Below are 140864 nucleotides of genomic sequence, written 5' to 3' on the forward strand. Positions count from 1 at the left end.
CAATTCTTTTTGAGAAAGCATGAAACTCATTATATTTGTATTCACTAATCTTGAAATGCAGTAAGTGAACAGTCTAGCTCTAATTTTAAACCTCGCACTGCAACAACAGAAAAATCAAGAGCAAGTGAAAGTTTACTTGGATCTGTTCCTTGTTTTTTTTTTTTTTTTTTTTTTTTTTTTTTTTTTTTGCGAAGCAGGATTCGAAGAGCGTGAACTACAGCTGGACAATATTATAATAAGACCCAGTTAAATTAGTCGTTTCAATTCCTTTTGCAAAAAGTAGTAGAACATAGAAATTGCGTGGTCTCCTGCAAAATAAATGATTTGTGAACTTAGCCACAAGTACTTTCTACAGTAAGTCATTACAGAAGAAATAAAATGCTACGGTATTTCAATTAGTAAAAGAGGCATTTTTTGTCTTTTATAACATTTAATGGAGATTTGTGTGTTTTTCCCCCAACCCTATAATATTGCTAAATAAAATCTGTAACATCTTTTCAATTATAAACTAACAAAATAATCACATTATAAAAAACCCAAAACAAGGTAATACAGGCGACACAAAAAGAGGACAAGAAAATACTATTTTTGTTTTCTCTTTCTCTTTTTATCCTTCTTAAATAGGAAAATCATCACCCCCAGTAAACTTGATAATTCTGTAAAAGTTTCTGGGCCTTTGGCTATCTTAGTATCACAGCTCCATATCCGAAATGGTTTTTTTTTTTTTAAACAATCTTTGCTTGCTTTAAATCTGTGGTTTGAAAAGAAAGTAAAGCTTTTTTGGCTTATCAACTTTCTTAAATAAATGTTTAAAAGATGTAGCTTGAACTATACTCTTAAAATTATACATTTCCAACATGAACTTTCATCTCCTCCAAGAACGGGATTCATCTTCATCTTCGTCGTCATCATCATCATCTTCGTGCAAAAATAAATCTGAGGTTTCAGTTTCCTAGATGAAGGAGAAACATGGTTTTATTCCTCTCTGTATGCCAGGAAACCTGTCATGCAACAGAGCCCCAGTTGTGCTTCACACCAAGTTATTGTTTTCAGTAAGTCCCACTGAAAGGCACAAAATTACATTCTGCAAGTTTTTAAGTAATGAATAGTACTCTCATGCATCAAGAGTGGGAATGAAAGTCAAACTTCAAAGGAAGCAAAAAATGAAGAACCACTAAACTTCTCTGAAACAGCTTTCCATTAGAAAGTACTTCTCTTGGTCTTAAATCATTCTCATAGTAAAGAGAATACTTATCTTACATCACAGCATCAATATTGAGCAGCAAAATAAAAAGCTTAGTAGCCTGCACATAGGGATTGTGAAGTTTATTTTCTAACAGTTTACCAAACTAAGTTTTTAGGAGTGGGACATTTTTCCTCTGTGTGTTTTTTTTTTTAATATGAAAAATACACCTGTCCATTCAAAAAGTTTCTAGTTTGTAGAAAAATATTTGTCCAAAACTTATTCAATAAACAGAAAAAAATGTATCTCCCCAAAAGCTCTTAGCTACTGTATGTTTTCATACCTCTTCTTTAGACTCCTCTTCCTCAATTTCTGTGGACACAGAGGGTACCTTAGGTTTGTACCATGATATCTGCAGCCTTCGGTCTTTGAAGCGGGATCCTTGGTTAGCAGCCTAGATTGTATTTTAAATGAACATATTTTCAAAAGAGTACCAAGTATCTTTAAGACCACAAAAAAATGATCTAGACTCAGTGAATATCACTCATTGCAGTTATGCATATTTGCTTATCTCAAACATGTATCAGGACCATCCAACTTCAATCATCACAAGAGCAATTTCACACAAACCTGAATCTACTATATAGCTCTTAACCAGCATTATGAAAAAAAAAAAAAAAAAAAGGCAGATCATTAATTGATCATCATATAGATCACTAGTCAAACAGGAAATATTTTCTTTCTTTAGTTATACATAATAACAACAAATACCCATATTATCTAGTTCAAACTGTTAAGCTCAAAGTCTGCTAAATTTGAAAAGATAGCCAGTCACAAACAACTACAGTATTCCTATTTTAGGACAAAGTCATTATTCTACTTACATTCTCAGCTTCTGAGCGGGATTTAAAAGTTAGAACAACGCTTAGAGGGGAATCTTCTTCTTGAAGGTCTTCAATATCTCCAAATTTCTGAAGAAAGAAAAAAATCATTAGGACTAGCTATAAAATGCTCCTCTGGAAACATGCCTATCATGTTCTACAATGGCAGCATAGTGTATCACGGCCCCATTGATTTTTTTTTTTTCCATATAGAGAAGAGAATCAAAGTTGTCTCAGCAGCACCATCTAGCAATACTGCAATATTTGCCCCTGCTTATTTGGATTAAAAAAAAGAAAAAAGAAAAAAGTAAACTTTGCCCTAATTGTGTGAAGAACTGGGAAGTTCTGTTTTTCCACTTAAAATGAAACTAAGCAAGTTTTCAAATTCCTTAAACAGCCTTTTTGTAACCAGATTTAACCCAAAATATTCTACAAAACTAGCTTTGTCAACTCAGTCACTTGCTTTGCAAAGATCATCCAGAAACACCACAAATTAATTTGATCAGGGTTAGATTTCATGCTGTATTTATTTACAAGGAATTTTATAATCTCCTTGAAAAGCTAACTAGCTTTGCAAATGAAAATACTTCATCAGAAAGGGTAACTGAGGGAAATCTAAAATCATGTTTTGCTTTATTAACTCAGTTATGATGCTAATACATCTATTAACACAGCCTGCACACTAGCAAGCTATTGGAATGCTGTAACATCAGTTTATAAACAAATGTAACATCTTTGAAAGCAGCTGTGCTGTTTTTCAAAGCTGTGCTTCGCCTCTTGACCTCAAGAGAAATCAAATAAATAGCTATGAAATCCTACTAGGAATAATAATTTGTAAACAGAGAAAGGCTGATAGGTTTTAATGCGTGCTATGTATTTTAAAAAAGCATTGGGCAGCTACTGCAAAACAGCTATAAAATACATATGTTGACAACTTTGATAGCTCTTAAAGCTGTCTGCTTATCCATAGCTTGTTTCATGAATGCAGGGTAAGATCACCAGACTGTTTAGCACTAACATATAAAGACTTGTAACCTCAATATTTTAGAAAGGAAAAAATTTATTTATGAAGTTATTATTACGTCTCTCTGCAAGAAAGTGCACACATTCACAATATCAGATACTTAATCGGTAACACAGCTGAAATTTTCTTTTTAATAAGATCTCAAACTTACAGAGAAGTGCTGTAACAATTCATCTTTCTCCTCTTCAACAAAGCCTCCAACTGTTAGTGCTTTGGGACGATGATCGACCACCATGTGATTCAACATCCCTCTTCCCCTCCCACCACGACCCCATCCTCGTCCTCTTCCTTGAACAGGCGTTGCCTTTCCTCGACCAACAGGCAAGATGCCTAAACGTGCAGCCTGTTTAAAAGAAGTCAAATTACTTATCAATTGTCTCAGCAAAAACATAGCATAAATATAAAAACATCGATCCAAACAAATTCACCTCTACTTGTAACTGGTTTAGTTTTTTTCGCAATTCAGTTGTGTCTTCTCCAGAAGAGAGTCTCTTATGAAAGTCCAGTTCTGCATCTAAAAGTTCCTTTTGTGCCTTGAAGAAAAAGATGTACAAATAGAAAACACAGGGGGAAAAGCAGAACATTAATGTATGCTTTTAACATATTCCAATTCTTCAGCAGTAAACTTGTGCAAATTACATAGTTAGATCACAATAACATACTCATACTTTTCTCTAAATTCAATTGATCATGTTTCTATGTATTTAATTAAAAATCCTTCCCTGCCAAAAACCAAAATACAGTTCTAATTTGAAGCACCCAGATTTCCCTGTTTTAGAATCGGGACACGAACTTGAACGACCTATATGAAAAGTTACATCACTTGAGTTGCTTAAATTTTTGGTTGCTTATCCATAGTTATCACACTGGATCACATTACTAGGATGTAACATTAGAAATAGGCATAACCAGATAGGTTAGTATCTTGCACAATAAATACCTCTGTCTTGGACTTTAATTTTGATGGGGTAGAGGATGTAGATGAAGTTTTTAATTCATCCTTTAATTGAGATATTTTTCCTGCTAGTTCTTTTAAGGTCTTCATTATTTCTGCTCTCTCTTCTGGTTTCATGGCCTTATTCTTCTCCAGCTTGGATATCAACATCTGGGTATTAGAAAAAGAGCAGGAACATAAAATTATAGCAAAAACATCACTGAACCAACAGATACCTATGAAAAAATAGGATGTACATACTAGAACATATTCTAGGCCTACCTTCTGGCATTCTATTTGTTTTTCTAACATCTCCTGCTTCTTTTTCCTCATGTCCTGTTGGAGTTTCATTGCCTCCTATATGAGAAGGAAATTAATTCAAGCACAAAACAATTTCATAATTAAAAACTACACTTTTGAATATATTATACTCCACTAAGATTTAAAACAACATCAGTTTTCATCATGCAGAAGTTGCATAGAGAAGCAGTACCACAGTAGACAGGCAGACTACTTTTTTGCCACTATTTAAAATACACACAAGACAGGTCAGTAAAAAGCAGAATAGCATTTTATATGTGCATATATGTCATATTCTCTTCTTCAAACTATACAAATGAAGTCCATAACAGCAGTAACTAGACTGCAAACTGCGTAAGTTAGGTCTGATATGGAAAACAAAAAAAGCTGTCAAATTCTAGCTGCGATATACTTCACTGAATTTTTGAAGAAACATATCCTACATTATCACTACATTGTCCTACATCATAGGCATCTCATACCTACAGAGATTCATATCAAAAAAAATGTCCAAATGCTATCTTTGCAAGACAGGTTTTAGGATAGTTACAGGGCTCTGCAGACCCAGGGGAGAGAGCTACCCAGGAACACCTGAGTTTGCTTAATCAATCCTTTCTTTATAAAGTAATTAGACTGTTACCCTGTTGCTCAAACAGAATATATAGTGAAGTACCTGTTTTTTTTTAAGAGCTTCTTGCACATCATGAGGTTTAGACCCTGCACCAGGCTTCATAGATGTTTTTAAGTTTGAAGAACTGTAAACCATTTTTGAGTGGCTTGTAGAAGTAGGAAATGACTGAAATGGAACAAACAAAATGTAATAGCTTAACATGAATGTAATATACCACCAACAACTGTTAGAGTAACATGTTTAGTTAAACATGAGCACATACTTCCAAATTTGTTTGATGAAGAAAAAAAACCCGATGAAGTAGAACACATACAAAGCATTAGTCTGGCAGTCAAATGGGATCCTGAATCCTGATACCCACTAATAGTACTGCTGAAGCTGGTATTTGCATCTGGATTTTATTCAGCTTGATAGTAACAGTCTGATATCATACTGCCCGATCAAACATTTTGAAAAGAAACAAGGTGGTAACAGTTACAGTTCTTACACCTACATGCTTACTTTCTCATGAAGGAATACTTTTCATTGTTAGAATGCATGCTGCACCATGCTATCAGCACAAATCAAACTACAGCAGTTTGAACTCTATGCAGAAGTATTTCATAAGCTGCCAGTACTATTTTTAAAGCACTGAATAAAGTTCCAAAAATCACTACTGGGTGAAACAAAAGGATTCAGAGAGCTGGCATCACATGTAAACTATCAAATTTGTTAAAAATGGAGGACTGCCCCCTCTTCAAGTCATGCTGCTTAAAACGGTAATAATTTGTTTCTGAAGCAGTCATCGCTATTTTGTTTTAGTAGCTGATGAGATAAGGTAGTGACCAACCACAGTCACACAACACTAATGAAAATAACAAAACCAACCTGAGAAAGAATTTGCAAGTGCTATTGACTAGTTTCCTCCTTTAGCAAACAGGTCAAAGCTTTAAGCAAATATATGAAGATGGTTGTTTTTTACATACATACCTGGGTATCCTCTACTACAGCCCCAGCCTGGCTTAAGTCAGGCTGATTTCCACCTGTTGCTCCAAGGCGGCGTTTCACTGGGACTTTATTAAGGACATAGGCACCTGATGCCATCGGTTTATTCATGACCTAGTTATCAATTGATATTAAAAGGAAAAGATTGTATACACTGCATTTTAAAAAGAGCAGTCACTCAAATACTGATAATGTTCCAGGTGCTATCACTAATTTAAAGAATAAAGCCATCCCATTGGGAATGAGTGCACGATACCTTGGACATGTTGCTATGTACTGTTACAGGTGGAGCTGGGGTCAGGGCTTGCTGCTGAAGGTGGAGCTGGTGATGAAGAGACTGTGAGGGTGACGGCTGCTGCTGCTGCTGCAAGGGGGGCTGCTGTTCGCTTTCTCTGTGCCACAGCACCCTTATAAACCGATTATTCAAAACTGCCTTTGTGCTGGAAATGGCCTTCCTAGCCTCATCGTTAGTTAAGTACTGAATTAAAGCAGCTTCTGGATCATTCTGGAAAGCAACCTAGAACACAAGTTTATTGAAATACATTATTTCAAGAAAGACCTGTAGCAAACCAACCTACAAATAATCTGCCATGAGAAGGAATTAGATATTCAATGCTATTAACAGCTTAACAAAAGGTGACACATTCTATGTTACCAAAGTCAAATACATTTGGCAAGTGTTACATTAATTTCAGCAAAGTCTATATGCAGTAAGAGGCTAAGGATGTTCCATGCAAAGAAGCATTGTCTAATTATCGTGACTACTTTTCTCTAAAATTAATGACCAGAGAAATAAAAACATATGTTGGACTTGAAAACAGCACAATTTGTGCTAAGACATAAAGTTGCCAGCTCAGAGAAAAGGGAGGTTTCACAGATGCCCACCATATTCAGACCCTCACCAATAGGTCACTAACTCCTCTAACAAATAAAGGGAAATCAAATACTACTTCAACTATGTAACTATTCATGCTCTGCTTGCATAGTGCTTTTCTACTTTCTATAACACAAGGTGTATCACCAGACTCAAACCACTTTATGATGCAAAATGGTAGTAAACAAGGATGATCAGGGGCCTGGAACATCTGCCCTACGAGGAGAGGCTGAGCGAGCTGGGTCTGTTCATCCTGGAGAAGAGAAGGCTGAGAGGGGATCTAATCAGTGTCTATAAGTACCTCAAGGGAGGGAGTGCAGAGGATGTTGCTGGTCTCTTTTCAGTGGTGGCCACTGACAGAATTAGAGGAAATGGCCACAAACTGAAGCACCAAAAGTTCCACAGGAACTTAAGGAAAAATTTCTTAACAGCGAGGGCGACAGAGCACTGGAACAGGCTGCCCAGAGAGGTTGTGGAGTCTCCTTGTCTGGAGATCTTCAAGACCCGCTTGGATGCAGTCCTGTGCCACGTGCTCTAGGTGACCCTGCGTGTGCAGGGGGGTTGGACTAGATGATCTCTAGAGGTCCCTTCCAAGCCTAAGCATTCTATGATTCTATGATTCTTTTTACCTGAATGTTGACGATAGTTCCAAATTTACTGAAATGTTCATTGAGCTGTGTAATGTTGTTCAATTCTGGTGGAATTTTTCGAACTTCTAACTTTGTGTTAGTATATTGATTCTTCTTCAAAAATCCTGGCTTATTCTGGCTGTTATTGGCTTGCCTAGAAAAAAAATGACAGCAAGATAATTCAGAGAGACTTATGTACATCCAAGTCAGCAGTTATCACACACACTTATTTTCTTGTAAAAAGAATAAACTCTAGAGAGTAACACGAAAAGAGATTTCACCCACCAGTTTATGCTCCAATTTTTTGGACGGAGAGATCAGCTGACACATTCAGGTCAGACAACATGGATTAGTGACTAGTTATATTCACAAAATAAACGACAATAAAATACATACATTCCTATTAGTCAAATGCAGTTTTTAATTCTTACTTTCCCATCCATGGCTTCTTTAATGATGGACATTCCATACTACTTGGAGATCTTTTCCTGCTGTCTGGTTCAAGCACGACTCTAGTTACATTGCTGCTATTATTTGTAATGGGAATGGGAGGTTCAGTCTGGATGATAATATTGGCAGCTACAGAAAAGAAGAGAGGTCCACATTATTTACCACACCTCATTGGAGAGGACCAAAAATCTTCCATTTAAACAGCAAAACAGAATCAAGTTAAAAACAGTAAAATAGGAAGGTATTATGAAGTTGGTCAGCTTTGTTTATGAAATTGCTTTAGAGATCAAGAGATCACCTGCAATCTAACCAAGCCATTTGCGGACAACAAACATGAGTCCACTCATTAGGGAACAGATTTTGACCTTTAACATTAATATCAGCTTAAAAGAACTAAGCTAAAACTCCATCTTTCAGGTATAGAAAGTTCAGATTTTGCAGACAAAAAAAGCACCATGAACAACCCACATCCATGAGAGTAGGACCCCAGACTTCAGGTTAGAGTTCTACAATATGGCATGAGCTGAATAAACAACTCTGTGTATTACCCTTTGTATTTGAAAAACAACTAATGAAAACCAGAGAGTGCAAGACTCTCTTCCTCCCACTATCCCCTTTCCATTCCTCCATCCAGTTTTCAACAACTGCAAGCTGTTAATTAAGCACAGCTATGGCATGACATTATATTCTCAGAAATATTAGTTTTATCACTTAAAGCTTGAATGATCTTCTACAGTTATAAAGCTGAAGCACCAAATAACAAAGTTCCAAGTATTTACTACAACCTCCTTAAAATGACACTATTGCTATTAGTCTCCTGTATTCACTAAATATCCAACTCTTAAAAAGAAGTCTGAGTTGTAAATCAATTTTTGTGGCTTTTATATATGCCAGAGCTCTGCTGATTACACAATGAGGACAAAGACTATGTATTAACAGGGAAATAGCTTCAGTTTTATTTGGCTGGATGAATTTAGAACAATCCTTTCACACCAAGACGAAGACAACAAAACAAGTTGTCTAAAGTGCCTTCACCACTCAGTCTTTTATACTTGGAATGGATTCTCAGAGAGAATCTGAGGGCCAGTGATAAAGCCCCAATCCTGCCTTTACGATGTCACAACTCGTCAAGATGAAAACAGCAATACTTTTCTGCAATAATAGGTAACTGTTCTGTATAGGATGAGCCACTGGAAGAAAACACTGGGAAAAAAAATCTTATCTGCTAAGTAAGAAATACTGGAGTGTAACAGAAAACACTGAATTTTAATAATTTTTCCTTTAAGGATAGTGGGGGAAGGCAGGAGGGAGAAAGAAAGCTATGCTAACAGAATGAAAAAAAAAAAGTAAAAAGCTTAAACTTGTTCTGACTCCCTAAAGACATCTTATACATGTAACCATTAAGAGTGAGAGTGTACACACACTCCCATCCAGTCAACGATCCAGAATTACTTAGAGTTAAGATTTCCACTGAGTAGGAAAATTAGAATTCTATCTGCAAAAGTCATTTTAAGATAACAAAAGGCCGACAAAGTCAGACCATCAGGTACAAACACCTGCCATGACAGCGTCCCTCATCACTGCCATCACAACAGCTGAGGCAAGTGCTGTGGATAACGACCTCTACGCGCCAACTCCTAAATGTATCTGCAGCAAAATAAAGCTGTCTTCGGACCATACTGTTTAAGGCCCTCTTTTTGCACCACTTTGCTTTCCTGAAGTACCCAGCACCCAGAAAGTGCCTTGGTAGGTTAAAGAGAAAAAGACAAATCAAAACAAAAAACAAAATCAACCACCCCCTGTAGTATTGATTAAAAACAACCGCTTGCCTGAGAATAAGGCTGCTTTGAGCTTAATATAGTCATATTACCCTTTTTTTTTTTCTCCCATGTAGAGATGTCTGAAAATTGCTTTGAAATATTAGATCAATGAGCAAAATTTGCTTTCAGCCTGAAAAAGGGAAAAATAAGTGTTGACGGTCTTGGACAAAAATAGTAACAGCAGTGACTAGAAACCCTTCCTACCTCTTGGATTTGTATCCATCTCCCCAGATGTTAGGCCAATTAGATTTGGACGCTGCGTTTGTGCTCTTGTAAAGAACTGTCGATACTGAGATCTACCAGCACTGGTAATACTAGGAGCTTCAGGGTTATAGCCATCTGGCTCATATGTATCTATAAAAAAAGGAGAGAAATGAAAGGATTTTTTCAAATGATTTTAAGACTCTAGATTAATTTTCCTTTAAGGAAATACATGGATGTCCAAGAACCAGAAGTTGTTCTGGATGAAGGGAAGAGAAAAGAGGTGGTACATGTGATGTCTGCGGCCATGTAAATTCCTCAACTAAACTTCATGCCCAAGTCCATTTGGACATAATGTCTTTTAAACTACTTTTGCCAAAAAGAAAAAGTGCACAGGTTACAAAAATGGAGTGTTGCTGACGAACCACTGGAAAAATGAATGAGGTTTCTGTATGACAACACTACTGGTAACAGTGTTTCATGGGGTGCAACCAAAAAAAAAATAGAACATCTATTCTTTAGAGGCTAAGGTGCAAATAAATCTTTATTCTTTGTTGCCCAACAGTCTGGAGTCTTTCAGAAAATGACTTTTTGGGAAGCAAGTGCTTAAATAATTCCAAAAGAAACTGAGAAATCAGAAAATTTGACCAATACTTACCTATTAAATTCTCTCAATTCATCTGTTAAGAGGGACTACCTGCCTAAATCTAATAAGGTTCTAATGATTATTTTAATCAAAAGAGGTAATGATGTGAAAACACAAGGTGACAGAATTGACTCATATTGTTCCTCCAGCCTAAGGGCCAAATCAAGGATGACTCCTTTTTCCAAGCATAAGAAGGAAAAGCGATACAAGAAGGAAAATGAATAAAACCTATGATGAGCCTTCACAGAAGCACAATACATACATCCTGAACATCAGTGGACATCGGTACAGGGCGACTGCAGACTTGAAGCATTCTAAATGTCAGCTTTGTTATTCCAAAGCAGCAAAGTCAACTCTCTATAATTAAAAATAGATCCCTCAGAACTGCTATACCTGTGTTTTCCCTTGGAGTTCAGTTTCCGCCAAGAATTTCTACTACCCACGCATGAGGTTCCTCCTCCAAGATTTTGTGTATGATTGCAAGAGGACAATCAGCAATTGTTACTGAAACTATGTAAGAATGACACGAAAACTCCATAGTGGTTTTGGAGAACAGAATTACGTAGTGTCACTGAGACCAAAGACGTGCTATGATTTGAGGCACACGGAATTGCCGTTAAAAGAAGCCCTGAAGCTGAAAGACTCAGATGGCAAGGCCTGATAGCGTTTGGTAACAAGCAAACCACACTTCTAACAAGGCTTTGAGCAATGGAAGTTCTGAAAAGCATGCAAGTCACAAAGAAAGTGACGTGCATTGTAAGCTAAAGACTGCCTTTCAATAAAATCTGAAGTGCTTATGTAAAACCAAACAAAAAAGACACACATCAAAATACCAGACAGGAGTAATAAAACAAACAAAAAAACCCTTAAGATTAATTCACCTTATTCTGTTTAGGTAAAACACGGAAATGCCATTACTACTTTCATTATCAAAATATAAAATTTTGTTGAATTTAAATTGTTCAATTTAGAGTTCCCCAGGTACTTTGTTACTCTTTTAATGAAATGTTACTTGTACGATATTTTAGCTGTGTAAGGAAGATGGACGTGCCTATTGAAATACATTCATATTAATTTAGCTAGAAAGCTAGAATAAGTCAATTCTGGGGCGGGGGCAGGGGAGAGAAAGAAAATAGAAAGCACATTAGTATATGAAGAATGTAAAGACTATTTTGACATAAAGCTAAACAGAAATTTCCCCCTTGCCCTCATTGGAAGCAGTAGCAGAGGAGTAAAGAGAATAAAGTAATAGATTTGCAGATACATCACTTGCCTACTGGTGCTCTCCTAAATGACTTCAAGATGAAGGGATCCCTTCCTAACGTACAGCCATATTACTTTGAGCATATTGTTTTAAGTATATAAAAATTAAAATGAATCCCTCCATAAATGATGTTTCCTCAGACAGTGACAGAATGCCACTACGTTTTACACAGCAACAGCAGATGACGCACTGACTATGAGAAAAGCCATCAGACTTCTTTTTAGATTTTTATGTAGTGGAGGAAGATAAAGGAAACAATTTTTAATCATACATCAACAGAAACATTTTTAACTTCAAAATCTCAAGAAGATTTTTTTTAAAAAGATATTTGCTTACGTTCTGATACTGTATACAGTAGGTTCTGGGGTAAAGGAGGAGGTAGCCTTGCTCCTACGGGTGCAAGACTGGGCACTGCACTTGTCCCAGGCTGGTCACGATTACTTATCAAACTTGACTGTGTTAGAGGTGGTCCTACAATGACACCACAGAATAGATCACCAAAACTTACAACTCCACAGATAAACATACAAATAATTCCGTGCAATTTCTAAGACTGGAAGTTTTTATTGTCCCATTAAGATCAAAATAAGTTTCCCCTAGATAAGAATATCTACTCAGGTAAGCTACTTTTTGTATTAAATAAAAGGACAAAGCTTTAAGCTATACAAATATATTTTCTTCCCTAGAGGTTTGTTATTGCTGAAGTAGCAAATCCCTCAGCTCTGCCAAAGGGGCGGAGAGGCTAGTAGGAAATCAAGGCTTGCTCAGAGCAAGAGCTCATATTGGTAACATTTGGATTCTAGTTCTAAAACAAGAGTTACAGGGTAAAAGTCCTTCACAAGGTTGCCCATCTGTTTTTGCTTTGTTTGCAACACATATGATAAATACACTCCTAGTTACTATATGGTCAAAACTGTACAACGACTTACATGACACAACCTAATAAAACATAACTACAACTGCAGTGCACTACTGGTTTGCGTAATAGCAAGGCAACTCACTACCACAAAAATGCTCATGCAAAGTTTCAAGGAAGTTTTTCTGTTAATTAGAAAAGCTTATTTTACCTACAGCAAGAATTATTTACCACCGTAGTCATTTTAAGCTTTTGCTACTAGAATTTGTAGTAAAAATAATTCAAGGTAAGAATGCAGGTACAAAATTAATCGTGTGAGGGCAGATGTATAAACTGGTGACCTTCACAGAATTGATTACAGTCAGTGTAGTTTCACCAGAAATACCTTTGTTTTTGACAGGGAGAAAAAAAAAATCAAATAATCTCCCTACGCTCTTTGGGGAGCTACTCTCCTCAAAATTTAAAATTTGCAAGTAAGAACATCCACTACTTTCTAAAAATATTTGTTAGACGCTTATATAGAAAATATTCTTTAGTCCATAGCAGGCGCTATTTCATTTAAGTTATAGCATACATGTTACTGGAATACAGAGTACTGAAATAGTGCAACCACATATCCAGTATTCTAAGATTTTTTTTTCCCCTTTCACAACCACTCTCTTTTAAGTTGCAGTGAGATAACAAAATGGCTACAGTTTCAGAGATCACTGCCAAGCTAAAAGAGCTCTTAGATATATGAAGTATTGGCTATGGAAAAGCCACACATAATTACCATGAACAGGGAAGTTTATTATTGCTTTCAGGAGATTATATCTCAATATTCTTACACTAGCAAAAAAAGACTAACAAGCCAATTGATAGGGATCAAGCCAAGTAACAAGACCGTCAGATTATCTGACAGATCTTCCCCATCATTTAACCCCTGTGTTTGCCTAATTTAATTTGGAGCACAGTGAATTTTAAAAGCTGATTTTTCAGAACTATTCGGTAATATGGCAAGTAGCACAGCACTAGCAAAGCAGCTTGAGAAACTCATTACTTTGAATACAGATAGAACTCTTCCAGAAATATCTGTCTCAGATTGGATCATTTGTGACATAAAATAATGCAGAACAGTATTTTAGCTTACTTGGTACAGGAAGCACAACAGGAGGTGGTGCCTGTGGATGAGCCTGGGGAACCGGCATCCTCATATTGCGGGCTGGAGCTGGCATGGGGGGCAGAAGCATGCCAGGAGGTGGTGGAAGGCCGAGAGGTGGTGGAGGAAATGGAATCATGCTTGGCAAGGACACTTCGTCCACTACTAGCGGGTCATTTCCATGATCAAACTGGCAGAGATCACCAAGCACACAAAACCCTCGCTCTGCAAAACAAAACATAACCGTTAATTATGTTTTTATACTAAAAACAAAACAAAACCAACATTACATTATCAGGCAGGGTTTCAAAGCAAAATTCAAATTGGAACAACCTTCCATAACAGCATACAAACATACATACATTATAAAAGATGGCGGGTAATGGGGAGAAGAGGAAGGGAAGAAAAACATGCGGAAGGACCACAGGTTTAACATTAAATACATGAACTATAGTTTTTTTCAGATATGCCATTGTTGAAATTTGCCAAGGCATATATAGAATTGTAACCAATTCTTACCCAGCAATAGTCAGATTACAAGTAAACTGCTTCCAGCAAGATTATTTCTTTCCCAAGAAAGATGTAGGTCATACATGCACTTTTACACATGAGATACTTATATGCTACTGCATTTTGTCTGCCTGCCTATATTTTGTGAATAAAGATAAATAAGTAGATACAACATAACTGAAATCACATGTGCAATTGAAGACTAGAAAAAGATTACCATCATAATCTCGACATCTTCTTTTAGGTGGAGGATTTCTGCCAAACGAGGCAGGAGTGCTGTGATTGTTATAAAAATTTGACCAGCTCTCTGTTGTGTTTTCAAGATGATGAGCAGGTGCAATTACAGTAACAGCACTGGGAATAGACTGTGCAGAGGAATACTGTTCAGTAGAGTTACTGGGAGATATGGAAACCGGATTATAGGAGCCTTCATCATTTCTCTCACTCTTGAATTTTGATCTCTCCCTATGCTCTGTTGAAAGAGAAAAAAAAAAAAAAAAAAAAAAAAAAAGAGAGAAGGGGGTGTTGTGAGTGTAAAACTTCATGGTTTGTTCCACATGTCAGAGCCCTAAAATACTAGAGAACAACACAAACATTAGCTTAAATTCTCTGTTTAGTAAACTGTTCTTGAAAGTTAATCTTAAAAACGGAATGAGAACTAAACCCAAACAAAACAGTGTTTTTACTTCAGAAATTAAAATATTTTCTTTGTAAAATGCTGATAATCCCTCTGATACTTATCCCTTCCTACATTTACAATTTTATTTTCCAAATAAGAAAGAGGAAGGTAAAAATCACACAATTAAAAACCCCAAATTTTCCACCAGTGCTTTTGGAATTAGCCCTAGAAGAAAAGGGCATCACATGGTAACAGCCTTCAATTGCGAAGAAACTTTCTCTAAAAATATAATAGGAAAAAAAAAAGTAGAAAGCAGAAAAAGAGGTGTAACACTATTCCTCAAAAAATTAGGACATCATTGAAAAAAAGAAATAAATCAACAGCTTTGTCAACACAGAGCAAAAGTGTATCAGCTACACACACTCACTGGTATACACCTGTGGCTAAATTAAGACATTAGAAAAGAACACAATCTGCTTAATTATTCTACTCTGAAGAATAGTACCTTAATTAACTATTTCAGCAACATCAAGTTTCCAAAATTTGCTCAAATGACACCAGGACATCTACAGACTGCCCACCTATGCCACTTGCACAAGTCATCACACATCACGGACACCCGGCGTTCGCCCACGGGAGCCTGGCACTCACCAGCACTTCTGCTTGCTTCGTGGTCTTTGCTTCTGCCCCTGCTGCGGCTACGACTTCGACTTAGCCCTCTGCTTTTACTACGACTTTTACTCCTGCCTCGTCGCCATCCAGACTTGTCTCTGTACAAGTCACTCCTGTCATAGTATCTGTCATAGTCCCTCCATTTTCCATCATCTCTCTTTTTTTCTCTGGTTCTAGAAAATATACATATAAACAGTGTTTATAAAAGAGAAACCAAATTCTAAAATAAGTCTGTAGTACGTCAACATACGGCTCATCCTCCACATCCAACTTAGGTAATGATATCACATTTGAGAAGGACTTTCCCAAGTTATGTAGAAAAATACAGAATCTCAAAGTTGAATTGCTCATTCACAAAAAGCAGAGAGGGGAGGACAAAGAAGAAAGGAAAGATGAGAAAGAGTTACAGGAATTCAGAACAGAACAAACTTTGAAAACACATGTTATCAGTGTAATCCTCTTCCTCTTGCTCCCCTCAAACACTTTACTACACAAAACACAAAGAAAGAAAAACAATCGAGGCTTCTAATATACGTGATAAACACAGAAATATACAGCAGATAAAGAATGGGAAAGATAGCACATTTTTAATGAAACCACTGCCTAGGAGGTAAGAATACAAAGTCAAGCACTGCCAACAAATAGCAAAGTAGATCCCAATACCTTGATTCAAGAGTACTACTAACCTCTGTTCACTGGAATCTGTACGGCTTCTCTGTGGGCTAGAATACTTCTTTTTCCTGCTTTCTCGCTCTTCCTCAAGTGATTCTTGAAAGTTCTGTTTAAGACACAGCTACCTGTTAAGCACGTCCTGTGTGCTTTCCGCAATACAGCCCAGTACAGTGTTGTTTTTGTTGACTGACAGATTTTGACCTGTGATTATTTATCACCTTAATGACCTTCTGCCAATCTTAAAACTGGAGACAGAACAACCAACTCCAGCTTCATCTTTCTTTCAATTTATTTCTTACTCACAGACAAAACCCACAAATCTGAATACCCAGAGCATTTTTGCTTCTTCCCCATCATTTAAACCCTTCCAAATCACAACCAGCTGCACAGAAAACAATAAAGATAACTGCTCACAATGAAGTGAATTTTGCTCTTACATCTCTCCTCACATTCAATTTGAGAATTGGGAGCAGATAAACAGACAAATGGATGTTACCTCCTCCTTGACTTCTTCTTTCTCCTGAGTTGCAGGCTTCACTTCTGCTTTTGCTGGTTCAAGAGAAGGGAGGTAACTCTTGGTGTACAGACTTTCAAAGAGTTTATCTACAAAACCTGAAGTTTCTGGGGATGCAGAACATAAGAGACCATCACTACATTTTGATTTAAGACCATCACTAGGAATGGATTGACCAGAGAAGCCCCTGAAGAAAGCCACCTGGAAGGACTGGTTACAGCAGCAGCATTTTAAATAATGAGCATTAGTTCTATATAAGGAACTGGAATTATATTTGCGGAATTTGAAGATGTTTGTATAAATAAAAAATAATTGGGAGTATCAGAGACAGAAACAGAAGCTTTTACTTCAATTGCACTTACAACCTGGAACTTTTCTAAGAGGCAAGTGTGAACTTAAGGTCACTGAACAACTTTAGATTTACTCCAATTGCTAAAACTAGCAATTGCAACAAGGCAGTACATCATTCATATAATACTATTCATCAATTTCAAAGTAGATCCCAAATGAATACACAATAATTTGCCAACTCAGAGTCAGAATTTCAAGAGCTTGAAATACAATTTGACCCGAATTGCAATGAGAAGCTCACCAGATGCCTAGAAGGCCAACTCAGGTCAGGTTTTCAAAAGTTATCAAGCTCATGTCAGAGACATTTCTGGCAGCATGACCAACATTTAAAAATGAAGTGTTGTGTTAGGACTTTTATGAAAAGGCTTATCTATAACTGGAGATGGGGGGAGAAGGAAAGAAATAAAGAAAAAGCTATACAACTTCATCAGTTCATTTTGCGATTAAAAAGGTCTTAAAGATCCTTATTTCTTTATGCTTTGTAAGAAAAACTAAGTTTAAGAAAAAAGGACGTATCCCAAAGGAAACGGTAGAGTATCACCCTTCCCTCCATCCTACGAAATATGCTGCAAGGATAAAGTCATTAAGAGCACGGTACCTTTTTGCAGAAAGACGTCCAGCTGATCCGCACAGAAGGCTTTGAGCTCTTTCTCTGGTTTGTCTTTCTTGACTAGTGCCACAACATAGTTGGCTAAGGCTGAGGGGTCTGCATCACATCTGGTGAGAGAAAGAATTCTTCGTCACGATCACATAGTCCGGCTTTGCTGAAGAAGGCCGAAAATCCTGGTCTGTTGAAGCACCACTGTTACAGGAAAGTCGCTAAGGAAAACCTGGCAATCCACGTTTGATGCTTTTCCGACATCCAGGACTATACACAGCTGCACTAGGGGGTTGGAGGGACAGAGCCAGGAACTGCCCCCAAAATTACAGCAAGACATTCTAACTGCCATGGGACAATCGCTCTCCTCTGCATAAACACACACACCTATCCCACCATGTTCTCATTCTTTTGCTCCTTCCTAAGGCTTATTTATAAAGAAGTACCTTTCTTTAAATAAAGATCCTATTCTGGGGCACTCGAACAAGCATCGCTGCCCTTTCACCTCTTCTTAGCACAGCAACCACGACGCTATACGGGTACTACCAAAAATTCACTACATAATTACTCGAAAGCAAAAACATCACTACATATGCTCATTAAAACAGCAATACCATAAAAAGCAGTTGAGGAAGATGTATCTCAAAACCATATTTTAAATATGCACAGAGATATGTTCTGTACAGCTTAACTTACTATGCATTACTGATACTATGCATTAGTAAGCATTAGATTTTTTTTCCCCTCAGAATTTCCTAGCCCAGAGATCACACAATAATCCCTTAATTCTGCTAAAATGCCTACAGGGATGCAACTACCAATATAGACTGATTTTACTCACTACCCAAGTCCTTATCTAGCTTCAGGAAGGCCAAAGATAGCCAAGTCAGTTCAAACAGTTCTCCATTAAACTTTAAATTGGATACTGCTTTAGATTCTATTATTCAGTCACTGGAAGAAAAAGAAAGAAAACCCACACAAATTATGAACTAGATTAACAGCATTAAAGCATTATTAAACAACAGCTCTTTGTATTGTTACTCACTGAAAAGATGGAAACATCAGCTATCAGATGGTAGGTATGATCCAAAATGGATCCAATGTATGACCGTAATCAATCTGATTAAAAGAATTGTGAATACTAACATTTAAAGGGGAAATAGTATATTTAAAGAATGTTAGCTATGGAAGTATAAAGAAATAGCATAAAAGTGGATAGACCTCAAAGTAACTTACAGTTAAAAAATGAGACACAACTGGCTAAATAAAATAACCTTCCAATCAAGCAGCAATAAATTATTTTGCTTACTTGTTCCCAATAGCTGATGAAAACCATGTTAAATATAGCAATTAACTACAAAGAAACCACAAATTTACAGATTTTATAGTGCACAGAAAAATGAAATAAACTGTACTTATTACATCCTATGCTAGTAGCCACATGCAACTGAAAACCTCAATTTAAAATAAAGGACATGAACCATAACTTACTAACATACTATTAGTTGAAGCTGTCCCATTCATTCCTGCTCATATTAATTTATTCTGGGCATTTACATCACATTATAGGAACATGCACTTCTCCAAGTTGGCCATTTCCCATTTTCCCTCCTTAATGCCAAGAAATTCTGCGACTCTGATGTGAACCCTTGTCTGCAACTCAACTCTGCCATTCAGCTCAGACACCAAAAAGATGCTAGAGAGCAAGAGAGAAGGCAAAGTGGGAGAAGCAGCGAGAGCGTCAGAGTGAAAGCCACGCTCTTGGCTAGAGGAACCTTCGGAGATTTGACTGAAGATTGGAGAGAACCGTTCTTTCAAAACAAACAAACCAAAACAGCAATGCCATGAAATCTTTGGCTAAAACAAAAATGAAACCACAGCATCCTTCTCCCTTTCTTACCCTAAATTCACCCTCCCAACTCAGGGAGCTTTTTTCTTTCTCTTTTTTGGCTAGCTCAAGACATGGTCTTCGTCTAATTCAGACTTTTGTCTTAGAGATTTCTTGGGGAAAAAAAAAAAAAAAGGCTGTGTGCCTAAAAAAATGCATAAGATACTCAAACACTTCATGTTTCTTACTCCATGCATTGGCAATAAGAAACCAGGCCAAGTTTCATACTATGTTGCTTTGACATATTGTAGCTAGGTGAAAAGAACTATATATTATGTTCGATACGACACCTTTTAAATCCCGAAACACTTTTGGAAAGTCGCAACTTAACGGTCAGTAACTGAGCAGCTCTACTCTAGTGTATTTGAAACACCAGATGAACATTTGCAGAAATATCAACGAACTAAGCACTGCAAATATCTGTCCCACGAGCGCGTGCGTCGCCCTCGCAAACCCGGCTCGTTCCGGGGAGCCCCCATCCTCTGGGAGGCTCCAAGGAGCTCCCTCCTTTGGGAGGCTCTGAGCAGCTCTCTTCTCTAGGAGCCCCATTCCAAGGAGCCCCCTTCCCCTGGGAGGCCCTTGCTCCAGGCGAGGCCCCGGCAGCCGCTCAGAGCCGGCTGCGAGCGCCATGTCAGCGCGCATGGCGGGTCGGGTCGCGCGTGTCTGCGCCCATCGCGAGCGCCCATCGCCAGGAAACGCGTCCCCCGCCCTGCCGAGGGCTCTGCTACACTCCCGCGCGTCCCCAGCAGCCCGTCCCGCTCGGCGCTCCGCTCCCGCTCCTCTTTGCGGAGGCGCTTCCCCGTTTCCTACCTCCCGCAGCCCGGCCCCACGCCGCGCGGCGGGGCCCGCGCCCTGCGGCCCAAGGGCGGGGGGGGGGGGGGGGGAACCTCCTTGCTCCTCGCGTGGGAACCGGGGGCGTCCAAAGACCCCCCAGATGTGCCCGCGCCGCCCCTCCCCCCGCCCCGCTCCCCTCCCCCGGTGTCACCTGCCCTCATGCGGCCCTCCCGCCCCCCCTCCCCGCCCCACGGCGCCCCCGCCTCGCGGCGCCGCCTCCCCCCGCGCGGGCCGGGCCGGCCGGGCCGGGCCGCCGCTCACATGGGCTCTAGCAGCTTGGCGAGCCAGGCCTTGAGCGCGTCCACGTTGTCGATGATCATGGTGCTCCCGCGCCATGCGCGGCCCGCGCCCCGCGGCGGTTACGACCCTGCCTGGCCCCCTCCCCCCGCCGCGGCCTGTGCGCGAACCCGCCGCCGCGCCGCGCAACGCAGCCCGCTGCGCGCCGCCGGGGGCGGGGCGCCGCGCCGCGCTCACCAATGAGGTGGCGGCGCCGCCGTGTCTTGGACCAATGGCAGCCGCGAGGCGCCCATCCCAGCAGTCAGCGAGGCAGCAGCAGGCTCGGTCGCGCGAGCACATGAACCACCCCCTCCCCGCGCCATGTTGGGGGGACTCTTAAAGGGGCAGGCGCCCAGCGGCGCCAACTTCCCGCGCCCTGTCCCGCGTCACGGAGCTCTCCCCCGCCGCTCCTGGCTCTGCGGAGTCGCCAAGAAGGGCGAGCCCGCGCGTCTCCCCTCCCTTGTCCGTGAGACACCGAATATCCCCGGCGCGGCCGCGGGGAACTACCGTTCCCATCGGGCCCCGCGCGGGGTGGCGAGAACCACGACTCCCGCTGGGTGTGGCCGGAAGAACCGTAGCTCTCACGGGGCGAAGCGCGGGGCGTGGTCGGAAGAACTACGTGTCCCGCGAGGCACCGCGCGGGGCAGCATGGCGGTGAGTGCGGCGGGACGGGACGAGACGGGACGGGACGGGACGGGACGGGACGGGACGGGACGGGACGAGACGAGGCGGGCCGGGCCGGGCCGGGCCGGGCCGGACCGGACCGCCGCCCCCCGTCCCCGCGGGAGCCCCCACGTCCGCAGCCGGGCCGGCCCCCGCCCCGTGCCCGCAGCTGGGCCGCTCCCCCCGTGCCCGGCGCCTCCTCGGCCCCCGCTTCGCGGCTGTTCCCCTGCCCGACTCACGGTGCCCGGTCTCCTGGCAGGCCCTGCCTGGCATGGGAGTCGCCTGGGAGCAATGTCTTTGCGATTCCTCCCGTTGCCTGTTGCTCAGCGGTAGTTCTGGTGTCCGGCCTTGCCTCGTGCCCCGCGTGGTGCTGGCGGCTGCCTTCCCTGCTTCGTGGGGACCTTCGCAGTCATCGGAGAGGAGCGGCAATGCCAAGGGCTGCTGCTCCGTAGGGCTTGAGAGACGGTCAAGGACGCTCTTACCCTAATGCGAATTTTTCTATAAGTTACAGCAGTGTCTTTATGGCTTTTATTTTAAAGTCATGTTCTACTTTTCGGTAGTACCAGTCTGTTTTCCTGTTTTCTTTTCATGCTTAACTGTACAAGTAAATTGGGAGCATGCCCTGCCCCAGATATCATAGAGCTTGAATCTTGAAAAAAAAAAAAAAAAAAAAAAAAAAAAAACCTTTGTGTATCCAAATTTATGAATAGAATACCCATAGCATGTATATTTTTTACACTATAAATATGATATGCAATCAAAGACTAGGAAGAAGGGCTATTTAATGTTTAATGATGGTGTTTAAATACTGATAGGTAAAACATTTAAAGAGTTGTAATTTTTAAAGGGCTATCTTCATTTTCTGAGCTCTCATTAAAGAGGAGTTGAGTGCCAGGTGCTTCTGTGGGTCTCTGTTTTCACCTAATGGATAGGAAAAGGCAGGAACTTTGCAACAAGTTGATGCAAGAATCTGTAGTAAAAATCCATACATTTTTTTTTTCCGTGTGTGGTTTAAACACAATCTTATCTGCCCAACTCAAACATCTCTGAGTTTACTAGATATTGGTAAGATAATTGGTATGTTAGTAAGGTGCCTTGCATGTTATGCTGACTAGAATAGTCCTTTGCCTTGGAAAGAGGCTCTTAGTTCTTTCCTTATAGTGTATGTGGTGGTTTTATGTTTTTTTTGTGGCTGAATCTCAAGGATAAAAGCATGCATATCCTGTTAATGATACTGTGCTATGAGACGATGCAATAAGGTCATGCAGCCCAGATAAATGTTTGTAAATGCACTCTGCAGGGCTGGGAGACGGTGCAACATGATCCCAAAAGATGTTTGTCATTTTGAGGCTTTTAATTCTGTTTTCATTGAGTCATTTACTCAGACATTTCTTCTTTGTGTGTTGCACAGGAGCGTAAAGGCACAGCAAAAGTAGATTTCCTGAAGAAAATTGAAAAAGAGATTCAGCAAAAGTGGGATGATGAGCGAGTCTTTGAGGTTAATGCTTCAGATATGCTGAGCCAGAAAAGGTAAAGCTCATTTTTAACAGGTGTTATCTTCAACTATTTGAAGTCTGTTTTGAAGAGATTTTTTTTTCCTCCATCAAAACACAGAAAAAAAACTCTGTCCTTTCTTTTCAAATGAGCAGTGCTCTCAGGTGAAGCTGCTCATATGTGCAGTGTGTTGGCATTTCCGCAGCTTGCAGCATAAAGCCCTGGTGTGCACGAGCTGGCCGAGTTCCAGTCTTCTTGTTCCTTAGCAGCACCAATATCCTCTGAGCGCTTAAAAATAGATTCTCTTTTGTGACTTCAACTTTCTGGCATGAGGAATGTTTCTCAAGGTGAAGCCTGAGCCCTTGCAGCCTAAATTACTACCTCGCAATGAGAAGTTGCTATTGCTTTACATGAGGTGCGGGCAGTAAGTGTGGGTGTGCGCTCACTCTGCCCCTCTGGGGAAGGAAAAGCCTTTAAGTCTCTGAGTCCGTGGAGTCACAGTGTGGACTAACCTGTTCTTCCCCTAGAAATGGGCAGAGTCCAGGCCTATGACACTCGCAGTTGTTCACATGAGGGGCTATAAGGAGATACTGTAAAAGTTTGACTCTCTTGCTACTCAGAGAACTTCAGTGTCAGTTGTAGCTCCAGAGGATTTAGTCCCAGAATTGAGTTAATATATAATGACCAAAAGGGTCTGATGATTTGCATGCTAAATTAGGAAGCATAACAAAAACATTTGTTATGTAGGTTTTGGCTTCACGTTGTAGAAATTTTCTTCCTGGAAAGAACTGCAGTCTGTACTTAGGTATTCGTATGTTACAGGTTGAAATTCAGCACTGTAATTAGTGCTTAATTTCTGACTAAAAGCCATAGTAGTAGATCATTTTTGTTTATATGGGTTTACAATAATAAGCAATTTAACGTGAAATTTCAGTGTTTCGCCACTTTATAGAGGAGAAGCTGCTTTCCTAAACTAATCTTACACTTCTAGCTAAAATACTGTGTATTTACTTTAGTATTTTTCTAGAGCTTCCTTATAGCTGACTCAGTAGAGGCTGCCCTAGAGGGGAGAGGTGTTGCTGCCGTGAGCATTTCTGCAGTCAGTCCTTAATGTTCGTGGTGGGGTTTAAATCCATGTTGGGAAAAGGCTTTACTTAAAGTGCTTTTTGTTGCAGTGGCCTTGGGCTCTGAAAGCTCTGTTGTGTTACAGGCTTTTCCCTACAAGGCTTTCTTTAGGAATTCTTCGTTATAATCCGTGTTTGAGCTAGAGCAGAGTCCGTAAGAAAAATCTAATCCTTATTTAAAGGGAGTAGAATTCCATCAGTTCAGGTGCAAAATTCAGGTCTTTCTTACCTGATCACATATAATTTCAACTTCCAGCCACTGTGTTTTATGGTATTTCTGCTTCCTTGTTTGAAGTTTCTTCTGCAATTGCCATTCCAGCCTGTTTGTAGATATGCTTGTGGTCTCTCTCTCAACCACCTCTTGTTTTCTGCTTTTCTCCATGTTCTATTGCCATCAGTAGCATTCGTTTTGTTAATTTATTTCATTAAATGAAGGTAAAAGAGCTCTTCGACATTTGTTCTGGGAGTGTATCTGTCCTGAGGTTTATCTGTGACTTTTTCCATTCCCTAGTGGTGTTATCTGCTACTTCCAATCCATTTGAACGGCTGTGAATTTTATCTTTTCTTGCCTGTTATGTACTGATTTGTTTTAACTAGATAATTCTACTTTTAATCTGTGCTATTTTTCATCAGCCTAATGTTCTGTTCTGATTACAGCTCTTTGGCCTTCTAAGAAGTTATTCTGCAGCTGCTCTCTTTCTTGCCACAGTGGCTTTTCAGCGTTTGGCTGCTTTGTTTCAGTAGGGCAGGTGGTTGTGCCTCTGTTGTACGTGGCTGGGTGTCGGTGATAGTGTCAGAAGAGCAAAGACAAGGCACAGAACAGAGCTGGAGCGCAAAGGGGGATGCAGAACTGTCGTGTCCTGGAGATTCGGGAAATACCTTGGCTGCACTGGGGGGCCAGCTCACAGCAGTATACGTGCAAACTGCTCTGCCATAGTGTGGGATGAATAATCTCCTCTTGCCCCTAGAACCACTGAATTCAGGCAGTAGGAGATTAAATTAATTCATTAAACCTTTGCAGGAATTAATTTACAGAATCAGGATTACAACTTCTTATCGTTTTGGAAGATGCTGCATATATTTGAAAGTTTCTTTAAGTTTCTTTTGTGATGTTCATTTTTTTTCTTTAACTGCAAATAAACTGTTAGTATGATAGCTGCTTCAAAGAAAAGACCAATGTTATTCATGGGCAAAATATTATTTTATTGTCTCTGAGAGGTGATAATAACTTATCAGTTCATATTAATTAAGCATCTTTTAATTACATTAAATGTTTTAATTCTCTTTTGAATTTCTTCTTAGCAAAGGAAAGTATTTTGTCACTTTTCCATATCCCTACATGAATGGCCGCCTTCACCTGGGACACACATTTTCTTTATCAAAATGTGAGGTAAAAATTTCCCTTTCCTATTATATTTTTAATTGTTATTCTAAATTAAATGCCAGTTTCGTAGTTAAGTTTTGAACTAACAGAATGCTGTATTAATTGCTTTATAGAGTCAATGGCATGTATTCCAGTTTTCTTGTAACTTAATCTGAAAAATGAATTTTACTTTTTGAGAAGATTGAGAACTTGTCCCCTTTCTATTTGTGTTTCATATTTTGCTTTTTTTTCACTTTACATTAGTTTGCAGTTGGGTATCAGAGGCTGAAAGGAAAGACTTGTTTGTTCCCATTTGGTCTGCACTGCACTGGGATGCCTATAAAGGTAAGATGGTTTGAATTACTGAGTTTTTTGGTTTGTTTGTTTTCTATACGTAGGTCTACATAAAGAATAGCTTTCTCTTTATCCAGAATATTGTTTTAATTTATTTGAAAATTCATCAAGTTGGTGTGATTTATAATCTTGACTGTAGTCTTAAAAATGTGAGTTGTAATTGGACTGTACCTTTTAGAAAATAAAAGTTTACGTAGTTTATTCTTTAATTTGCAAGACAATTGTCACTATAAACCTCTTCCTGCTGTGGCAGGCACTGATGATCTAGAGGTTCTCCTAGGCCTTGGTGTAACTTCCAGAAGAAAGTTTAAAATGCTCTAGTGGAATGCAAAGCATTAGCTGCAGCTGCATAATTAAAATAATATTTTGTATTTGATTATTCTGAAGCAAATCAGTCCCTGACAATTACTTCAGTCATAGTTATGGAGAAGTGCTAAGAGACTGTTTATTTAGGCATGTGCGGATAAGCTAAAAAGAGAAATGGAATTGTATGGCTGCCCTCCTGAATTTCCTGATGAGGAAGAGGAGGAGGAGGAGAATTCTGCTAAAAAAGAAGGGGAGATTATCATCAAAGACAAAGCAAAAGGCAAAAAGGTAAACTTATTGAAGTTTTTCTGGATTTGTATCTGTGCTATTGAAGTTTTAAAATATGTGTTATGGGTTTGTTTCCTACCCATGCACTCCTTGGAGAGAAACCAATGATACAAATATTGAAATTGTTTTTCCAGATAGGGCAGATTAAGGAGGGAAAAGGGAGGTACATCAACTACATGGTTCCAAAGATAGTATTCTAGTGCATTGAAACTTCTTAATGGTGAGTTGGTGTACAGAGTCAGATGATGCAGAACTTTACTGTGAGCATTTCCTGCGCAAAGCATTCACAAACTGTAGGAAACCATCCTACTCTTTGAGCAGGAATGATTAGAGAACCTTCTATTCTGCTTATTTTATCTTTGAAATGTGACTAGATATGCTAAGTATAAATGTTAAAGCTCTTTGGGCTTATCAGACTTTTAGATGAGATTTATGATTCTGGGCGTATCACAAGGGAAAGAAAATAAACAAAACTTTAGACATACGTTCTTATCCACACTGTGTATGTGAAAGAAACTGTCGCGTTTATAAGCCTTAATTTTAAGGTTGCTTGCTATTGTGCATCAACGGGAAAGGTGATGGTGACTGCTCCTGCAGGTGTTCAATGACTGGTGGAGATGTACAAAGTATTGGGAAGTTGATAGCTGGAAAAATATGAGCAGAGTGTTACTAGGAAAGAGGATGGATTTATAAGGGTATAACGCAGCACTACTCTTACTTTTCATGGCAAAATACTTATTTATTTGGCTAAGATCTCAGCTTGACAGTTCCTGCTGTGGCACACCTTTTCTGCAGCTGTATTTTGATGGATCTCAGGATGTAGTGGTTGAAAAGCAGATGTTTCAAAGTGTGCACCATTGAATATCAGCTAAGCAAAAGTGTCTGAAACTACCTTCACTGTTCACAATTCACTGGGAATAGACAGTAGAATCTTTTTATCAATTTATGTTCCTGGAAGTAGAAACTATTGTGATAGGGTGGAAATCTCTGGGACATCTGAAGTTATTATGGATACAGGAGAATGCACTTCATTTTCTAATCACGATTATCTTTTTTAGAGTAAAGCTGCTGCCAAGACGGGCTCTTCTAAATATCAGTGGGGGATCATGAAGTCTTTGGGTCTTTGTGATGAAGAAGTAGTCAGTTTTTCTGAAGCTGAGCACTGGTTAGATTATTTCCCTCCCCTTGCTGTACAGGACTTGAAAAGCATGGGATTGAAGGTATCTATAAAATGTAAAATTTTAATATAAAAGTGACTATACTTGCTCCTGTTTCTTAATTTATTTTTGTTCTTTTTTGTTTTTGTTTTTTCTTTCTGAGAGAAGAGATTAGCTGAATAATAATCACATTAGGTTAGAAATCTTTTGTATTTATGGTATTATTTAATCTTTTAATAGTCTTGATCATGAAGTGTTTTCTTTTGTGTAGAGATTATATGCTGTGCAGTAATCACAATTCAAAACAAGAATCAAATCAATGAATTGTGCCTTGTACCTTTTGTTTGCATATCAGGTGTGCCGTTTTGTACTTAATGTTGACAGTAGTTTTGGAAGGAGTAGTGATGCTATATTGATATTGAATTAATATTGAATTAATGTCAAAATGCAATGTATTGTGGAGTAATAATTGTGACATGATTAGAACTACAATGAAATTTCTAATCATATTCAGCAGACAGGCCCTTGAAATTATTAAAATCTCAGCTATGAAGGACCATGCACAGACAGTTTGTATAGACTTTTGTGGACTTCTTTATTTTAAAAGCATGCACCCTTATTTGCATTATGTTTTTGGAGAAAAGCTATTTTATTTCTAAGTTTTAAAATAAATATTTTTGCTGATGTGAGTTTCTTTGAGTCTCTTTATCCCATTTTCTTACTAGTAAATGGGTTTTCTACATGTTTTCAGGTGGATTGGAGGCGTTCTTTCATTACCACAGATGTCAACCCATATTATGACTCCTTTGTCCGATGGCAGTTCCTTACTTTAAGAGAAAGAAATAAGATTAAATTTGGGAAACGGTAAGCTTGCTGCTTGCCTTTCATGAAGAGTCTATCATGGATCTGGATGAGCTCAGCTTTCAGAGAGGAAAGCCTGTTGCATATCTCTAGAGCTGGCTTATAACTAGGATTCTTGCATTCCACGTGCTCTACTAAACATTGTCACGTAGCGGGGTTGTGTTCTTATTTTTTTGAGTTTCACAGTTTGTATAAACTCAAAGCAAAGTTGGGCCAGTACTGAGAGCTTTTGTAAAAACTTACTATGAACATCAATAGAAACCAATGTAGGCACAAATTGAAAATATAATTTGGAGGTCTGCTTTTGATAAGGATCATATTTTTCTCCTTTGGCCTATAGAATACTGCATTTGTTACTAAATGAAAATCTATTTTTTCCTAGATACACAATTTATTCTCCAAAAGATGGACAACCTTGCATGGATCATGACAGGCAGACAGGAGAGGTAATATATTTTTACTAGTGATTTTTGTGCATTTCTTACAAAATGATGAATGAAAAACAAAGTATCCAGGAGCAAATGTATTTTGTACGTACTGATCTATTTGTTCCCAACTGTGAGTAGACAGGTGATTTGAACATCTGTGTTGAGAGTACTTGACCTGAACTATCAATGTTGTAACTGTTTTCTGTAATTACTTCACAGTTTGTGCAATTAACTTCACTGCATCATATGTACATTGTAATACTTCACCTGTTGAAACAGAAGAAATAAGCTCTTACTGGCATCTGTCTTGTTGGGGTAGTGGCTGTTACGGATAAATTTTTGGACAGAGGGATAAAGCAGAATCTGTTTCAAGTTTGAGTTCTACTTAAACAGTTGTTAATATCAATAGAAATATGATATACTTTAAAGAAAGCATCTATACAATAAGTTGCTTTTGGATTTGGTTACTACAGAATAGAATTTTTCTTCTCTGCCTCAAATCAACTTCATGTGTTGATTACTGCCTTGTGTATGTGAATTGTAGGGTGTTGGACCACAAGAATATACTCTAATAAAAATGAAGGTGCTAGAGCCTTATCCTGCAAAATTAAGGTAGGTCTTGATTCCATAATTAATGGCAGATAGACTTTATTAAGGCTAGAAGTGACTATTAAATTAACGGCTTATTTTGTCTGATGCTAAATTTTCATTTTGTTATTTCTGTCACTCCAAACACTTGGTCCCTGTGTGGAACTCTACTTTGGAGTTCCAAAATACAAAAATGGAGAAAGAGTGCAATGATCATTTTTATCCTTAAGCTAATGTAAACCACAAGCAACATTTGCTAAATAAAAATAAAAATAAAATAATAATAATAATAATAATAAAAGTTCAGTGTTGCTCTTAGTGTTTTTATTCTGGTGACTTGTAAAATACTTTTTTTGCTTCCAGTGGTCTAAGAGGAAAAAATATCTTCTTGGTGGCTGCCACGCTCAGACCAGAGACCATGTTTGGACAGACTAACTGCTGGGTTCGACCAGATATGAAGTACATTGGCTTTGAAACTGGCAATGGAGATATTTTTATCTGTACTCAAAGAGCTGCTAGGAACATGTCCTACCAGGGCTTCACAAAAGATAATGGAGTTGTACCTGTTGTCAAGGAGCTGATGGGAGAAGTAAGCACCTGGCAGCTTGCTGGCTGTTTATCTCTTCTTCTAAAGCTAATACGTAAAGGTGATGGTAAAAATCAATTTAAAAGCAAAGAAAAAATAGATACTAGGAAAAATATTTTGGAATGCTAAGTAACCAAATAAACAAGCAAAAAAGAGAATTTCCTCGGCAGCTAAGCTGTGATTACTTCTGGGAGATTAAACAGGTTTAATAACCTGTACACAAGTGCATTCCCATTGCCTTAGCTTTACTTGACGAACGAGTGATTTAAGTAATGTTCTGGGAATAGTGATTTTCTCTACAGAAAATGGAAAGGGGAGAAAAAGTAATAGCCAGGAAGTGTTACATGAAAAAGTGCTATATCCTTATCTCCTTGTGCCTTGAATAACAATGTAGTGTCGTCTGCTTATCCTAATACAGATGCTGTTTACATCATCCAATTTCCATTCACCAAAACTCGTCTGTATTGGTCCTGCTCTGTATAAAGTAGAAAACAGTATACTTTGTTTCTTCAAGCTTACTCAGCTAGGACGAAACCGTGCTGCTTATTCTAATGATAATATTCCTTTGCCTTGCATAGGAGATTCTTGGTGCTGCACTTTCTGCACCTCTGACCCTATACAAGGTTATATATGTTCTTCCCATGCTCACAATTAAGGAAGATAAAGGTAATGGTACAATATCTTGCATTTTGCGTAAGCATGTTTTCACCCAGTGCGTTCAATACACGTTGTATTCAATACATCTGTTGTATTTTCTTTTCTTCGGCAAGGAACTGGAGTGGTAACAAGTGTTCCCTCTGATTCACCTGATGATATCTCAGCCCTGAGAGATTTGAAAAAAAAACAGGTCAGTCTGTTTTCTGAATTATTTCTGTTCCTGTTTTTTCTCCAGAGCATGCAGAGAGAAGAGTGGGATATTCAGTAAGTAAAACAAAACTCTGTGCTTGGAGTTTTATGATATCTAACTTGAAATCAAACTGATTAAAAATAAATGAGTTAAAATCAACAAACCTGTACTTACCTTCCCCCCGCCCCTACCCAGTTAGACTTCAGGATTGATTTTGATTTTCTTCTGCAATTTAGCAGAGGGAATTCTATTAGTGTATTAGAAATGAATGCCTGTTGTGGAAATGACTCCTGTAGATAAGATTAAGACTTCATATTCATTTCAAATGAGACTTGGAGTTGCTGTTGTAGCTTCAAAAGTATGTGTCTAAGTAGCTACAACTGAGTATTGAAATTCTTTGTCATGCTCATTTTTAGGGTAGAAAGATGACATATTTTCTCCTCTTAGAAATGTAGAAATTATGACTAAGAACCACCTGGAAATTATACAGGAACTAAACTCAGATCTGAGGAATGGTCAGCACACAGGGAAGGAGTTGTTTGTCTGATTTATGGTGAAATGCTGTGTACAAGAAAGCCTGAAAACTCTTCCACGTTTAATACTCTGGCATGTTTTTTCTTCCAACTTTCCAAGGCTTTGAGGGCGAAGTATGGCATCAAGGATGAAATGGTCCTGCCGTTTGAGCCGGTAAGTCCACCACAACCTGTGCCCCTTAGTACGCAGGGCTTTGCAGCACCCGTAAATGTACCTGCTGCTTCTAGAATTGTCTTTGCAGTTTTCCCATCTGAAAGAACTGGAATGTTCATAGAGCAATGTCATATTTCATTATAATTGTAAAAGTTGGTCTGCTAGGGGATGCCACGAAAACTTGCTGCTGTATGCCATAGATGTGAGATAGTGTTAAATTTTGTGGAAATTAGTATTTTTTTAAGGATATAGTACACTGTTATACCAATAACCTTTTATTTAGTTAAAACTTCCGGTAATAGTCTGGCCTGAAAGGCTGTGTTAACTACCTCTACAGAGCTAAAGCCTCTTCCTGTTAATGCAGACTCGTATCTGAATCAATTTGGTAGCTAGCAAATATAGGTTACAGGTCACCCCAGTATTCTCTATTGTCCATCCTTTTGCACAGCAGCTTCAGTGTTTGGTGTCTTTTATGTCAGGAAATAAATCTGGGTTGTCACTTATTAGTGCCACATTGGGGGCTATCAGGAACTCTCCATGGGCGGAGTTGCACCGTTTCTCCGTAAAGTCCTGCCTTACTTGGTTAGTAACAGGTAGTGCAGAGCGCACTGCAGGATGGGGGGAGCTCTGCCTTTGCACCAGCACCCGCTGGGGATTCTTTGTTTTAATAGTGTATGCCAAATAGTTTGCCAAACTATTGCACAACAAATATTTTCCAATTATTCCTCATTATTCATCCCCCATTCTTCTCTGGTTTGAGCCTGTATGTCAAACTGCAGATTACAAACCAAGAAAAATATGCCTGGCTCTATTTTGTTCAGTGTGTATTTTTCAGTGACGTTTGTCACATGAAAGGGAAGTCTATGAGAAAATTACTCGCGAACTTTCTACTGCATTCATGTAATTTGAAATGGATATCTGACATGATTTTCTTTATTGTTAGGTGCCCATCATTGAAATGCCAGGCTATGGCAACCTTTGTGCTCCATTTATCTGTGATGAACTCAAAATCCAGAGTCAAAATGACAGAGAGAAACTTGCTGAGGCCAAGGAGAGAGTATATCTGAAAGCATTTTATGAGGGAGTAAGTAGCAAAAGAAATTTTGTTGAGTATGTTTGCTTGCTGAGTTTGATTAGGAAGGCAAAAGGCAGGGGGGAGACAATAAAAACTGACTTTTTATTTATGTTTGTTTTGCTTAGTTTTTTATTTTGTTTATTCTGGTCAATTTATTTGTAGAGAATTCAGCTACAAGTGAAGTTCTGCAGTTGGTGGAGGAGTTATGTGGAATGGTAGTAATAAGATTGTAAAAAGACGTGTTTGATCCAAATTGAAGTTCATAATTTGACTTTCTAGAAAGTTATTGTATTCTGAGAAAATACCATTTTTGTTTCAAGTATTGATTTGGGAATTGATAGGAAATGATAGCAAAATGATGCTTTTATCTGACCTCTGCTTGTGTAATGCTTAGTGTTGCTTACAAGTAAATTTTGTGAGGCATCGTTTTGAATTTCTGACTAGTTATTTGGGATTCTGTACATGTGTGTGCATGATGAAAAGTATACAAAATTACTTTGAGTAAAGAATAAGTAAGCTTCCTTTTTTTTTGCATGTCAGATTGCAATAATGATTAATTCTTTGTTTTTAAAAATAAACTCTCATATAGCCCTTGCTTTACAGGTAATGTTGGTGGATGGATTCAAAGGACAGAAAGTTCAAGATGTCAAGAAACCTATTCAGAAGATGATGGTGGATAATGTATGTGGCTGTACGCGTGCCGCTTCTGAATTATCCATTTTGTCTTTTCACAAGAGCTGAAGAAACCTCATGATTTTTTGTTCTGCAACCCCTTTTATGGCCCTTAGGATAGCTGCAGAGTACAAAATACTGTTAAAATGAGGCCCTGTGTTCTTGAATTAAGTGGAATGAGTGCTCAGAGGGATGTCTTGTTGCCTGCTTCGTACCACTAACTTATCTAGAAAAGAACATTCTGATGCACTGCTTTTTATTCTTGAAATTGTAAAGATGCTGAAAGTGGAAGATGTAAATTGCCAGTCAAGCCTATCACTAAAGAAGGTCTGACATGTAGGCATTCCTGTTCTGGAGCTCTTCATGAAGAGGAGGAGAGGAGTAAATGGACAGTGATTGTGTTATCTCTATATAGTAAGGCTTTCCTGATGAGGCTGAGTAGTGGAAGAGACTTCAATTATTTAGTTGATACTTTCTGGTTATTGCGGCAGCATTGTGTTCAGGGTATTGTACAGCACTTCAGCTTCATCCTGTGTGGAGATGTGATCGGTGGAGGCAGAGATAAAGCTAAACTGTTCTGCTCTTCTTCCCTGTCCCCATCTGCCCCCCTTCAAGCTGCTTGGGCCCCAGCAGTTTTCTGGCAGCTGTGACAGTTGTGTAACATGTCTAGGTTTTATTGTGCATAACCTTTTTCACTTAAGAATGGTTTTATTCTATAGGAGCATAACTAGTATTTGGTGCTTCTTCCCTCCTTTTCTTGAAGAATGTCTCTGTGCTTGATAATTATGTGAATTGATGCCTGTGAGAGATAACATAGTCAAGTACTATAATCAGTTTAGTGAAGCAGATATTCAGGCAGAGAGTCTGTGTGGTAGCAAAGATAGATTAGAAAGAAGGTGATTTTCAGTAGGATGAGAGGATTTTCAGGACTATTTTTAAATACTTATATCTTAGCTTTAGTGTTCTTTCTCAAACTGTCTAACCGTGTCTTAGGATGAAGCCATGATTTACATGGAACCTGAGAAACAAGTTATATCAAGGTCTGCTGATGAATGTGTGGTGGCCCTTTGTGACCAGTGGTGAGTGAAGTGAAGCCAGTTAAAGCTTCTGCAAAGTTGCATCCTACTTGTGGATTTCTGTATTCTCATAAGTTTTCCTGATTATAGGTATTTAGATTACGGCGAAGTGAACTGGAAGAAGCAGGCATCAGAGTGCTTGAAGCATCTAGAGACGTAAGTTAGAGAAAACAGATGTAAAGTGGAGTGATGTTTGCTGATTAGTGTTCCGAGAGGTTTCTTTTTTTTTCCTTTTTCTCTTTTTCTCCTTACAGGTTTTGTGAAGAGACTAGGAGAAATTTTGAAGCTACTTTTGCCTGGCTGCAAGAGCATGCATGCTCTAGGACATATGGCCTAGGTAGACAAAAGGCTTCTTTTCTCACTCAGTGCTTTATGACCTAGAGCTTAATTGCTTCATTTGGAAGGCTCTTTAATGATACACAAATCAGTCTTTTCAAATACATACTTTATCAGGATAACTTGTGTGACCAGGGGCTGCTTTATTTCTGGATTATTGCAGTGGTTTGGTGCAGCATCTCTTTGCCTTGGGTGTTAATCTGGAAGCGCTCAATGTTAGTTAGGATGAACTAATACTACTTCTTGGGTGTTCTCCTTCTTAAATACTGATCAGCCTTTTTTTGTGCAGCTTGTAAGATGCCAAAACAAGGACAGCTCTACATGCATATTATAATTGCATGGTAATTTATAGAAAACGATAACCAGGAGCTGAAATTTGCTGATAGTTTGGTTGAGAAGTGGATTAGAAATAGTGAATATGTTCTCTTGAACACAAGTTCTCTTGACTTCCAAAATGTGTAAGCTCATTCATAAAAAATTAAAGTGTTAAGCATAAGTACTTGGATGTGTATAGGTTCCACTAAAAGTCATAAGCTGCTAACACATGCTCAAATATTATGATTATTGCCCCTGTAAGTAAGGATATTGACTATATCTTATAACTGACTTTTATCTTCTCTAGGTACCCGTTTGCCTTGGGATGAGCAGTGGCTGATAGAATCTCTCTCTGACTCGACTATCTACATGGCTTATTACACCGTTGCTCATCTGTTACAAGGAGGGAACCTTAGGGGCCAAGGAGAATCTCCTGTAGGCATCAGGTAGGCAGAGGGAATCCTTAAGTTTGCTGCTTTAGTTCTGCATGCTCTTGTCATGGGCTTCTCTTGGCCAAGAGAGGTCAAGCAGGCTGATTGTTTTGGCTTTTGTGATTGAAAAGTGTTATTATCAAAACTTAACCCGATGCTGGCTAAGTTATAGCAGTATTGCAGGGGAGAAATTAGGAAGGAGAAAGGAGTATGGTGCGGGGAGCAGAACTGTATGCAAGCAAACTATCTTTTGCTGTACTTGTTTTGTTTATCTTGAGATAGTCCTTGCCAGGAGTTTTTCAGTGACTGATACCAGTGGCTGCTGAAGTGTCTCAATAATGTTTGCTGAGACTGTTTTCTAAATATGAGGAAATGTAGTAAATCTTTCTTGTATGCCCACACACATCAGAGTTCAAAGGGGACAAAATCACCAGTTTCTATCACTGTATTAGAACTTGGTAATTGCCTTAGAAGCTTAGATTTACCTTTTATTCACAACTGGTATGTGGAAACAAGTAGTCTTTTAGGCTGTCTTTTTCAGGATGCCTCCTGAAAGTCCAGAGACTTTTTATAATACTTCGTAAGGCTGCTCTTTGACCTTTTGGTTGGAGTGGCTGTGAATTTTAGGTGATGGACATCCCTCTATCACAATGAGAAGATGTAGTGCAGTTTCTCTAGAATTGAAAAAGCATCTCTGATTATAGACAGGTTGCCTATATTCTAGTCATGTCTGGAAACAGATTTTGAGGTGAGGAGCCTGTGCATTGAGTAATAGATTTGATGTAATTAAATACTTAAATTACAGTGTACTTTTGCCTGAGTAGATAACACTTTTAGTATTAGCAAGCACATTTTACTAACACTTCTTCTCCAGGTAAGGGTTTTATGGTATATCATTTCACTTGCTATTCAGAAAAAATCTTTAGTATCACAATAGCTAAGTCACAGCACCCAGTAATTTATAACATAAGAGCAATAATTACTTGAGCTAAAACATTAAATTAGCGTGTGTAAGACTATATCCTAGACCGATGGTATCATCTTTGTCATTTGAACTAGCTGTTTGATTTGCACTGAGAGCACTTTGGATCCACATTGCTGTTTTCTGTGTTGTGTAAAGCACTTTAATAGACATTTAAAAAACGGTAAGCCTCAATTAGAAATGAATGAATTAGTTTGAATCAGTTTGAGATGTTTCTAGGCAGTATCCTGTAAACTCCAGTGAACATAGCTGTGCGTTCTGTCTTTATGTGTTTTACCTATCAAATGGAGTGTGTTGTAAGAATGTTAAGCCACAGTTTGCTTAAGCTATTGTGTTACTTTTCTGCTGCACAACATTTGAATTAATTTCTTAGTCTCTTTTGCTGAGATGTCAGTAATTCTATGCAGGGCACATCAAATGAGCAAAGAAGTTTGGGATTACATCTTCTTCAAGACAGCTCCATTTCCTAAGACAGATATTTCAAAAGAGAAACTGGACAAGCTAAAAGAAGAGTTTGAATTTTGGTATCCTGTGGATCTCAGAGTTTCTGGCAAAGATCTTGTTCCAAATCACCTCTCATACTACCTCTATAATCATGTGGCTATGTGGTCAGAAAGGTAAGTTGGAAGTAATGCAGAGGTACTTACATACAAGTTCTTATTTGCTTATACATTAAACCTGAAATTTTTCTGTGCCAACCAGATGGTATACTTAGATGTAGTTTCTATATTTGAATCCCCTTGAGCCCTTATTTATGAGAGTTATATAAAACTTTATATAGAAAAATCTGTTTTCTCATGTATAGTAAACATGGTCATGGCAGATTTGATATCTGCTTATACAATGAGACCTAGCTCTATCCAGTGCTGTTTGGCTCTGCTACTTGTGGCTTTTAATTTAAATTACATTAAATGTAGCTGAACAGAGGGAGACAAGGTAAATTAATAAAATAGTAGGCCCAGGGCTCCACACTTTGCATTTCAGCAGTGATTCTTGTAGTTCAGCCCTTATATTGTAGTTCCTCTTCAAAGACAAGTTAAATTTCAAGACATTCTTCTAGATACTTTCTAAAATTTCCTCTTAAAGTATCCATCCCAGATGGCAAAATTAAATGTTTCCTCTTTTAAAAAGAAAAAAAATATATAATTACTTTAGTATCAAATGCTTTATATTTTGTCTTCAAACAGAGAGAAGTGGCCAGTAGCTGTGAGAGCAAATGGACATCTCCTTCTCAATTCTGAAAAGGTACGGTGAGTTTTCACGTATGAGGTGGCTTTTATGGTTGTCACAATAACTGCTTTCCAGACTGATTGGAAATTTATATTAAGAGGAAATTAAGAGGAAATTTCCAGTTTCTTCATCAGTGCCCTCCTTTTTTCCTGTTCACTAGTGCTGAAGATCTGCCTTTTCTCCATTTCTGTCTTAGCATTTTTCTTCTCTTAGCTCTTGCATAACTTCATCTGTTAAGTGAAGATTTTGATGGACTTTTCTTTTAGGGTTATTTATCTTGTGGAATTGTTTGCTTGGACTCATTTTTGGCTTTTAAGTTGTACACTAGAGTAGATATAATGAGAAGCGAAAGCTTATGTGGTTAATATGTTCATGCATATAAGCTGTGAAATTGAATGTAAAAATTCCTGAAGTTAGAAACTGGATCTTGGAAACTGTCTAATGTGGAAACAAAACCAAGCAGAAGCCCTTTTTGAAATCTGTGGGAAGTGCTAAAAATGCTACTTCTGAAACAGTGTTTAGTTTTCAGAAGTTTACTTCAGGTAATTTCTGGAGTGATATTTTGTGTGACAGATTGTGGGACAGTTGTCCTACTTTTCAAAGCCAAATTTGGGGTAAAACCCCAGAAAATAGCTATCGTTTCCTTGCATTTGCAGTGTATGTGGTAACATACGCTCAGTAACAACTTGTCAAAGTTGCAAGACAAGTTCAGGATTCAGGGGTTGGATGAATACTTACAAAATTTAGTGAGTTTCTGCTGTGAGACCTGGTTCAGGTTTTGTCAATTTATTGCTTTTGCTGTGTTTTCTGGGATCGTGCCTTCTCAGTGGTTTGCCCAAATGCTTGCTGCGCCTGTCTTTGCTTATGACTTTGTGTCAGCAAAATGGATGTTTAACAAAACTCTAAGACTCCCATTTCTTTCAGATGTCTAAATCTACAGGCAACTTTCTTACTCTAACTCAAGCTGTTGACAAGTTTTCTGCAGATGGTAAGTGTGTTCTGACCTGCCTCAGCTTTTAATGATGCCCAAGTAACTAAAATTCGTGCTTTGCTCTCAAATGAACGGTGGACTTACTAGGATATCTTACCACAACAAATCTGCCAGTTACCCGCTGTTTCTGTTTAAAGAACCGATGAGCTCTATTTAGAAAACTGGGTTTATATTAACAGAACACTGATTTAAACCATGAACTGTGCCTGATGTTGAGATCTCTAAGTTGTCTGTTTTGCTCTTCAAACATCTACTTTAGAGATCAAAACATTATAAGACAAATAGTGATGTAGAACTTTGCTGCTCCTGATACACACCCTGGGGTGGAAGGAGGCAGGCCTTTTTCAGAAGTTGCCTTTTTCATCCTTCATTTTGGGAGGGATGTGTGTTTATTTTTGGGGAGGAGGCTTGGAGGACTGGAGAGAGGGACAGTGATCATGCTAATCTCTTGGTTTTTGATCTCTCTCTCTCTCTCCCTCTCTCTTTTGTGGGCCAGACAAAGCTTGTAATTTCACTTTGCATTTTAATAACCTGCAATGAAAAGTTCATTATGGAGTTTGAATCCCTTGTTTTCTGATCCGTTATCCACCAGCTGATGGTATGTCAGGCGTATTAACTGATGTAGTTTTTCAGGCATGCGTTTAGCATTGGCTGATGCTGGAGATACTGTTGAAGATGCCAACTTTGTGGAAACCATGGCAGATGCTGGTATTCTGCGGCTCTACACATGGGTGGAGTGGGTAAAGGAGATGATTGCAAATAGAGACAGTTTAAGAAGTGGTCCTGCCAACACCTTCAATGATAGAGTCTTTGCCAGGTACTAGGTCACATATAGCTAATATAGTCTGTTTCATGTGTCATTCTTCCCCTACCACACCCCAGTATTTTATGAATTTCCTAAAACAAAATACTTATAATTTGCTTTTATACTGGCCTGTGGTTATGCTGCATTGGGGACATTGATAATGTTGCTTTACAGAATATTGCAATTCAGTGAGGTGGACTGTGCAATATTGATATTCTTATTTCCCTTCCCTCTGTAGTGAAATGAGCGCAGGTATAATGAAGACAGACCAAAATTATGAGAAGATGATGTTTAAAGAAGCTCTGAAAACCGGCTTTTTTGAATTTCAGGTGGGGGGGGTCTCTTTTCACATAGTAGGAAACTAATACTTGGCATTTGTTACTTTGTGTGGATTTCTTTTGGTCCTAATGTCTCTGATGTTTAATTATAGAGCAGAACTGCAAATCAGAATTGTACCAAGGAACAAAAGTACTTAAGTGAACTAAATGTGGAGTTATAAATGTTTACTTACACCATTTTAAAAGGGTTCATAGAAAAACAACTGTTGCTATAGAGTAGTGATATCTAATACAAGCAAATATCTATTTAAACAGAAGTGCCTTATTTTAATAGGGAACACTATAGGGGACACTGCATAAGAAATTCAGATAATACATCATACGAATGCAGAATGCCTTTTGATATTATCTATAAAGTATGTCTCCAGCATTTCTACAGAACTGTCCCACTTCAATTAATGAATTGCAGTCTCCTTTTATGTGGCTTACTTGATTTCCAGGAATATGATTAGGAATTAGATGTATAATGCCAGATCATATTCGTCATCTTTTTCTTGCTACTTACTGGTACATTTATGCAGGCTATCCAGCATTGCAGTAGCTGAAACACAGTTGCAGTTATCTGTGTTTTTGGTCTGTTCCTGTAAACACCTTTGTGGTTTTTTTTTTTTTTTTTTTTTTTAAAAGTGCTATAATAACTTAAAAATAAAAATGGCCAAGTAACCAGGTTCATTCCTTTAGATGTTTCAGGAAAATATAGATCTCAAATAAGGATTGTTAAAAACTAAGCTGCATAGTAGAGCAAAGAATTTGGCATGTGCCATTTCATTTTTTTTTTTTTTTTTTGCTTCCCCTTAAACATTTCCCCACTGCAGCTGGAGTGTTTTAATAATGGTTATACTGGGTGTGTTTCAGGCAGCGAAAGATAAGTATCGTGAACTGGCTATAGAAGGAATCCACAGGGACTTGGTGTTTCAGTTTATTGAAGTTCAGACCCTGCTGTTGGCTCCTATCTGTCCCCACGTATGTGAGCACATCTGGTCGCTGCTGGGAAAGGTAGTGATACTGTTTCACCTTTGTCATTTGCTTCAGATTCAAGTTTTAGTGATTTTTTTAATTTGAGTTTGATATCACTTAAGAATATTTTTATGTGTAAATAGAAAAAAAGTGTTCATACAGTCACAGGGCATATCTGCTTATTGTTCATTAAACAGTCAGCATATTGAGCTCAACCTGTCTTCAAGGTTACAGTAAGAATGTGTTACTTCAGTACAGATCACTGCTCATTCTTGTACTGAGAGATGACTTAAAACTAATCCAAATAATGCAACATTCATACACTTATGCATGGAAATTCTTTCAACTTGTGTTGGCAGCCTTATTACAGAAATACAAATTTTGTACTGGTAATTGAGGTTATGTAGTTGATCGCAGATGTGTTTTTATGTGTGATCTTTAATGCATGCTCCCAAATGCGTGCTTATTGGCAGTATACTCAGCCCCTTACAACTGGGTTATAGGTGAGTGCTTGTTGAGATTCATGCTGTTTAAACTGCAGTTTCCAATCAAGATATAATTGTTTGAGAAACCCCTAAAAACTAATGTCTCTTAATTTTGCTACATATAATTTTTCCCTTGCTTCAAAGCCCGATTCCATCATGCGAGCCTCATGGCCAAGTGCAGGTCCTGTGGATGAGGTGTTGATTCGTTCTTCTCAGTACCTCATGGAAGTTGCTCATGACCTCAGGCTCCGTCTCAAGAATTACATGGCACCAGTTAAGGGAAAGGTGAAGTGCACTTTTTTTTGTTTGTTTATTTTACTGTGCTTGTTTGATAATTCTCTGCAGCTTCAGGACTCCTTGATGCTAAATGTTTGTGTTTTTTCTCACTTCAGAAAGCTACTAAGGAGCCTTCTCAGAAGCCTTCTCACTGTACCATCTATGTGGCAAAGAACTACCCACCCTGGCAACATGCCACCCTGTCCGTTCTGCGCAAGCACTACCAGGTGCTCACTCTCGCTTTCTCTGGGCTTCTTGCTTGCTTTTCTGTGGGATTTTTTTTTTTATGTTTGGAAGACCTATAAGGTGTAACTTGTTATTGAACTATTTGAATGTAAAGCCAAGGTAGTTTTAATGTGTTTTATTATGCTCTTACAACTGGCCAGTGGATTTTAGTGCTTAACGAAAACATCTTGAGCAATGTCATTGCGTTGACAGTATGACCTTATTGTGTTTTGGTACTTTTTGAGCAAAAAGTGACCCATGTTGTTGTTTTCCTTCTGTACATGGATAGCTCTAAAAATTATATCTCTTTCCAGTATATTTCTGGAGAGATATTGGTACTTGGGAGGGTGTATAAAATGACTTTGAGAGAAGTATGTTGAAATGCAGTATGTCTTTTGTTTTAAGCAGAAGAAATAAGCTTTTCTGAGAGCAGCACAACCTTTACTTCTGACTCAGGGGAAACTGATGTAACAAGTGATCCGTGGCAATTGGGTCTGTCCTTCCTGCCTTGAACTTGATGAGTGTCATAGCTGATAGATTGTAGAGTTGTGACTTTTCTGATTTACAATGTTAAGTTTCACATGAGGAATATTGTTTTATATTTCAAGTGTTAAATTTGGGACATTTTTTCCCCCCAAATCGGTGTCCTGACACATTGTTGCACAAATATCTGAATATTGATTGTAAAACATAAATAATTCAGGAAACTAGTGCTTTCACATCTGCTTGAGAGGAGGCTTAAATGTGAACTTAAAATATGTTCTAGCAGAAAATGTAGATATTAGTTTATGAAGATTGCTGTACTTCTATTGAAGGGAGAAAGGATAAAGTTTCCTATACAGAAAGGTGTTGAGTATGCTCCTTGAAATACCCAAGTCTTTCTAAAGTGGAGATTTATGTTCAGAAGACACCGTCTTGTTCTGGAGATAGCATGTAAATGGGAAGGACCAGAATGCTTAGAGAAGTGGCAGGCAAGAATAGAGAAAATGCAGAAGAATACTATGAGTTGACTGAATGGCAGGAGATGCAATTTTCCTTTTTTGCTCAAGCTTTAAAAAGTTTGCTAGCAATTATTTAAAGGGATGGGAAAATGACCATATGTGAAATGGGTGGTTTGCAATTTTACTAGGTGACTTTTAGAGGTCCCTTTCAGCTCAAATTATTCTGTGATTACCCAGCTCGTTGGTGTTTTGGGAAAGGTGCGTGGTAGCAGGGGCCGAGTCCTGCATGGATGACAGCTATAGTTTTTAATGGAAGTCTGTCGATGTTTTAGGCTGGTGGAGGTCAACTGCCAGATAATAAAGTAATTGCCAGTGAACTGAACGCCTTGCCAGAACTAAAGAAGTACATGAAGAAGGTTATGCCTTTTGTTGCCATGATTAAGGTAGGTGACAGAGGAGCAGTCCTTGCATGGAAAAAGCTTTCATAAATGAATGAAATGTCAGAGCAAGGTAGTGATCCCTGTAACTTGGTGCATGAGTCTTGTTAGTTCCTTTATTTCATCCTAGATCTGCTAGTAACTTCTGACTTCCATCTCTTCTGACTCTCAATCTCTTTTCTCTTTGCCCTTGGTTTGAAACTTCCCTCTGTTCGATACCCTCAGCCTGGCCTCCGTTGCCTTAAGGGAATGGAATTAAGCTTATACAACAGTTGCTCCATTTGTTCCTAGAGGTGAATAGTTAGTTACATGCAGGGACCTAGAAACATCTGAGCTTGGACTCCCTAGACCAGTATGTTGTTGCAGATTATGCAGCAGTTCCAGTGTTCACAAAGTCCTTTTGCTTGCATGTTCTGTTTTTCAAAGAAAGGCTTATGTGATGAAGAAGAGCCTGTGATTTACAAATGAAAGTAATTAATTTGTAATCTAGGGAGTCTTGCAGGTTAAAAACTGACAAGAAATTGAGGAAACCATGAGCATGCTGAGCATAATGAAACAGAGCCTCAGAGGAGACAGCTAGCTCAGCACACGAAGCAAGAAAGGCTCAGGAGTTTGAATTCTGAAGTTCTGTTTCAGTGTTTAAAAAAAATGTGACCTTCTGTATTGCTTTGAGTATTTTGTATTGTGACTGTTGCAGTTGGGCTTCTAGATTAAGTTCCCTTTACTTAGCATACAAAAGAAATATTATTTCCCTGCAGACAGCTTGTTTGCAACTGTTGTGAACATGTCTTGTTCTTGTATGCTTGTCCTTCATTTTAAACTAGATCATAAAACTGAATTTCATGTGGAAAGTAGCATTGAAAAGTTGGTTTATTTTGAGAATTCTTCACTTGCACATTAAGTAAAGATCATAACTGTGAATGTCAGACACTTTTTCAATGCTATATTAAAAATATGTTCTTACATTTAAAAAAGCATTTAGCTGACTGCATATTCTAATTGCTCTTAATCCGCTCATCAGTGTCACTACTTCCCTGTAGAAGAGACCATGTCACACAAAATGACTTCTGTGCTAGTCTGTTGTGCCCACAGAGAGCTCTCATACTTGGAAGCCAGTTCTTTGCATGACTAATGTGAAGAGTTTGTAATTTTCAAATGCTGTTTTACTTGCCTTCAGCCTTCAGAGAGGTTTAATCCAGCTTTTTTTGTCCTCTGACAGGAGAATCTGGAGAAGAATGGTTCACGTGTTCTTGACCTGGAACTGGAATTTGATGAACAGATGGTGCTCATGGAGAATATAGTCTATCTGACAAATACCCTGGAGGTTAGCATATATTTGGTGGATACATTACTTGGTTTTCATTGGGATCAATGAAAGATCACCATTTCTTAAGGATCAAAGTCTGTTTCTGTTAATTTCTGGGCACTGGTTGGAGTGCTCAATTAATATTTTTATCAACCTTTTGAATTTTGAGCTTGTTTAAATTTGTCAAATCTAGGCATTTCTAGGTAAGTCCATTAAATACCGATATGAGATGGGCAGTGAGAGGTGAGTAGGGTATTGACATGGCTCCACAGAATGGAGGTGGCTGTTATTAAAAGACTGGCTGTGCTATGACAGTGAACTCCTGTGGCTTTGCCAGGACAGGGGTGGAACAGGTTATCTGGGGAGGCTGTGGGATCTCTGTCCTCGGAGGTTTTTGGAATTCAACTAGACAAAGCCACAGCTGACTTGATCCGGAGTTGGCAGTAGTCCCACTTCAAGCAGGTAGCAGGTGACCTTCACAGCTCTCTTCCAAATGATATCCTTGTGATTCGGACTTGCTGTTTTTGCCATATGTCAGCTTTACACTTGACAATGAAAACAATTGTTTCAGAGGCCAGATAACTTCTGTTATGATTAAAATTCATTTATTGTTCTTTCCCCTCCTTCTTACAGCTGGATCATATTGAAGTGAAGTTTGCTTCTGAAGCAGAAGATAAAATAAAAGAAGACTGTTGTCCTGGAAAACCATTTTCTGTATTCAGAACTGAGGTAAACACAAAGATTCAGATATTGGAAATATGTGAGAACTTCTTAATAATTAGACATGTCATTTGAAAACTTTGTTCAGCCATGAGCATTATATAGGAGGGATGAATTGCTCAGCATTGGGAACCAACTTAATGAGTCAAGTTAAGCTCAAATTATGAAGGAATAAAGTACCAGTATTTTGCTTTCCATGAAACTGGGCAGAGATTTTTTTTCTTGTTGGCCAAATATCCCTTCAAAACCAGAAATGTCTTCTGAAGTAGTTGTGATTTTTTTTTTCCCTCCCTTTATATAGAGAGATAAATGTGATTTTTATAGTTGTAAAGCTTTTTTTTTAAGCTGAGTCTTTAACTTGTGGTAGCTGGAAGACAACTAGGAAATGAGTGATTTGAATATAAACAGGAAAATGATTTTTTTTTTTAAAAAAAAAAGATGTGAGAGTATGAAATACTACTCTTTAAAAAAGGATAGATTTTCATCTAGTTAAAACATGAGCCAAAGAATGGAAGTCAAGATTGTAGACTCTGCTGCTTTTAAGTAAGTCTGATTAAATCTCACTTCACTGTCATGTTGAAGTTGTGATGTTGCTTACACTGCCTTTTTTAAGGAATTATAAACTTCTGCGTTGATACTTTGCTGAATTCTGAATCAAATTTTAGTTTTATGAATGCTTATCTATTAACTTATACTGGGCAAATAAATTGCATTCAGTTGCATAAAACTCCATCCAGAATACTTGCTGTTAGACAATGTTTATTTGCTTTTTAGTTGCATGTTTTGTGAGATTTGGGACACAGATACAGATTCTTCTTTAATGTTTTTGTTAACTTTCTTACAGCCCAGCGTATCTGTGTTTCTGGTGAACCCTCAGCCATCAAATGGCCACTTCACTACAAAAGTAGAAATCAGACAAGGAGATAGTAGGGACACAGTGATCAGGCGCTTGATGAAGATGGACAGAGGAATCAAAGGTAAAACTCTAGCAGAGAATACAGCCATTACACAGAGATTATTTAACATTTGTAGGAGTGAAGCGGGACGTGGAAAGCTGTTGAAGTTTGTCATGCTGTTACAAACGCTCAGAAAGAAACAAAGATTTTGTATTTGTGTGAAAAAGTAGAGATAACTCTCTACTAAGCAGGCTTTCCAATGGATTTTCCCTCTTTTTAATCTTTTATTCTGTCACTGGTACACTGAAACCTAGCTACAGATTAATACAGGTGGTATTTCCCCTTTTGCTTTTAATTCTTGCTGGTTATATGTAACCTTAGCCTTGGGATGCTTAAAAAAGCAGGGGAGGGGGGCAGAAAGCTGTTACCAATTGTCTCTTCCATTTAGCCTAAAGTGGATTCATTTCTAGAAAATGAATGAAGCTTTAAAAACTTTTTCTAGTTTAAGCTTTCATGTTTTGCCTGTAATATAATCAGCATGTTTTGCCTCTCAATCCACAGATTTACTTTTTGTGGCAGAAATTCTTTCATAGTGTGACTTAGAATCATCTGAGTTTTTTTTAAGAAGTTATTATGACTTTAGCCTCAGCTTCTTCTTTTGCTTTGTTGCAGCCAAAATAAAAGCTGCCTCTTAATGCCTCTATGGTTGACGTAATTGTTTATGGGATATCTTGCCAATCTGAAACTTCTTTGTAAATAAAGTTTCTTTTCCCCCCTCTTCCAATCTGTCCATTGCTAATTTTAGTGTTCTTTTTTTCTCCACCTGCTTGGAAGGTAGTTTACCATGAATGCTGTGGTTTCCTGTAGCTCCATGTCAAACATACATTTGAAATAAACTTTAAGCTTTCAGGGAGTGTATTGAAAGAAAGTAGCCTTCTGAAGGGAAGCGCCGCTAGGCTTTGATTGGAGAATCCAGGAGTTAAAAATCAGTGTGAACTGCTGTAGATTGGCGGCTTGATATGAAAGGAAAACTGGACTTGACCCAAAAGCTCGTGAAATATTTTTTTTTTCTTTTTTCTTTTTAATTGGCTTGTTTTTATTTAAATCTTCACCTCTGGAACAGAGACAAGTGCATATAGATGATGGTGCACACTGAAATAGTATTTCAGAGGAGTATATGATTCTTTATTCCCAGAAGGAGTCTTTATTTCCAGAAGGTGTCACTGCTCTGCTGCTGCATGAGTAATGGAAGGCTGTGCTCAGCGGAAGATTCCCTACTAACTCCCTAGTAACTTTTTTGTCTGTTTAGCAATCTTATGTGTGTGAATTTGAAACAGAAGAGTACTTGAAACAGCTCTCGCCTTCTTCCTTCTCTCAGTTTGATTCAGTTTCTCAGAACATGAGACATAGGCTGCTCAGTTACTCAGAGCTTTCACAAAAATAGATAAGGCAAATTTAGTGCTGGGGATATGGCATTAGGACATGGTATTTGTGCTTGTTTCATTCCAATTTCTGCTAGTAACTCACTGCCTAACTGCTGAATGACATCTTTTTAGTGGGTGTAAATCTTAACATGGATGTTGTTGTTTGGAGAACCTATTTCCTTGGAGGTGTTTCAGCAGTAACAAGTGTTTTTTTTAAGTGTTCTGATAATTTGCGTGATTTTTATACTGTGTATGGAGAACCTGTAATGTAATCAGCAATTTGCTTTTTCTTTTCTTTTTAAAACGGCAGATCTCTCTAAAGTGAAGCTGATGAGGTTTGATGATCCTGTCCTTGGACCCCGTTGTGTTCCAGTCCTTGGTAAAGAAGAAGCTGAGAAAACTCCTATTCTAGAGCAAGCGATTTTCCATATTGACCTGGCTGAGAAGTGTGTTCGTGTCACTGAGAACGGCCTGACAAAGGATATTGGCGACACAATTGTTTATCTAGTTCATTAAGTTGGCTCATACCTGGCTCAATCACTGATCCTGGAAAAGTTTGTAGAGTGACTTTGAGGGCATCTGTAGATGAGTATTTTTTCTTTCTTTCTTTCTTTCTTTTTTTCTTTTTTTTTTAAACCCTCAAACAAGCTAATTTTGCATGTAAGTTCACCAATTTTAGACATGGTCAAAATAAAATTATTTTCCTCCTGCCACTTGGCTCTTCTTGGAAAAGAACAATTTTTCCAACTGCTAACGTGACAGATTCTTCTCCGCAACTGCGGCCTGTGTTTTCAGACACAACCTATCCTACTACCTGCAGAGTTCCTTTCCTCCCCAACATGCTGTGTTCTGTCTATAGAAAATGGTTGTGGATCTCTTGTACTAGATGGAGAGGGAAATATTGCTCAAACATCTCTATATATTTGTCTTTTCAATGACTAAAATGACTTTGAATATAACTAGAGTATCTTATATCAACTTAGCATTTCAGAAATAATTCCATGCTGAAGAACTCTTCAGCAAAGCTTAAATATGAAAGTTTCAGTGCTTTTTCAGCTCCTATAATAGACATAGATATGAAGTGCCTGTAGCAAAATGTTGTTAAAACCAGAATTTTCCCTTTTTATTCATAAAAGTGTTTGCAAATCTGTTTTAAGTGGAAAGTTAAGTGTGTTTCTGATCTCTCACAGGTTGCTTCTCCTTTCCTCTTTGGGGCCTGAGTCAGCACAAACGATTTATGAATTCCCCAGAAAAAATAACGCTAAAAGCTCCTGGTGCGAAGCAGCCGCCCCATTGTGTGCGGCTGCTTCGGGGCTCGGTGTAACCTGCTCTCGAGCGGGTTGTGCTGGGGGGACAGCGAAGCACGGCCCTGCCAGGCACGCCTGTGCGCTCAGTGCCCTCTACTATCCCCGTGAAAAGCAGCTTTTGCTGGGGAAAATGTGCAATACAGGTGTAAGTCTCCCTGCTGATCCTCTGCAGTCCTCGTGCTGCTCTGAGGTTTCCTTGTGAAGAGGAAGAGCAGTCGGTAGTCTGGGGTGGACACACAGCATTAGTGGCAGAGCTCACGGTTGTGCAGCGTTTCTGCAGCAGAGGCTGGGGAGCAGAGCTGCTGGCCCTCGCGCTGCCAGGCCTCTTAAGTGTTGGGAACATCACCAGGTAATACCACGTGTGCAGCTGGCAGAGGTGTCTGCTTGCTGGTCAGCTGGGCTTGTCCCCAGGGCCGTTTCCTCTCTGGCTGTTTCCACCCTGGGCAGCCAGGGTGTTCGTGCTGCAGCCTCGCTGGTTGCATCATGACCTTGTTTCCCTTGAGTGACTGCTACTGGGCGCAGCTGATCCCATTGCACATCCCTTCACCCGCACCAGAAGTCACCCAGCATCACGGGATGGCCCATGCGAAGCTGAAGTGAATGTGCACAGCTCTGCAGAGCTGCAGGTGGGAAAGCAGGCTCAGGCCAGGAAGCATCCGAAGTAGGAATTGTCAGAGCTTGGAAACACATAGGAGCCATCACTCCCTCTTTGCCTTTTACTTGTGTTGCCTTGACTAAACACCTGCTCGTGAGCGCCGTTGAGGCAGGTTGCTGGGCTCCGTGTCTGATGGCTTCTGTGGCACTGCTCAAACTCCCGGAGGAATGCAGGAGCAGAGGGAGCCAAAGCTGCTGTGAGCAAATGGAGATCGTGCACTGCTTGTGAGCTCAGTGGGGTGGGAGAAAGGCGTAAGTGAAGAGCTGCTGGCCTCAGCTGTGAGGAAAGGCTCTGTAAGGGCCTTATAACTTAAGGTTGTATAACCTTACCCCGCTTTATTAATCTGCTGTTTCTGGCAGTGTCCAAAACTGTTACAGGGTGTGTGGGTTTGTTTGTTTGTTTTCTTAAACTAAATTTTGGAGTTCTGGTTGCCTCATTGGTGTCTTTTCAGTGCTCCTGGTGAATCAGGTGAAGTGGTCATGCTGATGGAGAGGAAACAGGGAGCAAAGGCTTCTCACGTAGTCTGGGGTCAGGGGACTGTGAGCTTGGAAGCTTCTGGATGGGCATTTGCCCAGTGCCCATCGGGGAGGCACCTGCACGTCGCAGACGTCCCTGCTGTGCCTCCATGTGCGGCCTGTGCCACTGCGGGAGGCAGCGGGATGATCCCACCACGGGCCCTGCCCTTGGGGACGTCCGGTGTCGCTGCCCTTCCCAGAGGGCCCCGCTCACGGTGTGCAGCCGCCCTCATTCCTGGCAGGGAAGCAGCTCTGTTGGTTCCAACAAGCGGGTCACTGAAAATCTAGTGAGCGAGATGCGGTTACTGCTGAGGTCTTTCCTACAGCTTTTTGTTGGCTGCCAGGAGGTGTCACTGCTATGCTGCTTCATGTGTGTTTGCTGCAGAGGGTTTCTTCTCCCTTTTGCTAACAAAATTCTGGCCTTACTTGCTAATCCTCCTGTTATGTTTTGGTTAGACAAGCCTGGGAAGGAAAGGTGCGTGTGCATGTGGAGTTTGGGTGTGTATGTGGTTTTTTATTATTATTTGTTTTTACTTTTTTCACTCTGTTTTTTGTTTTTTTGTTTGTTTGGTTTTTTTTTCCAATTGAGCAATTTTTTGAAGTACATAATTTTGCAGTTTTAGAGTAAAGAATAGGCCTCTTGCTTTCATTTCCTGGCTCTTCTAGTGTTCTGCTGTAGTGCCACAGGATATTTCCTTTAACTTGTCTGTGGTTCCATTTTCTTCTTTCCAGAAACACACACTTTTATTTTCAGAAATGTTATGAAATATGAATAAAGAACTGTTAAAAGGTTCGGTGGAGCAGCAAGTGACCTCGCCTGCATCACTTTGTGGCAAAACTGCATGAAATCTGAACTTGCACTTCAGTTTATTTTTAGATGGCTGAAAATGGAAAGTAGACGTCCTTCCTTCCTTTGTGGATTTCTCCAAAGTGAAGCGAGTGCATCCCTGACAGTGCTTCTCTGCCTGTCCCTTGACATGCAACAAATCCTGCCGTTCCAGGTCAAGCTGTCTTCTGCAGTATCCTGCTAAAAATGAGTTCACATCATCAAGGACAGTGTGGAGACCTTCACTAACAGATGTGAATTTTGTCTTTGGTGTGAGCCACGTGTCTGTTACACCAGCACTTGACAACGATGCCTTTCACTTGAATCAGAACAAAAAAGCCCCTTCTACTATGTTGGATTTCCCATTCTATTAGCACAGTGCTGAGCTGCCTTATTTGAGTAACTGGTGAGATTTGAACTTGGCATATTTTGCAAGGAAATCTTTAAAAGAAGAGTGTGTTCTTGACCGCCTTATGAAAGTGTTAAAACTGCCATTAATTTCTTGTCTGCTTCATTTATCGTTGTCCCTCAAGGTTGCTTCAGTAGAATAATTTTAGAGCTTTTGCCAGCAGTGGCTATAACTGTTCTCTACTCAAAAGTATTATCATTTTTTTTATGGTTTCTGTTGCTCTGTTGCTGCAAATACCTTTGGGGTTCCTCAGCTGCTGGACGCTACTGTGACATCGGGTTCGGAGTGCTGCGATGTCGGCACTATTCAGGCCACTCAGATGTTTCTGAGCAGAGAGATTTCTCCTGGTTCCGCTCGTGGCTGGACCTCTGCTCTGTTTCTAGGATGAGTGTTTCCTTGTCTGAGATCCAGTCGCCTTTCATTCTTTCCTTGGTAACACCTGAGGATGGGACTTCCTTCCTCTCTGGAGTAAAGTAAGGAGCAAAGTCAGGTGTCTGTTCCTTGACTGACACTATAAACCTGCTATAAGATATATCTAAATAAAAACCACATAGCTGGTACAGCTGGTGTATGTTTTTCTCTGTGTTTTCAAGGATCACTACTAATATTGGTCAGTTTCTGAACTATTTATGGGGGAGTTGTAAAAATTCACCCTGTTGCAGGGCTGTGGGCAGTGATGTGGTTACTGTCAAAGGAGCAGTGAAGGTATCCTCAGCATGAAGGCGTCCAGAAAAATAAATTAACGTTTATTTTTCTTCCCAATGTGCAGGAAGAAGCCTGGAGAGCCTGTGACAACCCAGCCGGGCAGCAGGGCTGGCATGTCTGCTATCACAACAGTGATGTGGACCGGCGGAGCCTGGAGCACCGGCCTTTTCGATGTCTGCAGCGACAAGAAAGTTTGTAAGAGTTTGCGCGACTCTTCTGGTCTTCCTTGAAAGCATCTTTTGTTTCTGAAGCAAAAAAATGCTGAGATGGTAACAAATTCAGACCAAAACAGGATGTAGGTTAGTTAGGACTCTAGGGGCTGAAGATCAGGCGCTCTGTTGTGAGGTGAGCAGTGCGATGGGGGTGCCAGAGATGCACCCTCTCTGTGGGAGAGGCTCCCTTTGTGCTGCTTCCCCTCCTTGGCTGTCCGCAGCGCTGGGCGCGGGAAGCAGCAGCCCCTGCCCTTCCCGCCGGCAGGGCTCGTGGGCAGTTCTTGCCGCCGCGTTGCCCAGCTGTCCCCGTGGTTGCTGGTGGCCCCAGGGACACGGGAGCATTGGGTGGCCCCAGATCTCCCACAGAGCCCTAGGGGTGTTGGCCTCACTCGTGGCCCTTGGCGGGCTTGTCCCTCGGGGGTTCTGCCTTCTCCTTGCACTCTCTGTGCCCAGAGATCTTCCTGCCAGCCCTGGCCCAGGGCAGCGCTCCCTGCTCAGAGCAGCCCGTGGAGCGGCCAGCGGCTGCGCTACCCAGGGACTGAGATCCTGCACTGCGGGATGGAGGGAATTCAATATCCTCCTTCTGATCTCTAATAGGGAACCGTTAGAGTAATTTCTGATCCATTAAATGGGAGATATGTGACTAGCAACAGAATTTTCTTTTGATATTTTATCTCTTAAATAACAAATTGGATTTTTGTGCCCTCTTTCCCCCAGGCTTTATTTTGGGTGGAGGAACTCACATCATGTTCTTCCAGGTTTCTTTTATCTGTCTGTAATCATATGTTAAGAGGAGAAAAACATTGTTCTTAATTTGCATGACAGATATGAGTTGGATTCAAAGGCACAGAGCACTGCAATATTGCTTTCTGCTTTCTGACAGTAATTTTGTCCTTTATTTTGACACCACTTTAAAAGTTGGACTAATTATCTGATATAGAAAGATCTATGATGTTTGGCCAGATATGCGGCAGTAGGTGTTTGTGGCTGTTTACATGGCTCCTAAGTGCCCTCTTGTTTCAGGATTAAACAGTTTGGGTCAGAATAGTGAGCTATTGCCCCCAGTGCTGTTCTATTTTATTGCGTGTAGGGTCTAGCTGAGCACTGGATGCACACAAGAAGCGACACCCTGGGGGGCAGCAGTTTGTTTTACACTTTCAGCAACTGCCAAGGTTCTGTAGGATGGAAGGCAAAGACAGGTTTCTGCCCAATTTTCCAGCTAGTGGATTATTTTAATTCCAGTTTTTCACTGGATCGATTGGACCTAAAAATAATGCACTGCAAATACTTGTTGCTTAAAACTGCAAGCACATCTCTGACCTCCAGCCCTCTGCTCTGTGCAGCACCAGGAGTGTCGTCTCCACTGTGTTTCACTTCTCATCACAAGTTAGGTGGGAGGGTTGAGGCACTCTCATTTTCGAGCCTTTGGCATTTTCAAAATAACAAATCACTGGAATAATGGAGGAATTTCATTAAAAAGGGACTCACAGATGAGGTTAACAGGAAGCATTATTTAAACAGTATCCTGTTTAAAGTACTGTCGGTATTATCATGAAACAGACTTAAACAGTGTGATTTCATAGTGAAGGTCCTGGAGCATCAGCTCTGCTGAGGCTGTTTTCCCAGATGAATTTATTCCTGAACTGCAAACCAAGGTGATTTAAATGAATTGCAACAGACTGATAGCAAAACATTACTGAATGTGCCCTAGGCAGAAACAGTGCAAGATAAAGCCAACATACCCAAACGGGACTCAGCATCACCTTATTAGATGCTGTGAGGATGATGCATTTTACCCTTTGCTCCTCTGTCTTTCCTAGAAAGATGCTTCCTAGATTGTGAAGTCTGTTTGCACTAGCACTGGGGACACAGCTAGAAAAGCTTCATCCAGATAAGAGCACCATTTCCCCAGGTAGTGGAGATGGTCCCCGGAACCTGTTGTGTGAGGGGACTAAACCAGGTGTTGGATATAGAATTGGTCATGAATAAGAGAATTTTTTTAGAATTCAAGCAAGGTTTTGAGGTGAGGAATAATATGAGATGGAGGGAGATATACATGGCTGTCACTATTTAAAACAAAAAAGTTTGGTTTATACCACATATCGTTTGACTACAGTAAATTCAGGATTGAAGGTCCTATTCTCAGGTAGACGACTGTTACCGAGAACTGTTTATTCGTTTATTTGAAGGCAGCAGAGTTCAAAAACCTTGTTAGTTAGAACTGACTTACAGTGCCAGTTGTCAGGGGCACCCTCCAAATGTTCCAGATCTTCCTATCTGAAGAGCAAGGGAGAGGGAAGAGGAAACAGAGCCCAGGGTACTGGTAGGATGAATAAAGCTGGTGAAAAACAACCCTACTCCCTGCTGTAAACGTGTAGGGCTGTTGATAGCCCATCGGGAGTTGTGTCAGGTTCTGGGTGCAGTGATGCGGCGGCCGCGCGCTGCGGAAGGGGCTCCTCACCGGCCTGTCCCTGTGCTTGCTGCAGGTGTCTGTGGCACTCTGTGCGTCCCGTGCCTGGAGTGCAGCGTGGCCCGGCGCGCCGGCGAGTGCTTGTGCTTCCCCCTGCTCCCGGGGGCCTCCTTGGCGCTCAGAGTAGGGGCCAGAGAGAGGCACAAGATACAGGTAAGTCTGTGTGGAGGACTCCTCTTTTAAGCGGGTTTCACCCTGCGTGCGTGACCATGGAGGTGCCCTGTCCCCAGGACCCTGCTGCTGTAGCTGTGTGTGGAGGCAGAGCCGGACGCGTTCGCGCTCCGGAGCGGCGCCAACAACCACCGTGTCGATGATGCACATGTGAGAGGTTCATCTGGGACTCGGTCCTGGAGAAGATGGATTCCACCCACTGCCCCCTACGCACTGTTCACACAGGCTTCTGCAGGATCCTACAGCCAAATTCCATTTTGATCTGAAAATCTGTTCTGTTACCTTGATGCATTTTTAAAGCAGAACTAATGCATTAAGTCTCTAGAATTGCCCTTTTCCTTGCACTGAGGGAGAAGGAGCGTTTTTTTTTTATAATAGAATTCCAACTCCAAGCAACTACTCATGTTTTTAAAGTGCTTTGTGAGAGCAGGATTGTATGTTTGTCTGTGTAGCTGCTGTAGAATTACATAGCCCAGAGCTGATGCTATAAAATATACATTATTGTGTAATCAGGGTGGCAGGGAGCAAAGAAACCTTCACATGGTGCTGGAAACCTCCCTTGTATGCAGTACTGAGGATCCTGAGAGCTCCCTGTCCCCAGCGATGTTTGTGAGTGTCCAGTGCAGCCTTCTCTGGTTTGAGAGTGTCATAGGCAAATGCTCTAGGAGCATGGGCTGAAGCAATTGTCACTTGAACCTGAGTCAGTCCAGGGTCATTTGCTGAATTAGGTCTGGACCTGGCCATGGCTTCTCTGCTCTTGGGACTGATCATAGTAAGGAATGCACGATGAAGTGGAAAAGGTGATTCATGATCATTCCACTTGTATAGATCTGTATTAATTCTTATTCCAGGGGACCATTTACGAAGACTGGATAGCAGTTTACTGCTGCTGGCCTTTTGCTGTCTGTCAAGTGGCCCGAGAGCTGAAGAGGAGGGCTGTGACCCAGATCTGTGAAGTAAATGCCATTCCTGTAGCTGAAGACGTCCTAGTTAGAAAAATCCCCAGCAAGGGAGCCTGAGTCATGATTCCTTCTTTCCATCCACTCTTCCTCCCTCGCCACCCACAATGCAAAATGCCTTTTAAAAATAAAATGCACGAGTACCTCATAGCAGCCTTTCTGCTGCTGCTTGTTGTATTCTGTATTTTGCGCTCTGGTATATTGCCTACTGAGCTGCTTTAGGCAGACTAGCAATAAAGCTGTTTACTGCTGCAGCAGTGGCTTGGAAGTGTGAACCTGAGTTGCTTTTTCTGCCTAGACCTGTGACCTGAAAATGCTGTGCAGAACCCTGTAACCGATGGGAACAGCAGTGACCAAGTCACTCTGCACCTCAAGACATTTTATAGCACTAAGACAAAGTAAAGGGGTAGTAACACAGTGCAGTGGTGAGAGGTGAGGCTGGAAGCAGGACCCAAGCTCTCTTGCCTGCCTTTCCCTTTCTTGCACATTGCCTGAGACGAACTGGGGCCCCATTTAACATAGGACTAATTTGAATTTCTCTTTTTATCCAGAGATTTCGAAACCCCTAAAACTTGGTGCTAGGTGTTACTACATTTAATTGTGGGAGATGAAGAACATCAGTGATTGAAAATAGTATCTGTAGATCAGTTCTGAGCATTCCAAATCAGCAGGCACTTGGCTAGGGAAGCAGGGCCGAGCTCCTTGGTCCTGCCTTTGCCACCGTACAACCTCCCTATCTGCTTGGGATATTCTGGGCTGGCAAGTGGCAAAACAAGTGTGGGATATGAAAGGGGAAATAAGAATTCCTGTCTCATGCAAAAGCAGTTTTAATGTCAGCACAGTAGTGTTTACAGGACGGAGTAACACACACGTGTGGCCCTGAGGACCTGCTGCCCCTGTGCCGAGCGCTGCGGGAGGAGCTGCCGGCGCCGAGCTCCGAGCGCGTCTCCGAGCCCGGACACGGTGCTGCAGCCTGGACGAGTGACCTCCGACAGCTTAAACGGGAAACCTCTGCTTTTCAGTTACGCGAATACAAAATATCTCTATTAATAACAAAACTTTTTTTGTTTGTTTATTAAGTTTTTTCTTCTCCCTAGTAGCATGTTAAATTGGAAAAAAAAAAAAGTTTTTAGAAAACAAGGTTCACATCATGGAAAAATATTAAGCGTAACCAACTTGTATTTTTGAGCAATAAACCAAATGCATATATTTTTCTACCCATCACCCAATAAGGGAAGATTATATATTCTACTGTTTCTAAACGTATACACAAAAATAGTCTTTTTTTTCCTTTTATAAAACATATTTGTAACATTTCATACATTTCATAGTAATGTTTTCTGGGTGTAATGTAGAAAGAAGGTGACAAAATCTACTGGTCTATTATGCAGGTGATTGAAGGTGATCACCTCCTTAGTGATTCCTGCTGCCTATAAAGTATATTTAAGCTGGAACTTTGGTGTGAAGGTATTTTATCTGCTTTTAATAAAAGTTGTCACCAGTGTGGCCATAGTGGTTTCCAAACTCTGTAACTTTCTGTTTGAAGCAGGTGGAGTTACAGAAGGGGATCAGTTTATGCACCCTTGCCCTGAAGCTTCTTGGTAAGTCCTTATCTCATCTCTTGGGTTTCTGCTTGCTGATTTTTCCAAGTATTTTGAAATGTTACTTTAAAAACAGTTCTGATATTAAGACTTAATGCAAAACAATTGAAAAAGTTAAGAAATCTAGACTATTAATACTTTAAAATACGTAGTTATATAAATTAATTGTAGTAACTCTATTGGGCAGTGGATAAACATTCTAAAAATCTTTATATATATACACATATGAGCTCAGTCATTTTGGGGCCATTCTGGTATGTCCAACTTAAATATTTGGGGGTCAAATTTTTGTTCCCTCTAGGGGAATATGTGAAACTTCTCATTCCCAGAACTTGGTACAGAAGAAGGGAAGGGGAGATGCAATGATGTCTTTTTTTTTCTCCCATCTTTCAGGACTATTGTAGCTTGGAGAAGTTCTGCAGTGGCATCTGCAGTTTGCAGTGACTTCCCTATGGCTGCTTCCCTAATGAAAGAGCTGGAGGGAGGAAAGGGGTGAGTGATGGCTCTTCAAAAGACCATTTATTCTCTCGGAATTTTCTCTTTTAAGCTAATTGGTGTTTTGTGAATTTAGGTGAGATGTTTGGTGTTTTGCTTTGGTAGCTTGTGCAAAATTGATCAGGATCAAGCCAGGAAATAAAAGACTTCGAAGTAAGTGCTCATTAAAACACTTAGTGACTAGGAATATATCATGGATTAGAAGCCTAAATGCACCACAGCCTAATTGCTTTTCCTCATGTTAATTTTTAAAAGGGCCTTTCTGCTTTAGGGCAAAGCCCTTGGAGCAGGAGAGGAGACCTGTACTGCGGGTTGCTTGGTCAGGATGTGCAATGGACTGATCTGTCCAAGGCTGTCTAATATCTGCTAATGATGGAACAAATTAGGCAAAAAGAAGCCAAGTGTGAGCTTCCTCCTGCTTTTCAGGATATCAACAAAGGACATTTCCAATTTGTTCTGAACAGCCCTGGAAACCACTGGGCTTCCTTTTAAATCCTGTTGCTTTAAGAACAAAGCCCTCCCTGTCCCAGGCCGTGGCCGCTCTTCTGTCCAGCTTGGGCACGGTCTCCTTTGCGTCTCTCTTCCTGCGTGTGGCTCCTGTGCTGGCTACAAGCTCCCAAGGGGAGAACAGGGATGCGAGGAGGCAGCGGGAGGTGGTACCTGCTGCCACGTGCTGCAGCCTTTCACTGCCCCGTGGGCATTGCTTTCAAGTCCCAAGTTCTTGCTGCCATGCGACATACGAAACCAAAGAAAAAGGGATCTTAACTTTCATTTTACAAAAAGAGGACGCCCTTGTGCATGGGGGGGTGGGGGAAACCTCTTGAAAATACAATTCCCAAAAGGTCAGCAACTGGAAGGCAAAGATCACGAGCCGGTAGGGCTTGTTTCACTCTTACCAAGCTGTCCGTGGAGGTCCCCGTGGTGTTGAGCGTTTCACACAGCAGAGCTGTGACCCTGGCCCGCGTCCTGCTGCAGCCGTGCAGCAAGTTGCTGGCAGCAGCCATCGTTTGAGATGTGATCCTCCCAAATGCTCCCCCTGTCCCCATGTCCTCTCACAGCACTCGTGCCTTCTCACCGAGGAGGGACTGGCCCCTTCTCATCCCAGAGCAGATCCTGGTGCTGAGGGACACCCCGGCGGTCCCCAGGCCCCCAGTTCCTGCGCTCTCACAAGAACCACTTGCCAGCAGTCAAAAAGCCAGGTCCTATCTGAAGTAGCTTGCAGAATTGTCTTCTGAGAGATAAAATTACGGTTATTTGTATACGTTGGATATTTGAATGTATTGAATATTGCTTCTCCCATGGCAGAGGGTTGGGCCATTTGGGGCCCAAACTGCCCAGTTGTTGAATGGATTGTGGGGCAGCTCTGATTCTCCCTCTGGGTCTGAGATCCGTTGCTTCTGGCTAGGGTACAGATGCATTCTTTGCAAGAGGTGTGGAAGGAATTTGTTAAATATGTTTCATTTTCATACCTCTGCCTTGTTTGTTCGCAGTTAATCAGGAAACATGGCTGCAATACAAGCTCATGGGGGTAGGTTGGTTACTGCAGAATTTCCAGGTTCCTACAGGGATAGGCAGGCAATTAAAGGAGTGCTGATGAATGATCCGATTTGGGCTCCAATTCATTAACTAATCATAAAAAATGAGCAGATGGAAAAGATGACCTCATCAGGAACAGAGCGGGTTCATTAACGGTCCCTGTGTCCCCGTGCACTACTCCATTCGCTCTTCCCGGGCTCTGTTCCGCTGCTCCACAGGCAAACGAGATGCAGGAGATGGCTGGAGCCTCTGTGATCACCTCTCGCACACAGCTCAGAAGGCAGAGAACAATCTATTTTCATTACACAGATACACTGCGCTGTGCTACTTCTGCAGTTGTAGTTTATCTCTCCTAATGCATCTTTGCGCTCTGTACTTCATGTAGTGATTTGTGTCTAAGCCAGAAGACTGCAGACGTGGCAATTCAGCAAGCAGGGCCAGAGTGGTCCCTCCAGACCCCAAGTCTGTACAGAGCTGTGGAGATGACATGTTCCTGGGGAGGACATGGATCATCTCATCCATGGGGAACCTTTCTGGATAACTCAGGAATGACAGAATAGGCTCATGATACTGATGTCTAACCTCTCTTCTCTAGGGAAATTTTGATTAAAATAGTCTGGGGGATAAAAAGAGAGGAGGGTAGCTTAAAAATATAGAGAAATAGAACAGAAACCCTTGAAGAGCTTGCCCACCTCTGTGTAAAGCTACCAGCCTCCTTTCAAAATGTGATGCGTCCCCTTTTCCCCGCTACCCGTTAAAACAGGGAGGAGGAAGAAAAGAGGAAGAGAGATGATGGGATGCGAACAGCCGGGCTGAGCGCGGCTCCGGCCAGGGCTGCTCCTGGAAGTTGTGGAGCAGGAAGGATGCGCCAACAGCATTACTTTGGCTCGGCAAGAGCTCCCTGCACAGGTGTCCTGTTTGCAGAAGAAAGGTGAGTTAGAGCCATTGCTCTGGAGTAGGGTCCCTTTTGTCTGGTGCAATTAGACAACTGTTCTGCCCCGAAGCTGGTCTGTTTTCCCAGGCACGATTGATGTCACTACCTGGACAAGAGCTGCTTCTCTGGCATTCCCCACGCAGAGCACCTAGCCATCCCCAGGTAGCTCCTACAAGCAGGTCTCCTTCAGCTGGGATTTTGGGGTGAGAGTTCTGAATTCTGCCCCTTCTCCTTGGTCCTTGGGATTGCCAGGTGAGCAGGGGCCCGAGGTTAGTAATTGGCTAACTGCTTTGCCTAGGGGACTGTGATATTAACCAAGTGGGCAGGTGTCTTTGCCCAGCCCAAGGAGGGACTGGGCAAAGCGAACCAGCTGCTCACCAGGTCTGCTGCTTTAAAGTGTATCCTGTTTAGAGTTATGTCTTTCTCTCTATTTTTGGTATATTTAGGGCACTTATCACCATAGCATCAAAGCACCAAAATACTCTGTGAAAGAAGCTGATTGAGAGATTTTTCCCAAAATAGCTTCTTGCTATTTTACCAAAGTACCAATTTGGCTGTCAGCATTTCTCTGTCATCGCTCATGACCGAGCATGTGTGCATATGTGTGAGTTCTTCTGCCTCCTGATCAACCCAATGCTGCTGCTCATAGTCATAATGCAGTCGGCGATACCCAGAATGGACCCGTGTTGCTTCTTCGTGTCTTTGTCAGTTCTTCAGGGTCATGTCATGGGCTGCACAGTACTGCGAGTTCCCCTCTGTGCATGGGTGCACAAAACCTTATTGATGTTCATCCTGATGTAAGAGGATCAGGGGGTTGTTTCACTTCATGAAAAGCAATACTCAAAACTCAAAATATTATGAGCTGGATCTGGCAAATGTGAGCCCACATGTGTAGAAGGACTTCATGGCTTAGGAAGCCTCGGGGCACTCTAAGCACCTTTAGGTGGTCTTGGTGTCTGTTGAGGCTCAGTGTGTGCGGCAGGAGAAGCTGCAGAAGGCGCTGCCATGCGTCTGCTCTCGCTGGGGTGGGCATGAGAGCCAGAGCAGGGGTTAGCTCTTCAGATTGCTTTCTGGGTGCTTCATTTTGCAGCCCCAGACTGAAATGCAAAGTCTTCCTCCTCGCCTTGCCTGGCGTGCCTGCTGTGCGTGGGAAACCAGCCTCTCTCGCACGTCATATTCACAAGGTGACTTCACTTCAACATATGTTTCAGGCTAAGCCCCGGTAAATTACAGTGCGTTGTTTCCTTCTGTCCCTCCTCCTTAACCAGCCATTTACATGCAGCTTGCTCCCAATCCCTGCCGAGCTTCCCGGGAGCCGGCGCTGCTGAGCCCCGCTCCGTGCTGCGGCGACGCGCTCCTTGGGTCCTGCTGCGGCGGGTGCAGGGCCTGGCCAGGCCTAGTGCCACTGTCAGGGTTTTGTCAGAGCTGCGGCAGCGCTCCCTGCTCCTGCTGCCCTCAGGGAGGGCTGCTGGGCTCCTGGGGAGCTGGCCTGCTCGGAGCTGCCTGCTCCCGAGCTGGGGACACGCGGGAAGCGGCATCAGCCGCAGTCTGCGCGGGAAGTCGGTCGGTCTGGCCAATACAAACGTTCTCCACATGCACTAGCCCATCTCTACATTCAACTCTGCTTCGTGTTTTCTCTTGCACACTCTTCTTTACCACTTCTGTGCACACCGCTGGTTCCCACATGTAGTTTCAGCGCCCCATGCCGCTGTCTTCAGCGTGTCCTGGGGAGGCCGCTGCTGCAATCCATCCGCTGGCTCCTCAGCAGGCTCCAGTGGGGCCACACCAGCAATCTCCGCTTTTGTTAGCGTGCAATCAATAACCCTCTGGGGCCGGACACGAGTGGGCACCCTTGCCTTTGCCTCTGAACTAACGCTCTGAGTTGCAAAATGAGCTCATCCTGGAAATCTGAATGTGGTCCTGGTTGTAGTGCTGGTTTATGAGACTTCAGGCTTAAGGGAAGAAGAGGAATCTTTAGTGAAGAACAGGCATTTTTTTTCTGAGATGTTTGGTTGTCCTTGGAGTGCCATTGCTGAGAACCATGTTTATCCTTTTATTTGCAGCTTGCACCATCTTCATAGCTGGGCAAAATGCACATTTTTAAGCTCACAGAATTTTTCTTTAGTAGTTTAAGTAGCGACAGGTAGCTCAACACGGAGAAAATACTTGTTTTTCCACTTATTTTTGTGCTATTGAAAATCCCTTTTTTGGGGTCAGGCAGAAGCCAGCTTCACCAAAAGAAAAATAGTCTGAAAGGGTAAATGAATTAGTGCTGTAGGCTGGCAGAGGTCTTTATCCATTCAGTTTTCTTCATTCCAAAAGCAAACTCCTTCTCTGAGGCTGTGCCAGTGCCTCAGTTTCCACTGACCAGTGGAGTAAATTGCATGGGTTTTGTGTGCCATTAACCATGGTTGTTGTTTCCTGGCAGTCCTGGAAGAAGCTCAGCCACCGCTGTTAGGAGATCTTATGTTTGCTTGTTGGAGCTAGAATGGGAATTGGTGGTCTCTAAACCAGCAATAAAAATGAAATGTGAAAAACAAAACCTGTTGTGCACCAGTTTGCTAAATAGCTGTCACAGCTGGATAGCTGGGTACAGCTGTCCAATTCTGCTTATTTTTCAGTGGTTTCATGGGATAATGTCTGAAACAGAAGTCAAATGAAAGCTAGAGTCGGTGCTGCTGCTACACAGGCATGGTGAATGCTGCTTTCTATTATTGAGAAAATGTTTCATGCATCTTAATATAGACTCAGACCCATAAATTCCATTTAGGATATTGCTTTTGGAAATATCTAAATGGGTGGGTGGTGGAAAAAGGAAGCACTGAGGTGAAGTGATGGACTGCTAGGAAGTAGATGTCAGGTCATTAGAGGAAACCAACAAAGAGAGATCTAATACACCCATCTGCAAAGTCTAAATGACACATCCCTTTCTTCTCCAAATCACCTTTGGAAAACTATATTCACCTTTGGAAACTATATTCTAAGTTAAAACTCTTGTAGTAAATGCAAGCAAGCGAACCAATGAAGGAAAAAAAAAAAAAAAAAAAAAAGAGAGGAAAAAACCACCTTAACAAAAATATCTGGAGAGAAAACCCCTCAAAAGGGAACTTGAGCATTAAGCCAGGAACTAACTGGTTTTGATTTATGGTTTCTTTATCCTGCAGAATAGGTAATCATGCAGGAAGTTAATGTGCCAGTGTTTTGATCTCAGTGAGCTTTCCCGTAGTAGCCAGGAGCTCAAGGCAAGTTTAACTACTTCAGATACCTGCCCACTTTCTTCCCTGTCCCACTCCTCCTCTGATTATCTTACAAGCAGCCTTATATGGCACCAAATACCTATTTTGTGGATGCCAACCTCATCCTTCTGTTTGGGTTTGAAGTAAAAGGGATGGCAAAGGGTTTTTTCTAGCATCACCCAGCATGGCATGGGCTTTTGGATGCATTGGCAGGTTGTGAAGGTGCAGCGTGAAGTGTATCTCAGAACTAGGACTCGCCTATATAGTGCAGATATTGTCCCACCCTGCGATCCTGGGGGCTCCCCCAGTCCTCTAGAGCTGAACCGTGCAGATCCGCAGCGTGTCGGGCAGTGTGGTGCGTGGGGGGGTGTCTGCTCTCAGCCAGGGAGAGGTCGGTGGCGCGGGTGACAGGCTGGTGTGGAGCCCGAGGGATGCTCACCCCTCGCAACAAGGGGGAGAAGCGAGAGGGGGCATTAACCTGTCAGTTTGCAGAAATGCTGCTGTAGCTCTTTTTCAGAGGGAAGGTCAGCTGTCCTGCCTGGCTGGAAAGGTCCAGCGATGACGCCCTGGGGTGGGACGCGCTCCGCTGGTGCACGGGGCTGGAGCTGGGCCGGGCCGAGCAGAGCAGCGTTGTGTCGGTACCCACCGGGGCGGCGTCCGCCGGCAGCACGGCGGCTCCCGGCTCCGAGCGCGGCAGGCGCGGCGAGGGCTGCAGGCTGTGCCGCTTGGGCGCTGGCGGGCTCTGGTTCTGGAACCTCACCGTCTTCACTTGCTGCAACGAGAACGGGACGCGGTAACGCGGGGAAAACAGAAGCGCCCTTCGTTGTCGCTTGAGCTGCTCTACAGAAGCAGGATGTTTTCCTTCTCAGAGAGAAAGATGGTTTGGTACCGGGGACAGAGGATGTCTACGGAGCAGCTGTGTCTCCATCTACCTAACCTAACGTGCAGTGCAGGACACACAAAACACCAGGAAATTGCACACCTTTGTGTAGCAGCATAATCAATATATGACAGCAAGCTATTACAAAGACTTATGAAAGCCAGTCTGAGCAGTGCTGAAATTTGTGCAAGAAACTGGACTAAAGGAGGCAGTGTGGCCTCTCTCCTGCCATGCCCTTCACTGAGAGCATCTACAGGGTTTGTCTCCAGCTATTTTTCTTTCTAGAAGCTCCAAAGTTGTTTGTACTTGGAGCGACTCATGGAGCTGTTTGCTTTTTGGGTGCCACAGGAGGGCAACGTTGTCATGGGGCAGTTTCACAGATGGTGCAAAGTCATTCTGGAAGTTTCACTCCTGTTGGAACTGAGATTTCTTTTCCCACTGTCAAGTGGCTCACCCAAAGCCATGGGAAGTATGCAAGTGCGGGGAGCTGGGGCAGGGGGGATGTGCTTGGTAAAGACCAGTCTAATGTAAGGTCTAACATTCACATTTCTAAGACTTTTGCTACCCAAACTCTTGTGGATCTCAGTGAGATTCTTGTTCGATTTAAAATCTCAGGAAAAGTCTTAAGGTTTGGTCATGACTGAATATCAAAGAAGGCTGACAGATAATTTTTGCAGCATCTCACCTGTCCAATGGGTTTAATTCAAACAGCAGACTCATCAAAACACAAACGTGATCTCTTAGCACAGGTACCCATTCAAGTTTTCCAAAAGAAAACCAAGTGAAAATTGAGCCATACCTTTTCAGTGCTGTTCCGGGAAGTGTCTGGCTTCACCAGGATGGACGGTGGAGCTGATGCGGGTGGCTTTGGAGCAGTCTCACTTTTTGCTGGGAGATCCCTGGCATCCAGGATCATGGAACTACATACGGAAGGAGTTTTGCTTTCCCCTCCTCTAACCACAAGCGCTGGTGAAGCATCATGGGAGAAGTTTGGCCTTGTTCCTGCATCAGTTGTGCCAGCTCCTGGAGGGCTGAGGTGCTGATAAAGCTGGAACTGCTGAGGCCGCACCGTGGTGCTAGGAAGGCGCCTGAGGGAGCCGGCAGCGTGAACAGGGGTTCCCGGCTGCCCGGGTCTCTGCAGGGATCCATCTGGGAAGTGAAGGAGGTAACAGTTATCAAATGCAATGGACCCTGAAGGGAAGATGGTATAACTGTAGCAATGGAGCAGAAAGGAGCAGCCATTGCCGCGGTGTGGCAGCCTGGCTTGACGGGGTGCTCCCACGTGCACTCCCTGTTCTCGAGTGAGGTTCCCGAGGGCTTGTGCACAGCAGGGGTGAGCTCTGCCTCCCCAGCCCGCTCCTAACAGGCTCTTGCTGTGCTGAAGGTTGGCAAGGCTAATAAGCTTAAATTCTCCATCCCTCTGCGTTGGCACAACAGCTCCAACCTTGTTTCATTCTACTCCCTGCTGATCTGTTGAACTAGATAGTTGTGTTTTTGTATCTTAGATAAGGGGAGATGGAATGAACATGGCTTCCATCAACTGCAAGTGCCTGCGGGTAAGATATTGAGGTGTCTTCAGTTTACTGCATGTGATTTTTTTTCCTGCAAGCTACTTGCTGGCTTGCTGTTGTACTCTGAGGACCTCTGTCTGGAGGTGGAGTGCTCCCACCACATGGCTGAGGGCTAAGAAGTTCTTAATTCTCCTGTGTTTTCCTCCAGCTCTCTGCTGTCAGGGCCTTTGACTCTAATTTTACTCTGTGCCCTTTTTTTTCCCCCCTCTTCATGCTATTCCTACTTTTTGCATCTCAGACATTTCTAAGATGGAAAATTTTGTTCCTCAGATAGTAATTATTCCATTCTCTTGATCATCCTTCTGTATACTTTTTTTTTTTCTAATTTTATTCTATTCTATTCTGAGTTACAAGAAATGTGTGAAGTATTCGAGATGCAAATTTACCAGCACTATTTATGTACTCTGGTTCAGGGAACTGAAATGGACTTGTGACATGGAACTTCTTTGCACAGAAAGTACAGTGATTTTTTTTTTCCTCCAAGCAAAATGCTGCACCTTCCAGGGTATACAGCAGAAAGGAATCTGTCTACTAATTCTCTTTTATTATGTTCTTGATCAATGTGCCTGACTCAGAAGCTGGGTTTACTGGGTTTTAGCTTCTGAGATTGCTGCAAATGTCCTTTTTAGAGACTTAGCACAGCTCATGTTTAACTTGCTAAAATTTGTACTTATTCTTTTTATTTGACGCATATAAGGATACTTCCTCTTCTAACAGCCTCCAATATTATTTAATAATTTTGGTGCATCCTTTTAGTTTTAAAAGATACCAAGGGTTTCTAATAGCAGAATCTTCTCTTGGGAGGGAGCTGTATGGCTTCTGCCCCCAGAGCCCCTTCCTAAGCACTTACTCTTCCTGGCGCTGCCCCGTCCACGCCGCAGGGATGCCTGTCCCGAGGGGGTCAGCAGAGCCGTGTTCCTGCCTGGCGAGGGCACGGGTACAGGCAGCAGCACAGGTTTCAAAGACCTGCTTTGTCTTGGGCCGCTTTCTGAGAGGCTTCCCTGAGAGGAGAGCGAGGAGGTCGACAGTGTCCATGAGGCATACAGGGATGGCATCTTCGAGTCGCAGAGATTAGGTTTCCTGTTTGTGGAGATTGAAAAGGAAAAGCAAATAAACCAAGATTCATATAGTCTGCAAGCCTTTCAGTCATGGAGCTCTGTAAGGAAAAGAGATTTGTCCAAGAGAGTGAGTTCAAAGGTTTTTAAAAAGCTTTTGCACTTCAAGTCAGGGTTTTAGTGGAATTCTGTAGCTAGCGAGGGTTTCCAATTCGATTATAACAAGGGCTTTCCTCTTTGTGCCCCTAGTTGGTAAGAAAGTCTCTTCAAATACGGTTAGAATTATTTACACTAACACCATGGCATTTCAGAAAAGGACGATCGGGTGCTAACCCTACCTCTGTAACTTGCCCAGATATACTTCCTACATCATGGAAAAATGGGATTTGTCCTGCTTCTTCTCTGTTAAGTGTCACGCTATGACTGTAGATGCTAGTGCTTGTAAGCTCCAGCCATTAGGCAAAAGTAGAGAATAGGAACTATCTGTTTCCATGGATGCTTTAGAGCTTCTTGGGTGCTATTAGAGCCTGAAGTGCCATTAACGTTCTGAATGGTTCCTCTTTGATTTCATCTCTGTAGAAGTCCCATGCAACAAAACCGGACTGGTCTTGTTTGCAGACAAAAGCAATCTTGCATTTCCTGCATGGAATGAACAAGGGGGAAGTGCTAGATGGTTCCTGTAGCTGAAGCCTTAAGAGGCATCTCTCGTCTGAAAGCAGAGAGGAGAGCAGGTCTGCAAAGACAAGGCTGAGGCAATATTTGTGCTGCGCATCCTCTGGCTCCAGCTTCCCTGTCTAGCTCACAGCTCTCTGTGGCACAGCAGCTGCTTTGGATTACCCTTCTCCTCCCCTTTATTCCCTAGAAGTGTCATGCATATGCTTTCACGTAAGTCTGTTAAATTGCCAAAAAGTCTGTTGCGCAGAAGGCCCTCAACCTTCCCCATCAGTGTGCTGGTGAAATAACCCCCAACTCCTGGGGCGAGTGTGCTGTGGAGAAGTGCCTGTGCTAGCCCTGCTAAGGGAGGGAAGGACATTCCTCTGGCTCTCCTCTTCACCTTTGTGGAGGGTGAAAGAATGATTTATAGTTTAATAACAGAGTAGTGATTAATCAAATAACTGAGGCATCAATTTATTATGAAGTAATTTCCTAAGGATGATAGAATAGCAACTCCAAAATGGGTGCTTTTGGTTGGAGCTCTTTAGGAGGCTATGCAGAGTGACTGAGCTGTGCATTGGTTATTTGTTTGCTCTGCTTTTGGTGAGGTGGGGCCTTGTGTTATCAGGAGCTATGCTGGGAGAAATGAGCCTGAGACACAAGACTAATGGTGCTTGAATACAGGGAGGGTGGGTGGAGGGCAGCGCTAGGATTAAAACAGCAGTGGGACCTCCAGTGTGAACTGAGTGATTTGGCAGAAGAAAATGTTAGCAAGGAAAGAGAAATGAGGAGGAGAGGGAATCAAATATGATAGGAGTATCTCAGAGTTTAAGGTATATTTTTATTGTGAAACTGGAAGGTTTTCAAGAAGGCTAAAACTCCCCTGAGTCTTTCCTTGGTGGTAGTTGTGTTTTTTTTTTTTTTTTTTTTTTTTTTTTAACCCCACAGAAGAAAACATGGGAGAGGGAGCTGGCAAGTTACCAGGCATTATTTTTCTTATTGTACATGACAGTCTGCATCTTCTTCCACTGAGAGTTACACAGCTAAGCTTTCCAGTGAACGGGGAAAAGAAAGAATTCAGATGGTGACTTTTGGAGGGACAGGGTCAGATTTCCTTTTGGTGATTTTCTAATGGCTACAATGAGTCTTCAGCTAGGGAAACTGCTTCAAATAATGACATGATAATCCTGAAAATGTGTGTTTTTTTTTTTTTTTTTTTTTTTTTTACTTTTACCTAATTTCCATTTGTGTAAACAGAACATGACATTTCTGATCTATTCTTCCCATTTCTCTGCTGTGCCTGAGTATCTCTCAAGGGAACTAAGGGCCCAAACTTTTATTTTTTTTGGGTCTCCTAAATTGTGTATTTTCAGTTACCATTCCATCTTGCTAATGCATGTTTATTTAGTTAGATCAACAGTTTCCAATGTTCAAATGCCTGCTCTGAAACCAGAAATTTGAGTCTAAAGGAGCCTTCTGCTTGTAGCTTCCCTTCTGGCAGAAAAAAAGACTGGAGTCATCCAAAATGAATAAGGGTGAGTCTGAGCATACACAAGCCCTGCTGTTTGTCCTGGCTCCCTGACTAACTCAACAAAATATGTTGCATCGTGTCACCTACAGGTTTCTACTTGAACGTCTGGGCTGAGCTCAACAGTCCTGGAAGAAACTTTGGTGTCCCTGAGACCCAGGTTTCAAACGAGCAGACGAAGGTGGCTGCTGCCCTGTGAATCCCTCAGTGCAGTGAGGCCCGTGCGCCAGCCCTGAGCAGAGCAGAGGCGAATCCTGTCAGCTGCCTGGCCCCTCTTTACCTGCTTTCCTGGGGGAAGATGCAATTCCCGTGTAGTATGTTAGTACGTGCAGGCTAGGCAGTGTATAAGCAGTGAGAGCTGCAAGATGTCATCCCACCCAGATGAAGAATAAATAGCCATTATTAATAGTGAAGAACCCACTGTAGTGATCTCGGCACAGGAATAAGAAGACCCAGCGTTCCAATGTAACCCAGTCCCTTTTGCAAATGTTTTTTTTTGTGTGTGTAAGAAAAATCAGACCTGAAAAGGGGAGCAACATAGTTGCTAGGGAAGATCCCCACTCTTCCTGTGACAAGTGACATTCCCCGGAGCCAGCCGTCATGGTATTTCCCAAAGATGCGGACCCCTTCTCCTTTCTGCAGCTCCAGTTCGTCTGGTCCATGAGCCGTATAGGAGTGGAGAGCCACACACCTGGGAAGGAGAGAGGGAGATGAAAAGAAGGGAACACGGGCTGTAGAGAGGTACCTGCCTTAATGCAAAATGTTTGAAGTGTATCCTGAGGTTCCTGCATTTAATCGTGCTTAAGAACTGATGCTGCTGGCTTGGGGCGAGTGGCAGCTGTTTGCCTGGAGCCTCTTCAACCAGTGCTCGCATCAGAAATTAGGGTGCTGGTGTAACTGTGGAGAGAACTTGCAGGGAACAAACTGCCTATAACTTGAGGCCAAAGGGAATAATGAATAAAATAAAAAGCCAACAGAAATGAAGAACAAAGCAGATCTTGTCAATAGTTTCTGTCCCAGAAGTGTCGGCCAAATCAGCCAAGGGCAACGAGCAAGGATTAGGGAGGAGAGGGTTGTTGTTCTCGACATTGCATAGTGAGTACTCCATTGAAATAACTGATTAAGGACTAACAGGTACCTGTCCTAAGGCAAAGCAGCATGAAAGAGTGCAGTTAAGATGCTCTCTCCAGGTGAGAGCATCAGAAATACATTCTATCTTTGAAGTACATGGTGAGCAAGAGGCCTTGCATCTGCTTGCCTTGAGTATCATCTGGAGGTGTTAAGAGGAGTGGGGAGGAGTCCTCATGCAATAACATCTCTGAAGAACTCTAGTCTATTAACTCTATTTTCCATTTTCTGCCTTGTTCTCCTATGTCCACCTATGGACAGGCATCTACAGCAGTTTAAAAGAACAGCGAGACTTCAGCCACTATCACTGGGAGCTTTTAAGAATAAAGTAGATAAGGGACGACTGAGATGTGGGTGGTTCTTCTTTGGACTGGTGAGGAAATTGGGCAGGAAACCACTCGAGATTTCTTTAGACACCTCTGTCACAGTTCTCAGATTTTTGTTTAGGCCATGAGATAATTGGTTCTCCACAGTGAACCATATGTGACTGTGCAGCAAAACCTATGCTAATGCATGAATAGAGCAAATATTGTGAGGGCAATACAGACTTGCAGGTATTGCTCGTGTATACTAAGGTCTCCCAAGGTCAGGCTTGGTGCCAGGGAAGTGCTTATGATCATCTAGGCAGCTTATTGCTATTTGGTTATTGATAGGTTGCTTACTATAGTGCCAGGCTGACCGGTCTTATCTAGAGAAAACAAGTCACCAACTATATTTGCAAATTTTAATTCTACGTATTCGGAAGTTTTGTCAGTTTGAATAACACAAAATGCTAGTGAGTTTTACTGTTTTAAAATAAATTGCTAGAGACATTTAAGGAGTAATTTGCTTATATCTAAAACTTTAAAATATGCTGGTGATAAATGGACAGAATTAGATATCTGGAAATAATTGGGGTAATAAGGTGCGAAGATGGTTATATGCTGGAAATATAATAATTCAAATAGATAAGTTTGATAATAATTAGGGAATGATCAGAATCTCCCTTGAATGTTTCCAGTAGGGTAGCTAAATGCCTGTATATCCTTGATTTCCCTAAAATTAATCTTTGAGTCATTGTCATGTTAAGTCTCTGTGATCTCATGGTTAGGACAGCAAAGTACGAATGAACATAAGGAACCCTGCATTCTAATGTGGTTTTATCTTCTGACTCTGAAAACTCAGGCAGGAGCCCTAGTTAAACCTCAGGAGAAGACACTGGGAACTGCATGACACCACCACCAAGGTTCAGTATCCTTACGTACATATTAGCTGATATGTGATGCTGCAGATGGGGAAGGGTGACAATGGCTGCTGAATGCCCCAAAGATCCTGGTGCAGGATAGTAAGATGCACTGACCTGGAGAAAAAAAAAAGGAAAGAAAAAGAACTATTATTCAGAATATAAGCTTATTTTAGTCATTCAGAATAGCAGTTAATAGTGTTTGTCAGGCCTCAAGAACACCTCAAAAAAAGAGAGATCAGACTTCTTAACAAGGATTTCTGTTGCTCTGTGGCTCTCATAAACACCATGTAGTGACAGACTGAGAGAGGACCACTGATTTAAACGTAACGCTGTTCAGTGGCAATTCCTTGCTTCCCTTGACATTCTTCCAGTAGATTGCATGGAATGAGATGAGTATCTTGGTTCATTTTGTAGGAGATAAACATCTGCATTTCAAACCCCTGATGACATGACAGTTAATGCTGGTTGTCATTCTCAGCATTGCAAAGCTGTAGACATAAAACAAATGGAACCTTAAGATACTCCATCTCTGAGTCACAGAAATGCTCGTAGAAGGGACTTTGGGGAGTTATATGGTTCAATCCCCCACTGGAAGTGAGACTCATGGACACAAGTGGCTTTCATTTACTTACAAAAACATCTCGGGAGAAAGAAGAGTTTGGAGCATGTGATGAACAAGTTTAAAATGCAAAATGTGGTAGCAGGAGGACTTGTGATAGTCCTGCTTTAACACTGAGACAGTTTCCTGGGTAGAGTTTGGTAGGGCTGACTGCTTCTCCTGTAAATAAATAACAAACTCATTCAAGTCATGCTGAGATCATTCATCAGTGGCTGATGTGTTTGCACCCTGGACTTCCAATGCTAAAAATCACCTTTGATTCACTCCTGTCTGTGAGTGAATGGCAGGACATGGGTGGGCAGGCTGTTGTTGCTGGAAAGATGCTAAACCGCAGGCTTATAGGACAGGCTGTTGTGTGTTCGAGGAGTTTTTCAGAAAAAAAATGATTAAGCAGGCTAGATTTAAATTAGTAGCCACAACTTTCAAATGTTAAATTCGAGCCCTAAATCTGTAATCATGGTTACTCTTAAATATGAGATCCTTTTGAGTGAGGAGATACTCATTTATCCCTGTTCTTGTGTTCAGTGTTTTCCCATTCATTTCTGCAAGCTGTGAACAAGATGAGAGTCTTTGAGTTTGCTATGTCTAACACTTGCTTCAGGAAGAAAAAGGAGTTTGGCAAAAAAACAGATGTGAACTCCAGACCTGCTAACCAGTAGGAGACTGTGACGTCTGCCAGGTGAGAGACTTGTATAATCAATGCCATTTCACTTGCTATTTACTTAGTTCCAGCTGGGTGTATGGCATTGTATAAAATACAAATAATATAGTCCTTGCCTTGGTGATCTTTTAATAACTATTATTAAAGCTATTTACCATGTCTATGGCGTCCTTCTTCGCCAGCCTTGCCAGGCAGAGGAAAATAACTGTCTGCCGTGCAAGTTGTGGTGCAGGCGCACGGGAAGGGGAGCCTCTTGTTTGCATATGGTTTGAGGCCACTGTTTCCCTACCATCATTTTGCATCTAGGGAGAGGTACCAATCAACCTAATGCCCAGTTTGTCCTCTTCTTGTAGGAGTCTTTCATGTTTAAAGGAGGAACATCAGCATCATTTCTGCTGGCACAGTAACTTTTGGTAGCTGTGTGTTGAACAAGCCCTTGCCTCATCTGCTGCTGAGGTAGGTAAAAGCTCGTGCTTCTGTTGCAAATGGGCGGAAAATCAGAAGATAAATGTTAAGCTCCGTAGTGCTGGTGAGACAGCACTGCAGAGGGCTGTGTCCTGGGGCCGCTTCCCCGTGGCTTCGCTCTTCTCAGCAGAAATTCTCGGGGTGGCACCATGAGCTTGCAGTGCACAGGGCCCTGCGAAGGAGGTAGGTGCAGTGCCTGCTCCAAGCGGACAGGCCTGGCCTCCAGCACCAGCGCTGCAGGCGCCTTCCCTGTCCTCTGTCCCCAGCTCTCTGCCCTGGCAGTCCTGGGAGCGATGGCTGCCCCGGGTAGCTTGGGTGAGGCCGTTACGCTGCTGCAGGGCCCAGCAGCACCTCTCTGCAGCGGGGCCGAGCAGCGATTCGCACGGCGAGGGCAAGAGCATGCCCACCCGGCATCGGTACCAACAGCGCCTTGCGGCCTGCTGCCCGCATGGCAAGAGAGACCTGCCATCCCCCTCTGCCCCGCGTGCCTTCAGGTTCTCGTTGAAAACTTACTCAGCTGCCAGCACTGAAGCCCTGTTGTACACTGTGAGTGGGGTTTAGATGGTAAAGGCAGATGATAGGTAGATACTAGTTTCTTTTGAAGTGTTGATCAGGATTTACTGACTGAAAAGCCTAGTGGAGGAGAGCACGGGCTGAAATTCCTCAAAGTTCAGCATGTGCTTTACTATGTTCCCCCTACTTTTCTTCAGCAGAGAAGGTGAGTACGTATAGTGAGTCCACGTGGCTATAACCTTCCCTTCTGCTGGCTTCTGAGACCTGAAGAGGCTGAATTTTGCATGGGCTAGAGGAACCATGTACGCTAGAAGTGCGTTTCCTCTCCTTGGCTGCAGCTAGTGGGACTGTTGCTGTCCATGTGTGTCACGGGGTCTGTTTGTCTTGAAAAAACAAAGGAGCAGCCAATCCATCACTTGATTATTTTTGGCTCTTCAGAAACCAAGCTTTTCTGATGTGCCAGAGTTTTTTCTACTTTTTCACCCTTTCATATGTCTTCCCATTTTCAAGTTAGGGATATGCTTAGTGTTTAATTTTGAAAACTTTGTTTCCAGCCCTCTTCATGGGCAAAGTTCTTCCCAGAAGAGAGTGAGGCACAAATACATCTACAAGCAAAAGGTACTTGTGATTTCATTCATTTCTGACTTAATCCTTTGCAACTGCTTTAGCTAAACTACACTGGTGCGTGCTTGTAACTGAGACCGTGTTTTGCTTTTCATTGCTCTTTGTATCAATGCAGGGATTAAACCTGACCATTCAAGAGAATCCAGCGTGGTGTGTGGGAGGGGGGAGGGAAGGCTGGCACTGACCCAGCGGTGCTCAGTGCGAAGCCAAGCGGCGGTCACTGCGTAGCCCTTCTGGAGACCAGCTCATCTGAGATGAGGCTGGCACCAGTTTCTGGAGGGTTTGAGCAACCTGTGGGCAGGACCTGTTACTTTTTAGAGGCCCAGGCTGGGATATCACTTCAGGGTCCCCATCGGCCACAGGCTGCTTGTAAACCAGGCAGAGGAGGAGACACCAGAGCACAGAGCTGACTCATTTGTGCAGAAAAGATGAGCTTTGGACAAGGTCCATCAACTTAGGAGGTTGTCACTCATTTTCCTTATCAGTAGCAGTCTCGGTGCCAGTTCATCCTGCAAAATCAGCCTGTGCTTTATATCTACTAGCAGATAACGGCTGTTGCTTGCTTGCCTTGAGAGAAAACATTCGAGCATCAGGCTAATTTATCTAGGCCAGCAAAGAAGGGCAGGCACATGCAGGTTACAGTCTGCTGTGCACCTCTGAACCCTTCTAGGAAAGGGGGTTGGAGACATGGTGTGAGTAAAAGGGTAGAGGAAACTACTCATGGCTAATGAGGGCTGTGATTACTCACTTCATTAGTTCAGCAGTTTATTTCAAGGCCTTCAAGTCGGATGGCCTCTCTGGGGCTGGCAAGCGCCGCGCTCCCCTCTGGTGTGCTGAGGGGAGGACAGAGCCTCCCTGCTGCACACGGAGACATGGGCATTTTTTCATTTGATTTCCAGTGCAAAGGCAGTTACTGTTTCATAGCTGTTTTGTCGAATGACTGGGAAAACTGGTACCAGAGCTACTAGAGATGGAAAATGTTAATCCTTTTCCAAAAATGCACAAAGATTAAACGATCCTAAACTACATTAGCCAACTATGCAAGATACATTAAGAAATGCCAGTGCAGTGCTCCGTGGAAGACGCATGTCGGGGTGTCTTCTCTTGCATTTTCCCCTCTCTGGCTAGGCAGGCTCTCCTGGAAGGCGCATTGGCCTCTTTCCTCGGGGTGAGGACACTTGTGTCATGGGAGGGTTATCTGACCAAGGGAGTCCTGCCATACCAGAAGGTGAAGGCATTGGGCTGTATCCTGCTGGGAGCTCTACGATAGCTTGTTTTAATGGAAGTATTTTTCTTGTTGCTGCAAATTGATTTTATCATTGGGGTGCAACATCTTTCAATGAAAACTGAGAATTTTCTAGGGAAGGCAGACCATCCCTTTCACTTGAAAGTCCAATTCAGTCAAATAGCAAAGCAGAACTATTGAATCTGGGCTCTCTTCACTCGCCTTCGCTTCCTCCTTGTTCACCCTTTCAGCAGTGAGCCAGAGGATTAAATGAAACAAGAACAATTCAATCTCTGTCCTCCAGAGGTGGTCCCTCTGGACAGGGCTCAAGCATGTGCACTTCTGTAATGCCTTGCTTTGGAGGATCTCCAAGTGCTTTGTGAACACTAAGGGATTAGTGAGGTCTCTGAAAACCCCCAGGAGCAGGGAGGTTTTGTTATCTCTGGCTCACAGATGGGGAGGCCAAGGTCTGTCACGTGTGCTGGAGGCAGCAGCGTTGCCACACCTGGCACTGCACCAGCTCCAGCAGTTGGGAACCATGTTGCCTTGTTATGAGCCTGCCACCTTCACAGCCAAGATAGACTCTGAGAACTGTGAGAGCAGGCGGCGCTACTGAGCACTGCATGGGAAGGTCTGCCCGGCTGATGCTTCTCTGTGCTATCAGGGCAAGTTCCTGACGCTCCATCTGGTTTCTACCCAGGAATGTTGCTTCTCTTTTTGTCATCTCCGTGCCGTTCTGGGACAAGGGGGTTCTGGTGGCAGGTTGTCGTGGGGGAATAGAACAAGCAACAGACTGGCCTGTCTTCAGAGCCTGCATCCCAGGGCCGCAGGAAAGGGTGGCACTGCTCAGCGTTCATCATTTCAGGCATGTGCATCATAATCTGCTCTGCTGATTTATCCCTTTTGAAGAACAAAAATGGTTCCCAGAGTGATCTAATGCATGCAGTCCGTTTGTTCACGTTGGCGATTCCTGCCTCCATAAGTCAAAGGGCACTAGCTGTATTGCAGCCCTGGAGGAGGGAGCTGTTTTCGGGAGGTGCAAACGGTTCCCAGCAGTAGCGCCGCTTCAGTGGAGATCCCTGGGAAAACTCAGGGCCCGTGGAAGGTTCCCGGGCTGGAGCTTGGCTGGCAGCTGTGCTCCCCAGGAAAGACCGCAAGACCTTTAATGACGCAGGTAGTCAGAGCTTTCATCTCTCATTCATTTCAGACCTCATTTCTAGTGGTCATGTCTCTAATACCATGCTGGGGCATTTTCGTAGCATGGACCTAGCAGGGAAAAAAGTGACTCACCAGCTCTGTTCCTCTGTAGTGAATTTAGTTAATTAAAACACCAGCAACTACAGCCTCTGTTTCTGGACCTGGAATGGCAGGTAAGCTTCAAACCATCTTTGCATTTCTTGTTTTCTGCTCCTGCTGGGAATCAGACTTGCCTCTCTCATATAAATGCAGCTGCTTGGAAATTATCAATCTATTTAAACAATTTTGAGAACCAAAAGTTTTGAAAGCTGGAGTTTCTTCTCCTGTACTTGCTAGTATTCCTGATGAAACTTCCCCTTTGGATGGGGAGGTTAATTTTTTAACCTCTCTCCATTCCCAGTGGGTACATAATCAGCAATCCCTTCAGAGCCTGTGCCAAAACTGCTTTTGTATTTTTTTTTTGAATATTTTCTAGCTAGGTATAGGTACAAAAGTGGTTTCTGGATTTAGCTGTTTTATCTCCTGCAGGTATCTTGCAAGCCCTTATTCTGTCTTTTCTCAACACCCTTTCTTACTCCTCCTTGCTACTCAGCTTGTCCCTAGCATGTTTTCTAGCTTGGCTTCTTCAATAGCTCCTACTTTTCCCTCCTGAAAGAGGGGAATTCCTTGTCAAGAGAGTGTTTGTGAGATGGTTTGTGAGTTAGGGATATTTTCTCTCTTCCATTACGAAAGCAGTAAATGCTCTTGGTACTACTGAAAGTCCTTCATATTTCAGATAATTTTACATTACAAGAAAACCCAAATGTTACCTGACAGTGGGTGCCAAGCGCTGACTCTCTTTAAAAGTAGTGAAGTGGGGAGCCGCCCCGGCGCTGCGGCAGGACGAGCGCGTTGCTGCGCGTGGCCCCGGCCTCTTCCCTTTTATGGCCTGAAATGAGCCTGGCCTCGTTGCAGCGGTGCCAGCGCCAGGCAGCAGCTACAGGGTGGCTGGAAACTCTAGAAATACCTAGCCTGGCTTTTCTAACCTCCGTTTCTTACTCCTGCCACGAGCTGTGCCTCTCCTGCCCTGTGCGGCCTCCTGGGGGGATGTCGGCACGGGGCTCTTCAAGGTGCCAGCGCCACTCCTCGTCTCCTTGGGGCTTACGTAGCCTTGTAGCTTGGGGCAAGTGTCACGTAATGAGAGGTTTCTGGAAAATTCCCACTCTCATGTGGTGAGAAAAAACCCTGAACACCCCAAGTTAAGGGATGGAGACCTATTCAAGATCTCTACTAAAAATATTATTACTATATCTAAATCTATCTTCAGTATCAGTCTGAAAGCATGTCCTTGCGGAAGAGATGGACTGAAAGGCTCGGCTGACAGTAGTGTCGCTTGTTTCTCAGTTTCCCTTTGCTAAGGTTTTTTCTGCCCCATCCCATCCATGGCAGCTGACGTTAAGCCTCCCCCTCTGCATCCCGAGCCGCTCGCACCCAATGGCAGCACTGCTCCCTTCCCACCAACTCATCTGCCAAAGCCCTACAGCCTCATCTCACAGAGGGTATGAAGTGAGCTCATTGCCCGAAGGACCAAGCGTGGGCCCGGCGCGAGCAGTGGGGCTCGGGGCCGCTGCTGCCCCGGGTGGTTTCTAGGTGGGAAGAAGGCTGCGCTGTCTGGCCGTGGAGCCCGGGCTGGCAGCTGCTGCGGCCTTGCCAGGTTTCACGTGGCAGCCCCACTCGGCGCCCGGGCTTCCCTCGCTCGCAGGGCGGGCGGGGGCTGCGGAGCGCATTCCTCATGCCCGTGATTCACCCCAGCCCTCGAGCAGAGCCTCTCCGCTTCGCCCAGTGCTCCTCGCTCCCGTGCAAATACTGGTTCCCTCTCAGCATGTCCCTCCTCCCACATGGCAAGAGGAAAGGCTCCCAGGAGGCCCTGGCAAGGCGGCCACTCTGCAGCCCTTCTGCAAGTGGGTTCTCCTTCCTTTTAAAGGCTGCTGCATAGAGCTAAGCCATCCTTCAGTTAAACATCTGCACCCCATGTGTTATCTTATGGAGCAACTCCCATTTAACAGCCAGTGAAGTTCTTACCTGCTTTGCTCTCAAAACTTATTCTGCCTGCCAGGTTTTGAGGCCCCCTCCTGAGACCTTGCTGTTCGCAGGCGGCTCGCGGGTGCGTTGCGAGCAAGGCTCCGTACTCATGGCTCAGCAGAAAGCACGGGCTCGACGCCTGCCTGGACCATGCTGAGGATACAACCCGGCATGGAAACAGCTCGGCTAGAGATTCGGCTCCATCTGCTGCGCCAGATTTGTGACCACCCACAAAGATCCAGGCCACTTGGCCTCGGAAAACTCACTCAAGGACACAGAAATGCACAGCAGTAATTAAGGGTGCAGTTCAATCTGTGCAGCTCCTTCGCTCATATCACTGCACCTAGCAAAAACCCTGGTTTGATGCTCAGACTCCAAGGCTGAACTTTCAGCACTAGCATTAGGTGTGAAATTGTTCATTATTTCTAAACCTTTTCTATCTTATTTGGAGTAGTTTAAATCCAAGAAACAGATCATTTTTCCTCCAGATGGTGATGTGTGTGTAAAATTGCCCTAATACAACCACGCTTTTGGAGATGCACTGCCATTTTTTCAAAAGTCTGCTACTATCAGTGAAAAAAATTCACAATAGTTGACAAGTTCTGGGGAAAGTAACCTTTGAAATTAACATCAGCTCTTGTCTCTCTCATTATTTTACAATTATTCTTTGCTTGTATCCCTTATCTTGGATTTTTTCTTCTGATCATTAAGTTTCCCTTATTAACAAATTCTCCACTGCAACTTTCAATCTGATTAATATTAGAAATATTAGAAAGCAAAATTAAAAAAACAACATTGTCTAACCTGGCAGTTTGTGCCTAGACTTGCATAACAATCTCAAATCTGCAGGTCAATCAAATTCAGCAGCCAAAATTTGGATATGAAAAGGGGAAAAACTGCATCCCATGTGGCCATAAGAAGAGCAAATACAGCCTCCTGTAAATCTCCAGCAGAAGGAAATTAGCATATAGTAAAAAGGAAATGCAGAACCATTCTAATGCAACAAGTTAACATTTCCACTCTATTGCTTGTGTTGTTGACAATTGTTCACCGAGACGTTTTTGGTAAAGTGGTACTGGGTTCATGAGATGTGATGCAATTGCAATTGAATTATAGTTCTATTGTAAGCCTTCATTTCCTCTCACATAAAACAGGCTCTAACAACCAAGGCTCTTTGCAGGCTCGTGCTAAGTACAAAATGCCTGCTGGCTTTTTATGGCGTGGAGACTGAACTGGTAGGGGATTGCTTATTGCTTTAGAAACCATTTAAAGCAACTTTGAATATGACAGATGTCATATAAATCTAAACAAAAGCTACTTCCTCCCATTTGAAATGATCTATAAAGATTCTGTATTGATATTTTAGGTCAGAGTGCGAAGAAGGAATGAGACTTTTTCTCCTGAAATGAGGTGAGAATATGGCCCAAAGGTCAGCTTGGCTCTGGTCTCGGCCTGATTCCAGCCCCCTCTCAACTTGCTCGAGCTGGGCTTTGGCTCATAGCCAGGCAAGGACTCTGTGGTAATCACAATCTCGTGGTAGAAACCCTTGATCTGGACATGGCCAGGTGCAGGTAGGAGGGTGATATAGGGCACAGGGCAAAGACTCTACCTGCCTTTAAGAAGGGAGAAGCCTGGGTAGCAGAAGCAGGAGGCTGGATGATTGCAGCAGGTGTTGTAGCATGACACATGGTTGATTTTTATGAGGAAGCTGGTTTGATTATGAGAAAAAAATAATTGTTTAGAACGTGGTAATGAAGCTCTGTGTTTTTGGACAGGATTTCCCATGCCAGAACATCTGTATACGCCCTGCAAAGCGGTGGCAAAGCCCTGGCTTCCTGGGCTGGGTGCGCGGCTCAGGGCAACCATGCAGAGCATGTCCAGCGCTCTGTGCCGCTTGTGCGTGACCCGCACGCCCGCGCTGCAGGGCTGGAGCGCATGGAGCGGGCAGCGCGCCGCAGGCTGGCTGCACGGGCACCTGGATTTGCCTGTGAAGGTGCAGGATCCTCTGTAAGTGTTTGAGGGCCTTAGGTTCCACCTGTGAAAAATTTCTAGGCAGAACTGAGGTGGGTGTAAGGATATCCAAGGATGTGATACCCTGCATAGAGAGTTTTGCCTTTCTAATACAAGGTTTTTGGGGTTGGGAGGCTGCTTGTGTTCTTACTAACAAAACTGAAATACAACAGGGAAAAAAAAATCCCCCAGGTTTCTACTTTGCCTTGAGTCCAATATCAGCTGGAAAGACCTTTAAAACAATCGCTGCCAGCACAGACCCACTCATTAGAGTGCAGCTATTTCATTAATCACACTAGGCTTTATTGCCTCATAACTGAGCACCTGATTCTGCAGGCCCTTCCTGCTGGAGACCTGACGTTGCCATAGGGTGACAGTGGCGAAACGCCCCTTGCCCGCAGTCAGCGAGTTACCCGTGAGCTCGGCACTGCAGGAGCTGCACACCCAAGGCGTTCATGGCAACACACACTAGTACTTGCAGCTCAGTTCGGAGATGAGCTAAGAAAGGCTCTCTTCACTGAAGCAGCACAGCTGAATGTGGCTCAGATTGCTTTTAATTTAATTTTGCAGACACTGAGTGCAGTGTGTCTTGGATCAGCTTTGTAATATGGGGATGTCAGTGGGGATGCTGCTGCTGCCTTACCTGCACAGGCATGCCATAAGGAAGCTCCCCTTTCTCGCTGCTCTGGGTCACCACGGTGGGGTTGCTGGAGCTGATGAGCACAGGAGAGCTGATTTCCAAGGTGTGCCGGTCGGTGGGGGAATGGACCATCCTGTTGAGCGTGTTTAAGGCAGTTGTGATTGAGAATTGTCTCAGGCTCTTTCTTCTTGAGTCTGATACCTTGTGGAAAGCCGGTGAATCTGCACCTTTTGACTTGGTGGCTGATGTTCTTAAAGGTGATGCACACTTAAACTGAGGGGACTGATGGCTTTTGCTTGTCTGCAGGAGTTTTCTTGCAGTAGAATTTGGCTGCAACAGAAAAAAGAAAAAAAATAATGGTAGTATTTCAGAAGTTACACTTCTCACAGATTCAGCCCAGTGATTGCTCTTTTCTTTTCCCTATGTTTTTCTGTCTAAAAGCACAGTTGTATTCAGATTTGAGATGACATCATAGGTGATCTTTAAAATTCGTGGCCTTTTTAAATGTTACTCTTACGTTTTCTATGACAAATCCCAAATGTAAATTTACTGATACAAAGCTGACAGCCAAGTTAAAATTGGTTTGAAAAATTAGTTCCTTAGTCAATGTTACTGAGACGTGAATGACTTCTCCCCGTGCCTGCCCACCCCCTCCATGCTTGTGCTTTACAGAAAACTTCATTTTTTATGAAAATCTTTGACTTGCAGATGCATAAGAGGAGATGGATGGCCCTCCAGCAGAGCGTTATAAGAAACTTAACTCTAAATTAGAAGGGGTGTCTGGGCACATCTTCCTCTTACATTTTGTGCTAGCAAACTTGGGTACATATCTCAACAGGATATTAAACCTCTGCAGTTATATTTTAGGCATTAATTGAGAGAAGTCCTCCCTGATAGTGGATAGTTTAGGAGCACACTTAGATCCATACAATTATGGCCGTCTAGGCCAAAACACTCATTGCTTGATCCTATTTTCATTGAAAAAAAACCCCAGCCTTTTAACCATTGTTTTTAATGAGAGGAGTCAGGCCCTAAATTTGCATAGAGGCACAATTTAAACAGTATTTCTTGGAAACTGCTGATCACTACAGTATTAATAGCAAAGGGCATGTGGTGACAATGTTTTTTTACCATGATGACTGCCAAATGAATTAATCATGATTTACTGCTGACATTAACGAATTGCAAAACTTTAAGATTCTCGCCCACTCATGTGAAGCAATATGCCTGGCTCCTGGGATGAACAAGAATTACTCTTGCACAGAATAGGTAGTTGTCTCAAGCATTTTCATTTTAAAGTATGGATTGTTTTCATGTTTCCCTCCTCCTCACTTCTTAAATCAACATTTAAAAACCATAGTGTGCGCATGTGTACACATAAAATAGTAATATTGTCATTTCTATACGTCATTAAACCTTAGTCTAAACCAGAACTATTTTGCTGCTTTGACTCAGCACCAGGGGACTGGATAAAATGGGGCACAAATTTAAGTGTCAAAGCCAATAAAAGTCTCGTATCTGCCAAATTTGATCTACCTTTGCCTTCTTCAATATCTGGTGACTTTATATGGTCCTAGTTAACTTATTTTTTGTTAATGTCAGATTTAAATAAGTAATTACTGAATTAAAATGATTTCATTAAACGAAAGACATTTTACAAAATATATTAGAACTTCAAATAAGATCTTTTACTAGTGTCTTTTTATAAAACAGTCATGAAGACATGCTTGCCCTAATTATGATCATTACAATTAATTTTATTTCTAGGAATTCTTGTTGGTGCCATTTACACCCTGCATCTCAAGCTTAACTGTAGGAATACAATTAATGTCTAGACCAGTGCTAACAACAACAACAGACACTGTTAGAGCAGGTGGTTTAAAGGGTTCTGGAGACGGCCAGGACCATGACGCCACCTGCGACGCTCTGGTTTGGCTTGGGCAGAGCGAGGCTGCTTGTGACTTGAGGCCCTATGTGATCCACAGCCAGTTGGTTGGACTTGCGATATGTATCCTCAACGAAGCATAGTTATTATACATAATTATAGCAGAACCAATTATAAATGCTATTTTGATACTCTGCCAGAAATTGGGTATTTTTGAACCCCAGTTTTGTCCATATTGGGCTGTCCTGTTTCAGTGAGGGAGAGGGAACTGCCCTCGCTCTCTCAATCAGAGGCAGCTGGAGGTGCCACAGGCCGCGCGCGGAACGGGTCAGAGCCGGGCTGTCTGCTTGCTGTGGGGATGGATTGAACACGCTGAGAACAGGCTGTACCTACCTCCACAAACAAGATGGGGAAGATCCCTACTTTGTCGCCTAACTTGCCCTCTGCCCAGTTTTCATCAACTCTGCTGATGACGGTGATGATATCACCCTGAAAGGCAGGAGTATATTGTTACCAACTGTCTCTTGTGGGAGAGGTGGATAGTAGGTGTGAAGAAGGATTCACCCTGTAATTTCACAAAGCAACCTTGTTAAGTAGCCTCAGTGGTGTGTCCCCTATAAAGCCCTCTGTTCAGCAAAGCTTTCGGTATGTATTTATTCTGAAACACAGGCCTGTCTGTCCTTATTCAGCACAATGCTTACGCGTGTTTTTAATTTAAAGGTGCAGGCCTGGCTGCATCAGGAGCGTGGAAAGAATCTAATGCAAACTGCATGAAAAGCACAAAAGCTTTTAACTTCTTTGGAGGCTTTCATCATGTGGAGATTCTACAATCACCATGCAACAAACTAATAATGAAAGTGGCATTTTTGCTGTATACCAATGAAAAAAGCTATGCAAATATCTGGGTAAGTGGTGTCATGCTGCCAAGAAACTCAGATCACTTTATGGTTTTGAAAAATCCTGGTATGGTGGAAATAGCTGAAATAGAGGGGAAAAAAAGCTAGTTTGTATTGACATATAGCTAAATCTCATTGGAAAGACTTGCACTCTGAGCAACCCAGCAATATTTAAACCTTGTTAATTTTTCATATATTTTAATTTCAACTTTTTAAGGATATGTCAGGGGTGTATGTATCAGAGGGAGGGAGTAAATAGTTTTACAGACACAAATTGTTTTTCTCTCTTTTGAACTAACACACAAAGTTTGGGGCTAAAATTTTACTGGCTCCAAGGTTCTAAGTGCTGGAGGAGGCTGGTTTCTGCTGGCCAAAATGTCTGTGTTCACATGATCGCCATTTGAATGGGTAGGAGTTTTGTATTCCTCTTGCAGTGAGGTAAATGGCTCTGGAGGGTCAGCCAGGCAAATCAAGGCTATCTGCTCTCTACTTCCTTGAACAATAAGAGATTGTTGCTTGGCAGTATGCTAGAATCGCTACATAAATTTCCGGGTAGGTTTGTTGCCAAGTTACTGTCAACTTATCCCAGAGGTAGGGCAAAGGTATGTGAAGATGGGGCAAACAGCAGAGTGTTAAACAAAAAGAGGTATTTTGTCAGGATGTGAGAGGTGATGAGACAGAGAAGCTCTCTGCGCAGCCAGGTGCAGCTTGAGAGCAGGCAGCAAGAGCTGAAGATTTGAAGGTGGGTTTTTTGGGGGGGGGGAGTGGGGTTGGTTAGTTTATTTTTTTGTTTGTTTTTATGCAGACAGTTCAGAAGCCAGCTCTTATTTTTGAACAAGTAGATCAAGTTGCCTCAAGAAGCAGTACTGGTCCTGACATTTTCTTGAGCTTATTTCAGAAGGAAGTTACCAAAATAACAGCACCAATCTTTCAGCACTTCACGGATCAACCGATTGGTGTTGCAAAGCATGGATATAGGAGGATGTTCTTGCCTCTTTGAAGAAGCATCTGTTTTAGATGAGTGCTGACTCTCTGTGTGTGAACTTTGCTGTGGGAGCGGAGATGAACACAGCCTCTTAAAGCAAATAAACGGAATGAGTAAGCAGTGAAACAAAGACAAATAAAGTGGAAAGGAAAAAAACAAATGGGAGAAAACTGAGGAAGGTGCCTTTCGTTAATAAGGAAATTGCAATGATGAAGGAAGGGTTGCTGGCTCTCCTCTTTGTTTGCAGCAGCAAGGAGAAAACTCACCCTATATAGGGCTGCTGCTGATGTGATGCTGCTCTGAGAACTGCTTTTTCTCCTTTAGTGCCTCCCCGTCTCAGTCAGAAACCACAGCTGGCTGTCAGCTATTTGATTTTTCTTGTCTGCTGACCACCCTCCCTTCAGCTCTGGCTCCTTGGGGACACCTGGCCTGGACCACTCCCTCTCCTGCCTCTCCGTCAGTGAGAGCTAGAAGACCATGAGAGCTGTGCTGCCAGCTGGAAAGAAGCAGAGGTGACTTTTCTGTTAGGAGACTGATACTCGTAGGCACCGATTTCTCTGTTTTGCTCTGTGATGCCTCGCCTCATTTTGACACTGTAGGGAGAGCAGACTTTGGGAAGTGCAGTTAAGTCAGAAAGTCTGTACTTGTAACAGAAAACAAATACGAGTTCTGTAACCTTTGGGGAATGAAAAGATACAGGAAAAGATTAGGTATTACTCTGAATGTATGTCTAATAGACTTGCTGAATATGTTCAATGTGTGTAAACAATATATCCCTTGTCTCAGAAGCAATTTTCTTTAATATGTCATTAAGCATCTTTTAAAGATACCACTGGAGTGTTTTGGTACTGAAAGCAGACTGCTAATATCATCCACTCCTGAGTGATGAGGAGCCTTATAGCGAAGCTGAAACAAGGGACTCAAATTGCTAATCACAGATTGCACTTGCATCCCTCTCAAGAATGCTCCTCATTCTTGAAGTATCAGTGTGTGTCCTTGTGGAAGTTACGTGTGAGATTTTTCAGCCACTCACGTCAGTGTCTAATATACTAGTGAGGCTTTGCAACCCTACTGATTTTTGTACAGAGCTTTAGGATTTTAAAAAGAAGGATGCTATGGAGTCATAAAGGTATATGATATGACACAATCTAGAGTGGAAAAACAGCCTAAGCCGTACTATCTAGCTTCTGGCTATGGAAAGGGTGACGTTACCTTATGAAATGTCAGGCAGTCTTTGTTTTCATTTTTGTCCCTGCTTCTTAGGTCGAAGTTATAAAGTGCTCTACAGAGGGGTGGTGGCAGCGGCAGATGCTTGATGACTTGTACGGAGCTGGCTGGAAAAACCCCGCTGATACCATTGATCTCACCCAAATACCAGTTTTCATCCAGCTGTCGCAGCAACATGATGATGTCTCCTTTATTGAATCTCAGTTCCCCAGGATTGTGCCCACGGTAGCTGTACAGGGCCTTGGCTCGTGGAACCTGTGGGATGGACGAGAAGGAGCCCTTAGAGTTCATCTGTGACAGTGATCTTTAATTAGGTAGAATGTCCCAAAACATTAGTAATTACTGGAAAAAAAAAGTTGAGAGGTCTAACACTTAAGCAAGCTTTAACTGTGATTAACTACCCACATCCTTTCTTCTCATCTTTTCTACAGAAGACAAGCTCCCAAGCCCTTATTCCAAATTTGTATCAGGATGAAAAGCAGGCTCAGCTTGTTTAAGAACATTAAGAAACAATTAATTCCTTAAGCCAGTCTTCCCATGGGATCTTAATGTCTGCTGTAAGTTCTCCTATATTCAAATGTCCATTTTAATAAGCTAGGATATTTCTACTTTAGAATGAGTTGCGGTCACACCAGTGGTCCAGCCAACCCACTTGAAGTGGCCAGCAATGCATGCTTCAGAAAAACCTAGAAGAACAACGTAAGTGCAGGTTACTACTTTCCCAGGGTAATCTCCCTGTTAACACTGTGACCTTGACTTTATTTTTGTCTTCAGTGTGGATTACAGGAAGAGAGACTTTCTTAGTATTGTTGTTGCAGCATGGTGTGATCCCAAGATGTACAATTTGAGAGTGGGGTAGCACATATTTTTCCTAGGATGTGAGTGCAGATATGCTGAAGTTTTCTGTTCTTTATGTAGCTGTTTTAGATATGTGTGCACTGGGGCTCTGCACACAGGAAATCAGGAAGACTGAAAAACTTTTATTTTTAAGTGCTTGTGTTAAACAGCAACAGACATATCTCGAGTGAGCGAGCAGATTTTCTGGATGAGAGTGTGTTCCACAAAACTCCATCCTAAAATAAATAAGCAATTGGTCTGTTGTCATTTTGCAACACCATACTTTTACGTGAAATGCAAAACATTGAGGAAAGACTCTCAGCAGAGATGAGAGTTACATTCGTCCTTCTACTTCTGATGTGTGCTTGACTGCTGTTGGGAAGCGTGTTTTCCTCCCGAGGAATGGCTGCCAGCCGACCGCTCTTCTCACTGCCTGCAATCCCTGCAGGAGTTAGAAGTAACAGTCAGGAGAACAAGTAGTCTTGTGTTTACTTGTAGAGCATGGACCATTTAATGATGCTATTTTAGCATGTTGGTATATAATATAAGAATTTCTTTCATGCATGAGGCTGTTCCAATGTGCAAGGGTGGCCAAGGTGAAGCACTAGCAGTTCTGCAGCAGCATGCCTTTGGGGAAATCTCCCATCTCTTGAGGCAAATAGCGATTGTCTTTGGCATGAAGTAAGGTGGTGAATACATATTCTAAACAATTTTATGAGCTTGTATAGCTGCAGATATTGCTTTTTTTGAATCACGCACAATTCTTTGTTTCAAGAGTATCTTCATCCTAGATTCTTTTCCTTACTCAAAAGGGATTAACTGCTCTGTCACTTCTGCCTCCGAGACCTTGGCTGTAGCTGATGTGGAAAGCAGTTGTGAAATGGAGCAGATCCATTTGCCAGCTCCGTCCCTTTCCCCACATACGGTGGTGTCTCCTCCAGAGGCTTCCGTGGACCCGGAGGGGCATGTCTTGAGTGGGGATGGAGGAAGAAGACTAAGATGCTGCCTATGCAGGATCCTGCTAGTCAGCAGCAGTAGTTTTAACTTTACTGCAGGAGCTTGGGCTGGTCTGAGCCCCAGCTCGGCTCCCCGCCTGTGAAATGGCACAGTGGCGATGCCAACTGCATTTTGCCTGTAGAAGATGAAGAGTTGGTTCACAGGTTGGCTTTCTGCAGTGAGATGCAGCTTCAAATCACATGAACCGAAACCTGTGTGGAACATATCCAGGCGCGTTTACCCGCCGCTGCGCCACTTCCCTGGGCCTGCTGCCTCAGGCCGCGCCAAGATGGCCGCCGCCACCTGCCTGAGGGCCACATCCTCCTTCCCTGGCACTTGGGACGTTTCTGAGGGGAAGCTTTCCTCTGCAGCCATGCTAGCCCGCTCCGAGGCCGGACTTGCCCCGAGGCTGCTGTTTGTGTGCAGAGGAGCTGTGGGCCGGGGGTGAGGTGTCCGCCAGGACGGGAGGGGACGTGGCATCCAACAAACCCGCTGTCCTCAGAGGCGCCTCAGCTGACCCCTGCCATAGCCACCCTGCAGCCCTGGGAGGGACATCTGGCTTCACGTGTGGAGAACACAGCAGGAAAGGGTCTTCCAGCGCTCTCCACAGCCATCCATGGCCGGGAAGAGGAGCCAAAGGCTGGAAACTCCAAGTACTGGCTTCAAAGCGTTTGAAATAGGAAATGATTAATTTAATGCTCAGTCCTAATTAAGCTGCCCTGCCTGTTAACTTGTACGAATAGCAAAAACATGCACTTGGCTTAATGGTGTTGAAGGTACAGCTCTGGCACAAAGGAAAATCATGAGGATGGGAAAGGAAGAGCAGGAGTACCCAGGATGATGAGAGAATGGCTATGGTGCAAAACAGAGCGGTGTATAAAAGGCACCAAGAACGAGTTATGGAAATACATTAAAAACAGGTGAGACTCTGAAGAGAAATGCATATCTACTGCTTTCTGGGGAAAGGTGAGCAGCCAGCGAGATGCTAAAGAGCCTGGAATATTCTTTATTCCCTTTGATTGGAGGGAAAGAAAAAAAAAAAAGGTGATCAGGTGCTTTGTGAGTTGATTTTAACAAGATGGGAGCGCAGCTGGCACACGCAGCTGCAGACTGGGTGCTGCCACGCGCTCGAGCCGCGCAGCACCCCGAGCTCCCGGCTGAGCCCACGGTGGGATTGCCCATGCGCGGCGGCAGCCCCAGCCTGCTGTTCTGTGTCCTTTGTCCCTGCAAAGTGTCGTGGTTTGTGGGCTGGAAAAAAAGAATCACTGCATAAACTTGCACAATGGTATTAGTGCTACCCAGAGATTTCAAGCTGAATTTCGATTCCAGTCTTGGCTTGCAGCAGTTTTTAAATTTGCTAAGTTCTTCTTTGAAATTTGGCTTTGTGAATGATGCACGATATTTGGGTAACATATTATTTGGCTGTAGGTGCATAACCTTGGGCTGGCACCTGCTCTGATCTGTTTTAAGAATGAGTTATATATAAGTAAAATGAACCTTCATTGTCTAAATATGTAACGTCAAGAGCAGAGCAGGATATTCAGCCTCTCTGTGCTCCTCTAGGCAATCCCCGCAGCGCGAGGACAAGAGGCCTCTTCCAATGGGACATGAGTGGGCTGCTCGGCTGCTTCAGGTAGGTCCTGTTTGGGGTGGCGGCAGCGTTTGAAGTGGTTGCCTGGCGGGCGCGCTCCACTGAGACCGGTGGCCCCGTTAGTACTGCTGGCGTGTCCAGAGGGGAGTTGCTGGGGCTGAGCTGCCTGGCTCCGTGCACGAGGGAAAGGCCCTTGCTGCCGGTGTCAGCGCGGGCTGCAGCTCTAGGCTGAGACGGCCCTAGCCACTGCTCCGTGGAGCACAGGAAGCCAGGAGGTCTCAGCTAGCACAGGAAGAAATGGAAATGAAGATGCTTGTGGTTCAGTACCGAGACAAGGGGGAGAAACAGGCCTGGTCAGCTACATGGATTCACGGCTTCCTGAGGGCAGCCATGCAAGAAGGAGCCGCTGGGCTGATGGAGTTGCTGATGTGTTGTGGCTGCCTCCAGAAGGCTTTTCTTGTACTGGCTGCCGTTTCTCATGGGGTGAGAAACCTCTAGGCCTGCTTCTGAGCGCAGGCTTTCCCAGGCTCTGCCCACAACCAGGAATGTGGCATAGCTGATGCAGTGGCTTCCCGCAGCTTTGAGCATAAGATTAAGGATGAGGAACAACCTCTATAGCTCTCCTCCTGCCTTTTCCTCTTACTTCTATGTCTTTTCAAATCTTACTGCTTCTTCCTCTTCAAGTTTCTCTAAAAAGTTTTCTCTTTCAGAGTTATTTTTTTGGAACTAGCAGTGATTAACTCCTTACAAACATATCCCTAGGTACTTCCCCATCCTATGCTCTATCCAAAGTGCATTTTAGGAAGTCTCTTCCCATCCTGTCCATCTGAAATCCTCCCAGCAGTTTTTTCCCTCCTTCCAGATTAGGCTGAGTCTATTCGCCATGAGAGGTCTTTGCAGTCTCAGTTGAACATAAATCTCTGTCCTTTCTTCCTACATGGCCTCTCGCCCCCTGCCATCTGCAGCCACTCCTCAGTTTCCAGAGCTTCCTTCCTCTCCTCCCACTCGCTTCTTGCCTCTCCTTCGCACAGGTTTCCTCCTGCGCCTGGCAGAGCCTCTGTCTAAGCCTGTCGCTCAGCAGACCCGCACGCCACATTTTGTCTTCTGCACTTCTGTTAGCACTGCTGCTTTCCCCTCCAGCCCTACAATGGCTCTGTGAGCTGGTAGATTGAGCCCAGGTGTGACACAGACCAAACCTTGCCTGTGACTTCATGTTGCAAGAGTCCATCTTACACACATTCATTTCACCCATTCAGATTTGCTGCAAAACTTTTAGGAAGGTACTTAATGCTTATATATGTCTTCAGCATCCAAAAATATTCAACCTGCCTTTGCAATTATGGATTTTTCACATTATTACGTAGGTTTATGTTAAATTATACAACAGGAAACTATAAATGAGGTTCACTTTCCTTCATTTATCAAGCAGTAAAGTGTTTTTTTTTTTGTGTGTGTTCTGCAAGTTGTTGCTAATTCTGAGTACTCACAAAGCAACATTTGCCCATCCCTTCACTGCTGTCTTGTCAAGGACTTATTGTAAGCCTCATGGTTCTTTGATGTATGTGACTCTCTTCACCTCTAAAGCCCATTGCAATCCAAGGAATGTTTCTGTTGGTATTTACTAGGATTTATGATTAGAAATGGAATTTGACTAAATCTGGGTGAAATAGAGCGATTCAGGCTTCTGTTATCACTGAAACCAGAATCAGCCAAATTCTCCCCTTCCAGTAGGAGGGACTAGGCCAGGAGAGACTGGTCTTTGTTTTCCACAAACATCAGAATTAAAAGTTTCAAAAGGACTGATGTTGTCATGAAGAGTTACTTTAGATTTGACACATATTTCTAATCGAAAAAAAAAAAAAAAGGATTTTTTTAATCATGCTGGACTGTTTCAGCACTGATAACTGAAGTTTTCAAAACATGGTCTTTGGAACTGACAAATTTTTTTTTCTAATATTTTACTACTCTAGTAACAACAATATTTAAAAATCAATGTCATTTTAAAAAGAGAAGGACTAAAAGAGCCATAGCAAAACAAAGCATTTTTGGAGACAACTGAAATTAACCTGGAATTAAGTTTTTCAAGGTTTTCATTGCATCAAAAATCGCTTTCAATTCAGATCAATTCTTTTTTTAAGGTCCAGGTAATTTTTTCCCTGAGTTTTACTTTGCCTCTTTAAATTTTGGTTGTCTGCTCTGACAATGAGCCAAAAACCCCACACTACAGGGAGCCACCAGCGAAGTGTTCTGTGCACAAGGTGCCTTCCTCCTTCAGAGACCTTGCACAGATATGTTTCCAACTGAAGTGTTTAGCAACATGTACATCAGGGTCACCACTTTTTCAGCATGTTCAGAAGACATAAAAGACAAAGAAAAGCAACTAAATAAACCTGCACTAAACAACCTCCCCAGGGAAGTGAGTAGAAGCCCTCTATGGACATCTCCTGTCATTTCTTATCACTCTTCATGGTGCTAAAACACAGCAGAGCTTGTAGCACATCTAAAACCTCATTCCTGCCTCAGACTTTGACTGCTTTCTGTCCACTCTTAAGACTAGCACTAGGTTCTCTACAAGAAATCTGTTTAGCCTTATTTAAAGTAGGTTAATTGCACTGGCAGAGAGCAGAGTGCTAATTAAACTTGGCGATAACAAGCAGGTGTGTGTGTAGCTAGTACAGGGCTGTGTGTGTTTCCAGCCTGCTCGTGGGCTTGAGAAATGCCTGAGTTCCTCAGTCAGATGTGGTGTCCTCGTATTTAATGTTATGATGGGTTTTTCTCCTGCTAATGTGTCCCATTACTTTTTATTAATCCAAGGCAGTGTTTTATGCTTATGAGTTAGTAGTAGCAGCAAGATGTTCAGCCCAAATTTTGCCTGAATGTTGAATTGGGATCTCTTGTTAAATTCAGTAGGAAAAAAATCAACAAAAAGCTCCATGTAAAGCTTAGTTTATGCAAATATCAAAAAATAATAGGCACAGCAGAGGACAAAGACTTTTTTTTTGTGTGTGACAACATGCAGTACTGCACTTCTAGCAGCACTACATTAGAGGCATGTCTTTCACATGTGAAAACTTTTTAAAAAGTGAGAAATTAAGTGGAAAAAGGGAATAATTTAGTACATTAAAGCACCCAGAGATATTTTTCATGATATCAAGTAGAAATAGATCAAATATTGCAAGATATTTGGGACTTGTCTAGTTAAGAGTTCATAAACCCCAACTCATATGTGTTTCAGGGCTGAGGAAACATAATTTTTCTAGCTAGTGGAAATGTGTGCCTTTGAATACTGTGGAGAAAATTATCTCTCTCTCCTCAAAAAGCCTTTTTTGTCTGCATGGTTTGTGGTTAGTCAGAACTTTTTCAGCTGCCTGTTTCTTCATTGTATTCCACTTCATTTTTTCCACTCTTTATCTCCAATTTTTTTTCTTCCGTCATGCCGGAGGGAAACATGCCTCCTTCGTTCCGGCGCCGCTCGGGAGCTATGGCAAACGCTCTCGATGGCTGGAACAACCCTGCCCTCCCATGCTGCAGGAGAGGTCAGCCGGGGGGCTGGTGAGAGCTGTGGGAAGGAAGGTGCATGCAGAACCGTTAGGAAACAAAGACATGCAACACGGAAGCTGCAGGCTTAAGGAGCTCCCTGGCACGGTCCTGCAACACAGGGCACAGTCTCTACGCGAGATATTTTTCTCTCCTTGGCCACTGTACCAACAGAGGTGATCACAGCAGATGCGCCTCTTGTGTTTTCTCCATAGCTAGTGCTTTTGTGGCTGATACAGGAAAAAAAGACTTATTATTACTATTATTATGACTATTATTATTCCCAGTATTTGGCATCCATATTGCTGGGGCAATTGTCCAACACATCTGAGTTTCTCTCCATACAAAACAGAGCAGCAAATTAAAAATCTGTGTGTGTGTGTAAGGAAGCAATTGAAGCCATCTCTTCATAGCTGGGGGAAATGCACACTATAATTACCTTAAATGAACTAGTTATAACTTCCTTGTTAGTGACACTGGATTATTATAAGTCAGACAGTCACAGCAGTGGCACAAGCGGGGTGACCAGAGAGATGCATCAAAACTTGCCAGGAAAGGAAGGAGGATGTAGTTGGGAAGAATGAAGAAGTGAGGAGACTGGCTAACGCTGTGAGCGTTCAGAAACCTCATCCCAGGCGATCCCATTAAAACCCCTGTGACAAGCGGCGTGACTGGCTGGTGATGCTGTCCCTTTTCATGAACAGACAGACAGAGATGAGCGTGAGGAGCAGGCTGCAAACCTCTCTGCAGCTGGGAGCCAATTATTCTTTCATCCCATTTCCAAGCAGGGCTCACCGCCCTGCAGTGAGACCAAGCTAAAATGTCAGAGTGGATTCCTCCCATCTTCCGAACAGGCTGACTCCAATTATGCCGTCAATGTAGGTGTGTGTACAGAGCGAGTGACAGATTAGTTCTTTGAACAGCCGGCTGCTCATTTTCAGCTGTGCTCTCTTCTATGGCTCTTCCTATGGGTCCAGGTCAATGCTAGCAGGGAACTGGAGGTGTCGCAGAGGCTAGTGCTGCCCTTGTGAAAGTCATTTCTTCACCGACCGTTGCTGCAGGTCACTTCCTCCTCTACTGTAAACTCTCCTTCTAGTCCTAACAGTGTTAAAGGAGCTTTGGTAAGCTAAAAATCAGGCCATGGGTCTGTGTTTTGGAAAGTGGCAAGGAAAAGTTGTGCAAATACTTTGTTTATCCTGAATTGCTGTCTTCCAAAGGAGAAGAAAATAATTTCAGTAGGAATGAGCCCTAGGAATACTGTTCTTTTGTTATTGTTTGTTTTTGTGTTTTACTTCAGCAGAAATGAATGTAGCTGGGTTTGACAGCAACATTTTAAGTCACCGTGCATGGAACCTCATGTGGCTCAGGTAAGCGGTGCGGACAGGTTCACGAGGCTGAAGGGGCTTCTGGAAGGTTTGACTGGGAGCTCTCAGGCAAGCTGGTCTGGCACCGGGTTGGTTTTCCTCGTTTTCCTCGCGCTGATTTTAGCAGTTCTGCAGAGGGGATGCCCTGGCCTTGCCCTTCCCTAGAGAGCCATTGACGGTTGCGGTCTCCTCCCAGACTGACAGAATGTCTTTGCACTAAATAATAAGGGCCTGATTCTGATCTCAGTTTCATGGGTGTAGTTTCACTTGCAGGAAAGCAATTATTCCCAAGGGTCTCGCGTATAAGAAAACTGATTCATGCGCTAAGTGTCCATGGACTTCTGAAGAAGAGAAATTTCAGCAGTGCTGCTTGGAGAACTGTCCCACACAGAGTGTTTAGAATTCAGGCTTCAGTTACAGGCTGGGAAGAAAACATCTGGCCAGAGCTAGGACTGGAAGATTGTGAAAGAGCTGTGAAAAGCAAGGCCAGCCCCAGATGTGTCACCCAGAACGTTTGGCAGGACATCAAGAAGCAGAGATGCTGCTGCAGAGTGGAGCTGTGGTCATTCTTTGCATGGTCCTGAGCCAAAAGGGAAGGTGGCACAGTCCCAAGCTGTGCTTGCAGCGCCGTATTCTGCTCCAGCGCTGCATTATTTATGCCAAGGAGTTAATATCACGTTGTGCAGAGACAGTGCTATTGCTGGAGATGCATGATTTCTATAACACACAACAGCCTCTTTGAAAGAACAATTTATTTCTAGAAGGGTGCTAATCATTGCCAGGAGGAAAAGAAATCCAATCCTGGATGTCTTCCAGTTTGATTTCTCTCCCACTAGACACTCTGAGTTAAATTTGCAAGTGTTTTTTTGATTGTTTATTTTGGAGCTATTTGGAGCTTTTCTGGCCTCAGTTAGAGGTGGCCAAGATGCAGCTACACTGAGCACTCAGCCTGGGGGAGCTGGGGGCTCTTCAGACTCACTTTGAAGAGAAACCCGTGGAGTTGGAGCCTGCTACCTGCCCGGTGTGGCTCTGTGCCTGGGGAGCAGGAGTCCGAGTAGGCTCTAAATGTGAAACTCTACTGTGTCCTGTGTCCAAAGCCCCTGAGGTGCAGAGAAAAAGCACCAATATCAAAGGATGAAAGAAGCTCTTCCTGCTTATGTTTCTGCTTGCACTGATAGGTGAGGGCACCTTTCCCTGCCAGGGAAAGCTAAGTGCTAAGAGCGTGCGGGGCTGGCTGTGCATGTGAGAACGCACTTGGCTGCTGGCGCTGGGGGCAGCCCCTGCTGCGACCCGCGAGGACGGGAGGCACAGCGGGGTGTTTTTCGTAAGCCCAGTTTGCATGTAGCTGGTGTTCGGTCTTGGCGATACTTTGCGGAGATATTCAAAGCATGTGCTGGCCGGGTGTCAATGAGCTGCTCGTGCTGACGCCCTTCGCCAGGACAGCCGGGCTCTTGTCGCACCGCCTGTGTCCGTGTGCGCGGTCGAAGCCACTGCTCCGCCGCAGCACCTGCCTCGTGCCTGCGCGGGGATGCACTGCGGGGACCTGGCACTGTGGGACAGGTGGCGCAGAAGGGAATATCCAGAATATTGAAGCGAGGAGCGAATGGAAGGCCTGTGCTGTGAGGCAGCTGTGCGGCCCTGCAGAGCTCGAGGCGAGAGGCAGACACGAGCTGCCACCGCTGTCACTGTCGCTGTGCTGTCACCTGGAGGTCAGCGCTGTGGCTACGGCTGTGCTGGGCACCCTGCAACAGCGCCACAAGCAGTTCCTGCCCTGAAGAGGAAGTAATCTAAAAGGGCAGCACACATGAAGGGTGGGGTGAAGGAAACATTATCGTGCTCTGCGTTTGGGGAATATTGGCAGGCAGAGTTTAAATGACTTGCCCAGAGGCAAACAGTCCAGAGCAGATCTGAGGGCAACATCCAGGCTATATTCGCGAGGAATAGTGATTTAATAACTGTAAATGAAGAGCTAGTTATTTACATAGTGATTCGAAAGGAAATGTCTTTTTAGCAAAGAAAGGTAATCTGTGAAAACTGCCCTTCATTTGGATTGCTAACTTCTTGCAGCATCCCTTCCCGTCAAGCTGAAGATTGACTGCATTTGAGATGGGACAAATGAGCCCGCTGTGCGTTTCTTTCGTGTGTTCAGGTAGCACAGCACAGTTTTTAGGGCTTTTAGGATCTGATTGGATTGAAAGAGCTATTTGAATGTAAATTAATTGCCATTACCATTCTGTTTTTCTGCTTTTCAGCAGAGGAGATAAGTTCAGCCTTGTCACATAGAACAAAACCATCAAAAGTGACTTTGTCATTTCAATCTTTTCCTATCATTATATTGTGAGGAGTCAGACAGCTGGGTGCTTTCCACATCTTTTCTCCCCCAAGGAGGTCAGCAGCAGCTCCCAAGCCAGGAGGGCAGACGTGTCCTGCTGGAGCTCAGCAAAGCGCCCCCATGTCCTCGGCAGGTGCCAGCCCAGGGCTGGAGCCGCCTGCGGTAGCCGAGCTGAGCAGCCGCTGCCCTGGGCAGGGGCACGTGGGGATCCAGGGCAGCGGCACGTGGGGATCGTGCGGCCTTGACTGGAGCGGGAAAACCGTGTCAGCAGCTGCAGGTGTCGGTGGGTGTGATTTACAGACGGCAGGGATGAAAAGCAACCAAAGGATTATGAAAAAGCTAGTAGTAGAACCTGGCACTGAGGCTCATGGGGCTAATTCCTCGGTTGCACCATTTGTGCACCTCCACGTTGTTTATAATGTGACATCAGTGGCAAATGGGAGCACTTATATAATCTTCTAACTAATATGCCTTTGATATGCAACCACATCAAATGTACATCACTTCTGAACTTTGCTGTTGTCACTCTGGATCTGCAGAGGTGAAGTGGAAAATGGGAAAATGGATGGAAGAAAATGCAGAGCAGCTTCTCATGCAGAGGCTGGGAGGAGCGGGCACGCCGGCAGCCCCAGCGCCGCCGGGGCGCGACTGCGCATCAAGCTGTGCAGGGATTCGCAGCTCGGCAGGATCAGGATCGGTGCCGGGGCTCGTGCAGTGCGTGAGTTAACCTGGCCTTGGCTCCGCTTCCCACCGCGCGTTCCTCTGTGCAGACAGCGTCAAGAGCAAAGGCAGGTCGGCGGCGGCCCAAGAAGCCGTCGTTCCTTGAGGAGGCGGAGGACAGACCATCAGGGAAGGACTGTGTGTGCTGAGGAATCACCGCAGTGTGTTTGCTGGTGCTGGTCTCTGCAGCCGCTGTGTCTGAGTGGCACTGTCTGCATGAAACTTTTTACGCCTCTTCCATTCATGCTTATTGCTATCAGATTTGTTTGTCTCTGCTGTTGTCAGCAATCTGGGATAGTGGTTAAATTGTGTGTCATGGTTTTAAGCCGCATGGAAAACAAAATGTGTCAGCCCTCAGCGTGCCTGGTCATGATGCTTTGTGCCTCAGAATCAGTTCTTGGCAATGGGTGCTTGAACTACAACTGCGAAATCTGTATTTTCTTTTCCTAGACGTGAGCCTCAGTCTCTGCTCCTGCTGCTGATTTCATTAGTCTCCTTTTGCTAGAAAAAAAGAAATGGCTACTAAATGCCACGAATAGCAGCGCTCACTTGGCTGAGGGAACAGGAGTGAGGACGGACTAACTTTTCCCGTGCAGGCTGTGCTGCAGCTTCGTTTGTGCGCAACAAGCTTGCACGGGCTCTGTCCCTGCCCCGTCCTCACTGCAGTTGAAAGCTGACAGAGCCTTGCACCTTCTGCTTTCCCTGCAAGCAGAGATTTTGTTTGCACATCATTTCAGAGAAGTGCTTAATAATGGTACAGCTTTCCATTCCTCTGCAGCCTCTCCCTAGCAGGTATTTTGATGGTACATTAATGTTCATCATGAAGCTGATGCCTTGCATCAGCATTAGCTGCAGGTCAAAGAGCTCCTGGCCTGCATGGTCTCGTGTCCAGACCTGGTGTCTGAGAAGGAAGCCAGGCTTCCCCTTTCTCCATTCCCTAAGTGAGACAGATCTGGAACTGAGGTATGCAAGATGAAAGCAAACGTTTTTTTTCCAAAGAGGCTTGTTTTTTCTTCTCCACAAAACTAATATCTTCTGGATACAGCTTTTGTCTGGGATCCGAAGCAAAGCCTCTTGAAGTGATCTGATTTCCGAAGGATAAATATTTATCTCTCTTAAAACCAGAGCACTAAATTGTATCTCCATCCTGGCACCAAAACAAACTGGAGCTTCCCCAAATCCAATGAAAGGGTCAGCTCAAATATCCACTTTACCAACTGGGGTTTGACTACCTGAAAATAATGGCACACTAAAGTCCAGCATTTAGGAGCAAGCACTTCAGTTTTACTAGTGCGAGACCACAGAGGAGCTGGAGCAGAGTGTGAATCGAAGGCCCGGGTCCATGCTGCTCTTGCCGAGATCCACCCCTGCTTCCCTCTGCGCTGTGAGCATGGTCGCTGTGCGACCCTGCTGCTGTCTCCTCCCCGCAAGGACCAAAGTTACTGCATCAGCCCCAGCAGCTGGAGCTGGGTGGCCCTTGAGCCGACGGCTGCTCCTGGGGCTGGTCTGGCAGAGCCGCAGACCTGGAGCCTCCCCGCTGGCCGTGCTGGTAAGGGGTGAGCATGCTGCGCTGCCCAAATCCTGCCGTGCTATTCCTGACGTGCCAGCTGAGGATGACTCATTGCCTTGGAAACAAATTAAAACACTTTTATGTGTCTGAAGTTCAGTACCTAATTTTGTAAAACTAGGGAAACTGGCTCCTGATATCCACAGTGGAGGTCATCCTGCTTTTTCCTAGCACACGCAGTATCGCCTTGGAGCAGCCCTTTCCCATGTGCATTCCGAATGCACATGGGCAGGAATCCTGCTGCCCTGGTCTGTAGAGCCGTGTCAGGGGCACCCAGAGTCCATGAGGGAGCTCATGGACAGCGTTAAGTGGACAGGGCATAGCCGTGAGGAGCAGCAGCCCTCGCTGTGCGCTTGTAGGGAAGAGCTGAGAGCGGCACCGCAGCAGGAGGCGGGTAAAGGGCCCTGCGAGCTGGTGAGCCCCCCGTAGGAGGGCAGGGGGACGTCTCCGTTCCCCGGCTCATGCCAGGGCCGCTAGCTGGGAGCCGCGTTTGCCCCGCAGCAGCATGGGGCACATGTGCCAGCAGGCGGCACGCAGAGCTGCCCCACGGCAGGGCCGCTGCCCCGGCCAGCCCCGAGCGCCACGGCCACACGCCGCCTGCTCGCCTGCCGGGGCAATGGCAGAGCCCCCTCGTGAGAAAAATTCAGTGTCACATCTTCCTTCCTAATCAAGCTGTGTTTTACTTTACAGCGTTTCTACAGAGTGCTGCCACCAGCCTCCTTCCTGGCTCCGAGGCTGTGACCTTGCCGCAGGGCGCGTGGCTCCGCTGCGTTCACAGCGCCCCTTCCGAGCTCCCGACCCCGCCACGTCCCCTGCAGTGCCAGGTGGGAGGCACCCGACGCTGGCAGGAATGGCCGTCTCCTTGCAGCAGGTACAAGGTTCTAAACTGTGTGCCAAGGGGAAAAAGAAACTGTATGATAAATCTATAGAAGGTGCGAGCTGGCTGTGGGAGGCAACTAGTCGAAGAGCTTAACTTTTTTTTTTTTTTTAGAATGAGACAAATTCTGATAGTTGTGGAGAAAAATTGGGGTAAATCCTTTTTTCTTGAGGTTCTCAAGGCCACACATTTTTTAGGCAAAGCCAGAGGCCGTCATAGCTGGCGGCAGGGCGGTGGCTGTGCTGCAGCAGCCTGGCTCCTGCGACACTGTCCTTGTGGCTCGGGAGCCTTCCCGGTGGGAAAGCAGCCAGCGCTGCCCTAGACCGGGGCTCCAAGGGTCTGGGGGAACCCCCTGTTTGCAGTGTTTGCTCAGCACTTGTGCAGCCCCTGCCCAATAGGGCTGCACAGGGTTTCAGCCCTGTGAGCTGCACAGGTTAGGAAGGGTTTGCTTTTGGGAGGGATGTCACACAGCGAGCAGGTCTGAAAATGGGTTTGCTCCTGCTAGGTGCAAGCAGGCAGGTCCCTTTGAATAAGGGTTCAAAAAGATCTAGCAGCCTAAATCCTGTTTGCCAAACTGAAAGAGGAGCTGAAGATGTTTCTGGAGGAGAAGAAAATACCAAGGCACAGTCACTATTTATAGATGTCTGTGTGAAGGTGGCAACGTTGGAGTGCAGCGTATTTTTATCCCAATAGAGGAGGTATCTCCCACAAAATGCTAGAGGGGGCTTGTTACAGCACTCGGTTCATGCAAAGAGAAAATAGCCTAAGTTCCAGTTCAATTTGAATGTCCTGTGCTTTCTAGGGGCAAACTTTCATGCTCTGCATTCTGCTCTGGCTCCCTTGGCCCCTGTGTTCGCTGCGTTATGAGATCCGCCGTGCCGATGGTGTTCCTGGGCTTGGCGGGTCGCTGCTGAGGGTCCAGTCCTGCTCTGTACCTCACCGGGAGAGCCTGGCCGCCTGTGGGAGGCTGCCAGCTCACAGGGATGTTTAATGCAGGACGTAACCACATCTTGCACATGCTGGGGGAGGCTCTTAGGAGATCAAAGGATTCCCTGTGGATTATTTACACATTCACCTCCTAGCAAACCCTTTATTCTTGGATTCCAGACACTTTGTTATGTGGAGATCTTGAAATATCCAGTCTTGAGCGCTCTGCAGAGATGTTACAAATCTGGAAACCCAGCTAGGCTTCTCTGGAGCAGCTCGAGGGGCAGAGCCCACTGTCCTTGGTGCAGCCTCTTACACAGCCTCTTTCAGATGCTGCTTTGTCCATGGGCAGGTGTGTATATCCCACAATATGTATGTGTGTGTCCTGGATATACATGGCAGTGTTCATATACACGCACCAGAATGTATCCATTCTATGTTAATAGGTAGGAATTACATTCAAAAGTGTTTAAATGCTAGCAGATAAGAAATATTTGGGTTGGGCTGTAACTCCCAATGTTCTTTAACATATATACAAATACTCCCTCTGTTTTTAAGACATTGTGAAATTCCTGACTGCCACAGCCCATGCCTTATTTTATAGCTGGTATTATCTTACAGCATGCACCATCTCCCATAAAATGCTGGAGGGGCATGTTCCAGCACTCAGTTCATGCAGCCTATATCATATATCACAGGTAATACGGAACAACCATGGCCCTGTGGAGCCGGGCCTGGGCAGGGATCCCTGCGCGGGCAGGGCCGCTGCTCTGCCCTCCCCACTGCTGCCCGTGCTAAGGGGCGTCCACAGCTGTGCCCCGCGCTGTCCTGCACTGCCCCGCACCATCCTATGCTGCTGTCCTGTGCTGTCCCGCACTGCCCCGTGCTGTCCTGGGCTGCCCTGCACTGCCCTGCGGCATCCTGCACCGCCCCGTGCTGTCCTGTGATGCCCCACACTGCCCTCCACGTGGGTTTGTTCCGCGAGCAACACCGCGGTGACCCTTCACAGCACGGGTCTGGCCCGGGCGCTCGCGCGGCTGCCGCGTCACCGCATGTCCCCCTGCGCGGGGCCCGGCCAGCGCTCGCCTCATGCACACAGATGTTGGCTGCGGCTCCGCCGTTCTGGAAGACGCGCGGGCCTTTAGCAGCCACTTGAATTACGCATTGGAATATTGTAAACAGCTCTGTGGAAACTTCTATAAGGAATACTGCAGGTGGAAGAAGTGGAATCCCGGGAACATTATGCAGGGAAAAGGAAACCACCAGGCAATCTCACCCAGACTCAGTCTGAACCAAACTGCTTTAACAGGTCTAATGACATGGCTTAATTATTCAAGAAAACCTTGAGTACTCTCAGAGAAAATGACAAAAACGATTTAGAACTTTAAAATTAACCTAGCAAATCAGTCCCTAGATAAAATAACAAGTAACTTGCTCCAAATTTGTTGCTAGTTAATCTCAGATTGCTTTGCCAAGGACTTAAGTGCCATTATATCCTCTCCAACATTTTAATGGATGGGGAAACTGAGGCTCAGAGAAGTGAAATATCCTTCTCCACCCCCAGCAGTTAAGGCTTTGCACTTACTGACTTAATTGCTATCAATAAACATCAATGTTGCCTGGAACTTGGAGCAGCTGAGATGCCTCCTCCAAAAGCCATGAAGCACCTGCGAGCTCTGGGGCAGAGCAGCTGCTGCCGAGTTGCCGAAAGAAGGACAAGTTTTGGAGTAAGCTTGGGAGTGAATGCACTTACTGTTGTACCAAACTCAAAATAGTTAAATATCACAGGGAAATAACGGCCAGATTTGCACACAGACAAACGATCTCTCACCTAAAACCTTTTGGCAGTATCAGTAACATGGAAGTTTCATAGGTCTTGGCACACAATAAAATAGCCCCTTGTATTTATAGAAATAGTGACAAATGTGGGCTCTGCTTACCCCTTCCATGTGCATCCTGGGACTTGGTGCCAGCCGGTACTGGTGGAGCTGTAGCCCTCTGGGGACTCTGCGGATGGATGCCGGGGAGGCCAGGAGGCCGGCCCGCTGCATGGAGCCGAACCTGGTGCCATTCTGCGCGCAGCGGGCGCCGTCCAGCAGGCGGATGAGCAGCAGGTTGGATGGCAGCTGCTCAATGCTGCAGAGCACCAGCGTGCGGCACTCGGGGCACCGGAGCTCCTTCTGGCACTTGAGGATCCTCTGCAGACAGGGCTTGCAGAAGGTGTGCTGGCATGGCAGCACCTTGGCGCTGCCGTCGAGCTTCTCAAAGCACACGGGGCACTCCAGCAGCTCCAGCAGCGCCAAGTCGTCCATCCTCCCCGTCACAGCAGAGCCGGAGCCATCCGCGTGGTCCTCTCTGCGCCCTCGGAAATGACTCCAGAACGCCGGGCTCAGGCAGCCATCCTGCACGAGGGAGAAGGGAGGAGGAGAAAGAGAGCAGAACTTGACTGCTACAGTATGCGAGATATCCCACCTACATTGCGAAGCGGTGCCTCACGAGCCAATTTGCAAATGTATACGTTGCGCTCACATCCACATTTGAAGTGAGTCACTCGTGATTCAGTACAAGCAGGAGCTGTGTTTGGGCTCGTGCCAGATGCAGAGGAGACCCAGGTTCTGCTCACCGGGCAGAAGAGTAACTGTAGCGCTGAGCGCGGCGCCTCCGCCGGGCAGGGTGGCGGGACGGCTCCCGTCCCTGCCCCTGCTGCGAGCAGTTTGCTGCAACGCACTGCTCTGCAGAGTGCAACTGGCAGCGCAGGGAGACGCAGCAGCGCCGACACAAGCGGCTCCGATAAACATCGCATCTGACCTGTTTACTCGCAGCTCCGCTTGGAAGCGGCGTTGCTGCACACAGTCCCTCCTACACCTACACACCGCCTCGTTTTCGAGATCAGTCCTAATTAAGCTTTCTATCTGCCAGGTTTGACAGCAGTTCTATAAAAAGTCACTTAAGCACCAATATTATCCTTTTTTACCTGGGAGAGAGACCAGGGAAGAGCTGTAGCAACATCCTCACCCCGTTGGGCTGTGCTGGCTCACGGAGCGACCCGGCGGATTATTCCTCCCACAGCGTGAAGTCACTCAACCTGTTTAGCTCCTTTCGGCACTGCAAGCTGATTTAAACTGAAACATAGACAACTCCTGGAGTCAAGTCCTGACTTGTGGAGGCAGCAGCGCCTCAGCGCGCGGACGGGACTCGGCGCTGCGGCGCTTTGGTGAGCGCGCTTGGGAAATCTAATGAGAGCCTGGGCGCCAGAAATGTTTTCCGTTCCAATGTTAAAGCAAACGTTGACCACGCTTCTGCAAGCAGCGTGGCGCGTTTGCCCACATCAAACCCCAGGCTTTTCTAGGGCGCCTTGCGAGCAGTCCCCGCTGCTCTGAGGGGCAGTGCCGCGAGGCGCCTGCTTGTTGAGCTCGCCCCAGCAACTGGCTGCAGAAAGGGGCAAACAGCACTAACCCTGGCAGCACCATGACCTGCGCGCTGCGGGGCTCCGACCGCGCAGGGACGCAGCTCCCTCCTGGGCGGCCAGCCCGGCCCTGCGGGACGGGCTGTGTGGATCACACGCGAGGGCCGGCCGTGTCTCGGCTCTCTGCACCACCCGAGCCCGTTTCTTGGAAAGGGAGAGGCTGCTGGGAAAGCTGCAGTCCTGCAGTGCTTGACTAAGCACGAGCGGCCACGCGAGTCAGGAGGACAAGGAAACCTGAGGTTCGCTAGCGCGAGCGGCGCTGCCACCCCAGGCTTGGAGCAGTGGCTCCTGTGGCTCCTGGGGGATCCTGGCCGCTGCGCCGGGTCCTGCACAGACCCGCTCACGGAGTGGGGCAGGGCACGGCCAGGTCCCAGTCGACAAGCATGCTGTGCCACCTCCAAAGGCCAGGACTACTCCGTTCCCTCAGGGATGCTCCCGGCCCATGTGGCACAGGGATGTGTGTGGATGTTCACACCGTTTTCTTTCTGTGGCAGCTCCTTACACCCTTGCTGACTTTTCCAACAGTATTCAGAGCGTAAATGACAGTGCGACTGTAGACTCCTGCTGTGGCTGTTACTCTACCAAGAGCCCTGATGTGCAGACGGGACCACTGGGCACGTTCAGATCCATGAGGATTTAGCACACGAGGCACTCGCCGCCCTGTAGAGGCTGCTGCTGCTGCCACCGTCGCTGCTGCCGCCTGCTCTGTGGCATGGCAGCCTCCGTCAGTCCTGCTCCGCAGGGCTCTGCCCGCAGGAAGGGTCTCCCGGCTGGAAGATGCAGGGGGGCTGGATCAGGGGCTGGAAATGGGGTGGGAAGGGGCTAGGGGGATTTTGCGGATCTTTCAGTGCCACTGCTCTGGGGTGGGTCCCGCTTTCTCAGCGGAATTCCCGTCTAGCTGCTGTCTCCGCTCATACCAACATGTTGCCTAATGGGAGCAATAAGTAATGCAGGGAAGATCCAAGATATACTTTCCTTACAACCTCTACCATATCTCAATTGCGTTTTTACAACACACGAGCACTGCAGGCATCTCGAGCGAGAGGAAACCACTCCACATCTAAATGAGGCGGCTCTATCTGCTGCGTTTATGGCTAATGCCTCATCTGGTATTCGGCACATACCACATTCCTCCCTTCTCTTTTTTAGCGGACTGTTTGCAGGAGAAACCAGAGGAACTGGGAATGTGGGTGCTTCGAAACTTCCCCCCAACCTGCACAATATGATTTTTGTTGCAAGCAAAAGTTTATTTTTTAAAATGGTGGCTCTTTGGCTAAATGGAAACATTGACAAACATCTCCAGGATAATGCAAAAAACAATTACTGTATCCTGTTTCATCTCAGCTTCCCATTTACTTCGGCATTTCTTTGTAGTCTGTCATATGGTGATTTGTGCTTGGCTGACTGAGTGCAAACGTCTTAATGAGTGCTCTTGGAAACACCTTCGTCTCGCGCGCAGGCACTTCTCATGCAGTGCTCGGCACAAGCCACGCTGGCAGCAAAGGTTTTGGTTATGTTCTCTCCCCTATTTCCATTCCAGGATTAAGACTTACACGTTGTATTTTTATCTGATTAGAAATGAAAAAAAATGTTATGTCACCTTATGACTGAGAAGTGACAGGAAGTGAAGTTGACAAGAGCAGTTCACGCTCAGTACGATCTGGTTTGCTTGGCGAGCACCTTTGTGTTGTGCCTGACCCTTGTGCAGGAGCGGGTCTGCTCCAGCTGTGCTGTGGGGGAGAGCGGCAGGATGGACACGCGCGGAGGAGCCTCTCCTGCAGCGCCCGCTGCTGCAGCGCGGCCTGGCCCGGCCGAGCGGCTGCCTCTGCGCGGGCTGCTCCCTGCGGCAGTGTCAGGGGGCAGGGCCCGGCACAGGGGGTGCGCCGTGCCGTGCTGTGCCAGGCCGTGCTGTGCCACGCCGTGCTATTCCATGCTGCCCTATGCTGTGCCGCACCATGCTATCCTGTGCCGCACTGTGCTGTGCCGCTCCATGCTATTCCATGCTGCACTGTGCTATTCCGTGCCGCTCTGTGCTGCGCCATGCTATTCCGTGTTGCGCTGTCCCTCAGCGTGCTATTCTGTGCTGTGCCATGCCATGCTATTCCGTGCTGTGCTACTCCGTGCCGTGCTGTGCTATTCCATGCCGCTCTGTGCTATTCTATGCTGCGCTGTGCCGCGCCATGCTACTGTGCTATTCCATGCCGCACCGTGCTATTCCATGCCGCTCCGTGCTATTCCATGCCGCGCTGTGCTATTCTGCGCTGCGTCGTGCCACACTGTGCTATTCCGTGCCGTGCTATTCCGTGCTGCTCCATGCTATTCCGTGCCGCGCCGTGCTATTCCGTGCCACCCCATGCTATTCCATGCTGCGCTGTGCCACTCTGTGCTATTCCGTGCCACCCCGTGCTATTCCATGCCACCCCGTGCTATTCCGTGCCGCCCCGTGCCACGCTGTGCCACGGCGCTGCCTTCCCGCCAAGGTGATGGCAGCTGTAGCCCTGGTGTCTCCTCAGGGTTGCAGGATGCCAAGGCTCTTCCTGCCAAGAGGAGGGTCCTAAATGGCCTCGTACCGGGAGGCTCGGATCTTGCCTGCAGCCTCTGGCTCCCAGCGCAAGCAGAGCACAAGGATGCTCACGCTGAGCATTTGTATAATGGCTAACTCATCTGTGAAGCACCCTGCAGGCCAAGCAGTGCTCCCTGTTATACATGGGGAAATTATGCGTGGGAGATAAGGCCACAGAGCAAATCCCCGTGCAGTTTGGGACCAGGGTGTAATACTGCCCTGCTCCCCCGCTTACTGCTCTGACCGCCCCATGGAGCTGCACCTTCTGCACTGGCCATGGGGCTCCAAACGGGGAACTTGGCCAGGCAGAGCTGGGAGCTGCTGTCTCCCCTTCCCCTGGGGAGGTCCCTGTGAGCAGCCCGTGGCTCTGGGCTGCCGGGGATGCTCCTTGCGGAGCTCCCGCCGTGCCGTTCCCGCCATGCTGGCAAGTGGGGCGGTAGCACCTAAAGCAGCGGCAGTGCTGGTGCTTGATGCACTCTCCGTGCCCAGCAGGACGGGCACGGTCTGCCCGCTGCCCTGCGGAGCGCTTGGCCTGTCCCCTTGCACCGCTGCATCTGAGCATGGCTCCAGTGCGGTCCCAGCCTGAGAGCCGACATGCTTCATGTGCCGCTTTCCTGGGGCCTCATCATCTGGTGCCAGTGTCCCTGCCGCAGCAAAGCCAAGGTGCCCAGCCCATCCTGCAAGGCCCTCCTGGCTGCTCCGAGGAGCGGGGCCGGCCTCTGCCAGTGCGAGCGCCAGACGCAGCACAGTGCAGGGCGAGGCGCGGGCAGGGCGGGCTGGCGGCTGGGGCTCACGCTGCCGGCGCAGGGCACTCGCGGGACCCGTCCCCACACGAGGCACTCGCGGGGCTATCCCTGGCCGTTGCTGTGTTGCTCCCGCCCTGCTCCCATGTGCTGCTGTGACCCTGCTGCTCTGTGGCTGCAGGCAGCAGCCGAGGTACCCATGTGCCCCTGGCCCCTGTGCAGCTCGCCTCGCGGCTCCGGACAGCCACGAGCTTCCCGGCCTCATTGCGCCGCTTGAAAGAAAGAGTTTCTTGTTACCTGCTCTGAGCGTGATGTGTTTGGACGTGACTGACGATTTCCAGTGCTCGGTGTTACGATGCACTAAGGAATTAACAGGCCTGTGTACTTATTAACCCGAGATCACACGGAGCTTGACGAAGCCAGGTGTAATTGCTCACTTTGAAGGGGCAGAGATGGCGATTTGCCAAGGCCAGAATGGGCGGGCTGAGCGGGCAGAGCAGACAGCAGTGCACGGGCAGAGCGGGTGGCAGCGCACGGGCAGAGCGGGTGGCAGTGCACAGGCAGAGAGGGCAGAGCAGGCAGAGCAGACAGCAGCGCATGGGCAGAGCGGGCAGAGCAGACAGCTCTGCGCAGGCAAAACGGGCGCCACGGGTGCCGAAGCAGCCCCGGCTGGCCGTGCCCCACATGTGGCTTCACGCATAGTGAGGCCTGGTTGGATCATTAGCACTAGCCCTCCTGCTCTTCCAGGCACGCGAACAGGTCAGGGAGCGCCACGGGCAAGGGACACACCCGTCCTCCTGCGGGCGTCTTGCCCTCTCTGTGCTGGGGCAAGTGATGGTGGCAGGGCCGCAGGGGAGCCAGGGCCTCGTGGGACGCAGCTCGTACAGTTCCTGCGGGTCCCGTAGCGCCGTGTCCCGTTGATGGCACCGCCGGGGCTGAGCTTGTGCACGAGGGCCATGCGCGAGGGCTCCGTGTCAGCCCCAGGGCTGGCAGAGGCGAAGGTGCGAGGGCCGCGCACTACGCTCCGAGCCTAACACACAGCTCAAACGGATGCCTTCCTCCTCCTCCTGCGGGGAAGCAGGGACCTTCTCTGCTGTTTTTAGAAGCTGGAGGGCAGGGAAAGGGGGCCTACTTGCAAACTGCGACAAATTATAGATCTAAAGCTACCAGCTTGTCCTCCTACCCACCCGCAAGCACAGCCCGCTCACGCTGCCGTGGCTGCCTGCCGAGGCAGGTGGGGGCAGAGCCTGCCCGCAGCCGCGCCAGCCGGATCCGTGTGTGGTGACTCCAGCCAGGTCCATGTGTGACGGGTGTCTGTGTGTGGGGACTCCAGACAGGGTCTATGTACGGTGACTCCAGCAGGGTGTCCGTGTGTGGTGATATGAGCCAGGTGTCCGTATGCGGGGACTCCAGCAAGATGTCTATGCGCGGCTGTGTGTGCCGGGTGCCCGGGCAGGGCAGACACCCACGAGGCCCCGTCCTGTGCAATCCTTCACCCTCTGCCTTTCAGGGCTCGGGGGTTGTGCTGCCCTCGCACTCACCTGCCCTGCACGGGTGTCTACCCTGCCTGGGCACTCGGCGCACACGGCCGCACACGGACACCCGGCTGGAGTCACTGCATATGGTCCTACCCAGCACAAGCCCTGCAGAGCAGAGAGCTCCGGCGCCCGCCGTGCAGCGCGGAGCTGCCCAAGCCCTTGTGGCACCCTGGCAAATGCTCCTGCAGTGGCCGGGCAGCTGTTGGCAGGAGCAGCTGGTCCAGTGCTCGCTGCTTTTCCCCCTCACCGCCTGGTGCTGCAGGAGCCCCTCATGCAGGACGCCCGTTTCCGCTCAGCAGCGCTGCCTCACGGGGACTCCTCCAGCACTTTTTGTGGAGATGCCAGCTGGGAGGCTACTCAAGCTGCTGGACGCTTCTCTTTCCCGCTGAAGCGGATTCACAGGTTGGGGGTGCACAGACAGCAGAGCAATCCATGCATTTCTAACGCGTGCGCGTCCCTTCCACAAGCATGGCACTATCGCAGGCATGTCCCTTCCACAAGTATGGTGCTGTCGCGGGGCACCTCTGCTGGTGCCGGTGGGTCACGGCGACCCCATCCAGGGCGGCCCTCGTGGCCCGGGCAGCGGTGCCTGCGCAAGGACGTGGCCCTGGGCCAGGGAGGCAGCGTCTGCCCGTGGCGAGGGCAGGGCTGGGGCCATGGTGCCAGCCGGGGTCCGCACAGTGCTGGCAGCGCCCTCCTGGGCTTTCCTCGCCGCAGGAACACGTCGCAGGGGAGGCAAGGCCAGCACTACTGCAGCACTCGGCCAGGCCCCGGCGCCGGGTGAGCGGGAGCGGGGCTGGAAGCTGCCGGGAGAGGGCTCCGGCCTGTGCAGAGAAGCCAGAGACCTGGCTCGGCTGGAGGCAGCAAGGGGATGTTGTGGGTGGACGGCAGCACCCTGCGCAAGCAGCCCTTGAAGAGAGCGGAGACTGGGGCTGCGGGAGAGCATCGCCCGCAGTGCCAAGACCTGCACTGGGGGCGGGAAGGCTTCTGCTCACTGGGGGAAGGAGCCTCTGCAGCAGCCAAGGGCTCCTGGCAGCTTGGCCGGCCTACGGGGGCCGTTGGAGTGACGCGGAGCCACCGTTGAGCGCCGGATCACCAGGCTGGGCCGCAAACGCTGTGCAGGCAGCGTGCTGCTCCGGCGCGCCGCAATAGCTGGGGACAGGTTGCCCCCTGGTGCAGGGAATCCCGGCAGGAAACGCTGCTGTGCTCGTGGCGGCGGCGGCACAGCCATGGCTACGGCCACAGCCACAGCTACAGCCGCAGCCACGGCCGTGGCTAAGGCCAGAGCTATGGCCATGGCCACAGCTATGGACACGGCCACAGCTATGGTCACAGCCACAGCCACGGCCACTCGCGAGGCGGCAGCACGGCCATGCCCGGCCTGTGTCAGGCGCAGCCCCTGCGCCTCCCGGCGCGCGACATGTTCAGCACCGCTTTCCTTGCCCGCCAGCCGCGCTGGCTCCAGCCCCATCGCTGATCCTGCGGCGCCGGCTTGGCCCCGCTGCGGCAGGCCTGGCTGTGCGGATGGGGCCTGCGCTGCTGTGCTGGGCCAGGTGCGAGGCTTCCGCGGGTGCCGCGGCTGCAGCCGAAGCGCCGCTCTGCGTCCCGCCTTGGTGCTGACAGCGGCCCTGGCCACGCCAGGAGCGGCCTCCTGCCTGCTCCATGGAGCAGAGCCCAGCAAGGAGCCGAACCTGCTGAAGTGGGGTGGAAACGTGGCCCCAAAGGCCAGGCTCCCTCATGTCACTTGCAAACACAGATTGCTACCAGGTGCTCACACTGGGATCCCGCATGGTGGCTTTGAACCTCGCTTCCTCTTTGATTACTTTAATTGGAGCTTATTTGCTTTTGATTTGAGGGATGTAATGAAGTGTGATTTGTGTCAGACAAGGCTTGCTGGTGAACCTTGGAAAAGGGCTGACTCACTCAGTGCACGGGAGGGGAAAGGTGGATCAAACTTGTCAGTTAAACACAGGAGAACTGAGTTTCATTAACGCAGACTGAAGTTGTTCTGCAAAGGAAGGATCCCCTCTGTGAGCAGGGAGCCCCGCGGCGGTGCCTGGGGCCGAGGCTGCCCGCAGGGATCTCTGGGCACGCTGGAACGGGCTGTCCCGGTGGCACTCCCTTTCTCGGCCGCTGAAGGAGTCATTCTCACCAAAATGAAATGGCTGAGAAGATTTACCCTTAAGAGCTCTGGTTTTAAATTATAGTATATGGTCCAGCCAGGGTGTAGGCAGAACCCTTGGCTCAAGCCCCTGCTGAGAAAACCACATCAGCTGGGGAAGCAGTTTACTGAGACATGGAAACTCCAAAGAAGAAAGACTAACTATTGCTGTGTGCATTTGGTATAAGTAAGTATTACGAGGTCTTTAAGGGGCAGAGAGCAGTCACTCTGCTGAGGCATTTTGTGCAAAATACACTTTTCATAAACAGCCTCTCACATTTCTTTCCATTTGAGAGGAGGGAATAAAAGCCCAAGCAGCCACAGAGCTGGGCAGGGCAGAGCAAGCAGCTACTTCTGGAGAGCAGGAAAGTGCTGGGGAGCTGGCAGGGAGCTTCAAGCAACGGCCTGTGGTTGCGACGGGGACACAGGGGACTCATGCACCGGCACCGGCAGCAACGAGGAGCTTTAGCCCCCGAAGTGCGTGTGGGTCGGGAAGCAGCATCCCACAGAGCCGCCCCTCCAACGGAGACGTGTCCGTTGCTGGTGCTGGGCACAGTCTGGCCCCAGGCTCTGCTCTGCGCCCGGCCACCCGTACAGGAATAAAGCGGGTAGAATGGGACATGGCCGATGCTGGGGAGCTCTGCTTTCTACCTGCCTCGGGCCAGCGAAGGGGCTGTGTGAGCAGCAGCAGAGGATGCTGGGGTCTCGGTCGGTGAGACCTTTCAAAACCAGAAAAGCAAAACCAGAATGGTCCAAGGGCCCCAGCAGCCAGCAGGAAATACAGAGAGGGATTGAAAGCCGCAGTGAGGGGAAATCTTAATTAGATCTCCTCCAACCTGGAGAGAAACACGTTTGGATTAAAGCGAAATAGAGCTTTGTGCTCTCAGGGCTTCAGAGCGAGAATGGGAGAGGAATAATTCACACTGGCCACTTGCAGAGCTGGATTGCTTTTTCTCTGAACTTGTCTTTTTAGCTTTTCACCTTGTCAGAAAACTGAAAAGCTGCTGGTGTGTTTGGGGTGCTTCTTATCGCACTATGTAGCAGAAGCATTTCCATGGCTTCAGAGGACAGGCAGTTTCCTAATTTAATCCTTTCCTCCCGAGGTTAACTCCTTTTCTCATCTCGTAAGGCAGCCTCTCCACCATTCAGTCAAGTTCAGCAAAACCCGCCTTATATTTCAGCCCTGTAAGTATTTTCTCTTTGTGAATATCTATCAATATTTAACACAGCGGTGTCAGCTTTGCTGTAAGATGAGAGGAACGACCAGAAACCTTGAATTATGCATTGCGTGGCTGGGAGAGCTTTCTCTGGGACCGAAAGCTCTCCTGGCTGAGCTGATTCCAGGAGCTGCAACCGGGAAGTCATAAAATGGATGAGCCTCAGAAGAAAGTCAGCCAAAGGCCCGAGGGGAGACCCCGCAAGGTGAGGTTCAAGATATCCTCGGCCTACAGCGGCCGGGTGCTAAAACAAGTGTTTGAGGATGGCCAGGAGCTGGAGCCCCCCGCGAAGGAGAGCTCTCGGCGCCTCATCCGCCACAGCTTCGAGCCGGAGGGTCATTTCTGTGGCCTGGGGGAGGCCCCGGAGCCTGGGCTTTGCTCCCCAGCCAAGCTTACCGCCCAGAGGATCAGTATATTCAAGGACGACAAGAAATACAATCTCACGAGCACCTCGCGTCTCCTCAGTGACTGCCAGTCAAGTGAAAGTCCTTGCAGGGTGAGTAACGCCCAGCCTAAGTTCTTCACGCTCTGTGCAAGATGTCGGTCAGCTGAGCCCTTTTCACAGTAACGCGGCGGCTGCAAGCTCAGCCTGGGACCTCACTCAGCTGCAGCTCAGTCCTGCCAGTCCTGTCTGTTGAAACGGGTCTGCAAATCTCGGTCTGTTCCGCCCTGATCGCGGGCTCTGCTTCCTCTGCAGCTGCAGGCGCTGCACAAGGGCGGGCAGCAGAGGGGCGGCACCTGCTCTCTGTGCTGCAGGCGACGCCGTCCCGTTTCGTGGGACATGTCCATCCCCAGGGAACGTTTGCCCAAGGGAAGGACACGCAGGCGCTCCTGTCTCCACCATTAATTTGTTCCGCATCTTGGGTAACCCTCCCCTCTCCCCCTGCGCTTACCTAGCCATAACCACTCTGGTAACCATGCTGGCTGCTTGGTACCCATATCCAGCCGGGAGCACCATGTCCGCTCACCAATACAAGGCTTGTAAGAAGCGTCTGTAAAGGGAGGGCTCCTGCCCGCTGCTGCCCTTGCCCTGCAGGCCCGCGAGCAGAGTGCAGGGCCCGGTGCCGGTGCTGCCGCAGAGGCTCCTCAGGAGCAGGGCTGCTAGACCCGAACCCTGCAGGGCGCAACGTGCACAGGTGGAGCAGCCGGCCACGACCCTTCGCTCAGAGTGGGGAAGGGGGCTCTGAGTGAAGCGCTGCCCTCAGGAAGGCGTTTGGCCACCGCAGGTTAGTGCCCTGGTGTGCGGGGCTGAAGCAGGGGTGTGCAGCCCAGGGAGCTTTGCCCGCCTGGAACGGACACCAAAGCAGCGCTCACAGCATTCACCACCCAGTCCCCACCTGCCTTGGCCACTGTGGCCACCGGCCTGCCCTGCGCCAAGCCCGGGCAGAGCCCATGCCAGGGACTGGGCAGAGCACGGTGCCTCGGGAGGGCCAGGCGGCCGCAGGGTTGGCGGCGGGTTTTGTGCAGGCGAGATGCTCATGACACCCTTCTGCAGGCCCCCCCGATTCTAGATTTTGGCAAGATCATCATCTACACAAATAACCTGAAAATCATTCGGGCGCCAATGGACCAGAAAGGGCTTGTGAGAAGAATCATCCAGACTGAGGGAATGAATGACTGGGCCTTCACGTGCCGGGAAAGCAAAGAGAGATTTAGTGACGGACACAGAAAAGATGTGGACAAAAAGGCGGCCTGCAGCCAGCATGTGCAGGTAAGGAACGTGCAGCAGGGATTCTGCTGAGGCCTCGGGGCTCCCAGGCCTGGTCATGTGCCGGGTTGGCCCACCCGGCCTGGCTGCGCCTGCGTTGGTGCTTCACTAGGAAGAGTCGTGTCGCTCCCCTCCCGCTCGGGCCGCAGTCAGTGAGCACTGCCGCGTGCTCGCTGCACACTCAGCACGCTCGCCTTCCCCGGTCCTTTTCCCCATAGAGGTTCTTGCCCTGTTTATTATCTCGGCTGCGGTCTATCCATGAGCCCCATGTCCCTGGGGAGGAGGAGGAGGAGGCTGCAGAGCCTCTGCAGGCTGAGCATGGCCGCACGGCTGAGCCTGCCAGGGCAAACGCTTCCAGCCACCTGCCGTCGTGTCGTGGCACGTGAACACACCCCGCTCGCCAGCCCTCCCCGGCCCGGAACCCCAGTTCCTCTGGTCACAGCCTGACCCCACGGAACATAATTCCGCTGTGCAGGCAGCAGGAGCTTTGCTCCTCTGCAAACCTGCTTGCTCCAGAGGAGGAGAACAGCTCTGCAAGGCACCGTGTCAGTGTTCAGGGTAACTAATGACCCTCAGGGAGCTGGGCGCCACGCGTGTACGGGAAGGGCAGGCCGCACGGTAATGCCTCCGCACGCTCTGTTTCAGCGAGGAGCCGCCGCGCGCGCCTGCCCGCAGTGCTGCGGCTCAGGCGCGGCGCCCTGCGCACTCTGCCACGGCAGCAAGTTCTCAACGCTGGCCAGCAGGTTCAAGGAGTCCTACCGGGCGCTGCGCTGCGCCGCGTGCAACGAGAGCGGCCTACAGCCCTGCCGCACCTGCAGTGCGTGAGCCGCCCCGCCGTGGAGCCGTGCACCGCCAGCACGCCCACAGGACTCTCCCCAGCGCCAGCACCACGGGAGTAACGGGACAACGGGAACAACGCCGCCCCAGCGAGATCCCCTGGCCTGCGAGGGCCCTCCGAGGCACCGCACGCTGCGGGCCAGGCAGGCTGCAGGGCGGCACGGGCTGGCAGGGCCCTGCACCAGAGCGGGTGTCCTGCCACCAAATGAGTGTCCTGCTGCGAGCCGGGTGTCCTGTCACCAGCCGAGCGTCCTGCAATGAGCCAAGCGCGTGGCCGCAGCGCCCCGGGCGCAGTCCCGCCATGCAGTCAGCGCTGCTGCTCTTTGGAGCTGTTGTTTCCCCCGGCTGAAGCAGCCCCGGGCGGCGCTGCTGACAGTAGCAGCGATAGCGGGACCTGACCGAGTAACCGCACCGCGAGCGGGGGACGGCGAGGGGACACTGAGGGGACACCGGGACGGGAGGGGACGGGACGGGAGGGGACGGGACGGGGGCTGGGCCAGGGCTGGGGGCGTGGCGGGGGCGATGAGGGGCGGTGGCGGGGCCGGCCGGGAGGTCCAGGGTTCGGGTCCCGCTCCCGCCGCGGTGCCGGTGCGGGGCGGTGCTGATAGCGGTACCGGTGCTGCTGCCCTTCGAGCAGCGGGTGGCGCCACCTCCGCGCGGTAACGGAGCACACCGCGTGCCGGGGGCGGCACGGCGGCCGCCAGCGCGGGCCTGGCCCCCGCGCGCTCGCTGCGCGCTGCGCGGGGCTGCTCCGCGGGGCGGCGCGGAGCCCGAGTGTCCGCGGATCCCGCGTTCGCGCTCCCTGCACGGGGCAGGTCCCCGTTTCCCCGCGAGCTGCAGAAGGGCGCGGAGCTGCCCGGGCCGGTGCTGCTCCTCGCGCCCTGCGGTCCGGGGCCGGAGCGGGTCCCGGCGGGGCTCTGCGCCGGCCGCACGTGTCGCCCCGGCCAGCTGCCCCCGCGAGGCACGAGGGGATGGACCCCCAGGCCAGGCCGGGTTCAGGGACCACCCTGGTCTGTGCTTAACTAAACGTGTCCATGCGAAAGCGCCCGGTATTCACTGATTTTTATCATGGAAAGTGAGCTGCACAGGAGACTTTGTTTTCCTTTTTAAAGTGTATCTTTATTCCGAACTGCTGTCCTCCCAGCCCAATAAGAAAGTGGAGGAGTTGGAGAGCTGGGGCTGATTTTGCCACTCTTCCTTCTGGTCTTAATTGGAAAAATAAAGGATCAGAATATTTATGAACTTTAAAAATTACTACTTTTGCAAGTGTTGGAAGCCATCCTTTTGATTTGTGTGCCCTCCATTTGATGTCACGTGTAAACCCAGCCCTTAGTCACTTTGAAACACCCCATTTTTGTGCACGCTGTGAGGCGCGGGGTGTCTCTGCTGGCTGTGGCACCGCGTTGAGGTGCGTTACTTCCCCTGGGGGACTCGTGGAAAAGTCCCCATGGCCAGAAAGGGGGCTGGGGACTGGGGGACACGCTCACTGCTCCCGGTTCCTGTCGCTCTGGCGCCCGGGGAGCTGGAGCCGTGCGGGAATGCGTCCCCCGCTCCGCTGTGGAGCAAGGTGGGTCTGTTGTGTTGCGGTGCTAGGAACCGAGCCTGCTATTAGCGGAGGTTCGCGGCGGCCTTTTGTGTCCTGCACTCGGCCCTGCGCGGATAATGTAATGTGGCCGCGGGGCGACGCCGAGCCCTGCCCAGAGCAGGGCTTGGAAACCCTGCGCTTGTTTCGAACCAACTTTTACCCTGCAGCCAGAAGAAATAGTAGAGCTGGATGGTAGAGCAGCCTGTTCTGGGATTAGATGTCTCTTTAGCTCAGATCCGCGATTTCTTTTAAATGAGGATTTTATCGCAGCTAGCGTTGCATGTAATCATTGCACTGCCTGAACTCATTTAGTCCCAAAGGGCAGTTCTCCCATCTTGGCTCTTGCTTCATATCCTTGTTTATCTGTGATTGCAAACGCTGCCCTAAGGGCACAGCCTCTGGAAGCTGTAGCAGGACAGGGAAGTGTCCCGTGCAGTGTTGCTGTTGAGGTGCTGTGAGGGCAGCACAACTGGGAGCAGCGTTCCTGGGCAGCCCTGCCGGATGGCTGTGAGCTCCCACATGGGAAATACGAAGCAGTTTGTGGGAGTTCAGCATTTATGTCTTACTTTATGGAGGGTGGAAGGTGTCTCAATGTTGCAGAGCAGCTAAAATATTCCCTTCCAGCAGGTTTCTCTAGCACTGCTGTGGGTTTTCTGTTGTTTGTTTTGATTTTTCAATAGCTAAATAAATATTAACGCTGTAAACTCAAGTTTTATGTTCAGTAAAACACTTTATGCTTTTAGCTAATTTGAAGATGTTAATATAGGGCAGCTGTTACCTGTGGAGAGTGAGACTGCTGTGGACTTCATTGGTGACTGTGGAAACGCCACGTGCTTTTGCTATAGTCATTATTCAGATTAGCCCATGATGTTAGTTATTTAATAACTGTGCTTCGGCGGCAGGTGGGCGCTGTGGCCGCGGGGGGCTCCTGCACGCCGGAGGTTGTACAGGCAGGAACCCTTGTCCCCAAAGCGTTTAACTGCATTAAGAATTTGAATTCTGAGCTCATTCTGAGCCTCTGAGATATGATTTGCCTGGTGCGTCTGTGGTATCTCCCCTTGTTGCACATTTCCTTCGCATTTCCCTGACGATTCTCATCTGTAGTGCTCTGAGGACCAGATTTAAAGCCCCTGGAATTAAGTGCGGGGAGCCGTGGATCAGGCGCCAGATGCTCCCGGGGCGTTTTGCTGCTTCGGTTGCCTGATCCCGGCTGAAGAAGGGATAAACCACTCTACTGATGAGGAAATAATTCCAGGAATCGGGATTTGCGCAACTGCCTCATGGGACGCCAGCAGTCAGAAAGTGAATACGGATCCTCGGTCTGTTGCTGTCGCAGTCAGAGTTGCCGCATTCCTGGATGCTGGATTTCTCTGTTTGTCAGTCATTCCTGTTACTGACAGGAAGAATATCTGCCCGGGGCAGCACGTCAGTGGGCCCAGGACACTGAGACTGCCTGGACTGCCGTTTTCCAGTTGCCGAGTTTGCAATTTAACAAATATTTGCAATTAGGCTCTTAAAGCAACACGGCTATGGAAAAAGTGTTAAACAGGGATGCTGCTGTAGGGGAAGCGACTACTGGAAAACCTTATGTGGAAATGGCCGTGGTATTTCCACATACCGGAATTGCAGTCAAATTCTTGTTTGGGATGAAGTAAGACCTCTTGGACTTCAGGTGTTATCCCAAGTGTGCATGGATGCTCCTTATCGTGCATTTGTGGTTGGCTTCTGCTTGCAGCTTCAGCTTGATGGTGGCTCCCAATCCGGGCTTGCCCTCGCTAAGCAGGTTGGTGCTGAGCTTGCCTCGAGCTTCAGGAGAGCAGAGCACGGGCACTACCATTGCAGTCTTCAAATGCAGCAAACCGCTTTCTGGAGAAAGTTTTTTCTCTACGTTGTATGAAGATATTTCACATTACTGCTGATGTGATATTTGCTGGTGTTCTGCTAACTGAACCCCATGAAGTTTCTGTTTCACAGAGCCTACCAACACCCACCGTGTCCCTGGGAAGGCTCTGGCGTGGGCTGCCGGCCAGCCTCGTGTCAGGGCAGCCTGGGGCTTCTGCTCTTGATCTACGGCTTTAAATATTAAAATGCAAAGTGCTTCTAAAAGCCAGACATTTTTTGGTGATAGTAAATAACTATAATTTGCTTCCTAATAGATAGTTTTGTCCTTGTCACTGGGTCCAATTCAGCGCAGAAATAAATGTGCAATCAGACAGGACTGTTCTGCAAATCTCCTATGGCGAGTGCTTGGCCATGAAAAGCTGCTTGAGAAATAAACTGGAACACGGTGGAAATAAAGCAAACCTTGAGCGTGTGGGTCAGCCTCGTGGCTCAGTCGCCGGTGCTTTTCCCTCGGCCTTGGACTAGATGATCCCTTCCAACCTTAACTATTCTGTGATACTGTGATAAGGCACGGATCCTTAAAGGCTGTAGAAGATGTGAGCCACGGGCATGTGCAAGCCCCTAGTATCTCCTGCGCCTCCTCTTGTGGTGGTCCTTTCTTTGCAGTCTGTGCAACAAGAATTAGCCTTAGTTTATGTTTTTTTTATTGTAGAATATCTTGCATAAAATAGTCTGTGTACAGAAAACATATATTTATGTTCATGTGTGGTTCATAACTATATTATTTTACAGCTTGTATGTTTAAAAAAAAAAAGGTACCTTTCCTTCCTGGTACTCAAGGTACTGCATGTTTATGCTTCTAAACATTTGTTTTTCTTTTTGAAGCCTCATCTACCAAGCAGCATAAAACTGCTGGTGAGCTCCCACCTGCCAGCGCCGTGCGGAGCACCCACGCTCCCGAGTGACAGCGTCTGCAGTGCCTGAGCATTTGGCCCCCATCACACTGAAGACGTAAGGTCTGTTGGGAGTTTTCCTGGGAAAAGCTCTCACTTTTGGTTCTGCTGGTGCAGAATATACCTGGGTACCTCTACATCTGCACACCTGTGTGCCTGCACAGCTGGGTACCTTTACGCCTGCACACCTGGGTACCTCCACACCTGCATACCTATATACCTGGGTACCTCTAAGCCTGCACAGCTGTGTGCCTGCATACCTGGGTACCTCCACACCTGCATACCTATATACCTGGGTACCTCTATGCCTGCACATCCATGTACTTGCACACTTGGGTACCTCTACACCTGCATACCTATATACCTGGGTACCTCTACGCCTGCACGCCCGTGTGCCTGCACACCTGGGTACCTCCACACCTGCATACCTATATACCTGGGTACCTCTATGCGTGCACATCCATGTACTTGCACACTTGGGTACCTCCACACCTGCATACCTATATACCTGGGTACCTCTACGCCTGCACAGCTGTGTGCCTCTGGTGTGCCCGACCTCAGCTCTGCTGCCCCCACGTGAGCTCCCCGGCCCTGGGCTGCCCGCACGGCCACCCCTCGTTGCAGCTTGGATCCTCCTGTCTGAGCGGCTCTCGCCGTCAGCACGAGCACGTCCCCCACGGGCCTTGCAGCTCCGTGTGCTTCGTGTGCGCGACATCTGCACACGAGTGCCAAGGGCAAAGCGTTAATGAGGTGCAGCTGCACGGGAGAGAAATAAGAAGACGTGCAATGAGGAGGCTCGAGTGATGCTGATTAGTAGGAAAATTATATATTATGTCCCTAAAGAGAGAGCAAATTTATGGGACACCTGTAAAAATGTTTTTGTTGTGCCAAGTGCTCCATTTTCTTTCAAAGTGAATTGTTGTGGGTGCTTCCAAGCAGAGGCTGTTAAGTGTCTGGAAAGGATCTAGTAGCAAACAAGTATGACCAGAAACAAACAACAGGCCTCCGAGAGCAAGGCAAAGCACGAGTTGAGAGGAGGCCAGAGAGTACCTGTGGCCTGGTCTTGGCTGACCTCCTTCGTGACAAGTTTTATTGGGTTTCCGTGAATTAATTCCTGCTTTATACAAACATTGAATCTTACTGTCTAAAAATAAAGGACAAAAAATAGCCAGTTACTTAATTTCCCCTACAACCAGTATTACCTTAGTGAAGTTGTTCCAGTGGCTAATTACCTTCACTATTAAAATGTAAACTTTATTGCTAATTATGAATTACCCTAACTTCAGATGGATGCTATCTTATGAAGTTAATTACTAGATGTAATTCAAAGTATCTGTTTTAACACACAGGTCAGGCTTTGCTTTTGCATTCCTCATGCTAAGAAAAAAAATAATCTTTGCGCCTGCAGCTCTATATGGAAGTGGAGTGTGGCGAGCGCTTTGGGTTTGGTTTGGTTTTCAAGCCCGTCAGTCTTCATTCAGCATCAGAGCAGCAAATTTCTTCAGCTCACTAGCTGCTCTAAAGGCAAACAGGGTACTGGGAGCTCCATTTCTGTTATCTGTTAAATTAAAAGGGACTAAAGCAAAAATGCTGCCACTCTGCTCCTTCTCTTTGTAAATGCTATGTAGCTATATACATTTGCAGTACAAAAATAACAAAAATTAGATGGGCCTTGTGCTTCAGATGATGATCTATGAGCAGCTGGGCTGAGGATTCATTTCTCCAGTGTTCCAGGCTTGGATAATTAGTTAATACACTAGATAGAAGGGGGAAAATGTATGTCATTGCCAGGAGAATAAAGAAGATCGGTGTGTTGGTTGGTTCGAGTTTGGCTGTCCTGATGTTCCTGAAACATGTACCCCGGCAATGGAAAATCCCCCCGGCCTGAATGGTGTTTCCAGAGCTGCCGGCCACCCCTCTGCAGTGGATCTCACTGGCTTCTCGGCAGCAGGATGGTCTGCGCTGTTCCACTCCTCTATCCTGGAATTGTCTCTGAGTTTCTTTTATCCCTGGGCACTCTCCTTTGTGCTTCCAAGTCCAGGAGGTGCGAGGATTAGATGTCTCCCTGACGGAAGAAGAGCCTGTGGTGCAGGAGCAGTGGTCAAAAATGTCCCACGCTACAGATAAGTAATTAAAAAAGAGCTTGCACAGAAAACCTCCCTCTGCCGAACGGCCTTGCACTTAATGGGATTTTTAATTTACTTTCAAAAGCTGTGCAGGCTTTGGGAGCTCTCCTTGACACTATCTAAACAGAAATATTGCTAGACTTTTTATGCTAAAGACACTTTAATTAAACTCCCGTCACGAAAACAATTAGACCAAATTTGCCGTACTTAACTAGTCAATAATTTAGTGGCAGGATCTCCCTTATAGACTTCTCCCTGTGGCTGGGTTTTAACGATGCAGCGTTGCCAGCTGTGCGCTACAAAATCCATCAGAGATCAATATTCTGTTGAACTTCCCTCTTCTGTCTCCAGAGGGGTAAAACAGCAGAACTGGTGACTAAATCCCTGCGGAGCAGAGGACGCTGATGGTGGTTTCGCGGCGGCGGGGCGGGATGGCAGCACCTCCAGGGCCTCCGGAGCTCCGCAGGCGCCGAGTGGCCCCGGGGCGCCGCGCTCTGTCCTGGCTGAACCGGCCCCGACGCTGCCTGCAGACCCCGGTCCAGCGTCCTGCCCGTGTGAGCAGCGGTCCCAGCGCGGCCCAGAGAGCTCCGGCGCACGCAGCTTTCCACGAGACGCTGCTGCTGATGCCGTTTTCTTCCCTATTGCATGTGCTCTGCTGAAGCTGTAACTTATCCTGCAATACTTGGCTCTGGACCACGTATCCTTAGTTTGGTTTTGAGACTGCCACACAAAGCATGCGTGTAACAGATTAATTACTCTGCTCAGGTATCAAAATAACAAATTTCCAAGGCAGAGTTTACAGTAAAGTTCATTGTCACAAAGTCAACAAAGAAATAAATCACTGTTATTTTCCTCTGTGCTGGACAGACTTCCCCCAGAGAGGCAGGACACGAGGACAGGGCAGGCTTGCTGAGCTCAGTATTGGAGGCTTCTGCGCAGTCATTTTTAAAACAACGTGTGAAGCAGGTAGGTTTACTTATTGCTTGAATTTCTGCCTTGGATTACGGTCTGCACCTTTTAAAATTGATAAATCACCCAGACTTAAATTTGTGTTTTAGATTTGTATTCTTTAAGTCTTTTAATTGTTGAAAAAATACTTGATCTTTTCTTTTGTCTACAGAGAATAAGCAGAACAAAAATGGATTTAGTTCTTATGGTAATTATGGTAATAGTTTTATTGCAAATATGTGTTTAAAACACAGTAGGTATGACTGCATCAATTTCTGTAATTCATTCTTATTCTTCATTCCCCAGTGACATTGGAATGGTTTTTCTTCCTAATGTCCCATTTTGTCAGCTAATAGTGTAATAATAATTTTATTCTGTACCATCTTTACACTGAAGTAGTCAAAAGTAGTCAGTCAACATGACTTTATATCATGTCACATGTTTTTCTGCAATAATTTTACTTTTTTTTTGGCAGCTTGATACATGTACGATAGCTGCAGTCAATCTCCCTGTAGCAGTTCTGTATACTTCAATAATTCTGTCTTTCAGTAAGAATTATGAGAGGATAAAAGCTATCCAGTTATCCAGCACCACATCCCAAAGGAATTAGTGTTCAAAGGCCGTTAGTTTCTGGAAGTCACGTCACGCTGGTAAACTAGGTTAAACAGCAGTGTCTCCCGCAGCATTCACTAGGAAAGGAAGCTGTGCGGAACTGCTGTTTTTTAGAGGTTTGTGCCTTGCAGAGGTTGGGGGTTCAGGTTGTTCCCTCTAGGCTTTGATAAACTTACATCTGCTTAAAAGGAACAAGAGAAATCCCTGGAAGGAATCCTGTAGCAAGTGTGTTTGATGAGGAGATAAAGGAGAAGCTTTATTTTTTCCCAGTGTATCTTATCAAATGAACATAAGTGTAAGTATGACCCTGAAAAATGGCACTTCACAGCTGGGATCATGAGTCGCTCCCAGTACGAGGCTATAGGGAACCTTCATTTATCATTTAGTATTTATCATTTACCATTTCTCATTTACCGTTATCATTTACCACCAGCCGCGTGGTGACAGATGGGGCTTGCCTGTCTTTGATGGGGAAAGCCCCCTTGCCCAGGGGCTGGGGGGCTCCTTGGGAGGGCTTTGAACTAGGCACGAAGAGGGCAGCACGTAAAACCAGGATCCCTAGGGATGAACCTGGGGCGGTGGATAAAACTGGGATCAGTAGGGACGGGCCCAAGGGCAGCGGATAAAACTGGGATCAGTAGGGGCGGGCCTGGGGCAGTGGATAAAACTGGGATCAGTAGGGATGGGCCCAAGGGCAGCGGATAAAACTGGGATCAGGAGGGATGGGCCCGGGGCAGTGGATAAAACCGGGCTGAGGAGGGAGGAGGCAGAAATCCCGGGCAGTGGGCCAGGGCTCAGCAGCGCTGCAGAGCATCCACGCAGCGTTCGCAGCATGGACAGCAAGCGGGACGCGCTGGGGGCCACGGCAGGATGGCGGTGACACTGTTGCCGTCACTGACATGTGGGGGCACCGCGGCGGTGACCGGGGTACTGCTGGGGGTGGCTCCAGACCTTCAGAAGGGACAGGCAGGAGGGGGTGGTGATGCGTGTCAGGGCGTCATCTTACTGCATAGAGCTCCCAGGGGTGATGGAAAAGCCGAGTGTTTACGGGTCAGGATCCGGGAAGGCCAACAAGGCTGGTATCAATGAAGGGCAGCGAAGCCGGTGCAGGGGCTGGAGCACGGAGCTTATGAGGAGCAACTGGGTTATTTAGCATGGAGAGGAGGAGGCTCGGGGAAGCCTTATCGCTCTCTGCAACTACCTGGAAGGAGCTTGCAGTGGGGCGAGGGTCGGTCCGTTCTCCAGGGTAACTGCAGGTGGGACAAGAGGAAATGGCCTCAGGTTGTGCCCGGGGGAGGTTCAGGTTGGATATTAGGAAGCATTTCTACATGGAAAAAGCAGTCAAGCACTGCAACAGGCTGCTCAGGGCAGTGCTGGAGTCCCTGTCCCTGGCAGTGTTCAGGAAATGTGTAGATGAGGCACATGGGGACACAGTTTAGCAGGTTGGAGAGTTTACGGTTGGACTCCATGATCTTACAGGTCTTTGCCAACCATAATGATTCTGTGAGAGTGTGTCAATTTTAGTATCTAATGGAGAAAATTAGTTTTCAGATGAACCTAAAAATCCACAGTTCAGATCATGCCTTATGGTGTTCTTTAATTATTCATGGGGTCCAAGTGCTCAGTATTTATAAAGGCAGTTGGATTTCGGTTTTTTTTGTTCATTTGCTTTTTGTTTTGTGTGTGTCCTTAGTTGCGTCCTGCCTTTGCTGCCACTGAAGGCCGTGGGTATTCATGGGCAGTTTGGCCGGCACTCGAGGTCCTCTCGGGATCATCCTTCCGAGACTGCCCACTTCCCGGAGCAGCTGCAGTCACCGGCTCCCGATCCTGCTGGGTCTGAGTTTGGAATCTTGCCCCATGAGTTGCAGCCAGCAACGTATTCCGGACCACATCGTGAGGATTTGTTTCTTTGCTTAGTCTTGAGAAATGCTAAGATCCATCTGTTGCTGCCTTCAAAAACACAAGCAGACAGCCCTGCTGCTGCAAGCAGCCGCTATGGAGCGCAGGTTTGCGAGGACGCAGAGCAAGCAGACAAGAACAGCCCCTATGGACACCCACTGCTGCTTCCCGGGGGGTCCCGGACCCCACGCGTTGGAGCACCGCGGCCGTTACGCTGGGCGCTCCCGCCGAGCGGAGTGCTCCGCCTCGGAAACCCACGCTGTGCTGAGGCCAGGCGGCCAGGCAGCGTTCCCGATGTAGCTGTACATGTGGAGAGCTCCACGGGCAGGCGAGGTCTGTGCTGCATTTCAAGCGCATCACTGCACTTAAGGAGTGAAAATTTAGTTCCTATCAGCCTGGTCTCCTGAGGCTGAAATATAAGTGTTTGAACTTCAGTCGAAAGAAATATATTGATTAGTCTCTGATTTAGTTGTTTCTCACTGAAAAGATGCTGGGTAATGACTTGTACTTACCCTTCTGTGTTTTTATCCATGTAGGAGCTCCCCAACCCCTGTCCCCCACCCCATTCCCCTTTTCTTCCTCAGCATTTTGCCCAAAAGTCTGAAGTGTTGGGGGGAAGGAAAAAGAAAAACAGCTGCCATTCGGCGAATGGAATTGATTCAATACATACATCTTTAAACTCCCCAGGCAAACCTCCGAGTCTTCACTAACAGCAAGTAGTGCTTGCTTCTGTCAACACTGTTTGCTTTGGCATGTTTGATTTGGACTGATAGACTAAGGTCTTGTTGCCTTCTACAGAGAAGAGCCATGAAAGATGAACTATTTTTTTATACATACATCTCATCCATTTTTATGTAGAATTGTGAAAGACATTCTCCTGAACTATTTGCTAATGTTAATTGATTTTTTTTCTCTTTCATGGTAACTCAAACTGAGAAATCCTTTTTCGTTTATCCTGTTAAAAGAACATATCGGGCAAGTCTTAGCTGCACACAGCTTATAGCTAAACTCCAAGCTGCTTTCAGTTGAATGTCCACAAGATCTGACCTCAGATTCAGGATATGATTTGGAAAATGATTACCGTTTCAGTACCCAGTCAGAGCCAAAACCAGGAGACAGGTAATGGATAGATTAAATTTTGTTTTCTATAGTGCCAATGTTTTTGCTTTTCACTGAATAGAAACTTTCTCCCTCACTTTGTAGTGAGCCTTCAACTTGAATTCACTTCAAGAGAAAAATAGTACTCAGAAACTGTCATGAATAAAATGCCTCTCCATGCTGCTTCAGCAGAAAGACTTTATAGCCGCTCGTCTTGTTAAATAAAGGCATTGTTTGGATTTATGGCTATCACCAGGATGCTGGTGGAAAGGTTGCTTCTTGCTTTAGAAAGAACTTGCCTCCATGTGGAGGCAAGAGATGTGGACGTGAGAGACTGTGAATGTGAATTTAGTAACTCACAATGAGATTTAAGTGGAGACAAAATGGTCTGTAAGTCTTAGTTTACTAAGGACGACAGCCCTTTCCTTGGCCTGCTCATCCTTTCAGAGAAGTTGGGGGCTGAGTACTTCGTTGGGACTTAACCTTGGGTTCGTCACTTGACATTTCCCAACCTGTTAGCAGTGCTTTGTGCTTTGGGACTCTTCCCTCTAGAGAAATTATTACCTTCAGCCACTGTTCCAGTTCTGTGCTTAGAAAACACAGTTTTGTGCTTAGAAAACACACATAACAGGACTGACTGCCAGGCTGTGGGGAAAAGACAAATGCTCTAGTGTGAGTTTTTACTCCCATTATTCCAGAAGCCAATTATTACTGCTTATTACTGATAAAAGTTAGAATAAACAGAATATTGCTTATGGTCCAAAGACTCTGCTGACCAGAACCCCATTTCAGCTGTCCCAGGCGTCCTGTTCCGTTTCCAGCCCTGATCAGAGAAGAACCAGTGGCAGCAAACCCTAAGCTTCCCTCGACTTTCACAGCTGCTCCCCTGTAAGTAGTTGGGTAGTTTGCACTTGAGCAGCTCTTGCTACCTGATAGTTGGTGTTCTAGAAACTGTGACTTGTCTGCAGTGAGGAAGAACACCTAGATTCCTCCGTGGTTTTGCTTTAGCATCAGCTGGTTATTTTGTAGCTCCTCTTTCCTTCACAGATTGTTTCCGGAATAGAAATACGCTCTTGGTGTAGCCTCAGCGTCTTCCAGGCAGTAGGCAGAACCAAACTGAATTAGGAATGGATCATAAAATGCTTAATTTTTTAGAAGGCTTTACTGGTGTTTTGTGAGGATATTCTTTCTAGTGTAAAAATACTTTGAGTGTAAAACTGGCATTTATTTGTGCTTTTTAGGGTACTAAAATAATGGAGACCCTTTTTCAGGAGCAGAATGGGTGATCGTCCTAATGAATGATCGTAAGTACAACACCCAACCGCCAACCAGGGAAGACTGCTCTGGGTCTGTGGTGTCTATTGCACATTATTCACTTTATGTTTTTACAAACAGGCATGTTTTTCTTGTCTGCTACAAATAGCATGCACTATTTCTGCAGTTTTCAAGAAAAATAATGATCTATGGCAGTGTTAGGCTTAACACCACTCAGGTTTCTTAATAGCATGTTGATTAAGACTTCTTCTGAGCGATGTCTTTTACCTTGTCCTCTATTAATAGATCATAATTGTGACAGACTTAGTAAACTAAGACGTTAGTTCTATGTGAAGATTTTTTTACTGAAAAAATAGCATCTGCAAGGATTATCTATGGAAGGAAGATTTGGTCAACTCTTAAGGCAGCTGTAAAACAAGAGCAAATAGCTATTGATTTGCCTCTTAATAAATGCTCTTCTAAAACCTGTTTTCTTTGCTTTTACTGGCAAACATACATCTCTGTGGAGTTTCACTGGCGCATCTTTATTGCCATCAGAATTTCTGCCATTCATTTATTGCCATCCAGACTTTACTAGTACTACCTTAGCGAGGAAAGAATTTACAGGCACAGTTGAAGGAAAAGAAGACTATAGATTTCAGATCTTTTACATAAGATTAAGCAATCATGCTACTAAAGTAAAGGCATGTGAAAATCACAGAGACCTGGGAAATTGCAGTGACCTGGGAAATCGCGGTTCCTGGGGACTGCTGCTGTAATCTCTAGAGCCTAAGAATTCAGTAAGGGAAAAGAGAACAGCAAACCAAAAATAGTCGCTGCTCCTGTGAAGAAGGCTGACATCCCAAGTCAACCAGTTGTTTCATCTTACGAGGGGGATGCAAGCACCTGGGCTTGTTTGTTTTGCAGCCTATGCTGTGGGATAGAGATTCTGTCCTACAGAAATGAAGGTCAACTTCCCTAGCTGAGTAGGGTTGTTATTCTCAGTTTGGGTCAACAGGGTGAATTAGTTCAGTCCTGATGATTGCTGTGTTAAAAATGTCTTCTTATTATACTCAAGCCAGCATGATTATTTTTGGTTGTAAAGACATTCTCAATACAAGTTTTAAAGTGCATATATTTAGGTGCATATTTTCAATTCAATTTAAACAATTGAATTATTCAGATGTTTCTTTGCTTCTGGACAGAAAGGAAAGCTTGTAGGAAATTGATGAATTTTAAGTAAAGTTCTCAACAAGGAGAATTGTGCACACTTCTCCTTATGTTACGCACACTGCAATAAAATACTTTTATTTTAAACTATTTATTTAAAATTCAGATAGCTGCACTCCAGATCTGGTACTCCTACTGGGGCTGAATACCACACTCTACAATTAGAGCCGCTATAATAGTGATAAAAGGTGTAGGCAAATATTCAGAAAATAAGCATAAATGTTCTCACTATGGAAGACTATGGGAAATTTCAACACACCCATACTCTCCTGTCCACTTAATGTGCTAGCGCAAGGGCTTTAAAAGCAAAGATAACACAATGTTCAGCTTTATCGAGAACATTGTTTGGTTTAAGGCCAAGAGCCTTGAATCACTGCTGCTGCTGAAAGGTGTTTCTGGGTCTTCTCTGAGCAAATCCCTGGCCACAGGGACATCGAAGTTCTTGTCCACATGACTGAGCCCCACAGGACTCCACAAAGTGACTTTGACAGGGGACAGAGGACATGATGGACTAGTTCCTCAGGAAAACGGCTTACTGTGGAGATGGGAATGGCATGAAATAATATTTGGCTGAATGTGACCTTTGCTTGTAGTGAATGATCCAAAAAAATCTATTTTCTGTACGCTAACAGCTTGTGCTTCAGAAGCAGGGGTTCAGAAGCAGGCATCTGGAAGAGACAGCGAGCTGAGAAATTTAATATTATTAATTAGTGAACGTTTTAATCCTGTTGGGCAATTAATTTCATCCATCTACGCATGTGTTTTATGTGTATCTGTATGTTTTTCATGATTTATGTGGCCATACCAAGATAAATAGTACCAGACAAATATAAAAAACTGACTGGATGTTGTCCCTTTCAGTGCACCTGTAAGATGACATGTCTTACTATGCTGATTATTGGCTCTAGAAGTACAAGTTTAGTCTCTACATACAAACTGCCCAAAAAAACAACAGAAAAAGGAGAAAGCACATTGTTTATATTTTAATGTCATTTTTCAGATGTCTAAATCTTAGGCCAGCTGTAACTGTAACAGTTAAAGTAATACCTAGACTTTCTTGCAATATTTTTTCCTGGGCTTTGAACAGTAGTCATTTTGACAACGTTGAGCCCTCAGAAATTGCCACCTCAGTGCTTCTGCTAGTCTTTTTTTTTTTTTTTTCTCTAAATAACAGGATGGTAAAAGAAAAGGAAATAAAACCTTCCCCCTCCAGATTATTCTATGAAACTACATAAAATGTAGTCATTTGATTCTCTGTGGACAAGACACATATGCGGGCAACTGCTACAGGAACATGATATGAAAAGGTTGACGTAAGAAAAATTAGGAGTATGAGTATTTCCTTCTGAATGATGGCATTGTGGTGCTCCATCCAAGTCATTGTTAACACTTTTTCCATTAAAAAGCCATCTTTGTCTAATACCTCACTCCTCTTTCCAAAAGATGAATGGATGTTGTATGCCGGATGTTAGCCAGAATTCATTTCTTTGGTTATTTTAATAAATATTTTACAAACGGATTACCCATCCTCTTTATCTCAGGCTGTTTGTCATCGTGGTGGTTTTCACCCTACCCTGATGCCTAGTTTTCTAGGGCTGTCTTGGGAAAGCTTCAGCATGGAGTCACTCCACGCACATTATCGCGAACATTGCTGTTGCGCCTATGGACGGCCCCCACGTCCTCCCCCGCCGCGCTCGCTCTAACACGGGGAAGGCTCCAGGCCGACAGCCGCGCCGCTCCCCTCACAGCTCCTCCCTTCCCTTCCCGCCCTTTCGCCGCGCACGCGCTCCGCCCTTCCCGCCCTCTTCCCCGCGCACGCGCTCCGCCCTTCCCGCCCTCTTCCCCGCGCACGCGCTCCGCCCTTCCCGCCCTTTTCCCCGCGCACGCGCTCTGCCCTTCCCGCCCTCTTCCCCGCGCACGAGGCGGCCGCCTTGTCCCGCCGTGGCCCTCACGGCGGCGCCACCCGCCCGTTCCTGAGGCGGGCCGTGTTTCCCCGGCTGCTCCCCATGAGCGCGCGCAGGTGTCTCTGGCTGAGGCTTTGGAAGAATCAAGTGCTGAAAAAAACCCTATAAGCCTGTAAGTTTTCATCACATTTCATTCCGCGGCATATGCAGAGCCCTGCTTATCCAGGGAGATGGCACATGCTTTGGGGGAAAGCGAACAGTTGGCTCTGAGGAAAATAATGTTGCTGGGAACAGGTTTCTGCTGTAGATGTTTAACTGCAACAAAACTCGCAGCAGGGTTTAACTGCTGGCGTCGGTCCATTCTGGAAAGCAGGACCCAGTTTGTGTGTTCCAGGGGTCGGCTCGGTGGCCCTTGCTCGAGGTGGCTGCAGCCCCAGGGGTCCAGCACTGTGCGCGGCCCTGGCTTAGCGGTGAGTGAGCACGTTCGTCCTCGTGCTTCCAAAAATGGCCTTTCTTGGTAGGAGGTGCTTGGATTTCTTGGGGGGGGCGGGTGGGGGGAGTTACTGTTTCCTCCGTGTTTGCAGTTTCTGGTAGTTGTTATAACAGCAGTTTTGTTGTTTACAGTAAAACAAATCTGGAAGTTTGCCCTCCCCAGGCCAGTGCGTCCTCCTGCTGACAGGCTGACAGCTCCAAAGTACACAAATTAATTAAATTGAGAGCAGTTTTGCAGCAATCTGAAAGCAGCATTTTAAAGCTGTGTTCCCAGCTTTCGGGCATATGTTATTTTCTGCTGTTTTTTGTTATTGATTTGTGAGTTCTGTTTTGTGGTTGCCTTATTAGTGATACAAGCACTCCAGTCAGAGTGGCAAGATTTAGAACACTTAGGAATTTTGGTGTTGCTCGAGTACCTTATTTGGAGGTATAATGGAGACTTGAGGAAAACTGGATTCCTGGTTACATTCCGAGCTGGAAGAACTCAGGCCCTGCAGGGAATGGGCCTGAGGGTGAGACTCGCAGGCTCCCTAAGCTAAAAACATTAAATTAAAATCAAAGTGAATCCTTTGTGCCTCCCAATGGGTCTTGCATCCATGGGTGCTGCCGGCCCCGTGTTGGGGCATTCAGGCGACCCGCACCCCTCGAGTCCCCTCTCCCACAGGACTGCACAGCCTGCAGCTCTTACGAAAGTTATTCTTTTCATTTTAACTGAGTTCAGGATTTTTGCATTCTCACCCTAAAATAGTGAATAGTTTGGCCTTAGCTCTTATGATATCATAAGCGATTGCTCACCTTTAAAGGCTATTCAGCTATTCCCTAATTAGGTGTCAAAAGATTGGAATTTCTGATTTGACACTGATTGTTCTTCTCCTTTCTGTATAGCACAAAGTACCTTTTTTTAAAGACAAGATGGGCTTGTTTTGAATGTTGTGAGTTCATTAAATGCTTGCCATGTTTGATGATTAAACTACCCATTGTGCTCCACAGTTTCTATGGCATGGTGATTAGTTGGCATCATGAGAGAGCTGCAAATGCACAGAGCCAAATCCTGAAATCTTTTCTTAGACAAATTCTCCAGTAGAGTTGAAGATCATACACTGTCATGCTCTGTGTTTAAACAGCACCCTAAACCATGAAAATGTTTTGAACATGACAGATTTTTAAAGCTGTTCTAGTGAATCCCGCTTACTACAAGAGGCAAAATGTGCTGGAAGTCAAAAGCCAATGAGGAAATGTGTTAAAGAGAGTGGGTGGGTGTGCTCATCAAACACAGGATTCAGCTCCTCTGCAACAGGCCAGTCTCAGTCACTTAGGGGTGAAATGGCATAAGCTTCCAGAAGGACTCAGAAATTAGTGCTTACAATCTGATATTTGTGCTGCACTCACTGTTTTACTGCACGTTATTCTGCTTTCAGATTGTCACGGCAAAATATCTATAAAACACATAAAATGATGAAATAGCCCATTTCTTAAATCTAGATCTCACAGAAAGGTGTATATCTTGTACTGAGTTGTTTTAGACATCTCCCTTAGGCTAAGTAGTAATGGATATTTTCATTTGTGATGCTGAAGTAAATATTCTGTACAAAGTAGAACGTATCCAAGAGGAAACTGCGAGCGTGTGGCTATCGGAGCACATCCGTGACCAGGTAGGTTTGGGTCATGTCCCTGCTGATTCTTGCTGTTGATGTATTTTGTGACAGGTAGCTAAGCAGGTAATAAAGTCGCATTTTATTTGTCTATTTATTTTTTAATTTTATGGTCATTCAGTATTTTTTATTATCTTGTCTGTTGGTTCTTTTTGTGGTCAAAATCCTTTTGCTGAATTGCCAGAAGCTGTTTGTTTTTTTTTTTTTTTTCCTCCCATGAATAAACTGCTCACCTTAGTGGCAGACTAGGAAGTCTGATTTGTCAAGGAGCCTGAAACAGCAGATATGGAGAAGCAAAAGCAATGAGCAGACAAGAGACCAATTAAATAAAAAGCTCTTTGTATGCATCTAACGCTATTATGATTTATTTTACATTAGTGGAAGAAACAAAGTGCCCAGAAAAGCATGGACTCTGTGAAATGATCTTTTGTACTTTTTGGAAATCATTTTTAAAGTGCTCAATATATGGTGGAAAATATCTTTCTTCCAGAAAAAAACCCTATTGTATTTTAGAAGGAAATAAAGAATGGCTGTGATTGGCTGCTTTCAAAGAGAAAGTAATTTCACTTGATCCCATGATAATTAGGAGAAGTCTCTGAAAGGGAACATTGCTATCAGGAGGCAGGATGTATTTTTAAGAGTACCACATTCAAAAAATTATCACATTTTCTGTTGCTTTGTAAACAGGAAATATTTTAAATGCTTCTGACATTTGAAGAGATATCACTGTAATCTTAGGTCACAAATACTGTCTTTGCTGGGAAGAGACAGTAAATTTCCCCTGTTTTTTTTTCTCTTTATTTGTCTTTAACTGCCAGATGCCAGCCATATGAAATATGAAGTGTTCCAAATGTCAGGAAATGGATCTTTGCTTTGTGCAAGAAATAAATGCATTATTCTTTGAAGGTGCAGAGTGCTCTTCCATGCACACAGCTGCCAGCTTTTGTCCAGAGACTTAGCTCTGCTCACACTGCTGCTTTCTGGTCCAAAGCCTGCTTTGGTCTTTCACTCAGGTGTTCAGTGTGTTTGCATGAAAACTGGGTGAACTCTGTTCTGAATGTCGTTAAAACCTGGTGTGCAGCTAAACCCAAGACTTAGAGGAAATCTTGCCTATGGGAAAAAGTAGCAGGAAATGTCTGAGGGAACTGGAAGGTCTCTGTGTTGTGGCTTAACCTGGGTTTTTTTAGGAGAAAATCTAGGGGAGGAATGGTTGTTCACTCCTTGGTATTTTGCCTCCCAAAGGATTGCGTTTGCTTTTGCAGTCTGAATGACACGGAGGTAGGTAAAGTCCTGGTGCTGTTAAGTTGAAGCTCAGCAGCTGTGCGAGTGCTTTCCATGCTCCTCTGAGCCCAGAGCTTTGCCAGGTGCCACTCGCTGTGTGTTGGCACCAGCTGCCATTAGCAGGGAGGCTCCTGACCCTGTGCTGTTGGCAGGGCTGATGTTAGGAGGCTGCTCTGAGATCTCCCAGCACTCAGGGCCGGAGAAGCTCTGCTCCGCTTGCACCTCCAGCGCCCATAGTCGAGCGGACGGCACCTCTTGACTCCCTCCTTCCAGGAGCGCCGGTGCCGCGGCCAGCCGCCTGCTTGCTGCTGCACGCAGGAGAGGAGCATGTTCGCAGCAGCGTTCACACAGTTCCCTGCCTGGAGCTGAAGAATATTCCCTTGTGCTATCTGAAGGAACCAGCTACCATCCTTGCATGAACTTTCTCAACTTTTATGTTAGCCAATTTTGACAGGTTCTGCCCGAGTCTTTCTCTGAGATTTGACATGGACATTTGTTTTTTTGTAACTACTGAAAGACAATATTTCTGTGAAATACGGAATTGGCCTCTGAGCACATGCTCTATCTCTTTCAGCAATGCGTTCTCTGATTTCTTTTTCTCATCCTACCTTATAGAGTTCCTTCCAACTTTTTTTTTCACTTCCTTTTGCTTTGATGCTGATTGATTTTAAACATCCCATTTCTTCAGCTAAGAGAAATAGACTGGACTGTCTCTGACAGTCTTGCTCTTCTGCAAAGGAATGTAGAGAAGCTGTTAAAGTGCCAGCATTTTATGTTTTTCCCAGTAATAATGCTGTAAAGACCTTGCAATACAATTGTTCTGTCTTGATTGATGTATTCTCATTATCATCACTGAATTATTTGCAGAGGTAAATGACAAGGCTTTATTTTCTCATACTTTATCTTTTTACAGAATGCATCCAGCAAAGTTGCTAATGGAAAAGCTTTTAACCTCCCAAGACAGTGGGTGATCTTTGCCCATCTGTGTTAGCGTCTGACACGTGGAACTGAGTGATGCCACGAGCTGCAGAAAATTCCTGCTCCTGGGTTTGCAGCCCTCCTGGAGGTTATTGGTGGCTTTAATAGGCAGCAAAAGGTGACTGGCGTAGCAGTGGGGATAAATTGTTTACTTCAAAAATTAAAGAGAATGGAAAGGACAAATCTATTGCCCTGTTTCAGGTCAGGGACAGTTAACCTGTATTTCCTGACTTGGTTGATGCGTTTCCAGGCAGTCTGGATGGCTAGAAAGATGGTGCTAGTTGTGCTCTGTTACACGATGAAAAGCAAAATGCTTCCAAGGAGAAATATTGCTTTAGGACATTAGCAAAATGGATTGATCTTTGCCTGAATACCCCAGGCATGACGTTGTTGCACGATGCATCCTGCAGACCGGACTGCGGACGCCCGCTGCTCTTGGCAGCTCTCTGTGTTAAATTGCCAAGTTCTTTAAAGATGGCATAGATGGACTAGGAGTGAGTGACCTGGAGACCCAGGGAATGTTTCTTTTATTAGTGGGAGGAAATAAAAATAAAAAAAAAACAGTGCATTTGAAGATAGAAGAGCCAGAGATGACCAACAGGGCTGTCTGTCTGTGGTGAGTTTTTTTTGTTTGTTTGCTTTTTAAATTTTTTTTAGAACAGTTTCATTTGTGTCTCCAGTGCTGATGTTTGCAGATGCCATGACTGTGTTGAGAACAACTAGTTGTGAGCATCAAACTCTGACTCTGTGCATAACACAGACCCAGTAGATCTCTGAATCAGCTCCTGTCCGGGGTTGTGCCAGAAGGTGTACCGTGGAGAGGAAAGGTTGATTTTCCATGTCTGGTGGTAAGGAATCAACGCCGCGCATACTCCAACAGAGAGTTACTCTTGCTGTTATAAAAGGTTTAAAGTTTGAATCTTTGGCTCTTGCTAGACCTTTTTCCAACTGACTGGAGGGCTCACCATAATCAAATTTTGGCTTGAAGGTATGTAGGTATGTACAAACACTGATCAGTTCATCTTCCAACCTCTTCTGATGGCTAAAGACATTGCTGTCCTTGAGCATGAACCATGTTTTCTCTTTCCTCCTTTGCACCCTTGTCCGAACCTCCCCGCTTCCTTGGCCGTGCCTGGGGGGACACCAGGCTGTATGGCAGGTAGCCCAGCAGTGATCCCTTGGGAACACCTTATGTCCCCTGATTGTCCCACCCAGTTCTTTGTGAGCAATGTTTATATCAGCTTTCCAGCTAGCTCTTACTCTGCATGGCTGAGTATAGTGAAACCAAGAAAAGATGGTAGGAAAAACAAGCAGAAGGCAAAACAAAGACAGGAATAGTTACTATGCTGGGGCTATACTTGTGCAGGTAATTTCTTACAGCTGTTCTCTGTAACCAACCAAGAAGTGTTCAGTAAATAACGTTAAGAACAATTTACCCCCCACAAGCTACAAGGCATCTTAGACAAATCCTGCCTTTTTCTTTTTCTATTGATAAGACTGAATTTGACAGTTGGCAGGGAACCCTGCCACTCACTGTGGGAATGCTTCCCCGTGCGTCTACTGTGCAGAATGGACCTCCTGAAACTCTTCAGCAATAGAGAGAAATGCAAAAAATAATGTTTCTACTCAGTCTAAACCAAGGGGGGCAATGAGATACAGCTGAGACATCGAAGGACGACAGAAATTGCTGGAATTGGGAGACCAATAGTCCCATTTTCTGCATATTATATTACTGTAATCAAGAAACAATCTAGTTGTTCTTCCTACAAAAAATAGCGTATACTGAGTGGTTGTTAAAGACATGTTTTTGTCTATGTAAATCTTGTAACAACTCTAGGAAATCACTTAAATCCAGAAGAACTTTCGGCTGACACCTCAAAAAGCACCAAGAGAAGCGTTTCACTGCAGGTATTAACGTGCTCTAGTAGTGCAAAGTTTCACCTCGGGCTCCCAGGAAGGAAGTAGCCTCCCTCCGCACGCAGGAGGCCTTGTGAGCCCCTGCCTGCGCCACCAATGTGAGTGGGCAGCGCGGCCGGCGTGGGGACACGCGTGCCTGGGCTGCCCTTGGAGGGGGCAGCGCTCCTACCCTGCATGGAACCCACCTGCCCGTTGGCCGGCTTCAAAAATCGCTGTCCCCATTGCTGGTAACTAGTAATACTTCCTTTGTCTAAAGAAGTGGGCTTAATTTCTTCCTAAACCATTTGTAAAATTGGATTATATTTCTGGCTGTTTCAAACCATTTCTTGCTGCATTTATGAGTTTTAACTTTACATTGTAATAATCTGTAGCTATTGCATTTCCTTTTTATCCTTCTCTTTTGGGGTGGCAATTTGTCCTGCAGTGATGGTACAGGCTGGGGCGAGATACTAGGAAAATTAGATCAAATTATGGTGTAATGCCATGGTATGACTCACTTCTGTTATGGTGTAGTCTTACAAGAACAGGACATGGAACAAAATGTACTTTTATAGAAAGGGCTTTTAAAAAATATTGTTATTTCTTCTTAAAAGCCAAACTGGTAGTCTCTTCCTGGTTTATATTTTCATGCAGCATTGAGTTTGTTATGTGGGCTATGTATGTTGTCACCAGCAATTGTTGGTGGGGGTGGATGTAGATCAAGAAGCTAAGAATCTGAAATATTATATTCTGTACCATGCGATTACTCCCTGCTATCCTTGTATGTTGTGGACTGAGGAGGGGGAAGCATTTACAGGGAGACGGCAAAGACATTTTTGGTCATTGGACCAAATGCTATAGAGCAGTAGGGAGGGAGGACCCAACTTCACTGGCATCTGTTCTTGTGAAACACACAGTTCTGTGTTTGCCAGCCCCTTGGTGTGTTGTGGGAATGGGGCTTATGCAGCTGTTTGGAGACCGAGGGCTTTTCGCGTGTCGGTCCGTCGTGATGTGCAGTGGACACGTGTGTCCCCCAGCCGGGGTGACTCCCGGGCTTGAAGCACTGCTCTCCTTTTCCGTCCTGAAGAAGGAGAAAGGAATGAAAAAAAATGGTGTTACATCTTCGATCCTTGTAAATGTAGGTTATCCAAGTCCTGAGAAAAGGTATTTCCCAAAAATATGTGAGGAGAACTGCCAGCTCTCTGAAAGCTTGATTCCAGTCAGCTTCCACTTTAGAGGGCTTTATTTATGTGCAAAGTTTGTCGTGGTTATGAATCATGTCATGACTGATTTTAACAAAAGTATGTGCATGTACCTAAGTACTAATATGTATTATAAAGAGGTGTGTTGTTCTGAAGATGAGGGAAAAACTCAGTTTAAAATCGTAGAAATCATTTTTCTGTTTGAGCTTTATAATGAAAGTTTATTTTCTTTTGTTGCCTTCATGGTTCTGGAAAAAAAAAGGTTTTAAATATTTAAAAGTGGTCAGATGAAAACTGTCACATAATGACTGTGAGAGTTCTGAGTCGGTGCACTATAAATAAAACAAAATACTAGAATAAATCTCATTAACAAATAAGCATAATACGTTTTATTCTGAAAGTCCCATAAATTCCTCTCTACCTGTCAGCAGTGAGGCTACAATTGCTTTTCTCTGCAGGCAAGAGAACCTGCAAGAGGGAGACCCACAAGTTGTCCTTTGCAAAGAGAAAATTTAAAGTAAATGAGGGTAGTAATTAATAATAACCCAGCATGACTAAAACTCTTTTACAAGGCTGAAAGTGTGTTTAAATACAGATAAATTCTTTTCACTATAGCAGCTGAGTTTGAACCGCAGGGGAGAGAGTACCACAGTGGTTTTCAAAAGCACAGCAGAAAATTACTAGCAATTGTTGTATAAAAAAGTGAATTTTATCCAGTTATTTAATTCTTTTCTTTGATCTTTGACCTAATGTGGCAGGTGTCTTCACTATTGTATAAAAAAGCTGCCAACAATTTCACTTATTTTATAAAATGAAAAAGAAGGATCAAAAATCTAGATAAGAGGAGCTCTCTGAGAAGAGGCCAGGGGATGTTTAGAGGGGATTACTTGGGGGAAGAAGTGCCTGATTTCCAGTCAGATCCCGCCACGCGGTGCTGGGGACACGGCTGGCGGGTCCCCACGCAGGCTGGCCGGGGCCGTGCTGAGCTGGGGAAATGAAGGCTGCAGGCGGCCTCATCAACGGGGCTCATTTATAGAGGGGTGGCCCGTTGTGGTAAGAGTCAAGTTTTCTTTCATAGGATTTTAGAGTCTTTCAATATTGCGGGCAGTGCATGCTATAAATAAGTACCAGGACCGTAATGCTTGCTATGTAGATAAGTGGAGGATGCTAGATTAGAGGAGCTGCTCTGTTATACTGAGCCGTTATGAGCAGAGAATTTCTCTGAACGATCCTGCTGAAAAAGTGCTCTAAAAAAGGGGAGGGGAAAAAAAAAAAAAAAAAAAAAGGCAGGAGAGAGAATGAGCAAGTGTGAGCACACCTACAACTTGCTAGCAAACTTCTCCCTCTTATTTTATGTGGGAACAGGAGGAACTCTGCCGTTGAAAGTTATTCTAGCTTTGGAAGAGGAAAGAAGTAATCCTCCAGAGGCCTTTTCCAAGGGTTTAGGTCTGTGAGGTGCCCAGCTTCATTCCAAACCCCCTCCGGTTTAGTGAAATTTCTGTTAATTCTCCCACAGTGGTTGTGATGTGGCTCTCCGGGAGCCGGTGTGGGTGCCTGACGCATCGGGTGCCACCCGAGCTTGGCTCCCTGTGTGCACGAGGGCTCTCCCGCTGCAGGGAGGGCAGATCCAGGCATTCCGGGCGGAGGGCTGGGAGCTGGGCGGTGAGCACAGGGTGGGCTGCAGGCACCGAGGGCCCTGCGTGCTGTCGTTCTGCCGTGCAGGCATCAGCTCAGCAGCTGCTGCGCCGCCAGGGCTGCGTGGCCTTGGTGCGGGCTGCGCTGCTGCTGCTGCGGGAAGAGATGCGCGCCGGCCTTGCCGTGCCCTGAGGAACTCGCTGCTCCCTCTGCGGGAAGGGACCCGTGTCGGCCTTGCTGCGCGCTGAGGAGCCCGATCTCCCGCTGTGGGAAGAGACCTGTGCCGGCCCTGCCGTGCCCTGAGGAACTCGCTGCTCCCACTGCAGGAAGGGACCCGTGTCGGCCTTGCTGCGCGCTGAGGAGCCCGATCTCCCGCTGTGGGAAGAGACCTGTGCCGGCCCTGCCGTGCCCTGAGGAACTCGCTGCTCCCGCTGCGGGAAGGGACCCGTGTTGGCCTTGCTGTGCACTGAGGAGCCCGATCTCCCGCTGTGGGAAGGGGCCCGTGCCAGCTGTGTCGGCCCACCGCGCGCCGCAGGAGCCTGCTGCCCCAGGATGGTGGCTCTAGCAAACTGCCGAGACAGGACCAAATGTCCTGGCTCTTGTTCTTCTTCTTTTGGATGAATAAATCATTTTCTCCTTTGGAAGTTCCTTCAACATGAACATAACATTATTTCAGGTACATGGGATATAAAGAAGTAATGTCGAAATAGTGAAGGATGCATTATTTTAGAAGTAAGATATTTGCAGCTTTTGAGTTTTCAATAGGTTTCCCTTGCTTATAAATCCAAAAGAGAGTAAGAATA

General features: G+C 45.4%; 5 protein-coding genes across 5 annotated transcripts; 3 read left to right on the top strand and 2 right to left on the bottom strand.

Moving 5' to 3' along the window:
• Positions 1-204: 204 nt before the first annotated feature.
• Positions 205-20875, bottom strand: RBM27 (RNA binding motif protein 27). The gene is made up of 21 exons (XM_088536897.1): positions 20735-20875; positions 17752-17870; positions 16785-16909; positions 16303-16394; positions 15596-15789; positions 14543-14797; positions 13807-14040; positions 12158-12292; positions 9915-10064; positions 7872-8019; positions 7441-7594; positions 6194-6454; positions 5923-6051; positions 4996-5118; positions 4305-4379; positions 4029-4193; positions 3517-3621; positions 3240-3431; positions 2068-2154; positions 1527-1637; positions 205-952 (listed from the first exon to the last, which is right to left on the bottom strand). Exons 1-21 carry the CDS (start codon positions 20791-20793, stop codon positions 866-868), a joined length of 3000 nt encoding a protein of 999 aa, XP_088393023.1. The 5' UTR covers positions 20794-20875; the 3' UTR covers positions 205-865.
• A 519-nt stretch (positions 20876-21394) lies between these two features.
• LARS1 (leucyl-tRNA synthetase 1) lies at positions 21395-47980 on the top strand. The gene is made up of 32 exons (XM_088536896.1): positions 21395-21403; positions 22824-22942; positions 25333-25420; positions 25658-25738; positions 26201-26341; positions 27400-27561; positions 28250-28362; positions 28742-28805; positions 29332-29399; positions 29739-29964; positions 30540-30627; positions 30732-30808; positions 31442-31495; positions 32439-32579; positions 33174-33251; positions 34236-34321; positions 34409-34474; positions 34573-34655; positions 35277-35415; positions 36790-36999; positions 37570-37627; positions 38537-38600; positions 39237-39420; positions 39647-39737; positions 40602-40742; positions 41333-41473; positions 41581-41691; positions 42963-43073; positions 44287-44391; positions 45007-45102; positions 45938-46070; positions 47724-47980. The coding sequence occupies exons 1-32, from the start codon at positions 21398-21400 to the stop codon at positions 47927-47929; spliced, it is 3531 nt and encodes a 1176-aa protein (XP_088393022.1). The 5' UTR covers positions 21395-21397; the 3' UTR covers positions 47930-47980.
• Positions 47981-51870: 3890 nt separating this feature from the next.
• PLAC8L1 (PLAC8 like 1) lies at positions 51871-55790 on the top strand. The gene is made up of 3 exons (XM_010214630.2): positions 51871-52025; positions 54529-54665; positions 55535-55790. Exons 1-3 carry the CDS (start codon positions 51887-51889, stop codon positions 55700-55702), a joined length of 444 nt encoding a protein of 147 aa, XP_010212932.2. The 5' UTR covers positions 51871-51886; the 3' UTR covers positions 55703-55790.
• Positions 55791-63925: 8135 nt separating this feature from the next.
• On the bottom strand, positions 63926-103553 carry SH3RF2 (SH3 domain containing ring finger 2). The gene is made up of 9 exons (XM_088536966.1): positions 103182-103553; positions 86479-86748; positions 83779-83874; positions 81504-81830; positions 71505-71599; positions 69653-69823; positions 66746-66975; positions 65124-65473; positions 63926-64216 (listed from the first exon to the last, which is right to left on the bottom strand). The coding sequence occupies exons 1-9, from the start codon at positions 103551-103553 to the stop codon at positions 63926-63928; spliced, it is 2202 nt and encodes a 733-aa protein (XP_088393092.1).
• Positions 103554-113080: 9527 nt separating this feature from the next.
• Positions 113081-115462, top strand: GRXCR2 (glutaredoxin and cysteine rich domain containing 2). The gene is made up of 3 exons (XM_088536803.1): positions 113081-113425; positions 114425-114640; positions 115283-115462. The coding sequence occupies exons 1-3, from the start codon at positions 113081-113083 to the stop codon at positions 115460-115462; spliced, it is 741 nt and encodes a 246-aa protein (XP_088392929.1).
• The last annotated feature ends 25402 nt before the right edge of the window (positions 115463-140864 follow it).

Source organism: Tinamus guttatus, unplaced genomic scaffold (assembly GCF_059628265.1).
Source record: "Tinamus guttatus ecotype Peru unplaced genomic scaffold, ASM5962826v1 Tinamus_guttatus_pri_ptg000710l, whole genome shotgun sequence".
NCBI lineage: Eukaryota > Metazoa > Chordata > Aves > Tinamiformes > Tinamidae > Tinamus > Tinamus guttatus.

What these genes read in the sequence shown, in the direction of transcription:
- RBM27 (XM_088536897.1), bottom strand. Translation starts at nt 20,793, where the DNA reads ATGATCATCGACAACGTGGACGCGCTCAAGGCCTGGCTCGCCAAGCTG. An exon ending in GGACGTCTTTCTGCAAAAAG is followed by an intron (nt 16,910 to 17,751) that starts GTACCGTGCTCT and finishes CTGCATCCCCAG; the next exon opens with AAACTTCAGGTTTTGTAGAT. An exon ending in ACTGTATACAGTATCAGAAC is followed by an intron (nt 10,065 to 12,157) that starts GTAAGCAAATAT and finishes CTTTTTTTATAG; the next exon opens with ATACATATGAGCCAGATGGC.
- LARS1 (XM_088536896.1), top strand. An exon ending in ACAAAGCAAAAGGCAAAAAG is followed by an intron (nt 26,342 to 27,399) that starts GTAAACTTATTG and finishes TATCTTTTTTAG; the next exon opens with AGTAAAGCTGCTGCCAAGAC. An exon ending in CCTTATCCTGCAAAATTAAG is followed by an intron (nt 29,400 to 29,738) that starts GTAGGTCTTGAT and finishes TTTTGCTTCCAG; the next exon opens with TGGTCTAAGAGGAAAAAATA.
- PLAC8L1 (XM_010214630.2), top strand. Translation starts at nt 51,887, where the DNA reads ATGTGCAGGAAGAAGCCTGGAGAGCCTGTGACAACCCAGCCGGGCAGC. An exon ending in CTGCAGCGACAAGAAAGTTT is followed by an intron (nt 52,026 to 54,528) that starts GTAAGAGTTTGC and finishes TGCTTGCTGCAG; the next exon opens with GTGTCTGTGGCACTCTGTGC. An exon ending in GAGAGAGGCACAAGATACAG is followed by an intron (nt 54,666 to 55,534) that starts GTAAGTCTGTGT and finishes TTCTTATTCCAG; the next exon opens with GGGACCATTTACGAAGACTG.
- SH3RF2 (XM_088536966.1), bottom strand. Translation starts at nt 103,553, where the DNA reads ATGGACGACTTGGCGCTGCTGGAGCTGCTGGAGTGCCCCGTGTGCTTT. An exon ending in ACTGCCTGACATTTCATAAG is followed by an intron (nt 83,875 to 86,478) that starts GTAACGTCACCC and finishes CCTGCCTTTCAG; the next exon opens with GGTGATATCATCACCGTCAT. An exon ending in ACGGGGCAGCGCCAGGAAGA is followed by an intron (nt 65,474 to 66,745) that starts GTAAGTGCTTAG and finishes TTCACTTCCCAG; the next exon opens with ATGGATCCCTGCAGAGACCC.
- GRXCR2 (XM_088536803.1), top strand. Translation starts at nt 113,081, where the DNA reads ATGGATGAGCCTCAGAAGAAAGTCAGCCAAAGGCCCGAGGGGAGACCC. An exon ending in CAAGTGAAAGTCCTTGCAGG is followed by an intron (nt 113,426 to 114,424) that starts GTGAGTAACGCC and finishes ACCCTTCTGCAG; the next exon opens with GCCCCCCCGATTCTAGATTT. An exon ending in CCTGCAGCCAGCATGTGCAG is followed by an intron (nt 114,641 to 115,282) that starts GTAAGGAACGTG and finishes GCTCTGTTTCAG; the next exon opens with CGAGGAGCCGCCGCGCGCGC.